The sequence below is a fragment of the Rosa chinensis genome, chromosome 3, assembly GCF_002994745.2.
Source record: "Rosa chinensis cultivar Old Blush chromosome 3, RchiOBHm-V2, whole genome shotgun sequence".
NCBI lineage: Eukaryota > Viridiplantae > Streptophyta > Magnoliopsida > Rosales > Rosaceae > Rosa > Rosa chinensis.
This window is the reverse complement of record NC_037090.1, coordinates 39,766,749-39,894,966: the sequence shown is the minus strand read 5'-3', so window position 1 is coordinate 39,894,966 and position 128,218 is coordinate 39,766,749. Positions and strand designations below refer to the sequence as shown.

Genomic DNA, 128,218 nt, shown 5'->3' with positions numbered 1-128,218 from the left:
TATATGCAGGCTGATTTGTTCATTGAGATGTAATATGAGGGATTTTCGAATTCCTCTAGCTTGACCCAGTGAGGTCGTTATATTAATGGAACCTGATTCCGTTCCCCTCAAAAAAAAAAAAAAAAAAAAAAAACATCTTGATAACTCAAAGCTCATAAAACTCAATATCTCAATAAATCCTCAAAAGCATAAATCAAATACTCGATAAATCAATAAATGCTTTCGGAAAGAAATCTCAATAATACAATCATGCTCAAATACTTGATAAATCATTCGTACTCGTATATCATCATATAAATCAATATTCGAAATCAATAATTCTCATAATAATTTCTTAATCAATCACTTCCCGAAAATCACTTCTCAACTCAATAACTCATAAATAAATAGCTCGAAAATCTACTAAAAGTCCTCGGGAAGGAATTTCAATACTAATATCGTAATTCATAAGGAAATCTCAATAAATCAAAGCTCATAAAATCATAAAACTCAATAATTCAAATCATAAATTAAATCTCAATCGGAAAATAATAATATACTGCATGCACAATTAATTTAAAATAAATGTCCACTCACAGTACTATTTAGGCAACCAAGCATACAGTTTTCTTCGTCGAGCAATAGCCCGGTACATCGCCCTGTACACAATTATATTTCGTAAACAACGGTTTACAAAATAAATACGATTCCAAAATCAATCCTCGTAAAACAACATCTCCATTTTTTTCGAGGATTCAACCCAAACTTCACCATTAACACCAATTCATTAATCTCAAGGTTCTATGGCAGAACCGACAGAAATCCGACTGCGGGATTCTCGTAAATCGATAATTAAAATATCAAACTTCGGAAACTCAAAATCAATACTAAACTTCTCTGATTTCCACCAAAAATCATATCTACATGTTATACAACTCACAATTAAATTATCTAGCCAAAAACAGGACTTCAAAACCGGCCATACGAGCCTCCAACAGTGGCGGCGGGTGGGCCCCACGTGCCGCTGGCCAACTCCGATTCCGGTCACCAAATTTCACCAACATCATCTCAACTTTCATAACTACAACAAAGTCCAATTTCAAGCCAAAAGTCCGGAATTTACCTTGAAAGCAAACTGGGGAAAATTGAAACCCTTGATCTTCAATCCTTCTATTCGTGCTTTACACTTCAAATTGGACCACGAGACTTTGAGGGATGGTTGTATGATCCAAGAGCTCAAAGACCCAACAAGAATCGTCGACGGAGGCGGCCGGAAACTCAAGTTCCGACCAAAAACCCGAGAAAACAGCAACGCCGCCCTCTTCTTCTCCTTGCTCCACCTTCCACAGTTCAAATTAAGCTACCAGACCACCACATAATTGAAGAGGAGGAAGAGAGCTTTCGAACGGTACCTGTGCCGTCAAAATCCGTCGCCGGACGGAGGAGATATGACTAGAAGAAGGTGATGAGGTCGGAGAGAGAGAGAAGGAGATCGAAGAGAGAGAGAGAGAGGGAGTCGGGGGTAAGTAACTTACCACAGTAACTCGGCATTTTTATAGAAAAATTACCATAAACAGAAACTTTAGTATTTTGGCCATAACTTTTGTATATGAACTCCGATTTAAGCGTACCACATGTCCACGGACTCGGTTTTGTTAGGTTATGGACCTAATCTTGCACTTTTGCTTAACCTTTGTGTTTATTTATATATATTTATTATGTTTTCCTTATCACGCTAGGAAATGATGGAGAAGCATGGAAATGCACTAAAAACTCAACTTTAGCACATTTTCCTACTCCGGCTAGGAGAAACCGAGCTAGGCAAGGAAGGAGGAGCGGCAGAGTGACCAAATAAACTCCGAATGAGTTGAAACTTTCCATATCTATTCTAGACATCCTAAGGATAATTTTTTATGAAGAGTGTAAGAGCTATTTTGGAGTGTAAGGCCTTCAAAAGATCGGTCTAATTTTCTGCACTACAAGTCAAAAACTGTAAAACCGGACCTGTACGGATTCCGGCAGCATTTCCGGCCAAACCACTGTGAAATAATCTCTGAAATTTTTCCATGATGATCAACACTCATGGAGGAACATTTGGTATGAAGAAGTCAAAGGCTAATTCCGAACTCTCGATGGAGATTCAATTGAAGAAAGAAAGGAGAAGAAAGTGCGCAAACGGACAAAAATGGGGTCAACGGTGGTCAACGCCGGATTTCAGACATTTCAGGCCGAGTTGGCTGGCCGATAACATGTGTGGAGGACAAGGAAGAGCTGACTAGGGTTAGAGACTTTAGGTGGGAAGACTTTAGGTCTAGGTTATTTTGAAATTCAAAATTTGAAAGATGACAAGTGGTCCTATTCTTACACCTTACACCTTTGTCTCCCATTTATTAACTTGTTCCCCTACACAGTGACCCTTCTACCCCTACTTTTTCTCCTCCACCAAAATATCTATGGGCTTTCTAGGTCATTTCTATGTGGAGTCAAAACCTAGATCCATAATTTGTGCTTACACATTTGTCAATCACATCTAGCCCTTCATTCCTTTTGATCTCCACCCTTGATTTGGATTGCCTTGGCCTTTAAATAGCCCTTCCTCTCTCCCCAAAACCGTGCATCCCCTTGGCTCCCCCATTTTGGAGCATCAAAATCTCTCTTTTCTCTAGTTTTAGGTTAGTTTTTCATAGCTTGTACATAGTTCTTTGAGTTTGTGTGGGAAATAGGTGTGTAGGCACTTGGGTTTCACCAAAACCGAAGTTACTACACACTCTAAATCAATCACAACACTTGCTTTCACACATCCAAGCCTTTGTTCTTCTTTGTTCTTGAGTTTTGTGGAAGTGTATGGTGTTTTGGGTTGTAAAACCGAAAATCCCATACCTTGAAGCAATTCTCTCATTATTTGACATCTTTGAGAGCTAGGTAGAAGGTTGGGTAGTTCTTCTCTTTTTCTTTCCTTCTCTCTTTAATTTGATGTTCATGGCTTGTATTTGTAATAACATGTGTTGTGAGTAGTTGGACTAGCCCTAGCCAAACTTATGTGCAAATAATGTAAATTTCCATGTGTTTTGATGTTTATGCATGTTTTGAATCTATGGGCTTCTAAACTTTAATGCTTACTAAATGTGTTTACTAGCTTAGTCACCTAGAAAGCATGTTTAGGAAACTAATGAATCGGAAACTTGAACTTGACCACTTCTTGAATCCGTGAGCATGTGTAGCCTTTAGGTGGCGGCTTAATGATTCTTACGGGAATTGTTAAGTTTCTTGAACTTCTTACTCTAAACTGAATGCATGTGTGGTGAGTTTAATTACTCTAAGGGGGTGTTAGGCTTGCGGTTCATAGCCCACTTGTGTTTTAATGAAATATAAATGGGACTAAGGTTGTGTAATTTAACTTAGCTTCACTAAAGTTTGTTGAATTGCATGATTAGTTGGTTTCTTGGTAGCTTCACCAAAGCACTCAGGGGAAGTTTGTCAAAGCATGTTATTAGATCAAATATGGGTTACATTTTGTGCATGAGTAAGGTTAGATGCGATGCCTAAGTCTCTATTCTTCTCATTGATTTAGTCTCATTTTTATTTGTTTATTTTATTTTTGTACAACTTAATTACCTTTATCCAAATTAAAATCAATTCAAAAGCCGATTCATCATTTTACCATTGTAAATATCATTATTGATAGTTTTGGCTTCCAAAGGGCCGAGACTATTAATTTGTAAAAAAATAGACTCGCATGTGTTTTCTAGGTTTTATTTTCGAGGTAATCTAGCTTAGGGTAGAGTTACTCAATCCCTTGGGTACGATACTCTTACTTTTCCCCTTTACTAAAACTTGACCTCCTAATCTTGGGAGTAGGTGACATCACACAAATTTGCACATATTTTCATACTCATGATGCAACCAACAGTTTAACGTCCCCTACAACTTTCATGAAGAATATTTTCTTAAAAACTAATCCAAACAAAAAGTCACCTTTTAGGGCCCCTAAAAGATAGAAACAGAGTCAAAAGTAAAAGTAAATGTCGTTTACCATCCGAAAGACTAGAAAACCGGTAAATTTAGGTTCAGAACGTAACATGTAAATTACCAAAAAAGATGGATAAAGGTGTAATCGGAGGGTTTGTCAGCAAAGTCAAATTGATCAAAACAAATTCAAGGTTATTCTAGATGGGTTGCTTTGTCAATACCTGGAAATTGACAACTCCAATGGTGGACTCCAGTGTTGCTGTAGCGATCAGAATTGTGGAAAGTTGCAACCATCAAATGAAAGGAACTGAAATGGGAACATGATATGTGTTGTCTTTGTTAAGTTCTTGTTGATATCATCCTCCTCTGTTTTTTTTTTTTTAAATTGAAAACTTTGTTTTTACCTTTGACTAAATGTGATACAAAACTATCAAAAGCAAATGAAAGTACATAATCTCACATAATGATTTGTATTATATGGACTTAGTGGACAAAATTATCGCGCAAAAGCACGGATCTACAATGGCAAGCTGTAAATCATGAAAATCAAAGGGCAAAACTGTATTTTCTCTAGAACAGTGCTAGCAGCTTTAGATATATGCACTAGAAATTGTGTCCGCGCTTCGCCGAGCTAACACAATGTTATTTAAGGACTAAATTTAAAAGCATAGAAAATATAGTTGACATGATCTTTATATTAACAAAAGATTAAGTTTGTTTTATGAGAAAAGATGAAGCAAATCATGTCCTAGTAACATCACCACCAGTACAGATGTTGTGGTACAATGTTCTAAAAACAGGTTATTGTCATAGTTTAAGGCTAACTTAGTTACAATTGCTGTTGCAATAGTTTGCAAAAAATAGGTTGATGATGTCCATTAGCTAGTGTACATCCTCAAAAAGTGTAAGCCCATTGATAGCTAGTCATGGAGGATGTCTAAAAAGTTGCTTCCTCTAGTCTTGTTTTTACAAAAAGTGGTTTGGCACTCTCTATTGATGATGTTGGTGGTTTAGTGTTAGTTTCCTATCATTGTGAAAGAAGGGAAGCATAGTCAAATGTCTAAAATAGTGAATATTATCAAACATAAGGAACAAAATTGCAATTATGTCTAGTTGGTTGCAAATGAGTGAAGTACTAAGACATTTGGCAACAAAGTCATGAAGGAGTTGCACAAAGTAACAAAAATGTACACAAACATTTGGTTAAAGTGCAGGAAGAACCCCTGATGTTTTTTCGTAATTCTACCTATGCACATTTAGATTACATCTTATCTATTTAGTTTAAAGTAGTTATGGTGGACATTCAGCAATAAGTTCTAATGGAGTGTCATGCATAGGCAAACCACAAACACACACTTTAACTTACTCCCACAAACTAAGAATTACATAGAAGCATTTATCAAAACAATGATCCTGAAGTTTGAAGAAACAAGTTGTGAATAGTCCTGACATATCAAACTGAATGAAACAGATAGCCCAAATGGGAGAAATCAACAGTTCTTTCTTTCTAGAGCAAACATCAAAACAGATGATGATGATCATCACCGATCAATCCATTGCAACTAAATTCTGATACTTTAAACCAGATTTTTTTTAATTTTCTTTACCATTTTGGTAGTGATAGAATTCTTTTCTTGTTGCCTGTACCAATCTACCTTCAAGCTTCAGCTGATTCAGTACTCCTACTACTAAGCCAGCTGGTTGGTTAATTATTTTCCAACTACTTTCCTACTGGTGTTATAGTAAGGATAGTTCTCACTTCAAAGTTCAAATTGAATAGTTTTCAAAAAATAACTGCACCATGATGTTATTAAATAATAGAACCCAAATGTCGAAGGGTATACCCAACTAAACCAAAAAATATGATGAGGAAAAAAAAAAGTTCAATCTGCGAAGTGTTTTTCTCTGAGTCGGTGTTGAACAATTCTCTTTTGCTTCTGTCGGGGACTCTTTTTTAGTCAGGAAGTGGATGAAGGACTCTTCTGGAACTGTTTCTTGCGTTACATAGGGTTCCTTGTTTATCGGGTTCTTACAGCTTGTTCCAAATAGTTGCTCGGCTTGTTTTTCCATCAGTTTCAGTGTGGCTTCAAGATTTGGGTCCTTGATTACAAGATAGACTCTATAACTACATATATACGTATGGTTAAAGAATTGAAAAGGATATAGCAGGAAGTTTAAAGCTAAAGTGTAAGGCTGGAAATTTATTTTGAGCTGTTGCTTCATTATTTAGTTCAGCAATGTGTAGTAATAGATCAGTGAATAAGTGCAGTAAAAATAGTTCCTTTTTAGAGGTAGTTTTTATGATATTATGCAAAATTTGAATAGCATTGAAGAATGATGAGATTACCATGGAAGAGGTACTCGCATGCCCTGTTCCAAACAAATTCTTAGATCGCTGTTTTCTTTGATTTTCAGCGGAATGTTTTCTTAGATCTGTATAATTTCAGCTTCCTTAGGAACAACCATATATAAAATAAATTGTAACAACACTGGAGCAAATGTGACCATAAACCCTAAATCTGAAATACTTTCCTCAATTATACTCTCTGATTACAATGTATTTTGCAAAACATGCAAAATATTGAGAGAGAGAGACGCAATTTGAAAATCAGTAGCTCATCTTGAAGCAAAATGAGAGGATACCTGAAAATAAAGTGGCTAATATGTTGCTTAGAGTCTTTGTTTGTACCTGCAAGATGAACATCATAAATAATTAATGAATGGATAACTATTAAAAAGTGTTAATATTCCTGATGGATCAATTGTTATCTTTTTTTTAGTCCCATACTGGGCAATGCGACGGATGCTCCTATTACCCTCGTAGTCTTTGAAGTCTCTTAAGCCCAGGGCCGGCCCTGTGAGTTTGGAGGCTCAAGGCTAAAAAAATTTTGAGGCCCCAAAACAAATGCTCAAAACATTACAAAAGGAAACAATATCCCAATTTCAAGCTTCTCTCCTCTCTTTTTCTATTCTTTTCTGAGCCCCGGACTTGAACTTTCTAGTAGGAGCCATGATAACAACTTCAAACCCAACCAACAATCCAACAAATTCAACAATTGAATCCCTAAAGAATATCATATAGAAAGCCTCAGGCATATAGCAAATTTTCAATAGAGAATGAATGAAACAAAGACAAAAGTTGAAACATGCACAAGTCTAAAAATCCTTAAAAACAAAGACGAAACAAATCTATTGTTCATTGTTCTACAGCATGTTAAATAGCTCATAAGTCCTAAATTTTCAACAAATCACGATTTCATAATTACATTCTCCAACCCAACAAGAGCATCAAAACCACAAAATAGAGAAGGAAAAAACCAAAATTTCTTCAAAACAGAAAAGAAAGAGCTTCAAAAATCTCACCTTTTTGCCTTTTTGGGAAATAAAATCAACTCTTCAATCCCTGAATTCAACTTTTTCTTCTGATCCTCTCATAGTCTCCTACTCTCCTTCTCCTTCTGGGTTTTCGACTTTTCGTCTTCAGCCACCATTGGGAAATAGAATTACCTTCTGGGATGTTCAATCACAATTGGATTTTTGTCTTGGATTGAGAAAGAGATCCTTCAAAAACTTGAATTGAGGGAGAGAGAGAGAGAGAGAGAGAGAGAGAGAGACAAGAATGAAAACAAAACTACCCATCAAACATGCATAGCTTACAGTAACAGTTAAATCTCAGCTTTGGGTAAATTGATCAAACACAAAGTTTAGTACTGAAAGAAACACATCCCACATCGCAAAATTGAAGCTTGTGCTTAAACAACCGAAACGTCCTACCCAACATTGCTCAAAGATTCAAACTTTAATCAAAATGTGTTTTTACAAAATCCAGAACCCATAATTGAATTAAAGAGAGGCTAACCTCCGAGAGCGAGATTGGAGATCATGAGGACTCGCCAAATGAACTTGAAGCGCTTGATGTGGTGCTCGGTTGGTGGCTCCATTGTCTCTGAGACGCAATCTCTTCGACTTCGATACTCTGATTGCACCTTGAGCGTCTCTATTGCGTCTAGGAAGACGCTTAATCCCTTAAATTGTTTTGTTATCTTTTTTTTTTTTTAATTGCAGGCCTACATAGAAGAATTTTTTTGAGGCCCCCTGAAACCTGAGGCCCTAGGCCTGGGCCTGCTTCGCCTAGGCTCAGGGCCGGCACTGCTTAAGCCACTAGGTAAAGCAAAGATATCAGTACCTACATGAGTATACTGGAGTAAAGATTGTGCAGAAATAGAAATACTGATGCAAGCTAAGATAACAAACATGTACCATGATATTTCTGTCTTATGTCTTTCTCCTTAAGTTTGTAATTCCAAATTATGGACAGATATGTTTACAAAACATTTTGTCAACTTTTAGCATTCAAACATTTTGTAAACTTAGAAGTAATTAAGTTCAGTTATTCCCACTACCTCATTTTTACATACCACAATTCATAAACCTCACTATCAAACAGATTTGGATCTCTTCACTATCGAATAAAAGATTTGTAGATTCGTTGATGTAAGATTAATGTGGACTTATCAATACTCAATAAGGAATGCAACTACTTAGCTACATCCCTTACAGAATAAGTAATTGGACATGTTGGTAATATTTTGATTCATTATGGATACATATATTTTATGGCCATTACATGTATCATAAATAATGATATTTGTACATGTATGTGTTCATTAGGCCTATATGGAATAGGACTAGGAATCCTTTATGGGAGGTACCCAGTTCTGTAATGCCTATATAAAGAGCTCTTGGTCCCTGCTCTAGCAATGAGAAGCACTTTATTAATACTCTGCCCCATTGAGAGATTGCCTAAAGAATTGCTCAGAAGAGAAGTACCATGATCAACCATGTACGTTGCAAGTTAGTACCAAGTACAATAAACATTCATCTTAACTGTAATGAATAAACGTGTTCTTATATTGAGTACAAATGATCATTTACCCAATTTCAGCTTAAAAATTGCCCACTTGCCCGACTAAGAGTTTAAAAACCCCATTTACCCAAAACACTCTAAGGGATTATTTCCCTATTACCCAATTAATTCTTTTTTTATTCTTTTTATTTATTTTTGGGACTTTTTTGCCCTCTCCTTCTTTCTCACTTAGAGAGAGAAGTCATTGGATACCTTGCTGGACTCCGGTGACTAGTGGCCGGCCACGGACTCCGGTGACCGGTGACCAGAATCCGGCGACCGGTGACCAGAATCCTGCGACCGGTCCCTAATAATACCCAGTAACCATATTATTGCCCCCCAGTAATCATATTATTGCTCCCCAATAATCATATTACTGCCTCCCAAAAATCATATTATTGCCTCCAATAATCCTATTATTGTCGTCCAGTGAATTGTATGAACTCCCAAAACCAAAATGAATACACTACAGGCACAATTGATCAATTTATAATCATATTATTGGCTCCCAATAATCATATTAGTGCCTCCCAATAATCATATTATTGCCCCAATATACAAAGTCCAATGTCTCTACTGCCTCCCAATAGACCACCAAAAATGCACCATTTTGTAGGATTCACAGATAATTTGACTTTAATACACAGAAAACAACAGGTAATTTATCAAAACACCACACTATAGTGATCCCCTGTACGTCCCTCGTATCAAAGTCTACTGGTGGCCAATAATGTGTCTATTGCCCCCCAGTAGACCATCAAACAAACCCCACAGTTACATTGCAATCTCAGGATACCGGAAAAAAAAAATGCTCTGGGCACCCATCAACGTGTGAGGCCGGCTGTTGTTTTCGCCGGTGCTTCCCTGCGGTGGGTTGGGATCTCTTTGTTTCGGGTTGGGCTTCCCCTGTGGACACCCATGCTTCTCCAGCCTGATTCCGGCACGATTCCGACCGGACTCTTCTCCAGTCTCTCACCTGCAGCCCTTCTCCGACCGGTCCCAGCCCCAACGCAGCCCATCTCCAGTCGCTCACCTGCAGCCCATCACCGCAGCGCATCGTCGACCGGTCCCATCTCCGCCTTTGTCTTCCCCAGGTCCTCTTCTCCAGTCTCTCACCTGCAGCCCATCTTCGACCGGCCTCAGATCGGTGATCCGTGATTGAGGATGGTCGGCACCAGACCAGTGATCGGCACCAGAACGGTGTTCGGTGATTGGCAGAGGTCGACGAAGATGTGGCTTGGGATGTGCTAGCCGGCGCCGAGATCGAGGTCGATGAAGAAGGTGTTGAAAGCGTGGTCGCCACTGCCGGCTGGAGAGAGAGAGAGAGAGAGAGAGAGAGAGAGAGAGAGAGAGAGGAGGTGGAGATCGGGGGGAGAGCGAGAGAGTTTGGGAAGGAGAGAGAGACTGAGAGGAGATGGATGGGTTTAAATTTAATTAATAGGGGCAAAACTGTCACTAGAGGTTAGATTGGGTAAATGGGGTTAAAAAACTGGTGCGGGAATAAGTGGCCAATGTTTAGTCTAAAATTGGGTAAGTGGTCACGGCCCCTATATATATCTATAATCTTAATTTACATTTGGTATCAGAGCCATTGTGCTGGATTAAGAATCGTTTTAAATTTTGATGTAAAAACAAAATAATAATTTTGAAAAACCCAGCACCAAAGGGGGAAGAATCTAGGAGACTATAAGGCTTGAAGATGACGCAAGAAGGCCCAAGAGCATTCTAGACCTTTGTGGATTTTGGCAAATGGACAAAAGCCCATGGAATTAGGGTTTTGTGACGCAAAGCATTATAGGAGGAGTGTTTGCCGTGACATACCAAGAGGAAAAGAAGGAGTTGGCGTGAAAATCAAGAAGGAAATCAAGGGAGAGATTCAAGGGAGAGTTTTAAGGAAGGAGATATTCTTGGAGGAGTTAATTGTGTTGATTGCCGTAAAAAGGGAGAGAGAACAACGTGGAAATCAAAGAAAATATCAAGAGAAGATGTTGGAGATTTTCAAGGGAGAAGTTTAAGGAAAGAAGAAGTGTGTGCAACAAGAAAGAAGTCCAAAACAAGTCTAGGTTCATCCCTAAATTCCCTAAAGGTATTTTGGCCGAAATTGGTGAAGAAAATCAGGAATAAATCTTATATATTTCGGCATTAATATATTAAAAGGGATTTAGACTTATTTTGGAGAGTTTTGATTGGTTGGATGACACACTAAAGCTTACATGGCACTACGGGATTGGTTGGACAACACAATAGGGCTTACTTGGCATATTGTGATTGGAGGAGCTATGTGGCATTTTCAGAAAATTCTTTGGGAAAATAATATAAGAATCATGAAGCCTTTGCCGTCCCCTATATATACTCCCTCATTCTTGACGTTTTAGAGTTCCACTCCCCATAATTCAGAAAATACTCTCTCCATAACGTCAAGTCCTCTCTCCACTCTCTAGTTCATCTTATGCGTTTCTCAAGCAAGGCAAGGAAGAAGGAAGAAGAAGCAGTGAGCATCCCTCCACCATCCACCTTGAAGCCGTGAAGCTTGAAGATTTGCTTTCAAAATTCAAGTTCAACGTTCAAGTTCTTCATCACCATCTCCATTCACGGTGTAATTCAACCTTGTCCCTTGTAATCACTTTTGATTTTTCCTTGTTTGGATTCGTAGGATTTGTTCTAGTTAACCTTAACGTTTGAACAAAGTTAAATTCCAGATTTTTATGATTGAATGATTTTCGATTCCTATGTTTGTGATTCCATAGTTGCTTTTGTGAGATTGTTCAATTAAATATGTTTGATTGATGTCTTTTATGTGTTCTTCTTAAATGGTTCGAAACTTTTAGGATTTGCATATAATTGGTGCTAGGTTTAAGTTTATGATTCACCTAATAGTTTTGTAAACTTGAATCAAAAGTAGTAAAGGTTTTGGACAAGAATCGAATTTAATTGAAAAAGATTGCAATTAGATGAACTTTTTCATACTAAGTTGTACACTTAAGTTGATAACCTTCCTATGTGTTCTTCATGCGTTAAACATGTTTTGATAATCTAGCTTTCTAGAATTTGATTGCATGTTTGATAGGATTGATCTAGGTGCTTTCACTTAGGTTAATTAGTGATGGAAAGTAAAATATGGGAAATTATTTGCTTTGAATGTTTCACATGATCAACTTCTTTCTCATGACTTGGAAGAACAATTGTAGGGTTGAATCGAATTTGATTATGGAATTGGTTTTGATCTTTGTTTCTTATGTTTCATTCTTGTATAAGTGTTTGTATAGTTTCATTGTTTTATTTCTTTTAATTTTCGGAAACCAAAATCTTAAAACCCCACTTTTTCGTTGCTTATGTATATATCTTTTGTATATTCTTGTAAATAATATAATTTGTTTTATTTTAATTCTTTATTTGTCTTACAATGACAGGTACCCTCAATCCCCGGAATAGAACGATCCCTATTTACTATATACTAACGATGACATTTGTAGGGTTAAATTATACGCTTGCTTTGAGCGTGTCAATGCCAAAGTGGATTTTGCCTCTCGTGTTCGCCTTCCCCCACCTGACCATTTCAGTAAGGTTGCCCAAAGGATTTGAAAGGATTTGAAAGGGATGTTTTATACTCACTTGTGTACTTAACTTGTGTCTTGTGTGAGAAATTATGTACAATATATTTGTTAATTATACTTGTATTTTGTAATTCATATTTATACTTGTTTATATATTTTGTATTTCTTTGTTAATTATAGTCACTAACTTTATTTAATGGAGGTACCGTCTGGCTGAAAGACGTTAAACTCAAGCGCTGCTTGGGAGGCAACCCAATTCAGAAGTAGCCATGAAGGAGTCTACAAACACAGATTTGCTTTCTCTTTCCCTTTTTCTTTTTATTTTTCAATTGTTCTCTTTTGTTTTCATTTTAGGACTTGTTTTCATAAATGCCTTCTATCTATGCTTATTTGTTTCATTGCATGCTTATAATTGATTACATTGAGGACAATGCAATATTTAAGTGTGGGGGAAGGGATTTATATTTTTGTCTTTTATTTTGAGTCCTATATATTGAAAAATAAAAAATAAAAATAAAATGTCAAAAAAAAAATTTGTTTTTATTTTGCTTTTTGAGTCATAAGATGTCATTTCAACTGTCTAGGATGAACTTATATCTCTGAAATTTTGGCTAAAAGAGGATCACAATATTGAGATGATTTTAAATGGTATTCTTTGGATATGAAAAACATGTGCATATGTAATAGATATGGATTTCGTGACCTTGGTACAGAATATGAGCATGTTAAGATGAGTTTTGATTCATAAAAACCCATGTGAGATATTTGAGCCCACGTCCCTTTTTCTTGGAGTGATAAATAAAAAAAAATTATTCTTATTTTCTTGGTGATGTTTTGATGATCTCATTATTCTTTCATTTGATTGATTGTTTGCCATAGATTAAGTTTAATGGACTAGAGAATGCTAGAATTCACTCTTATGCTTATTGAGACTTTTATCAATACATGTCCCTGATTCTGGAAAGGATAAAGGCACCCTAGGAATTACCACCATTGCCAAATAAGCCTGTGTCCCCTAATTGTGTACGCAAGATTTGCACCCCCTAGATAAATCCCTTTGAGCCTACATTAAGCCTTTTCTTTCATCACCCTTAAAAATCCTTAACCCTAAACCTTAGTATAGTTACAATCCTACCATTTGTTCTAAAAACTTAGTGGAGCTATCTTTTGAGACTTACTACATGGATTTGGCGTTAAGGATGGAGATTGAGAAGAGGTGAAATTTTGAGTGTGGGGGTAGACTTGTCCATTAAAAGAAAAAAAAAATTATGTGAAAGCCATGAAAAAGAAAATGAAAGAGAAAAAAAAATGAAAAAAAATGTGTACGGAAAAAGAAAAGAAAGGAAAAAATATATGTTTATGGATCTTAGTCCCCCTACATTGTGAATTTAGAGATTGTTTTGAATTAAAGGCCCGTTATAGAAAAATTTGGGGTTTGTCCAGTTCACGAGAGTTCAAGGGAAGTTTAGAATGAAGAATGGACCCAACATGAAGACATTAGGCCCTTTTTAGTTTGCCTCTATGGGGATGACGTTATGTATGCCTTGGTGGATCTCTAGAAGTCTCTCTACATCTACATGAGCTCTGCTAGGTTTTAAGGATACTTTGTTAAAATTCCTTACCTTTCATTTCTTAAAACCTTGAGCCTTGGCCCCATTACAATCCTTTATAAGACCTTTTTTATCCTTAAGATGGGACAACTTTTGATCTGTGGAGATGAGTTATAAGAGTTGAACCTATGGCTTGGGTCCATTTGTGCAAGTAGTTGATATCTTTCATGAGATCTTTTGAAAAAAATTATATTCACAAAGTGCTTTTCGTTTCTTACATATGTGAGCTATTTGATTGCCTCAAAATATTTTCTCTCACATATAATTGAGTGATTATAAGCTTTTAAGCATTGCCTTGATCTAAGAGAAGAAAGAGTGGATATACCTTATGAGGATATGAATCATACTTGTCTGAAAACATGTTGAACTCCACCCCATCACCATTGTCACAACCAAGTCCTACTTGTGTATATGTGGATTATGTGTTTGAATTAACTCTCGAATGTCTAAATATTGATTATTGGTTCAGTGTTAATCTTGATGTTGTGAAAGTAAGAGATTCTGAGACAAAAATGTTGAAGGGAAATAGAGTCATTGTTTGTGTAGCGTCTTTGTCTTTTCTTTCTTTAAGTTTTCGTTGAGTCTTAGTTGTGTCTTTGTTTTGATTTTGCTAAGGGACTAGCAAAAGCTAAGTGTGGGGGAATCTGATAGGAGCATTTTAATGCGACGTTTTAAATGTTATTTCCTCATATTTACTTAGTTATTTCCTTAAATAAATCCCTTTTCTTTAGAAAGTTTCTATTTTTAGTAATGTTAATAAAAATATCTTTTTTTAGGTCCCATGGAGCAAATGGAGCTTAAATGAGCTTAAAGGAGAAAGAGAAACATGAAAATGTTGGAAATGACTAAGGCAAGGCACAAGGGCTACAAAATTGAGCTGAAACGAAGAAATGAAGTTTTCCTGGTCCAGCTAGGAAATCCTGCTCAAAATAGGAAACTCTGTCAAAGCAAGACTCCTAAGTCAACTAGGAAGCATGGTCGGAAAAATGAAGACAAATGGCGAAAAGAGAGGAGTCCTGAAGGCACTAGGAGACCACATGGCTTGAAGATGACGCAAGAAAGCTCAAGACTGTTCTAGATTAATGGTGATTTTCGGCAAAAATGAAGAGCCCTAATTAATTTAGGGTTCTTTGGACGTAAAAAGAGATATTTTGGGAGGATCTTAGAGTTAATGTCATACATGGAAGGATCTAGAGGATAAATGACGCATGGAGAGTTTTAAGGGATGGCAAAGTGTGTGCAACAAGAAAAGGTCCAAAACAAGTCCAGATTTATTGTCCAGATTCATTCCTATTTTCACTCAAGATATTTGGCCGAAAATAGAGAGAAAAATCAGAATAAATCCTAGATATTTTGGCAAATATATATTTTGAAGATTTATGGACTCAATTCACTTAATTTTGGAGGCTTCTGATTGGTTGAGTGACATAGCAGAGCTGACGTGGCATTAATTCATTGGATGGAGCTGTGTGGAGCAACCAGATAATTCCTAGAAAAATAATAGAAGATTCATGAAGCCTTGGAGATTGCTTTGCTGTTCCCTATATATAGCTTCACCCTTAAGATGTTTCACACACCTCTCCCCCCTTAGAAATTCCAACGAAAAAAATTTCTCTCCACTCTAGTTTCAAGTCTATGCGTTTTCAAGCAAAGAGAAGAAGAGAAGAAACCGTGAAGCCTCCTAGCCGCCATCATCCACCTTGTGTCGTGAAGTTTTGAAGCCTTGCTTCCAAGATTCAAGAACCAACGTCTCAAGCCCTCCACCATCCTCTCCATTCACGGTATAATTCCATCTTATTCCTTGTAACCTTTTAGGTTTTCTTTGTTTGATTTCGTATGAACTTGATATCTAGTTAACATATACGTTAAGGGCAAAGTTTAAAGCTCGTTCTTATGTTTGAATAAATTTCGAATTCTATGGTTGTGATTCTAAGTTGCTTATGTGAGTTTGTTCAATTGATTTTGCTTGATTGATATCTTTTATGTGTTAATCTTATTTGGTTTGAAACATTTAGGATTCGCATGTAATTGGTGCTAGATTTAGGTTAACAATTCACCTAATAGTTTTGTAACCCTAAATCGGAAGTAATAAAGAGTTTGGACAAAAGTCGAAATCAATTGAAGAGGATTGCAAGTAGATGAACTTATTCATACTAGGTTGTGCACTCAAGTTGATATCCTTTCTCTATGCTTATTGCGTTGAACATGTCTTGATTAGTTAACTTTTTAGACTTTGATTGTGTGTTTAATAGGATTGATTTAGCTGCTTTCACTTAGATTAATTAATTAAGGAAAGTAAAATATGGGAAATCGTTTGCTTTGAACGTTTCACATGATCAACTTCTCTCTCATGACTCGGATGATCAACTATAGGAGTTCTAATTGAATTCGATCATATGGATTTGGTTTTAATCTTTGTACCTAACGTTCACCCTATCTTGTACATGTATTTTATATTTTTGTTTTATTTCTTTGTAATTTTCAATTACCTTATTCTAAAACTCCCTTTTCCGTTAACTTGTATATATTCTTGTTTTATTTTTGTAAATTATACTTTTAATAATTCTTTATTTATTTTATAATGACATGTGTACCCTTAATCCCCGGTTTGAACGATCCATATTTATCATATACTAACGATGACATTTTTCAGGGTTAAATTGCGCGCTTGCTTTTAGCGTATCAAGAGTAAGTGTTACAGAGAGTGAACAAAATGTAAACAAATAATGTGAGTAGTACAGTAAGTGTCTCTGATTATTTCTAGGAATCCACCCCCACTTTACGGTTTGAAAAAAAGAAAAAGGCACAACAAAAGTACAAACAGGCAACAACTTCTTTCAACAAAATGTGTCACTCTCAGACAATGATTCTATTTACAACAAATAAAAATGATCATGCTATAAACTCTAAGACTATGATCCGATTTACAACAGCACATCTAGTAGATAATCGGAAATAATATATCTCCTAGTTAAAGAGTTAGATAAATAAAGAAGAAAATCGAAATGTAGGCAACATCAAGAGGAGACGAAACAAGTAAGAATAGAGGATGGTTCAATTGAGAAAAAGATTTTAGATGCAATATTCAACCGGAAGAAAATAGAAACAGAGCAACTAATATTGTTAAAGAAGGTCATACCTTCTGCGAAACAAAAGCGGATTTCCAAGCCTTCTCAGAGTAATTCAACCTTAGAAAACTGCAAAACTATAAGATCTCAATCAAAATTACTGATTCTCATACCAAAATTTCATTTCCAAGTGAAACTATTTCAGGTACATAAATGAGGTTGTGTATAGATAATGACAGTAAAATTTTGGAAGAAACATATGTTAACACTAAAACTTAAAACCATATATAGTCCTACTTAAAACCATAGTCCTACATAACTGAAGAATACTCTAAGGCCTACCAAGAAAGATAAAAGGTCATCCTATATTCACAATCCGATTGAAGGTTCAAACTTTGCCTCTTATCTATCTCTCTACCTCCTCGTGCAAAGCAAACAAACACAACCTATTTCTCTCTCTCTCTCGATCGCTGTTGACAATTGATAAAGATGGTCGCAAAACTGTTGAAGAAAGAGGAAAACAACGCGAGATACGATATATCCAGATCTGTGGTAGAGCTGCAAAAAACATTTGAAGCGAGGGCAAAAGTGTCAATCCACTTGGAGCCAAATCATTGTTAAATGAACAGCCACCCAACTTTAGTATATAGTAAATGTATAATTTTCACTTTTAAATTGTAACTAGCAAATTGACCCGCGCAATGTTGCGGTATATTTTTTTTCATGATGTAATAGATGAATACTCGTAATCTAAAAAACATCAGCGCTACTTAGAATATAATTTGTTTTGTTGTTAATAATAGATTAACAATAAATGAGACACAACAAAAAATAAATTTTTTCCATAATTTGTAGAAATTTACAAATACAAAACAGAATTGTTCTCCAATAAAATAAATAAATAAATAAATAAAACCTGAAAGGATATGGCAAAATTGTTTTTTTTTTTAAAAGGCAGGATTGTAATTTCAATCAAAAGACGGGGGTAAAACTGTATTTTCAATGAACAGTGTTGCTCTAGGGGCTTTAGTATATGTATAACTAGAAATCGTACCCGCACTTTGCCGCGGGTTTTGGAGCTAATACAACATTATTTAAGGACTAAATTTAAAAGCATAAAAAGTATAGTTGACGTGATCATTATATTAACAAAAGATTTAAGTCTGTTTTACAACAAAAGATGAAGTAGATCAAGTCCCTCCATCAGCTTCCCTCCTTTCCAAATATCTCTTCAGCTTGACCTGAATGGAAAACAAACATTGCATAATTAGAGCATCTCCAACAATGATACTTATATTCATAACTAAAAGTAGCTATAAGTGAAATATAATTAGTTAGCTATTGAGTTCTGCTTCAACAGAATACCTAAATCTCAAATTAAATTTAGGTTTTAGTTAAATTCTCTGTCATCTCTAACTAAATATAGCTAGAGAATTTAGCAAAAATTATATTTAACTTTTGTTTAGGTATTCTGCTGGAATAGAATTTTAGTCTAAAATTAGCTAAATATTACATTTATTTTGAAATAAGTAGTCTGTTGGAGATGCCCTTAGGTAATAACACAAAAAATGAAAATAACAAAACTAAAAAGAAACCATGTACTAAAATTTGACTGTTGATTGTGGTAAACCTCAGGAATTATGGGAGAATCTAATACAGTGCTAAGACATAATCACTTTTCAACAATCAGTTTGTTCGTGATTGAAATTCATGTTGTACAGGATAGATGTTTCTTTTCTGTTGGGATTCCCCTAGCTCATTATTGCACTTTCCTTTGATTCTAGCTCAAAAACAATACAAAGATGTTTGAGAAATCGGGAGTTAAATTTGCAGAAACATTTAAGATGATTGTCATTGTACCACCTGGAAATTCTTCCTGATTGTGAATGTTTATACCACCCGTACCTGTCAATGAAGAAATAGTGTGTGAATCAAATTAGAAAGTAAATGCAGAATATGATGAGTGATATCTAAGCTGGCTCTCTCTTCTATGATCTAATTACCATCTAAACTGAAATATCTCTATAAAAAACGCTCGCGGTAATACAATGTTGATGAAAGCAACTCACCCATTTGCAATAGAGTGGTGCAAAATGGCTTTTGAAACAATGGGGCGGTGTTAAAAACTGAGCTTTTTTTTAAAACAACTTAGGCAGTAAAAACTAAAAACTGTGCCCAAAAGCTAGAGAGAGAGAGAGCTGCTGTGTGAACCAAATGGTACAGAGAAGCAGTTTGCCAAACTACCCATGATCAATCAAATGCATAAACTTTGAGAACTCGGATACCAAACAATCAAACATAATGACTCAAATGAACAAAATCATCAACCATAGTGATTCAATCATTCAAATACCTAACAAACTTCTCACCAAAAAAAATAATTAAAAAAAAAAAAATAAACTTTAACAAAAGAAGAACAAAACCCAGATAATAAAAGCTCTCAAACCTTGGGATTAAATTTCTCCTTTTGTCCTTTCTTTCCCAGAACCGCAAGAAAAAAACTCAATCTCTTTATCTCTCGATCGTGGCTGAGTTGATAGTCTGAAAATTGAATTAAAAAGTATTAATTAAATGAATAATTCACACAAAAATCTTTCTGTGATAGTTCATATAGAATGCTTCCTTTTCAAAAGGAAGAAAGTAAAAGTGCTGATACACAACCAATTCACTAACTGGAGCTATTCTATTTGAAGTCTGACGCTAGAGCTCAATCACAACAAACACAATTTTCAGCTAATCAATTAAACAAAAATATATACAATCAAATATCACACCTATTCTATTTGTTTTCAACCCAATCTTCTCGTCATAAACTCGAACCACTCCAACCCTTCTATCGGGCAAAAACATAGGCCTGCAATGGCAATCAGTATATCACGAAAAACAAAGGGCAAAACCGTCCTTTCAGTCAAACAGTGCTAGGGTATATGTATAAATAATTTCTTTTCTTCTGCTGTCGAAGAGAGGGAGAGGGAGAGGGAGAGGGAGCAGCAAAGCAAAGAGAGAAATTCAAATTCCGAAAATGGCGAGAAATCTGAGGGTGCAACAGTCTCTACTTGTTGTTCGTAAGCTGCTTCCTGGATCCAGACCCCTAGCCCTAATCCCAACCTCCCAATCATCTCCACTTGCTGTTCAAAAGAAATCATCTCCACTTGCTCTTCAAATTTACAGACCCTTGTCCACTATTTCAGGTCATGTCGCACATGATGAAGCATCGGTACCTGTTGATTCTCTAATTCGCTTTTTACCCTTAACCTCGAGCTACACTGCTCAATATGATTACATACTGAAGGCAATCCGAGGTAGTATTTTTTTCCCCTTTTTGTTTCGTCAAAATTACATTTAGATTTAACATATGTTTCTTAATTCGTTGGATAGATGACTGTTTGAATGTGGTCTGCTGCTTCTATGCGGGGAGCCCACCTAGTAAGTTATAATTCCTTCCTTTTATGATCGATTTCTCCAACCCCCTTTTCAACCCTCTTTGCCTTTTCTGCTCTTGTGCAGTGCACTTACCTCTAATCGTTCAAGCTTTCGTGGAGAGATTCCCACATGTAAAAATATATCATTTTCTCATTTTTACTCTGCGTCAGGTATGGCATTCTAACAACTTGTTGTTGTTATTATTATTATTATTTTTTAATTATTTTTTAAACCCTTTTAATAAACATGTCAACTTTCTGTCAGGCAATCTTATGATAAGGGTTGTCAACTATGAAATTCAACTGAAGATATCGTTCTTTGTTTTTTCTTTTTGCCTTGATGCACTGCATGTGAACTAGTTTGTCCTGGAGCCTTAAAGTGTTAACTGTTTGATTTGAAGAAATTTAGTGTGATGATAGGTCATGGAGAAACTAGTACATAAGTTTTTAAAAATTGAATCACATGACAGTCACATTTTCAGATGCATCACTACTAGTTTGTTCTGTTTTCTCTAGTCCCCGCATTTAACAACAAAACTAGTATGAATTTACTTGTATTGATTATATAGAGCAAGAATTTGAGAAACTAGGAGACATATCAGACTTGACTCAAGTTAGTAGAATCTAACAATCTAGTGATCTACTCTTAGTAGAAATAAACTTCTTTGGGGTAGCAGTGTCCTTGCTGTGATTTTCGTGCCACTGGATGGAAGGGAATAGGCAGATTTTTTTGAATTATATAGGTGTAGATTGGTCAGCTGTTTAGGCATCTGCTTCAGCAGTTTTTAAAGACTACAGCCTTTGTAGCATCCTGTTAGATTGGAAGGCTACTGTGGTTTAGGTTTCCTTGTTTCATAGGGCAAGTTGTGTGCTTCCTTCCCTGTCTTGTGGCTGTTGTTGTTTTTTGCAATTTTGTTTTTGTAATTTCTTCCGCTCTGTGGATTTTCTTGTCCACTTTCTTTGTTGTATCTGTTCTCTCTCTCTCTCTCTCTCTCTCTCTTGTTTGAATCAATTCTGTATCTCTTCAAAAGAAAGAAAAAAGAATAGCCCACACTTGCATTCACATTCGACAAACTACAGTTGTTGATACACGTGGAGGATTTTTCACCTTTATCCTATGTTTCACTTGTCTGAGCTGTGGTGTCAATTAAAACAACATACTGGTTTACTGAAAAGCTTACATTGGTGTTCCAATAAAACGAATGTATTTTCATTAGCCATGTTTATTGCTTACCTATGTAGTTTCTTTCATAGTCTAATTGTTTTATGAGATTTGTTATTTATTTTGCCTCTAAATCAGTAACATTATTCACTCTCCAGAATAATGACACTTATGAGGCTGCTATGAGAATGTTGAATGTTACCAGAACAGTAAGTACTCTGATCTTCTTTATATTGTGTTGAATTGTTGACATAATGTACATCCTTAGTTTGACTGTTCTAGTTGCTCAAGTTCAAGTGTTCAACATGTGTTTTTTAAAATACAATTGAAATATTTAGGTTGTATTTCTACTATATCTTAGTTGATAACGTAGAGCTGAGTGAGGTATATATATTCCACTTTCATTTGGAAATAGAAAATTTATTTACTTTGCCGCTGTGTGCTTTTGTTTGCAGCCGTTGTTCCATTTCTTTCGAAATGGTAAAAAGGTTGATCAGCTAGTTGGTGAATCCATCGTGCTCTTGGACAAGACTCTTAAAAACCTTTACAAGTAATTATTTTATTCTTTAATTTACATTTGCATGCTTTTTTGTATGAGCAATCCTACGGGCACCGAACCTTATTATACCAACTTTGGATAACAACTGATGTTGCACATAACCTGTCGCTTATTATTTGTGATGAACATAATACAAATGATATAGGGGACTGATTTCCACTCTCCTTTTTTTGACACACTTCACACACTCCATTTTCTAGCACGTATAAAATATTAGCATGTACAGAAGGGGTGCAAGTGTCGAAGTGGTGAAAAATGGAGGGTAAAAACCCCCCATGAACCAGCTGGGGTCTAAAAAGTTATGCATTTGTGAAGGTGGTCTATTTATTTATTGCTGAGCTTTCTCATCTGACAGCATTCGAGAACTTGACACACAAGCTAAGGAAGTTGCAGATCATAAAGGAGCTGTTGGATGGAGTGAGAGCAAAGTGTCCGCCTCGTTGGAGTGATCAAGGCTGCTCATTCTGTGCCTTGGACCGAGATCGGCAGTTAATTTTAAAAGTATTTCCCCTACGAAAGTTGTGCTAACCACCTCGGGTGGTTATCCAATTGGGGTCTCTTTCCCGTTGATCTACGTCTGGAATGATCTGGAGCTAATCTGGCCGTAAGAATTCTGTTAGTGTGAGTTTGGAGTTAAAGTTGGTGTAAGTTTGTGAACAAAAAAAGAGTGGGACCGAGTTGAGAGGTAGAAACAGATTGAGCCATTGCGGGGTAAGTAGTGGGTACTATGCATCCCTTCCATTGAGGCCTTCAACCAAAGCAGGATTTCAGTTGTCTCCATCCTCGCCTTCTCCTCCGCCGAAACTATCACCGACACCTCTCCGTTTTAATCAATTGAATTGTTATCCCTCCCTTTTAATCAAGTTTGGGTTCTGTTTACTGTTACTTTGGAGTGTTCATGGGTTTGCAATTGTTTGGTGATATATGGGGACCGAATATCACATACACAGTAATCCAGATTCTTAGCTCTTGAACTTAGTCTGGACACAAAATCATGAGAATCTACTACTAAAATAAGATCACGGACTTCAATTTCAAAACTCTGCAAGAAACAACTACAAAAACTGATAGATGAGAAGAAGCTTTGAAATCAATTTGATATCAGAGAAAGGAAAGTGTTCCACGGATAAATGAAGAGCCGAAAGAAATCGATGGAGATGAGAATTAGCAGTAAAACCGCCGCTGGGAACAGCGGCCTCGGCGGTGGGCGAAAATCCCCAAACACCCTAATCTTCAAACTTAACCGAAATTGAAAACTAACTACACCACGGTGTATATCTCAACGAATAGACGAAGTTGGATAACTCATGCATGGGTAAATGTCGCCGGAAAATGCTTGAAAACCGGCTGAAATCGAAGCTTTGAAGCTTCGATTCTCCTTGCTCGTTCGAAGATGGGACGAACCAAGAGAAGAGAGAGGTCGGCGATAAGGAGGTGAGTTGAACGGCACTGCTGCGACGTCGTGACGTCGCCTGACGCCGGAGTTATGGTCAGGTTACTGTCGTGGGTCGGCGAAATGAGTTGGTCCTTCTAGATCGTCTGATCAGACTGGGTTATTTTATACTTTTATAGGCCATATACAATTTCAAAGGGCGGAGCTCCTATTTAGTTCGTTTTTTCTTTCTAAATAATTTCCTTTTTTTTAGGATGCTATGCACTCTTGTGTTAGTCTGGTGCCTATTTACTATGGTTTGTATAGTTTATAGGCTTTCTTGAATAAGTGAGCGTGGGTACTGTCAAATGATCGGACATAATCTATATATCGCTGTGGTTTACCACAAACTCTTTATCTACCCATTGATGGTAGAGGGAGGATATGTAATGGTCATTTATGGCCTGAGTATTAATATATCGACATGATATTCTAAAAAAAAAAAAAAAAGGCGGAGAGACAGATGGTTGAGAAATTTTATTCACACATTGCTAGTTTCATACTTAATACACCACCTATTAACTTTTTTATTTTAACATTTTACTAGAAACATAACCCTAAACTTTCTAAAATATCCTCATTCACAATACACCATAAATATTCACTAAATACACATTCTTATTTTATATATACCATCTTAACTTATTAAAAAAAAAAAAGCCTCGATAAGAACAAGTAGACTATATGACTTATTAGATGGATTATGAACAGATGATTAATTAAAGTAATTGATAGGAATGCTCAATCTCATGCATATTGAATTAATTGAGAATCATTGCATGACATTAGAAGATATTACTGCTCTCTTCTACGATGAAGACCGCAACGAGATCTATACAAGCAATAGGCTCGTTCTAGTTCATGTATGGTCTAACTACACGAGGTCATCAGTCTGTACCTAGCAGCAATATAGTCCTCAGTTGCGTTCGTTCATTAGATTCATTGTTTTTTTTTAGGTGCTCAGAATGAGTATGAATGGATGAGAAGGGTTCTCCTCCTGTTAAAATTTAATTAGATTCATTGTTGTGTTGGTCTTGCGGATGGTTGAATTCATTGATACCCCATTGCAACAACTCCATTCCTGAAACTGTGCTATGTTTTTTATTTTTGATATAAATGTCTGTTTTGGTAATTTAACGTACTCATAAAATTTGATTTTGAGTGTATGAAGAAAGGAATGTGTATTTAGTATTTAAAGGCGTGTGAGTAAAATTTCTCCAGATGGTTCACAACTTCAAAATTCTTTTCTAATAAATAATTTTTATAATTTTGAAAATTCTAAAAATCGTAATAAATAGCTCGGTATCTGAAAAATTTTCCAAAAATTCTGACGGAATCATCGTGACAAGTACTTTATTATCATGTCTCAAAACTTGTCTTTATTAACAGTCTTACTATTGGAAGTAAGGTGTTAATATAAATATAAAAAAAAAGTATTAATAGGTTGACCAAGTGGATCAAAGTCGAAATATAGAAAAAATTGGATTCATTTTGGAGTAATGTCCTAAAATAATGTAATTCTCACATCTAACGGACGATGTCTCAAGTATATGATTCGATGACGCACTTGTCCTTTGAAGCTTGTAGTGAACTATAATAGGGTTATTATGCCTTAATGGGTTGACCTAGTGGATCGACGACATAACTATGACGAAATTGTTCGAATTTTGACCTCGAAGGCTAAAATAATGTATTTGTCACATCTAACGGACGGTGTCTCAAGTGTATGATCTAATGATGCCCCTGCCCTTTGAAGCTTGGAGTGGACTAAAATAGGGTTACTGTGCCTTGATCGGTTGATCGAGTGGATGGGCGTCATAACTATGACGAAATTATCTGAATTTTGAACTCGAAGCCTAAAATTATGTACTTGTCATATCCAAAGGTCGGTTTTCCAAGTGTATGATCCAATTACGCCCTTGCCTTTGAAGCTTGTATTAAAAAAAAAAGAAGGATTATTTAGCCTTAGTCGGATGACCGAGTGGATCAAAGTCATAGCTATGACCGAATTGTCTGAATTTTGAACCCTTATCCTAAAATAACGTACTTGGCACATCTAATGGACGTTGTCTCAAGTGTATGATCTAATGACGCCCTTGCCCTTTGAAACTTGTAGTGAACGAAAATAGGGTTATTGTGCCTTAATCGGTTGACCGAGTGGTTCGACCTCATAACTATGACGGAATTGTCCGAATTTTGAACTCGAAGCCTAAAATAATGTACTTGTCACATCCAAAGGTCATTTTCCCAAGCGTACAATCCGATGATTCCCTTGCCTTTGAAGTTTGTAGTGAACAAAAAAAATGAAGGATTATCAAGCCTTATTCGGTTGACCGAGTGGATCGAAGTCATGGTTATAACGGAATTGTCCGAATTTTGAACCTGCATCCTAAAATAATGTACTTGGCACATCTAATGGATGTTTTCTCAAGTGTATAACCCGATGACGCCCTTGCCCTTTGAAGATTGTAGTGAAATAAAATATGGTTATTATGCCTTAATTGGTTGACCGAGTGGATCAACGTCATAATTATGACGGAATTATCCGAATTTTAAACTGAAGCGTAAAATAATATAGTTGTTATATGTAAATGTTAGTGTCTCAAGTGTGCGATCTGATGACCAATTTACCCTTTGAAGCTTGTAGTGAAGAAAAAATAGGATTACTAAGCCTTAGTCGATTGACCGAGTGATCGAAGTCATAGCCAAGGCGGAATTGTCCAAATTTTGAACTCGAATCCTATAATAATGTACTTGACACATCTAACGGACGATGTCTCAAGTGTACGATCCGATGACGCACTTGCCCTTTGAAGCTTGTAGTGAAGTAAAATAGGGTTATAAAACCTTAGTTTCTAATCTACTAGAGATTAGAAACTGGACATGGAAACTGAAAATCAATAAATTGGACACTACTCATCTATTTATAGCATAGTAATAGGTATTATGTAAAAAAAATTAACCGGATATGCTGTCATTTCGATATCCAACAAAGTGGTTTTATACACTTATACTTCCCTAAGGGGAGCTGAATTACGAGAAGATAAACTTCCTGAAATTTTTACATTGGTTGATATAGCTCATGCCCACGACAGTGTGAGAGCTGACAGATCTAAAAAAGAAGTTGTAACTGAGCGGTTATGAGCATATTTGTTTTATGTGGTATTTAGGGTTTATAGTTAATCTCGTAGATCGAGACCCAAACGACGACAAAAATGGCTGAAATTTTGACCACAACCAATTCTTCTTGTCACGATAACATCCAATGGTCTATTTTGATAAAATCTATTTCCTCCATCTTGTGGCTTATGGAAGGTATATTTTTTTATACAAATAATAAACAAGTTAGACCATAATAGTAGACATAAAAGGATTTTTTGAGATCCAAAAAATCAAAACTGAAAATCGATAAATTTGAAACTACCAATCTATTTATAGCGTATTAGTAAGTACTATGTAAAAAAATAACTCGATCCGCCGTCATTTCAATATCAAATAAAGCGGTCCACCATTTATATGCTTATACTTCCCTAAGATGAGCTGAATTACAAGGAGAAAAACTTCTCAAAAATTTTACATTTATTGATATAGCTCATACCCACGAGACTGTGAGAGTTAATAGATAAAGAAAAGAAGTTATGAAGGAGCGGTTATGAGCATATTAGTTTTATGTGGTATTTAGGGTTTAGAGTTGACCTAGTGGATTGAGACCCAAACGACGACAAAAGTATTTGAAATTTTGACCACAACCATTTCTTCTTGTCATGATAACATCCAACGGTTGGTTTTGATTAAATCTATTTCCCCTACCTTGTTGCTTATGTAAGGTATATTTTTTTATACAACTAATAAACAAGTTAGACCACATTAGTAGGCATATAAGAATGTTTTGCGATCCAAAAAATTGAAATTGAAAGTAGATAAATTTTGATACTACCCACGTATTAATAGGTACTGTGTAAAAAAATTAACCCGATTCGCCGTCATTTTGACATCAAACAAAGCGGTCAACCATTTATACATTTATACTTCCCTAAGGGGAGCTGAATCATGAGGAGATAAACTTCCCAAATTTTTTACATTGGTTGATATAGCTCATACACATGAGAGTGTGAGAGCTGATAGATCAAAAAAATAAGTTGAGAATGAGCGGTTATGAGCATATTAGTTTTACGGTATTTAGAGTTTACGGGTGACCTAGTAGATCGAGACTCAAACGAGGATGAAAATAGTTGAAATTTTGATCACAATTAGTTCTTCTTGTCGTGATAACATCGAACGGTCGATTTTGATAAATCATCCACCTTGTGGGATATGGAATATATACGTTTTCATTGAACTAATAAACAAGTTAGACCACATTAGTAGTCATATAAGGATTCTGTGCGATCCAAAAAATAAAAATTGGAAATCAATAAATTTGACATTACTAATGTGTTTACCATGTAGTCTTAGATACTATGTAAAAATTAACCCGGTTTGTCGACGTTTCGACACAAGTCAAAACGGCCAACCCCTACATATGCATATACACCTTCAATTTGTGGATTTGATGATAGACTGCACGATGCGAGGAGGCCGTGAGAATTTTCAGAGAATTTTTCGGACACCCAAACTATTTATTACAATTTTCTGAATGTTTTGGAATTTTGAAAATATTTGAAGGAAAAAGGAAAATCCATGCGGTGCAATATAAGTCATCTGTTTGTCCACTGCTTGATTAGGGCCCTTAAAATTAAAATAAATGAAGATTATATATATGGTTCAGATCAGATCAATGCATTGGAACACTTTCAGACTCCCCGACCGTTGGATGAGAGTATTGTACTATTTTATGTATGACCTAAAAATTTGAGCGAATTTCATTATCGTTTCTATTTCGATCCATGAGGTTAACCAAAGCAACCTATTTCCCAATATTTATCATCCAATAAGTCAACCATAGTGAATTTAAAATCACTAGCACTAAAACAAAATTTTCCAATATTGGTGCACTTTTTATGATCATTCATTCATTCTCATAGAGTCCAGCTCTATTATGCATGTACAAAAACCCGCAAGCCAATATTTTCACGGTTAGTTGTTCTAAAAATTAAACTAATAAATTAGAACAAAAATAATAAACAGGTCGACTTCCATTTAGAAAAATTAATTCAACAATTTATTTTCCATTTATTTTTATGTTATGTTCCATTTAGAACAGTAACCAACAAGTTTTTCTAGGCAACCAACAAAATTTGAGGTAACAAAATAAAACAATGGAAAAAAAATAAATAAATAAATTAACAAAAAAGGAAAATGGAATGAAGGTGAGCAGCCCACGCCTACATTGTGCCTTGCTCACTGCACCAACGTTGTCAGTTCTAAATTAGCCTACAATTTTTGGGGAAAATTTTATCCAGCTAAGTTAAGATTATTCGGGATCTCAGAAATTAATAAGATATTTGAGAAAAATTTAGAAAAATATTCACACGGTGGAATCCTCAATTTAAGGATGCCATAATTAAGTATGCGAGATGACGAGTTCGTCGGAATTTTTGAGGAATTATCTGGACACCAGAGCTATTTATTATGAATTTCTGAAAATTTAGAATTATGGAAATTCATTTTAAATAAAAAGATTATTGCGGTGCAATCTGGACCTTTGAAATTAACCACACTTCATCAGAACGGTCCAAAACCATTTAGATGAGGACCTATTTAAAGGCCAGATCGTCTACACGATCCAGAACTCTCAGCGACCCGTTTGGGCGACCCGGTGACCAGAGAAAGACGACCCGTTGGGAACTTCTCTTTCCGGCGACGAAAAGGTGGCAAACCAGTGCCTTTGGGCTCCTATCTTCATCGTCGAGCTCCTGGTGGTCTTGGATCATCCATTCGTCGGATGAGGAAGAAGAACCGAAACTGGAAAGCGTCGGGTTCTCCGGCGGTTCTTCGGCTTTTTCGGCGGCTCTGGCTACGTGTTGATGAGCTGCATGAGGTAGGAAAAATACTCCTCTTGTCGTAGTCTACGTGACTACGTCGTTGTATAATCATGTTTTGAATTCGATCAAGTTTGGATCAATCTTGTTTTGGTTGGTTTCGGATGCCGACGAGGCTGTTGTCACCGGCGGTTGTTCTGGGTTCCTTCCCGATGATCATCGTCGTCCTAGAACACTAATCAGTGCTTGGTCAAGTTAATCCCACGACTTGGGCAGTGGGATAAAACCTGGGCAAGAGAGAAAGTGAAACCGTCCCCCGTGCAAGAGAGGTTGTGATCGGAGTCTGGGGAAATGGGGTTGATTTCGGGGATTCTGATGCGATAATGGCCGGCTGATGGTGTTCGACATTCCCGTTATCTAAAGTTCTAGACTTCCCCATTTCAAAAAGAAAAAAGTTCTTCATTTCAACAAAAAAAAAAAAAAAGTTCTAAACTTCCCTCGTGCTTGCCATGTGCCACAGCCTGCAGTAGCAGTAAAATGAGTTTTACTCAAGAGAGCTTTTTTTTTGGGTCGCGTTAGACAAACGTTGCGTGCACAGCACGCACTGTTATCTCCCAGTTGGATACCCACCTGGGGTGGACACCAGACGCTCTCATTGTGAAACTGAACTTGACTAGAAATATGTTGGATGTACTTTACATATGAACACTACAATACTGTGTTGTTGATGTGTATGTTTTAAAACTTGTGTTGGTTTAGAATTTGAATACCTATGTTTTGGCATTTGCCCCTTTGATAATAGTAGTGTTTTTCTGTTGTGTGGATAAGTAATCATGTAGTTTTTTGTTTATTTTTTATTTCTTCACTGTTCTAAAACAGTGGCTAGAACTCCCTAAAGATGGTAAAACTTTGCTAAACTGAAGGGATTCAAATTGGAAAAGGAAATATAAATCTGAAATACAGGAAAGTAGAGACTAAAATTGCAAACAGATTCAATTTAGTTTCAAAGATAGGGAGATCGCCTGTCCCCAGTTTTTCTGTCCCAAGCCTGTCTCTTTGCCTCAAATATTGACACGTGTCCCATTAACTTATCAGCCTCAACTCTGTTAACTTTTCTTTTTTAGATTTAACTTCTCGTTTTTTATTAGAGAAATGATCACTCTGCATTCTTGCATTCTCATCTTCATCAACACCTTCAGAATAAAAGAACAACTATCATTAACACATCAACAGATTTTGAGGGCATTCAGTCATGATACCCTAAATTCTCACGAGTCATTATCTTCTCCAGAACTCACCTCCAACAATTCTCAATTAAGAAACCCAAGAACCAAAGAATTGAAAATTCTACTTAGATCTAATACTGAAAGAAGAAAAACAAAAATGAAGAAGAGAAGGCCACAACCCAAGCCGTCTTCGTGGAGGTTTTGCCGTCTCTCTCGTCGAACCGAGTCGGGTCGGGGACTCGGGGCCAAATGGATCGAGGCCAAATCCCTTGCTTCTTAATCAGATCGCACATGGCGCTGCAACTGGTGAATTTGGAGTGATGGAGTCTAGGGCCGATCATGAACTTGCACCAGAAACCCAGGCGGATCGGTATTGTGAGATTTTAGAAAAGAAAAGAGAAAAAAAAGAGAGGGAGTTAACGGAGTTAGAGACGTCAAGTTAATAAGACAGGTGTCATTATTTTACACAAGAGACAGGTTTGAGACCGGGTTTCTGGGACATGCGATTTCATCCCGTAGCCAGAATGGCTTGGGATACGTGATATAGGATGGAGTATTGTCCTTCACAAGTAAGCTACTCTACACGTGTCCTCAGGGCCACATCTGGATAAGGACATATACATCATGGGCTAAATCTAATGGGCTGACTACAATACTTTGGCCTAGAGCGAATAAGGTAGGTAATAGCAAGTGCATCTTCCTATGTAGCATCGTCTTTTGGTAGCCTTGCCCACTGGATCAGCCAAGTTGTAATCCTCTGCCATTTTTTTTCTGGGAAACCCATATCCAAGACTTTGGATGGCTTCCAGATCATCTCAGCTTCAGGGTCAAATGGAGGTAGTGATGTGGATATTGGTGATCCATCCCTGATTCTCTTCTTGAGCAAGGATACTTGGAAAACTGGGTGAAGTTGGAGTCACAACAGCAATCCAAGCGAAAGATAATCCATCTTAGCAACCAAGAGACATGAAGCTACCGTTTGCGTCCAATATCTTTGTTGTGTCCCCAAAACTCTAATTGAGTTTCACGATAGGCATGAAGACATGAAGCTACCGTCTGCCTCCAATATCTCTGTTACCAAGCAACCAAGACTGAATCAAAAGTCCACATGAAGACCTCAGATCAAGATATTGTATTTTCTTATTATGTAAAGCCACTGTTGGCTTGTGAACTTTTATTATATCGTGCTAATATGTATTGCCTTTGGCCGCAGAGCCACATATTGATCATATGCCCATTTATACTATTGAGGCGCAGAATCAAACTTCAACTCATCGCACATCATCAACTGACCGCACATTGCATATCATCAATCCACACTATTAGGGCACATAATCAAACTTCAACTGAAACTCACAATCAAATCCGACTATTTCTCATCAAATAACATAAATTTACAACTGAACCATCGCAAAAACCCCAGCTTGGAACGGTTTCAAAGTCCTTTGGCGGCAAGGCGGCCAAGGAACAGTTTTTGCTTTACTCTAAAGAAGGAACAGTGTTTGATTTCAAAATTTTGAAATCGCATTGTTGAAACCTGCTATTGCAGGTGCAGATGCGCATCGGTCCAATTTAGCAGTGTAAAATGGACGGTCCTGATGCAATTACAAATTTTAAGGTACTGATACCTTAAGGCGCTCAAGGGGAATCCTTGTTTCTATAGATACAAATGTTGCCAAAACATATTGAAAGTGAGATTTGGAAATTGATTTTTTTGTTTGGAAATGGGTTCTTTGCTTGATTGTGGTAGTGTCTTTTGTATGATAAGAACAAATCTACAACATGGATCTTGATTCTTGACTGCTGAATATGATTTGTTAATTGACTGCTTGAATCCCCTAAACATAGAATTTACAAGTGATGTCCTGGTACTAGGGTTGCAGATCATCGGCCTGAGATATCAAAGGCCAAAAATGAAGATATTGTGTTCAAGCTTTTCAGAAGCTTAAAAGACTGTTCTGGATTGGAAAAACAGAGAGACAAATTTTCTGATTCATTATGTTATAGTGAAGAAATTGTGTCCAAGCTTTCATGCTTTTGGATATGGAACTACAAGGTACAAATACAATTTTCATCCCTTTTGTTACTTTTCATGCCTTTGAAATTTGTTATTTGAATTTTGATCAGGTCTAGCTATTTTTGAATTTTTTATTAGGTCATATTTTGATAACTTTGTAACATATTTTGATCAGTTGTACACTTTTTGAGGTTATGAAGAAAATATACAGGTCAAAAAGTCTGAACTCCATATTTAGCCCAGATAATTGGGCCTTGAAATGACCCAAAAAGGTTATTTTTGGGGCTTAAAAAAATAAAATCAAAATCAAAACCAAACCGGCCCGACCAAAAAATTCAGCCCAGTCCTCTTTTATTCAAAGGTCGGTTTGAATTTGGGCTCATTCAAATATTTTTGGGTCGGAAACGGTTTGGGCCTCGAACAAATCCAACCCGACATATGCCAGCCCTAGTTTGACGAAAAATTCATACATGTTTGATGGGGACAACCTCGAGTATAAATGTGTATGCAATTTATGAATGATGTGCCCAACTCCCAAGTATAGAAAGTCAAGTTTTAGTAAAGGGAAAGTGAGAGTATCGTACCCAAGAGATTAAGTAACTCTACCCTAGCTAGATCACCGTGATAAGAAACCTAGAAAAAGCATGTAAAGTCTACCATTTTACAAGTTCACAACCTTGGTAGTGAACGGCTTGATTGATTTTAATTTTTATAAAGTAAACTAAGTAGCACAAAAATAAACTAACATAATAAAAATAGAGACTTTGATCAATGAGATAAATAGGATCTTAGGGTTAGCACATAGCCTCCTTCATGCATTAAATGAAATTCATTTTCAAATAACAGCATGCTTTGATAAATTCCCCTCGGTTTTCGCTAGAGAAACCGAGATCCCAACTAATCATGCAACATAACCATGTCGCTAAAGCAAAGCTAGAATACACAACCTTAATCCCATTAACATTTGCTAAAACATAAAAAGGCTTTGATGCCGCAAAGCATAAGGCCTCTCAATTTTTCAACTCACGGTACCAGACAATAATTTTAAGGTAAGGAACCCAAGAAATCTAATTCTTCCCGTAGGAATAAGCTAGATCACCATCCTATTAGCTACACATGCTTCTCGATTACAAAAGATGGTCAATCTTAAGTTTCCAATTTTATTAATTCCTACAACATGCGTGTAGGTGACAAATCCAAAAACACATGTAAGAAAGCATTAAAGTAAAGTAGCTAAAGCATATTTATCAAAAACATGACATTATATTGTTTTATACATGAGTACCCAAATTTTTTCTGCTCACAACCCATAGTTACATACATCAAAGCTATAAACATAATAAATATCAAGCAAAAGAGAGGAAGAGTGGAGAAAGTGGTTGGTTACCAAACTGAAACCTTAAGACCTCTATCTAGCTCCCCCTGATGCAAAACTGGTGAGAGATGTTTCAAAGTATGGAAATTTCGGTTCTTTCAAACCCAAATGGCCATACAAATCCACAAAACTCTTAGAAACTTGAAGAACAAAGGCTTGAAATGATGAAACTTAGGTGTGATTGATTAAAGGTGTAAAGGATCTTCGGTTTTTGGTAAAAACCCAAGACACTTTACACTTTTCTTTACACAAAAGCTCTAAAACTATGAACTAAAAGATGAAAAAGCTAGAGAGAAAATGGAGTAAAAAAGTGGGAGAAATGAAAATGGAGATGGAAGGAAGGAAGATGATGGCAAGGAGGAAAATGGAGGTATTTATAGGCGAAGGTAATTCAAATCAAGTGTGGAGATCAAAAGAAATCAATGGTGAGATATAATGGACAAATGTGTAAGTATAAAATGTGGATCTAGTTTTTAATTCCACATAAAAATGACTTAAAAGCCCATAGATATTTTGGTGGAGGAGATAAAATAAGGGTAGGAAGATCATTGTGCAAGGGAACAAGGCAATAAATAGGAGACAATGGTGTAAGATGTAAGAGATGATCACTTGTCATCTTTCAAGTTTTGAATGTCAAAACAACCTACACCACATCATTTTGAATCCGTACAGGTTCGGTTTTGCAATTTTTGTGTCGTAGTGCAGAAACTTGCACTGATCTTTTGAAGGCCTTCCATTTTGAATTAGCTGTACTCTTTATAAGAAATGATCCTCATGATGTCTAGAATATCTCTGTAAAGTTTCAGCTCATTTAGAGTTCATTTGGTTGGGCTGCCATTCCTCCTCTCTTGTCTAGCTCGGTTTCTCCTAGCCGGAGTAGGAAAAGGTGGTAGGGTTGACTTTTTAGTGTATTTCTAAGATTTTGCATCATTTCTTAGCATGATAAGGAAAATAATATATATATATATACACACACAGTCTGGCTACGGTGCGGATGTCCGTACCAGTGCGGACGGTACGGATTTCCCGTTTTCCCCCACTTTCCGATCACATTTTCATATCTTAACCGTTCAGTTTTTAGGTCCTAATGTATAGATCACCTCTTCAAAATTTCAGCCAATTTGGTGATCGTTAAGGCATCCAAAACTGCAAATTACAACAATATACACGAACGGTTCCGGTTCGACAGATTCGGTTCGTTCATGTAAATTGCAGTTTTGGATGCCTTAACGTTCACCAAATTGGCTGAAATTTTGCAGAGATGATCTATACATTAGGACCTAAAAACGAAACGGTTAAGATTAAAATATGTGATCGGAAAGTGGGTGAAAACCGGAAATCCGTACCGAAATTTTTGTACGGACGTCTGCACCTGAGAAAAATCCTATATATATAAACACAAATGTTAAGTAAAAGTGCAAGATTAGGGGAATAATTACTTGATAATTATGGACCTAACAATCACTTATTTTTTTCTCTTCTTTTATACAATTTTTTTAGGGGAAATTGTCGACTCTTTATTTGAGACTTAAGCAAAATTACAATCAGAAGAAAGTGCATCAAGAATAAAATTTGGGGGAATGTTTTCCCAAACTAAAGAAGATCTAGACATAGAAGTAAAAGAAGCTAAAGAGTAAGCCACACAAATGGTTTGACGATAAGCATGTCTGAACATAGAACTTTAGATGAAATTCAACCCTTCTATGATGTCATCATACACATGACCCAATTATGAAATATGGGGAATGACAACCTGCTTAATAGCATTAGCAAGAGTTTAAGAATCAGTCTCAAACAAATTTGGAGAAGCCTTTATTTCTTACAAACTTCACAGCTGCTCTACCAGCAAGACCCTCAACCTGTTCCGCATGATAAAGATCCTCTAGAGCCTGATAAAAACCCCCAACACAAGTACCAGCAGCATCCTTACAACAATGCCAATATTTCCACTGGAACTAGAGCAAACTAGATCTTGAAAAAGCCCAATCTCTTCTTTTACTCATGTTCAACTTATTAAATAGTGACCAGTGTGGCCCGTCTCCCACTATTGTACTGATATAATCTGACTTAACCGCTCATTAGAAGTTCAGCTTTAACTCAAAAACCCTAGCGTCGGTTCAATTGGGTGTGAGCTCGTCACTTTTCTTATGTGAGATCTTTCCTCTACAATACGCTCCCTCACTTGTAACCTAGCTCTAGATTTGCAATTAATCAATTAACAAATCTAATTCCACATTGGAAATTGAGACACAAGTGCCACATTGGAGACTTGAACAATCAATTAATAAACAATTACCGGCCACATTGAAAATTGGGACATAAGCCCCACATTGGAGACATGGTCAATCAAGTAACAATCCAATTGGAATTTTTTCAATGTCGAATTTAAGGAACCCAAATCGGGTCAATGATGAGGTCATGGAGAGAGACCCTGTGAGCCCCAGAAAAATTTGTCGAGTTAAGTTGAGATCGTTGGAAATTAATTTACGATCTCAGTAATGATTAAAGTGCTTGGGAATATTTTTGGAAATTTTCACAAGGTGTAATCCTTAATTTAAGGATTGGATAATAAAGTACACGACACGATGAGTTCGTAGGAATTTTCGGGGAATGTTTCGGACATCCGAGCTATATGTTATGATTTTCGGAAATTTTGGACTACATAAATTATTAAAGGAAAATAGAAAATAACGTGGAGCGATCTGGGCCATCCAATTCTCCACCGCTTAATCTCAGCCCTCGGATTTACTTTGGATTTTGGCTATAAATAGCCTTAGATCAGATCAGCGATGGAGAAGTATCGAGAAGAACCCAGCATTCTCGACCCGTTTCTGCAGCTCAACGACCCGACGCTGCGATCCAGCCGGCGCTCCACCGTCAGGCCACCTCCGGCTGGCGTACGGCAACCGATCTCTTCCTCTGGTCGTCGCCGTCACGTTTCCGGTCACTGTTCGCTCAATCGTCGGCTGTGGAGGGAGAATCGACGGTGAGAACATTGAAACTTTTCCGGCGGGTTCAGGAAATTCCGACCACTGTTTGGGCTGCATGTGGTATGAAACCTCACCTCCTCGTCATTCTCTACACGTTTATGTAATTAGTTTTCAAATTGGATTGAGTTTTGATGGTTTGCATTATGGGTTCGTCTCGGGTCTGTCGCGGTTCCTCGATGCCAGCGACTTTCTCGGCTTTCCTTGGCTTGTTCCGGCCTCGAATGTAACTGTAGACAAGGTATTTAGCAGCTGGCTAGGTAGATCATGTCGACACCCTCAGTTCATCACCAACCCAGTTTCGACAGTGAGCTCGAGAAGCTGAGTTTGGGTTGGTTCAAGGGATTTCATATTTCGAAGGTATAATCTCGAGCTAGATTCTTGTGTTGGTGATCAGAAATTATGCTACTGAGCTTGGTTTGATATGATGAAGTTGAAGGCTCTGTTATCGAATTGGTTATGTTGTCTAGAATTTTGATTATTTGAGTTGATGTCTACTGTGGGCTATGTCAATTGTAATGGTGAATGAGTTTGGAAAGGGTTGCTTATGGTGAATGTGTTTTGAAAATGGTGAATGTAGTCGGTCGACGTTTTGCAAGGTTTCCCATCGCAGTTAGTATTGAAATGATTATGTTGATTTGAATTGGAAGAGATTATATTTTCAGTTAAGGAGAAAAGTTAGGGTTGGGTGCCCTTAGTAGTTTTGGGCACACCTTGTGTTAAATGGAAGTAAGTAAAGAAAGGAAAATAGCATATTGGGCCTTAGTAAATTTCGGGTACACCTAATATGTTTGAAATTAAGTCGTTGCTTGATTTACTTCAACATAGTTGTAATTGGTCGATATCGTAATTTCAAGTAAAATGTTCGGTAATTTGGGCTAATTATCGAACCTATTACGGTTGGGCAAACACTGGTCAAACTGGTCATCTCCTGGTCAAACCAGGAAAAGTTGTCGAGATTTAATATAATTGTTTAAAAGATATTAACTATCGAAATGTCGGAACTCAGGACTCCAGTGACCCGAGGAACGGAAGGTTCGCGACTCTCGGAGTACGTGAAAGAAAGCATTGGAATCCAGGTAGGGGATTCGGGACTCTCCTCGGTTAGTAGTTTTCTTATCTATTGTTATTAAAATGAATGCATGTTAAGTGGTACGGTTTGGTTAAGTTAAAATGCAATGCATACTAACCAATCCGTGAGAAAATGTGTGATGGCTTGAGAGCGAAGGGTGGCTTTGACTTCCTTGGGTTCGATCCCCAAAACCTCCGGAGGGTTAGCTACACCAGTCGGACAGTGCGCGATCGCAATGACGACCCGATCCGTGTGTGTAGCTAGGTAGCGGACCTCGCTACGCTTACCTGGTGATAAATTAATTTGAGGTAAGGTCGTGTAGTGGGTCTATGGGACCGGCCATCAGGTAATATTTGGATTTGGCGCCGTATTTATTTAACATCATGCATCAGTTTTCAAGTTGAAAAACATTAAAGTTTGTCGTTCTTTTAAAATATTTGGTTTAAGCATGTTTTCATACTGGGATCCCAAATATATATTTAGTGGTTTCAAACCTAGTCGTGGTAGAGTTCCTGTAAGAGCAGCGAGGACGAAAGCTCACCCCTACAACAGTGTGGATGCAGGTACAGTGCACTGGTGACGAGACAATAGCGGACGGAGCTGGGTGTGCGGAACAAGTTCGGTAAATTTTGTTGTTTAGACCTTGTTCTAAATTCTATTTCTCGAACTTCGTATTTCGAGACTTGTTGATAGTTAGCCTTGTGTCAATTTTGGTTGAGTTCTCATTTCCTTGAAGTTCGTACCTCGTGTGTGAGAATTCATTTCAAGTTCTAGACGAATGAAATAAATTTTAGCAACTCAAGAATTTTCACCTCAAAAATATTTGTAGCTTCAGATGTGGTTATACGAAAAGTTTTCAAACAAAATGCCTAGCGGTTCTCTAGAATGTAAATCGAGCGTTCAGTTTATGTTTTAGAGGCTCGCGGCACTGTGACGTGCTTAAGCTAGTGAGGTGCAGCTTGGGACATTACAGACCCGCTATGATGTTATGTTAAACAGTGACAGGTTTGTCTGTTGTCCACCATTTTACAGGTATTTTCCCAACTTAATCACCTTTTAGTGTTTGGTTTTAACTCCGGGTGAATTAGGTGTGAGCTACCCACCTTTTTGTCGTATTTTTTTTTTTTACAATGTAAGATCTTTACTCGATCTCTCAGACAACCCATCCTACCCCAATCCACAAACCGTTCTTTGTTCTTTAGCTAACTGCAATGACCTGCACAAAATTAGTGCTCAATTTAAAACCCTATCAATGTAGTAAGAATAAGTAGGGATCGTTCTCAACCGGGGATTAGGGCCTAATTAATTCCTGAAAAATAAAACGTTAGTAAAACAAATTAAAGAATATATATACAATATTTACGAAAAATACAAGTAAAGGGATTTAGGATTTATTTTCTAAGTTAACAACAAAGTAATTATATACATATGTGACACATCAAAACCAGAATCAAGATAGAATTTATATGAATGGAACAAAATTAAATAGGATTAACCACTATTAACACGTTGGCAAGGTTTTAAACATCAAATCATGAATCAAAATATGTCAAAGCATAGAATCAATCAAGAACAAAGATGAACGCATACAAAGTTCTTTTTACTTCCCTTAATTAAATTAACTAGATGAACGCACCATAGTTAACCCTATTAATCATGCAATCACTAGTGGTAGCTAATCACTAACAAAAACACTTTTAACGCATTAAGAATCATGGAAGTTTGATTAATTCAAGCCAAGAACACAAGTTAGAACGCTAATCAAGCATGCAAGACTCATTGTTAATTTACCTAAGTAATTTTAGGTTTTCAACCGAAATTATCAAAGCCTAGAACGCTAGCACCTTAATATGGATTCAATTACATGTTCATCAACCTAAGTATGCATCCAAAGATCAATTAACACATAAAAGATGGGATTGAAGCTCGAAATTAACAATCATGCAAGACATATAGAAATCGCAACTTATCAATTCAAAAACCTAAAACCTAAATCATGCTTCATAGTATTCGAAAATCACATATCTAAAGTCAACATTTCATCCACCATAGAAATCGCAAATCATAAAACCAAATAAGAAAACCAAATCGCAATTTATAAAAACCCGAAATAGTTTTACATAGTTCAAAACCGAAAACAGAAAATAGGGTTCCATGGTTACACTTTTTGATCTTCAAGGACGCAAGAAGCTTCAAAAGGTGATGGAATGGATGAGAGCTACGGCAAGGATGCTTGAATGGAGAGGTGGATGCTTCACGGCCTTGAACTTTGGAATTCTTGAAATTGCCGAAACTATGAAAGAGAAGGGAAGTGTTTGTGGCTTTTGATTCTGAATTTTGTGGTGTGTAAAAGAGCTTCACAAACCTCCTTTATATAGTGAACGGCAAGGGCTTGAGAATCTAGGTCGAAATCTACTTGTGACATCATTCAACCAATGAAAATATTCCGTGAGAAGTAGAGAACAAGTCACCTCCTTGGTTTGCCGAATTCACCATGCGTCTAGACCATATTTCCACTTCATTGTATGTAGAGTCATAATTCAATACTTATTCCTCTATTTTCTTTTCCAAAAATTCCATAGAAAATCCAAGAATATCCCATTTAGATAATTGCCGAAATCTTCTAATATTCCTCTTATTTTTCACGGCAAAAAGCAAGTAGAATGGGCCAATGACTCCTCCAAGACGTCAAGAATGATCTAGAGCATCATGTGCAAGTCACATGCTTCAAACTTCAGGCCAAACCCTCCCAAAATGGGCCAATTCGAAATCCATCTTATAATTGCCGAAATTCCTTCAATATTCTAGAACAATCTTGAGTCATTTTTAAGACACAGCATCTCCTAGCCTCACCAGGTCTCCTAGCAGCATCAGGACTCCTAGTCCAACTGGGACTCTGTCATTTCTTCATTTCCGAACATCATTTTTCCGAGCTCTTTCTTAGTTGCATTAGGATTCCTACTTCAACTGGGATTCCTTTTCCTGGTAGAACTGGGAAAACTTCATTTCTCCATTTCTTCTCATTTCTGGGCAAATAACTCCTTGCCTTCCATTTCCAGACTCAAAACTACCTAAAAACATAAAATAAGTTAGAAATGACATTGTTAAGGAAATTACTAAGCAAAACGTAGAGAGAAATGTACTAAAAATGTAGTAGAATTTAGTCTCAACAAATACCCCCACACTTAGCATTTGCTAGTCCCTTAGCAAAAATCACATAAAAACAAAACTAACTAACTAACACTCAAAACAAACAAAAATTACAAGACACAAAAACTAACATAACAACTAAGTATGAAAAACAAAAACCAACGAAAACACATAGACTTTATTAACGAAAATTAAAGACAAAAACAAAAACGGTATTGGTAAAATTTAATTTTATTTAATAAAGCAGTTTTGAAACAAAAATTACACATAATAAATTATTTTTCAGGATTGCGACAAGATTAATCACTACCTAAGTAATTTCACATATCAAAAAGTACAAACCATAGAACTACAAAAAATAAAAATAAAAAATAAAAAATCAGAAAGATAATTCTTGTATCACAATCAACCTCCGCCGCACAATTGTCTGGTACCAACATGACAACCAAAAAACCATAGGTCCATACTTCTACCATCATGCACCAAACTAGTTGTGTCTGGTGGTGAATACTCAGATACTTATATTTCTTGGTCACCTCCAAACATACCTTAGGGGACCCAACACACATCAACACAATATCACAAAGTCATACACTAGGCAAATCCTGGTCAATGCTCAAAGCGGCCACCACTGCCATCCTCACTTGCCACTTATGCAAAAACCACACTACAGCCCAGTTTGGCATAGCTTATAATATATGTCAAAAGCTGCTTAACTTATAAATTAAATAGTTAAGGCCATCTCCAACCCACAAGGCTAGAAATAGCCCAGAGGCTAAATTTTAGCCCTAACTTCTTTACCGTTCATCTATGTGACATCAACTGTCTCTAACATGTCAAGGCTAAATTATAGCCTTAAAATATATTTTAAAAGTTTGAATATGTTATTTATGTGTGTGTGTGTGTGTCTATATATATATATATATATATATATATATATATATATATATATATATATATATATATATATATATATATACAGATTCTATCCAGAGCGGAGCTCCGCTTTGAAATTAATCGTGTGAAGTTCGAGTTTTGGATCACTTTTCGGTCGCATATCCACATCTCGACCGTTTAGCTTTTAGGTACTAGTGTATAGATCATCTCTATAAATTTTCAACCAAATTGATGATCGATAAGGCATTGATAACTGCCTTAAAGCTAGTACGGTTCAGGTTGACAGATTCAGTCCGTCCATTGGTTTAAGCGAGTTAGATACTTTAACGATCATCAATTTGGCTGAAAATTTGCAGAGATGATCTATACACTAGTACCTAAAAACTGAACGGTCAAGATGTGGATATGCGACCGAAAAGTGACCAAAAACTCGAACTTCACACGTTAATTTCAAAGTGGAGCTCCGCTCTGGATAAAATCTGTATATATATATATATATATATATATATATATATATTCTTCTTTTTTATCAGATTCTTATTTACAGTAATTGAAATCATTTTTATGATAAAAACTATATGAGAAAGTAGAAGGAAGATGTAAAAAAATAAGGTTGAGGTGATATGTATTTATAGTATAACTAGATGATGTCAACTGATGTGCTCATATTATCCTATATTTCTATGCCTCGTAATCTTGATTTTTATGTTTAGTTCTCTTGATTTATGATTCATTTACATCTTTTAGTGTTTTTGTAGGTTTGTTCCATAGGAAGAAGAAAAGAAGCCAAAATGAGCTAAGTAGGATTGAAAGACAATGTGCAATCTGAGACTGGGAATCTGTCTGTGCAGAACATCCAACTTCGCTGAATTACTGGGAGTTACCTAGATCGAATCAGACAATGAGCCTTATATTCATGGAAAGCTAAGGATGTCTACTTTATGTAGAATTTTACGGATCTCGATTTCGATTCTTCTAGAGCAAGTTATGATTATTTGAGTGAAGATAGGTCGGACAGAAAATCTGCTCGGGAATTTACAAACATCCGTGGAGAACTCAAGTTCCGTGGCACAAGATCGTCAATCCTAATGTTTCAAGGAATTTAATTCAGTTGAGGATTAAATGATGAACTTATTCCTACTTCTACAACAGATATTTCAAGGTTTTCCCATTCCAAATGAAGAAAGGAATCTAAACCCAAGTTTTACAAGGAAACATGAAGCCAAAGATGAGCATAAATCTTCCCTATATAAGGGAGCACGAATTTACATGAGAGGGGGAGTCTTGGAGCACATTGAAGATGCCTAAGAAGTGGAGACGACTCATCCATCTTCCCTTTCTTTTCCCTTTCCATTCTTTTCATGTTTTTCCTATGTTTTATTTAGTTATCTTTTGTTAAACCTTTTCTAGGGTTAGGATGATGCCCTATCATGATTGTTTGTGTACTTTGATGTTTTATTGATGGATTTATAGTTTCTTTATGATGAATGCTTAATCACTATTTGAATTGATGCTTTATGTTTAAGTTCTTTGATTGATCACCTTAGGGCTTTGCATATAGTAATTGGAAGACAAATTTGAAGCAGAGATGCAATATAAATTGATTAGCTTCTTGTGATTAAGTGTGGTAAATTACATTATTACTTGAGAAAGACTAATGGTTTGCTTGATTCCCTTGTTTTCTAAAGCGTAATGAGTCTTGCATGTTAAATTTATACCTGAGAAGGATAAACTGCATAGTTAGGATATACGAGCTTTACCCGAGAGGGAGAGCACCATACTCTTAAGGAAAACTATGGTCTAGAGTACATGAGAAGGACTTAGATACGGGAATTATCATCTAACGAAACAAAAGAATCTGTTAATTGCATCGAAACATAAATAGGATTGTTAGTGATTGATTCCGAAACCCTAGGTTTTATTCATCTTTGCTCTTCAACTTATATTTTGTTTGTTTGTTTCTTTCTTTAATTTTCACATTATTTCTTTATTCAAAAATCCAAAAACCATATCTTCTTTAGCTTGATTGTTTATATGATTTTGTGTTTGGATTAATTGAGTTAGGATTTAAATTGATTATCAATCCTCAGTTGGAACGACCTAGTACTTGCACACTATACTAACGACGATTCGTGCGCTTGCGAGTTTTAATTAAAATTTCACAACAAGTTTTTGGCGCCGTTGCCGGGGATCAATGATTGATTTTGATTCTAACTTGATTACCAATCTGATTTTATATTTTGTTTATTTAGTTTCTACAATTTTTGGTTTTAAGTTTGCTAAATATTTATCTTTTTGTGTTTCAGGTTCTGTACCTTCTTTTTTATGTAGATTTTGGACTCCTTCCTGGAAGTTTTAATAGCCTTACTGCATATCACCGGAAAGCTACACGAGTCTAGTTTCCAACGCAACAAGCAGATCATCATTCTGAGCTGTGAGCTAAAAGATATTTGAGAAATACCGAACAACACTCAATCTGCGCGGAAATTTTTCCTGATGACTTCTGCAATCTTTTTTGACTTCAACATCGGCTTCATGCTATTCTTCACTAAAATCCTAGGGAGCTCTAAACTCTTCTCTTTACTTTCTTGTTTTTATTTTTCACTTATCTCTTTTCCATGCTTTTATGTGCATTGCATGCTTTAATTCTTTCAACATTGAGGACAATGTTCAATTTAAGTGTGGGGGAAGGGATTTCAATTTTTGTTTCTATTAGGTTGTTAGTTTTGTGGGTTATTAAACAAAAACAAAATACAAAATCATTAAAAAAAATTGTGTTTTCTTTGTTCTTTTTGGATCATTATTTTTGGTTTTTGTTTTCTTGAGTCTTAGAACGCCTTTCAACAACTATGATGAGTATTTATTTCAGAAATCATGGCTTAAGAGGATCATAAAATTGAAATGATGTTTGACTTTATTCTTTGGTTAACAAGGATGTATGATTGTCATATGTATGTGTAGTGGATATGGTTGCTTACATGGTACAGAAAAGAGCATGTTAGGATAAGTTTTTGATTCATACATAACCTATGTGAGATATTTGAGCCTATTTGCCTTTTCTTTGTTGAGTGTTAAATGAAAAAATATGTATGTCATCTTATTTTCTTGGCGATGATTTTGTTGATCTCATTATTCTTTCATCTTGATTGATTACTTTCCATAGATTAAGTTTAATGGACAATAGAATGCTAGAATTCACTCTTATACTTGTTGAGACTTTTATCAATACATGCTTGGACCTTGGAAAGGATAAAGGCACCTTAGGAAATTACCACCATTGCCAAATAGCCACGTGTCCCTATTTGTGTACACAAGATGTGCAACCTCTAACCCCTTTGAGCCTACATTAAGCCTTTTCTTTCATCACCCTCATAATCCTTAAACCCTAAACCTTAGTATAGTTTTATCCTTACCCATGTTCTAAAGACTTAGTGGAGCTAATTTTTGAGACATACAAGAAGTTTTTGGCGTCAAGAATGAAGATGGAGAAGAGAAGGAAGTTCAAGTGCGGGGGTAAGACTTGTCCATAGAAGAAGAAAAATATCTGTATGTATGTGCCGTGAAAAGTAAAAAAAAGAAAAGAAAAAAAAACAAAGAAATTGAAACAAATTATATGTGACGGCAAAATAATTATCTTGTTTATTTAGTTTCTACAATTTTTGGTTTTAAGTTTGCTAAATATTTATCTTTTTGTGTTTCAGGTTCTGTACCTTCTTTTTTATGTAGATTTTGGACTCCTTCCTGGAAGTTTTAATAGCCTTACTACATATCACCGGAAAGCTACACGAGTCTAGTTTCCAACGCACCAAGCAGATCATCATTCTGAGCTGTGAGCTAAAAGATATTTGAGAAATACCGACCTCGATCGCTGCCCAGAAGCCGTCTGGGATGCCTCCGGCCTCCGTCAGGCACGATTCGCGCCGCCGTCGCCACCTGAAAAGCTGCAGGAGCATCGACGTCCGCACTTTAGCGATAGTGCGGACGTCTGCTTCAGAACCCACTTATATATATATATATATATATATATATATAACTTTATTTTTAATAATATAACTCACAAATATATACCTTTACTACTTTACTTTAATGGCTACACTTTTACTTTAATGGTATTTTGACTTTTGCACTCACTGAATTATGATTTATGAACTTAATCATGTTTGTGTTCAAGTATATCTGAATATGTGTCTAGCCCAAACTCTAGGTTACTTGTCTTAGTTGTAATAGGGTTAATCTTAGAGATATTCTTGGAGCTAACTTTGTAGATATCCATTCAATGTACGATTATGTTTCTATGTACAACTCTGATTCTCTGCTTGTAATCCTCTATATAAAGAGTCCCCTATTATCAATGAAAGACGCAGTAAATTCTCTCCCAATTTCGATTTCCTAAAACACGTTATCAGCATGAAGCCCTAACCCTGAAACCATAAAATCATAGCCTTCAAACCCTTACAACCACCGCCGCACATATCGAAGCCCAGAACCAGCTGTGAAACCACCAGAACCGGCCTAAAAGTCCTTGAACCGGCCATTGGAAGTTCCTGAACAGGCCTTGTTAGCCTCACTAGCGCAATGTGCCGACAGCCTCCGCCCAAGCCTTGCAGCCCCGCGTGCGTCCTTGCTTTGCGTTAGCCTCGCTAGCGCAATCTGCCGATAGCCTCCCCGCAAGCTTCGCAGCCCCGCGCGTGCCCCTGCATCTGCGTTAACCTCGCTCACGCAACTTGCCGATGTGGTTAGCCTCGCCAACGATAGGTTAGCCTCGCTAGCCCCTGCCACAGCCCTGCAAGCACTCGCGCAGGCCCTGCCGACACCTGCCGATAGCCCCTGCAGCCCTCGTTAGCCTTGCCAGCTCAACCAGCAACCCTCGTTAGCCTCGCTAGCGCAAGCAGTAACCCTGCTAACCTCGCATCAGCCTGTTAGCCTCGCCAGCAGCCTTTGCAAAAGTTTTCCAGCGACCCACAGGCGGTTTCTGGCCAGCGACCACCACCTCCGGTCACCGACGATTTTTCCGGCCACCCACGACAACTGTGGGGGCTCGTGCTCACTCCAAGCTTGGAGCTTGTAGAGTCCTCCAAACTTAAAGTTTGTTGAGAAGTTATGATCGACCACAAACACATCATTATTTCGATCTAATCCAATATTTCTTGGAATCAAATTTCTTGGGAGCGACTATGCTCAGAAATTCCTAATTTCTTGGAAGCGATTACGCTCAGAAATTCATAATTTCTTGGGAGCGATTACGCCAAAAATTTCTATTGTTTTCGTGGTAGCTTTTTCTGCTCCGAAACTAACCTTTTTTTCTTGTTCTCTTTCAGGATGATGAGTAACCTGAACAAACTGGACTTCGCTCCATTGGGAACAACTGGCTCTGGATATCACAAGTGGGTTCGTGATGTCCGCCAGCATCTCAAGGCCGAAGGAATCCTAGATACGATTCTTGAACCTAGCCAGGACATGCTAACTGTTGAGCAAGCTCAAGCTTTGGAAGCAAATAGAGCAGCCTTGGAGGCAAATAAGGTGAAAGCCACTATCCTAATGACTCGTCATATGGATGATTCGCTCCAGTACGAGTATATGAATGAAGAAGACCCCAGAAGGCTGTGGGTTTCACTCGAAGAAAGATTTGGCAACGTCCGTGACTCCCTGCTTCCTGACCTAGAAGTGAGATGGCATAGCCTCCGCTTCTGTGATTTCAAGACAGTTTTTTATTACAACTTGGAAGCACTTCGCATTAAATCCTTAATGGAATTCTGTGGGAAAGATATCATAGATGCGATGTTGATTGAGAGGACTCTCTCTACTTTCCCCATCTCTGCTTTGATGGTTGCTAAGAACTATCGAATCGATGTTACTGTAGGACGGATCACAAGGTTTCATGAGCTAATTGGAGCCATGAATGTCGCTGAAAAGCATGACAATATCCTTGTGAAGAGCTATAATTCGAGACCTGTGGGAACAGAGCATATTTCGGAGTCCAATTATAGTCACGCCCCTAAGGGAGGGCGCCAAGAGCGAAACCCTAAATCTAGGGACAATTCTGGATGTTCTTGTCCATATTCTCGCTCTAATGAGGAAGGTAACCGCCAAACTAGGCAGACACGGAACCGACATCTTTTCAACTAGGCTCATCCAAAGTAAGTGTGATGTCTATGAAGGTTTTGAGATAAGTGGTACTTAAGCAAGATATCTCTACTCACTAGGTCATATTTATTTTGGAGTTACCAAACAAAGTCAAACGACTACCATTGTTTTGCATTAGCTAGTACTCGGATTAGATTCTCTTAATGGTTAAGAAACAATGATGTACTCCGTTGGCTTATGAATAAAATTTCGAGTTCTTTTCATTATGACTCCATTTTGATTCTGAGCATATTACTATGTGACTATGATGGCTGGGCCATCAAGATTAGTTCATGGACATGGAATAACCCAAATTCCTCTTGCCAAATGGCACCTTGATTACTGTCACAGAAACTCTCTACGCTCCTAGGGCAAATCGCACCCTATGAAAAGCCAACGGATTCCATGCAAAAACGCATGTAGAGAACGGAAAACAGTTCCTTTGCACTACCTCTAATGATTGCGAATAAAGGTGCATATTAGAGAAACATATGTGTCTCTCTAGTGGACTATGTCACCACTATTCGAGCTATTAAATTCAATAAGGTTATGAGAGAAGATCTTTTGGATTTAGACACATATTGGCTTTGTCACGACAGGGTAGGTCATCCTAGTCTTGATATGATGATCTATCTACTAAAGACTTCACACGGACATCCATTCTTTCGAGCGAAACGAAGCATGAATCAAAGGTTGATTCCTGGAATACGTGTGACCACCGCCGCTGCCTCTGGTGCCACCGCCGTCCACCGCTAGCCTAAAGCTAGCACAGTCCATATCCATGACGCCATGGATGGCGTCCATCATGGTGATGGCGCCCGAGGTGATGTTGCAATCACCAACTTTGCTTCCAATAGCGTTTTAGGTGCTCTGGCCCAACCATAATCCTCATTGGTTGCTTCTAAGGCCTCTTGCTCGTTCTACAAAGCCTGTTCCTGAGGGAAATTAGGACTGAGACCATCCTATGCAAAGGATACGAAAATACTCATTCTGTTCTTACATAGAATCCGAGGAGATTCTGTGGATTGATTCAACCAACTTGCGGACGTTTAAATATTTGATGATATTGGTTGACACGCAAACATGCTGGTCACATGTTGTGCCATTGTCCACCTGTAAATGCTGCTTATACTACACTCCTAGCACATATCATATGACAACGGCCTCACTCCCCAGATCATCCTATTCAGTCAATTGGACTTGACAATGTTAGAGAGTTTACATTGAAGACTTTTGATGGTTATTGCATTGGGACTGATGTTGGACATCCTATTCCCAGGTACACACCCAAATGGTCTCTCGGAGACAACTACGATGGTAGCTCGGACATTGGTAATGCGCACCAATCTCCCTATATCCGCTTAGGGTGATGCAATATCGCATGCAGCTATGCTAATTCATCTACGACCCACCCACTCAATCTATCTCTGCGTTACAACTAGTGACTGGGTACAAGTATCTCGTACTTATGCATATTTGAGTGCCCCATTTATGTGTCTCTTGCGCTGCCACAACGCACTATGATAGGTCCTTACAGACGAATGCGCAACTAAGTTGGATTTTGGACTCCAACAATCGTCTGCCACTTAATGCCCTTGTTAGGCGATCTCCTTACAGCTAGATTTGCGGATTGTCACTTTGGTGATGTAATACCCCGGAAATTCCTTATTCATTTCTTGGAATTAATAAAGTATTTGTTAGTGGGATTTCGTGGTTCGAGGGTGGAGTGAAAGTGTTTCAGACGAATAATTACCCAAAACGTTTACTTTCGAGGGGTCAAAGGGTTGACTTTTTATTCAACGAAAACTTCCTCCACAAAAGTCGTAGAGCGCGTCGATGTGAATTCGGGGATATATGGAACGCGAAAATCGGAGTTCGTATGAAGAAGTTATGGCCATCGGAAAAAGTTTCCATTTTGGTTAAATAGGAAAAATTCTTGAAAAAAAAAACAGAAAAACCTAAGTTTCTATTTTTGGAAACTTTTTCTCTCTCCTCTCCCGAGCCGCATTCGAGGACCAAACTTTGACAGGCGATCTCTCCCTTCTCCAGCCACCAATCAACGTGCCACTTGTCCTATTCTCTTCGCCTCACTCCCCTCTCCAAGTCTGTGGCAGCTTCGTCGCTCGGGTCGAGTCGTGGACTGCATAGCAAGGGCGGAAAGAGGAGGAGGCGCTGCAATCTGTGGTCAACTTGGAACTCTCAATTTTGGCCACCTCGGGCGGAGTTTCTTGGGGGCTTTTGGAGCTCAGAGGACGTAAAAGCTTTCCCCCAAAGTGGCTTGCAACGATTCAAAGTGTGGAGGTCGAATTTTGAAGATTAGGATTCTAGGGTTCATCGAGTTTCAGAGCTTTCGAGGTGAATTCTGGCCATATGGCTTCGATTCAGAGTTTGTGCTAGTTATGAATGTTGATGTACATGTTGAGAGGAAGAGTTTGGCATAGGTCTCGCCGCCCAATTGGGAGGTTGACGGCGGCGTTACCACCATCTGTGGTGGCATTTTTCGGTGGCTTCCGGCCACTCCAATGACAGTTTCTGTTCTTGATTTCGATCTACTCGTCGATACGAGCATTTCAATATACAACACTTAACTTTTGGAGATTGTATGAGCATGTTAGGGTTTTAGCGTTTTCGATTCGATCGGTTTTCGATCCGTGAGAATCCGTCCGTTCGATCGACTTGTAGCTTTGATATATTGATCGTAGGAGTGTTTCAGAGACTTTGGTGGTCTCGGACGAAGTTTTGCCTCGATTGACGTATTATTCAATTTATAGTTGACGTGTTTCGAATTTAAATGCTTGTGTACTTTGTGTTGTACATTGAGTGTGACCTTGATGTGATTAGGTGATTGAACAGAGTTTGATGATTCTATGCTTGTCTCGGTTATGTGTGAAGACGCAGCGGGATTTTGAGGTGAGTAATCTCACATTGTTTTGGTGATAAATTTGTTATGTGATAGTTTTAGTAGAATTAATCATTAGATGTAAAATCATTTTTCTTGTAAATAAATAATTGTTTTAAATTATATGAACTAGATCGTCAGTGGTTCATGGGTAAGTAAAAACAAGGAATTGTTACAAATGATTTTCAGTTTGAGTAGACTGTGAAATATAGTTGGAATTGTTTGGTGAAGTGAAAACATTGTTTTGTGTGATTTTACCACTATTGGGTTGAGAGGTGATTTTGAAGAAAATAAATGAATTTGAAAAGGGAAAATGACGATGTTGTTAGATTTATGTTTTGAAAGGAATATGTACGATTTGTAAAAATGTTGAGGTGTGAAAACAATATTTGAAAAATGGTTCGTTATGGTTTTGACTTTTGAGGTTGTTGGAGATAAGGAAACAGTAATTGAGGCGATCAGTTTTATTGTGTTATTGGAGATTTGGGATTGCATTTTGTGTTGTGTGATTAAATAAATAGTATGGTGTAGTAGTACCTGTGTGGCGAAACCAGTATGGCGATCTGTGTGACGATTATTATGAAAAGGATATGGATTATTGTTGAGTGATTGATGTTTGAAATTGTTGATGTGGTGTTTGGTGTTATCAGTAAATGAACGTGTATTGATTTTCTTGTTTATTCTTATTAATGAATTGCTTGTTTTTCTTTCGTAATCTCCTGAACTACACTATATGCAGGGATTACTGTTTTTTGAATTGATTGGTTTTAATGTAATCTCCTGAACTAAACGATATGCAGGGATTACTATGATTTACTTGATGTGCTTTTGATGTGATCTCCTGAACTAATTCACATGCAGGGATTATTTTTTACTTGATTTTGAATTATCAGTGCTTTACATTTTCGAGAAGTAGTTGTTGAGATTTCAATGTTTTTGAAAGGTCACTGAGGTGACAATTATTCCGTTGAGATAAATGGAGGATAATTTTAGATTATTGGAGTTTTTAATGTTTTAAAACGTTCCTTGTGTTTGATTGTTTAGTTGGACCTTTGTGAAATTAAATGCATCAGTTGAGAGACAGAGCATGTGGGTTTTAGTTTTGAAGTAACGTATGTCAGCATGATATTGTAGGACATGAACTGATGTTTTTATTGTGAAAATTGCATAACGATTTTGTTAGGTTGAGATGGTTTATGCATGTGCTTCTTTTTTGTTGTTTTGAGTTTACTCACACAAGCTTTCATAAGCTTACCGGGTTTGTTATTTCAACCCGGTGCACTATTCAATGATGTAGGGGTCTATCCTGCAGGCTAGGGTGAACGTGATGGAGCTATGGTCCCTTGTCGTTGCATTCATGAGTTTAGGAACTTAATTGTTGTACGCACTTGTTAGTCTTCCGTTGTGTAGTGAGTGGGGTGGAGCTGTTTACTTATTGAATTGCTATCCAGTTTAGTTTGTAAACTTGGTGTAATGTAATATAAGACTCTAAAGAATGAGTCTGTAATGACATTGTGGGTTCTGGACATCTTTACTTGCTGTTCTTTAAAGAAAATTTTTTTTCTAGTGTTTTGTATTGATGTCTGAACCATCACGCCCAGATTATTTGTGATTGTTATTTATTTATAAATTGTGCTTGAAAATCGGGGCATGACAGATGAGACAGTCTTCCCGTCGTTAGGGGAAGATAAGAACACAGATGTTCAACAGGAACGATAGGAATTGCCGTGGTCTGTGATACGCTAAAAGCAAGCGCATAATTTAACCCTGAAATGTCATTAGTAGTATAAGTAAATAGGGATCGTTCTATTCCGGGGATTGAGGGTACACCTGTCAATGTAGGATAATTTAAACAATTAAAATTAAAACAAAGTATAATATTCACAAAGATATTCACAAGTATAGACATATTTACGAAAAAGGGGGGTTTTTGATTTTTGTTTCGAAATTAAACTAAGTTAAGAAAACAAATAAAACACAAAAACATAAGTATACGAATGGAATGAAAGAACAAAGATCAAAACTGAAACTATGATTGAAATCGATTAAACCCTAATATTGTTCATCTAAGTCATGAGAAAGGAGTTGATCATGTGAAACGTTAGAAAGCAAACAATTTCCCATATTTTACTTTTCAATGCTAATTAATCTAAGTGAAAGCACAAAGACTAATCCTATCAAACATGCATTCAAGCCCTAGAAAGCTAGTCAATCATGACATGTTTAACGCATGAAACACATAGAAAGGCTATCAACTCAAGTGTGCAACTTAGTATGAAAAAGTCCACCTAATTGCAATCCTCTTTAATTAAATTCGGTTTTTGCACAAAACCTTTACTACTTTTCGATTCAAGTACACAAAACCAAAAAGTTGATTCATGTTCTTAAATTGTAGCACCATTCATACAAAAACCCTAAGTGTTTCGAACCACATAAGATTAACATACGAAAGATATCTATAAAACAAATTTAATTAAACAAACTCACATAAGCAACTCTTGAATTACAATAATAGAATCTGAAAATTTCAATCAATCATAAAAATTCCAGAAATAATAATTTGTTCAAACATATATGTCAACTAGTTCATAACCAACGAAATTCAAAGCAAAGGTTACAAAGGAGAATCGGATTACACCGTGGATGAAGATGATGTTGTGGTCTCTTGAATCTCGAAAGCAAGCTTCAAGGTTGGTGATGGATGATGGATGCTCACGGCTTTTCTTCTCCCTTGGCCTTGCTTGAACTCGTGGAGATGACTAGAGGATGGAGAGAGGAGAGAATAAACTCACGGCAACAAGAAGTATTTTTCTGATTTTCTAAAGTGTAAACGCAAAGGAGAGGAACCCTAGACGTTGAGAATGAGAGAGTATATATAGGGGATGGCTTCCTTGCTCTCCAAGCCGTGTACTTCTCTCAATATTCTCACGGCAATTGCTTGATAACTCCACATAATTTCCTCCAATGGTAGCTTGCCACATAAGCCCTATGAGGTGGTCCAACCAATCACAAAATTTCAATGTTAATTCCCTAAATAATCTTGCCGAAATATATAGAGATTTTTTCTGATTTTCTTCACCAATTTCGGCAACAATATATTTAGAGAAAATAGGGGATGAATCTAGACTCCTTTGAAAGCTTTTTGTGTTCAACACATATTCTCTTTCCTTAAAAGTCTCCCAAGAAAATCTCCATCGAAATCTTCTTCTTATTTTCTGATTTTTCTCACGGCAAACTCCTTGTTTCTCTCTTGATACTTCACGGCAAACTCTTCTAGGGTTTATTCCTTGCGTCACAAACCCTAATTCCATGGGCCTTGATCCATTTTGTCGAAAATCCAATTCAATCCATAGAGTTCTTGGGCCTTGTTGCTTCAACTTCAAGCCTTGTCACCTTCCAACGCCATGTCACTTCATTTTTCCATTTCCTTTTCATGGTTGCTTTGGAAACTTCATTAGTAAGCTCTCCTCCTTTTCGCAGGGTTTCCTAGTTGGAACAGGAAAGCTCATTTCTTCATTTCTGCTCAATTGTGTGGCCCTTTGTGTCTCATTTTTGCTCCCCTTAATGTTCGCAAGCTCCTCTTTCCATTCGTGAGTTCATTTCCACTTTTTAGCTCCGAGGTCCTGAAAATAGAAACTGTGAATGAAAAATAGAAACTTTCCTAAAATGAAAAATGGCAACTTTCCTAAACTGAAATGGGAAACTTTCTAAAAATGAAAAATAGAAACTACAAAAATGGAAACTTTCTACAAATAGGAACTTTCCCAATCGAAGAATGGAAACTTTCCTAAACAGAGTTTTATTAAGGAAATAACGCAAGAAATGTAGGGAAAAGCAAGTAAAACGTCGCATTCAAATGCTCCTATCAGTCTGTCCCCACTATATCTCATCTCGATCCCCGTTAAAGTGACGAGATCAAACATATCTTCTGCAAACATGCCTGTAAGGATGGACGTCCCTACGAGATGACGTAGCGCCACACTACACGGAGGTAGGCATGGTACTAACGCCATATAGAGTGGCACTCTGGCGTTACAAGCCATGGCCCCAACTAGATGCTCGGGAGGCCTGTGGATTCAAAGGATATTTTGGCATAAATAGATCCGTTGATCATCGACACTCAAAATCCGTCTCATGAGAATGTTCCGGATTATGGTTATCGTTGGGGGACGCCTCAACGTCAGAACCTATTCCTGAGAATATAGAGCTCTCTGAAAATTACATTAGTGTACATGAGACATGGGATAAAAACTCCATCATAATTGATGATGTATTCGCACATTTCATAGCACATGAGTTGGTTGAGTCCGATGATATTGAACCACGCTACGTTGATGAACGAATGCCAATGTAGAGAAATTTGGCCTAAATGGAAAGATGCGATTCAGGTTAAGTTGGATTCTCTAACGAAGAGGAATGTAACATAAAACCTATTAACTAATGGGTCTTCATTAGAAAGCGTGATGAGAAAAAGATATGGTAATCTCGCCTTATGGCGCAAGGCTTCTCACAAAACGCCATAGAATTGACTACAAGGAGACATATTCTCCCGTAATAGATGTCATTGCACTCCACTACCCTGTAAGTTTGGTAGCTTTCGAATAACTGAACATGCAGCTTACGAATGTGGTCACTACGTATCTCTATGTGGATCAAGATACGGAATATACATGAAGGTTCATGGTGGACTTCATTTACCCAAGTCAAGTGGCTCTAGACCACGGAGCGCGTTTGCAATGAGGTTGAAATGCTCACTAAAAGTGACTACTTGATTGAGAAGGGATATGCCTGAGCGATTTCATGACAAGTTTCGGATCCTATCGCGGTTCATGTTGGACATGATCTTTATTGGAAGCCCTTAAAGAGTTAAGGAAAACCGCTGAACACTAGAAATCCGAGTTTGAGATGAATGATCTTGGGAGAACACGATTATGTCTCGGTTTGGAACTTGAGCATCGTGTTGATGGATGCTTAGTCGTTTTGACAAGGTCAAGCCTTCAAGCACACCCATGATCGTCCATAGTCTTGATCCTAAAAGGGATCCTCTTCGTCCGAAGGATGATGACGAAGATGTGCTAGAGGCAGAAGTGCCCTACTTGAGTACAATCACTACAACAAATTTCCCCATTAGCACCCTTTTTTTAGCCACCAAAAAGTCATCAGTCCCAAAATGAATAGTTTAACACTGATATAAAACATTGGTGGGAGATTTTTCCCTCTCACTGATCATCAGTGTGTATTATGAACAGTATATAGAACATATTAATTGTTTAATCTCAATAACACTGTTAACAATGTCAACAGAAATGGAATAGTTTTGTTTTGTGATTTTGGGAGCAACCAATCAAAAGATCAGTGTGAATTTGTTTCATCACACTGATGATCAGTGCCCAGGGTTAATTGAGGTTGGGCCAATAGACTGTATCGGTGCGCAGGGTTAACTGGTGTCCATCAACTTGGGGGTTTCTCTGTTTTTGATATTCAGTGGTAACCGTTGGATCAGTGGAGGTCTTAACTAACGGTAGATACAAAAGGCCCCCTCTCTCCCCATCAGATCTCTTTCTTTAGTTCTTCTAGATCTGTCTCTCGTACTTTCAGTTTAACCCTATATCTCTCACTCTCTCAGGTTCATCTAGATCCAGCTCTCACACTTCTCACTAACACACACACACACACACTCTCTCTCTCTCTCTCTCTCTCTCTCTCTCTCTCTCTCTCCAACATAGAGAACCCACACACCGACAGTGCGGTCTTAACACTGTCGATCACTTTACCAAAATTTATAATTACTTTGCTCTCTCGAAACGAGATTGAAGGCTGAATCTTCTCAGAGACGTCGTGCATGTTTGGCCTCTGTAACCTCGCTCACCTTGGATTGCTTCATCTTCTCCTCTATATCTATATGTAGCCTTCAAGGAGGAGATCAAGGAATTCGAGATCCGATACGCTCTACCGGGGGTTTCGACATCGATCAATCATCAGATGTTGTTGGGGCTTCGATTCGGTGCATTCGACACCCTTCTCTGACTTCTTGTTGTTGGACTGCGCAAGACGCGTCGCCTTAAACGAGCTCTCATCTCAAGACTGTGAGAATTTCACCTTAATTTTTATTTTATTTTTAAATTCTTCTAGCTTCTTCGAATTTCTCCATAAATCTCATTTATCAATGCTCAAATATGTGTATGGATCCATGAACGATTTATGCATGTTTGATTAATTTATGCTTCTGCATATCTCATGCTATCTAATTTACTGTGCTGACCCCATGTCATGAATATCACTATAGCATCAGCACATACATTATCTAAAGTGGCGAAGATAAGGGCCAAACTTGAAAGTAACTTTGTTTTCCCAACTTGTCAATTATAAAATGTCTCTCTTTTGGATATTGGAGTTCAGTGGTTGTAATAATTTGTTTATGTTGCAACTACGTACTGGAGAAAACAATCAAAGAGAAGATAATACTTAAAGAAGTAGTCCCACCATGCTGCAACTAGTGGAGAAAACAATCAAAGAGAAGATAAGCAATTGCCTTCTTTTGAAGGTAGTAGTCCCGCCATTTTGTTCTTTTGCAGAGAATGGAGGCTCTCAACTTGCAGTATTTTGTTCTTTCCTAGAGAGACGAGGCTTTTTTAGCTGCACAGTATTTTGTTCTTTCATGGAGGTGCTAAAATTATTGATCTTTTTGTTGTTGTAGGTACGAATATTCAGACGCATGAAAGAGGTTGCGATTTAGCTGGTGAGTGTTGCTGTTGCAATTGAGCTCCTGATGTTGACTTTTGTTTTGATGCTTACTCCATTCTGTTTGATGCCAATTTGTAGCTGAAAATTGAGTTTAATCTGTGCTCTGAAAAGGCTTATGAGTTTATGATATGCTTGGTACACATGCTTCAGCTTTCGGTTTATTATTAATGCCATTAAACAATAGATATGGGGAACAAATAGTTCTTAGATCAATGGAATCTCTGGTTTTGTCAATTGATTGGTGATATAAGCTTGATTTGTCATGTACTCTTTCGGTTCTGGTTTGTAATGCATCACAATCGCCTTGAGGCTATGAATTTTAGGTTAATAAGAAGAATCAGTACCACTGGGCCAAATCATCTAATTTCCTTGTTTCTTTCCGTCTTGTTGTGCAGAGGCTTTGGTTCAAGACAAATTTTAAGCTTTGCAAAATTTGGTTTGATATGGGCGAAATATGGGAGAATGAGTTAGGTAATATCTGTTTATGTTATTACCTATGATGGTTGTGAATTTGTGATCTTGAAAGGCTGAGAGTAACCTGTGTTGCACTATTAGATTCTTAAGAAACTGGTACAAATGATCAAAAGAAAGGAAGTCAACATTTGGAAGTTTATGCAATTGAGATTCAAATGTACACTGAGACTAAAAATAACAAAAAGCTCAAAGTAAGAATCATATGTCTTATTAAACTGCCTTTCTGTTTCAATGTGCATAGGTCTGCAGCCTTGGTCAGGTTACATCGTATGATGCTTGAAGATTTGCCGAATGGTATTATGGATGAGGTATTTTTCTACACATTATTTTGTAAATGTCATGTTTGGATTTCTTACAGAATTGAATGCATAGGTTGCTACTTGCTAGATAATACTTCACAGTGCAAAATTTAATTCTTCTTTTCTAGAACTTCAGGTACTGTGAGCACGTTGCCATTTGCTTTGAAAGAGTTTGTCCATATCAAAGAAGGGTTGCAGTTGTGGAGAATAAATTTTGTTGTCTCTGGATGTAATGAATTATTTTTAGTTCGCGAATTTGTTGTATGATGCATTTTTTAATATAGTATACGGTACATGAAATGTAGAGGTGCCAAATACTAGTATTTGCTAGTATTTGGCACCTATTTTTTTATTCTAGTTTTATGATTTTGCCACTGATATCAGTGGAATTCCGAAGCCACTAATATTTGGATCAGTTGCTTTGGCACTGATTTGGATGCAATTTTGCTTTGGTTAAAGGCATCACACTGTTAAATTATCAGTGTGTTTAGTCCCATTAGCACCTGATTCTCATTAGTGGCTGCATAGTGGCTAATGCCAGCAGCCATTCTTATCAGTGTGCTTTGTCCCAATAGGGACTAATTCAAATCAGTGGGGTTTGGGGAAATTTGTTGTAGTGAATACACACATTATTGTACTTAGCTCAATGCACAAGACCGGACATCTCATTTACACTGTAACGCTCCAATTTGCACCTCTCCAAATTGGTTACGTTACAGTGTCGCGAACCTTTAGAAGCACAAGCTAAGCAAGCTTAACTCATGTCCTAAAGAGACGCAAGGCAATTTCACTAAAAAAAAAAAAAAATGAAATGGCAAGAGTTGGCGGAAAACGTAGAGTTTAAAGCGAGGTGAAATTGAAACTTTATTCTTGTTTGTTAAAAGAACATTATAACTAAACAGTGTCAAGAGAGACATTACTACTCAATTGACACAAAACTGAAAGGACAACATTGAAAATAAATTCTAGTTTGGTTCAAACCATCTGAATACGAAGTTAAGAAGCTCAGCAAAGATTCACAAATACAAGTTAACATTCACCTCAATCAAACAATGACAATTTAGTAGAGGTGAAAAAAAATGTGAAGGTAAATATACCGAAGAGTCAAGTAAAAAATGTAACACCCAGCTCAGTCCCGAAATCCTCCTCAATCCTCGTGCACAGTACCTGCAAGACCAACTATAGTAGGGGTGAGTTTTCGTCCTCGCTGCTCAAACATCAACCCTAGCTAGGTTTTAAAACCAAATAGTAATTGGCGCCAGTTGAGTAAAATATAATAAAATTAAATAAAGAACTCCCAATGTGAAACCATATGAAAACGAATGAGTACCCGGGTAAAATCAAACCTAATGACCGGTCTAATACTAGCCAACTACATCCTCACCGAATATTTAAATCTTCAACAACAGGTGAAGAGTAGCGAGAGTGTCCATTTACGCCATACCACCTAGATCTAGTGTCACACCTCAAAGGATGTCAGACACTATCCCGTCCATACAGCCCCTTCGGAGGTTTAGGGAATCGAAACCCAAGGAAGTCGCTATGCCCCGCTCACTCTCAAGTCATCTCATGAACTCAAGTGTTAAATCTTAAAAACCACTTCAAACCATAAAAACAATGTATAAAACAAAGAGCACTAACTAGGGTGAAGCTTCCCTACCTGGAATCAAATATGAAGTAGCTTGATAGCTTAGCAATGGAAAACATATCGACGAACTAAGCCACCACCTCTATCATTGTTCCTTTGGTGATCGAAGTCCACTGCATGTCCCCATTCCTAATAATAAGTGTCGCAAACTATCATTCCCATGATCCATTTTCTATAAATCCATAACTCGGTGTCCAAATTTTTTATCTGCTTCTAATATGTAACACTACCTACATCTAGAATTTAAAGGTTCTCATATGGAAAGCCAAATAGTCTTGAACCATTGGGAATCGATTCAACAGAATCAAGGACTATCAAGGTAGGACACAGGATAAAGACATATAAGAGTTGGAACAGCTCAAGTTGAGAAAATTAGTAAAAATTCATTTTTAGAGAAATGAACTTGAAACTTTCCAGATCCTAAGTTGACATGTTAAGGTACAACATACTAAAATTTCAAGAAAATTGGAGTTCAGGAAGTAGGGGAAAAGATGGATGAAAACGGACTGAACTGTTCAGTTTTTTTCTTAAAAATTCCAGCTGCATTCTATCAACTTAGAAAATCTGTCGAAAATTCATTTTGACTCTGATTGACATCAAACCAGTTGGTGATGGATTCTTGACTTGTCTAGGTTTATGAATTAAAATCTCAGCATAAACACAATCAAGAGCCATATGGATTTGATAAGTAAAAGTCCAGAAGGTCAGGTTCTGATATGAATGAAGTTTGGGTATGAATAAACCTTAACAAGGTTTTGATATCAGATTATGGGAAGGACTGAGTCATAACAGGTGCAAATGGTAGGTTTAAGTATCACAAAACTTAATGAATCTGAGATTCTATATGAAAATTGAACTAGAAAAGATGAAATTCAACAGATTGAGGCAAAACTTACCAATTGTAAAATCAATTGTGTGTGAACTCAAGATGGAGATGTAAACTTCATGAAATTAACTCAATGTCGATGGAGAAACATGACCCAATCTGTGTAGTAACTGAATTTGAAAGAGGATTGGACATGCAAACACGAATTAGAATCAAATATCAGTGGTATCTCAGAACAGGATTTTCACTGAACTGTAAGCGGTCTCACCTTGATTGAGAACGAATTAACCGTTGGATTATCATGATTTTCGAGCACAGTATAGAAGACGCAATTTCGAACAACTTTCATGAAAAAGTCGTGCTGATGTGAACAGCAGAAATGGCAGTTTTCAGCTGTCGAAGTTGGCTGACAGGCGTGACCAGAAGAGACTTTCACCTTGTAACTTTCTCTCAATTCAGAATTGTGAACCAGAAGATTTGGCTCTGTTCTGAGTCACTTTTGCTACAGAAATGGAGTTTCACCAGGGATGAAAAGGTTTGATCAGAGTAGAAAACAAAGGAGAAGGTTCTAAAGAAAGATGGGGTTTTCACGGGTGAAGGACGCGTGTCTGAACTGATGATCATGTTTCCTCCCTTTTGATTCAGTTTGACCAACCTAATGGTCCAGAGAAATGTCATGTGTTACTTAATGATTTCAATCTCTAAAAAAAAAAAAATAATTGTTAACACCAAAGACATCTACCAACTGATGGAGACTTCAAACTTTATTTTCTCCAGAAATCACTTGCTTTAGTACAATGCCATTCCCAAATTGATTTATGCAAATTTCCCAATTACGTCACTGAAAAATTTAGGGATCTCACAATTTACAGTGAACTTGTTAGCTAGATATAGCTTTGCGCCAACGCAACGCCATTAGACTGGTTATATGGGCTTGTTCTATCCCTACAGAGAGATGATGGATTCGGACCCATCACACACCAGGAAAGCTGCCAACACTGTCCTGCGTCCTCTATCCCCATCCCAAAACTATATTTGTGTTTTGGAAGGTGGTGATATGGGCTTGTTCTATCCCTACATAAAGATAATGGATTCGGACCCATCACACACCAGGAAAGCCGCCAACACTGTCCTGCGTCCTCTATCCCCATTCCAAAACGATATTTGTGTTTTGGAAGGTTTTGCTGATGCTATGCTGGGTACCTCTCTGGCCCACAGAAAGGTTATTACCAAATTGGTTATGCGTTTACCATGGGTAAAACCGCGATATCTTAGACGTCTACAAAACAAACCCTAGTCGCTATATCTTCGAACCATGCAGAGATTATTGCTCTTCACGAAGCGGTTCGTGAATGTATATGGATTGGATCCGTAATTACGCATGTTCGAAGTAATTGTGGTTTGAAATCTACCATAGATGAACCTACGAGCATTTATGAGGATAATATGCTACTTGCTTTAAACAAATGAAGCAAGGCTACATCAAAAGCGACGTCACCAAGCATAAACAGCAATAACATACTCTCCTCAAGATCAAAGTGAACAAGGTTCGATCTGAGGACATTGTGGTAGACTTATTCATTAAGTCATTGCCTAAATTCCACTTTCGAGAAACATGTTGGTAGCATCGTTTGCGGAAGTTCTGAACTCCCATGACTGTTGTCATCAGGGGGAGATGCAGACATCAGGGGGAGATGTCTACATGTATGGTCTCGAAATGTGAAGGGTGTGTTGTACTCTTTTTCTCCTTCGACCGAGGTTATTTTTGTCCCACTGGGTTTTTGTTACTCGGCAAGATTTTTGATGAGGCAACGAGATGAGCACCACGTTTGGGCGACACAAGGGGGAATGTTCAAGTATATCTGAATATGTGTCTGGCACTCTAGCCCAAACTCTAGGTTACTTGTATTAGTTGTAATTGAGTTAATCTTAGAGATATTCTCGGAGCTATCTTCGTAGATATCCATTCAATGTACAATTATGTTTCCATGTACAACTCTGATTCTCTGCTTGTAATCCTCTATATAAAGAGGCCCCTATTATCAATGAAAGATGCAGTAAATTCTCTCCCAATTTCTATTTCCTAAAACAGTTTGAATATTATTTGTTGTAAATTTTGATTTTTAAAAAGGCAATATGAGAAAAAATTATTTTATTTATTAAATTCTTATTGGGGATTTGGGACAGGTTTGGAGGCTTAGTCTCCAGTAAGGATGGGGACGGGGAATCTCCAATATATTTTTATTGGGGATTGGGGTGGAGAATGACTCTGGGGATGGGGATGGTATTGTGGTCCCCATCCCCAACCCGCTCCATTGCCATCCCTAGGTAAAATGCAGATTTCATAAGCTAAAAGCTAGAGCTAGCTGTTTACAGTTTAAGTTAAACTACCCCAAATTGAGCCAACGTGAATCCACCACCTAAACAAGGGCCGTGTGCCAAAATCAATTGAAGAGAGCAACCTCCCCTCCATTAAAGATCGCCCAAGGCCCAACCACGCACCACCATCGTCTACAAGCAGCAATTGACTCAATCTATTCTCCCTACCCCAGAATCGTTGTCGACAAATCTCAGACAAAGCCATACCTTCTCAACGAAGAAAAGCAAACATAGGCAAAGGCCTATAAGTTCTACGTAGTTTCGACGAAAAGGACCTTCTATTTCTGCTTTATGATGACCATAGGATCGAGAATCCTCTTACTAATTACATCCCATTTTTTGCTTGATGATAGCATTTGATCTGTAGCAAACAATTTTTTCCAAGTCTTGGTAGAGAATAAACTATATCTTGCTCAATATTCAAACTTTACCCCCGCAACTTGATTCAATCAATCAAAAATTTAAGGTAACTGTAACAAGAATTTTACTCGATCAACTGCCATTTTATATAGTAAGGCAGACTTGAGGTGACACTCGCTCGTTCCATTCCGGAATGAATTTTTATAGTCCAACTCCAAAAATGAGTTGACTATAGAACCCACTAAGGTAAAATATACTGATTTAGAAACGCAAGAAGGAACCCTTATATAAAACTCACCCGAAGGTCAATGTTTGTAGCACGTTTACAGTGAATTTGTAATGTATTGTTTATTTTTTTGTAAAATTATTGATGGAAGTTTCTTTCAAAATCAATTTATTAAAGCATAATACTTAATTGGCTGAATGAAGGCGCATAGCACTGTATCATTTTCTGATAAGACAATCACAAAGCTTTCAAAGGGCGAGACATTGACTGTGTATAATGTTTGATATGTTTGCACTTCTTGCGAGCAATAAGTCCCTACAGTAGTTGTGTAGAGCTAGTCGGGCTTTGTGCCTGTGTATGCACTCAAAATGCCTTGTTTGCTCTAGGTAGGTGGCGAGTTGTCAAATGGTCGCTACCGCCTAATGGCCGAATAAAGCTAAGTGTCGTCGGATCCGGCGGCAACATAGTGGGAAATCTGGTATTATAGTAATTATGCTACGTTATAATCGTGTTACATATCGAGTTATCTTTTCGCTATGTCACTAGCTGCTATGTCAAAGCAAATGGAGCAGCCAGTAGAACGCTATTTGCTAGTTGGTGCTTGTTAGAATACATGTATTTTGTAGAGATTCCTAATATTAATTCAGGAAATACTCTAGATGCTTATTGTAATAAGGGGTTTAGGCTCAATGTCCCCCTCTTGTATTCGGCAATTTCATTAATTAAGACTTGAGGGCAGCCGCACCAGCCCTTAATTCAAAAAAAAAAAAAAAATGTTTGATAAATCAAAAAGAGTCATCTTATTGTCCCTATTAACAAAGATAAGAGGAGATCTGCATGAGCTGATTATTGTAATTAAACACTAGTATGTGGCATATGCACATGGTTCGATCCCTACTAACGGCTGTTTAGTCTTTGTCTCATTATGCTCTTACAGAAATGCCTAACTGTAACACCGTGTGCGCGCTTGGTGAGAGGATCATGATTAAGAAACACCTAATTAACATTAATCTAATTAACTAGCTGTAATACCGTTATAATCTTTGATCTTCTTCGTATTCTTGTTAATTGGATCTGATATGATCGGGTCAGACAAGTCATGGAATGCCCGCATTGACATGGCTACTTACTGTAATGGTAAAAGATCAGTGGGAGTAACGCGCCCTTCATGGTCAATCCCTCCCTCTGTAAGTCAAACTTTGTAGACAACCCTAATTCATATGAAAACACATAAAAACAAAAATTGAGTGATGGAGTCTAGAAGAAAACGAGCGCGTGATCCTTGTGAGTAATTCTTTATTGTCATGGATCTGGATCGGGTCGATGGTTGCTGCGACGGCCTATTCGCATATGGTAGACTCTTCCCCGTGTGTAGTTCTGGTCACAGGTGCTTGGGCGGCGCGGTGGAGGTTTTCCCCCGAGTTAGAGGTGCTCTGCTCTGCATGACGAAACTGGGGGTGGGTATACGTCGGTTTCAGGCCCAAACCGACTTCGACCCGAAACAGTCAATTAGGCCCAAAGTCCAAATCAACAATAGACTTAAAAATGATTGAGCCGAATTTTAGGTTGGGCCGAATTTTCGGGTCAGCCCAATTCAGTTTCAGGTCATTTTAATAGTTTTTTTTTTTCTTCTTCTAGCGAATGTCCGTTTTTAATTGCCTTTACTATCTTCTTTTTAATTTATATTTTCTATACATATCAACCCAATTTCTTATGTAGCAAAATATTAAAAAATCTAACAAATAATAACCAATTTTTTTAGCTTTATTTTTTCTTTTATATCATTTTTTGTTGGTTTCAAGGTGAAATTCATGAACTGATTGTGAGAAGTTGAGAATAAGAATAAGTCGACTAATAGCCCAAATTTGCAGATTACAAGATTACAAACAACAGAATATTTGAAAATTTGAGAAAATTAACAAATCATATCAATTGCATAGTGCCAAAGATCTCAAAAATAATAATAACAACAACAACAACTAAAACTTTTATTTTAACACAAATTCTCAATTCCCAACAAAAAAAAAACAATAATAACAACAACAAATCATATCAAATCTTTAAACACAGATTCTCAATTCCCAGATTGCATCGCAAAATAAATTCCTGACTTCATCTCAATCCCTCTAGATTTGCTATGATTCCATATCTTGCAATACATAATTTAAAAATCATAAACCATAATTCGAATCATATATTATATAAACCCAAATAAAACAAACATGCAATTCCAGATCTCAATAGCCTAATTCAAATCCTAAATAGAAGTTGAAAGGACCTGCCCCGAATTTCACCCTAAAATCCGAAGTAGCCATGTAGGGCCAACCTTAGAAGAAATTTTACCAAAAATTTGGCAGAACTTCCCCTACCCAAAACTTGTAGAAAGACAATTACACTTCTAAACAATCCATCCTTATTCTCCTGGAGCCACCCTGCTTCCCGATTCACAACAAACTCCACCACAACACAAGTCTCAACTTAAAAACGTTTTGCCACTAGGTTATCAAATCAATCTAATATACAAGGTATACACGAAAATAAAATAGAAAGGTAAAGGATCGATAAACCTACAATGCGGAAGTAGTGACACCTATGCCTCAACTCCATGTACTCCCGACCTCAACTAATCTAGCCTGCAAACTGGGCATTTGAAATCGAAGGGCCCAGGGAAAAGCATTTAAAACGTCAGAATGAGTGGACGAAAAATAAGTAATTTTAAAAGAAATAAACAAAACTTAATGCTTCCCCAATTTATTCTCTTAAAAACCAAGCATGCAGTAAAGTCTTGAAAATACTCTTAATCCTCCTCTTTACTGAAATCTCAATCACGTATTGTAGAACATCTCGAAAACCGTCTCAAAATCTCTTTATAACCTCATATCATAAGTACCTCAAAATCATTAAAATACTCATATTTCAAAATAGACGATGACTAGAGGGAACTGCCGACTAGTCATCTCATGCCACCTGGAGGGTACTGCCGTCTAAGACGCATCGAAGGGTGTTGCTGACCGGAAGAGGAGGTGATGGTTAGAGGGTACTACCGACTAACTAGATAAATTAGTCGGTAGTACCCTCTAACTATCACCTCTGCTGATAACTCTTATTCCAGATAGATTATGTTGACATTACACTAGATATGGACTATATACTGTCAAGAGTGGTTATCAGTTGGCACAAAACTACAAATTTTGAAATGAGGGGAGTGAACGCAGTTCTAAACCACATGACCCAGTCTGGAAGTATGTTTGGTGTCTGAAAGCTCCAGCTGCTGCCAGGGTCTTTCTTTGGCGTGCGATCCATTACATCTTTCCATGTGCCTTCAGAAAACCTAAATCAATATTTATGCAATCAGAAAACCTAAATCAATATTTATTCTTTTTATTTTCTTTTCCATAATTCACATGAAGTAGATATTCTCCAAAACTCTCCCTTTTTGATGTATTGCCGAAATCTTCTAGATATATCCTTTTATTTTGCACGGCAACAAGCAATATTTATGGGACACAAACTCCTCTTGACGTCAATGATCATTCTAGAAACTCATGCGCAAGTCACATGGTTCAATCTTTGGGCCGGACTTCCCAACTTGGACAATTTTGAAGCCCATCTTTAAATGTGACGTCATTCTTAGTTTTCTTGAACATTCTTGAACAATCTTGAGTCATCTTGAAGCCACAACATCTTCTAGCCTTCTCAGGTATCCTAGTATCATCAGGACTCTTAATGCAAACAGGTTTTTTAGTCCAACTGGGACTCTGTCATTTCTCATTTCTGATCATCATTTCCACGAGCTCAGTCTTAGTTGACTCAGTATTCCTACTTCAACTGGAATTCCTTTTCCTAGTAAGATTGGAAAAACTTTATTTCTCTATTTCTTGTCATTTATGCGTTTGTAAGGGCCTTCCATTTATAGACTCAAAAATACCTAAAAACAAAAACTAAGTTAGAAATGATAACGTTAAGGAAATAACTAAGTAAAATGTAGAGAGTATAACATTAAAAACATAGTAAATATTGCTCTCATCAAATTCCTCCACACTTAGCTTTTGCTAGATCCTTACCAAAATCACACAAAGAATCACAAAAACCCAACAAAATTTAACTAAGTATGGAAAACCAAAAACCAACGAAAACACAAAGACACACAAAACAAAAACCAACAAAAAATTTTACTAAGTTCAAGACTCAAAAACGTTACAAACACAATGACTCTAATGCTCTTCAACATATTGTCTTAGAAATCTCATACTTACATGTCACCAAAAATAACACTCAACAAGACCTTATCACATATTTTTTTAGAGTTAAATAAAAGATATATACAACACATAAGCATGTAAGACCTGTGAGCAACAATGGTGAGTGGTTGGAGCTTAGCATGCATATACAAGAAATGATTCACCTCACAATGGATATACACTCTTTCTTCTCTCGAAAATTCAAGGTATGCTTAAAAGCTTCTTATTCACTCAAGTATATGTGAGAGATGATAAATATATTTTTCAACAAAAAGCTCACATATCACGAAAGAAAAGTACATATAACAATTTTTAATTTTCAAAAGATCTCGTGAAGGATATCAATTACATGCACAAATGAACTCAAGCCATAAGTTCAACAACTATAAACTCGTCTCCACAGATCAAAGGCTATCACATCTTAAGGATAAAAAAGGTCTTATAAAAGGGTTGTAATGGGGCCAAGGCTTAAGGTTAAAGAAATGAAGGGATAAGGAAATCACAAAGGTGTCCTAAAAATAAGGTAGAGCTCTTGAAACATCTTCTTGTAGTCACCAAGGCATTGTCAACGTCATAGTCCATAGAGGCTTCATAAAAGGCCTGATAACATCATGTTGGGCCTCTGCCACATTCTAGACTTCAAATCTACAATGTAAAAATATAAAAGTCCATAAAAACTCAAACAATTTCAACCCAAAGACGTATACATCATATATTTTCTTTTTCTTTTCAACATTTTTTTCTCTTTTTTTGTTTTCACGGTATACCATTACAAAATAATTCCTATCGACAAATATACCTCCACACTTAAACTTTCACCTCTTCTCAATCTTCAATCTTCACGCCTTCTTCCTTTGCAAAGTCTCAAAATTAGCTCCACTAAGTCTTTAGAATAAAGGGTAAGGATGTAACTCTACTAAGGTTAAGGGTTAAGGCAATTTAGGGTGATGAAAGAAAAGGCTAAAATGTAGGCTCAAAGGGATTAAACTAAGGGATTAGTGCACAACATGTGTACACAAATGGGGACACAGACTTATTTGGCAATGGTGATAAAATCCTAAGGTGCCTTTAATCCTTTCCAAAATCAGGGATATATATTGATAAAAGTTTTGACAAGTATAAAAGTGAATTATAGCATTCTATAGTCTATTAAAGAGCTATGACATGTAATCAATTGAAGAAGATATTTGCTCGAAACAATTTTTGACTCAACAAACAAAAACGAAAATAAGACAAAAATTAACACAAAAATTTTTCTTTTTCGACATTTTCTGATTTTTTTTTCCTTTTTCAATTTTTTTATATTTTCAACCACAAAACTAACAACCTGAAAACAAAGTGTAACGTTAATCCTTCCCCCCACACTTAAATCATACATTGTCCTCAATGTAAAACAATCCATAGCATGCAAAGCACAAAATAAGCATATAGGGATAGTTAATGCAAACCATAAACCAAAAACCAAAAATGAAAACCGAAATTAAAATTAATTGTCCAAAATTAAAAACCAACGAAAACATAAAGAGTAGAGAAGGTCAAGAAAGCAAATCTGCATTGATAACTCCTCCACAGGTCCTTTCTGATATGGGTTGCCTCCTATGTAGCACTTATTGTTTAACGTCTTTCAGCCTAGATGCAGCTCCTTTGCTTGTCAATTGTTGGCGTCTTCAAAGCCTCCCTTTGGATTTGGAATGGTGTTGCTTGGAAGCTAGCTTACCTTGTTCATGGAACTTGGTCATGAAGTCCACCACTTGTCCCATTTGCTTCTTGAGGTCCGCTATGTCATTTCCATGATTTTGTTGCCCTTGAATCAAGGCTTGCGTTCAAGAGTTTAGTGTCTTAATAATCTTATCATAGTTAGGGGACGTACCTTGGTTTTGAGGAGGGGCCTGAGGTCTCTGAAAGAATGCTCCCTGCTGTCCTCTGTTGTTGGTATTCTGATTGGAGTTTTGGACATTATCATTGTCCCTCCACCTAAAGTTGGGTTGATCCCTCCATCATGGGTTATAGGTGTTGGAGAAAGGGTCATTCCTTAGACGTGCTTGCCCTTGATTTTGGTTCTGAAACCCTAAGCAGTTGGCGCTTTCCCATCCACCATTCTCTATCAATTGGGGACATTGATCAGTCACGTGCCCTTGAGTAGAGCACACCCCACAAGCTTTAGCTACTCCTTAAACCTTTGGAGTTAAAACCTGAGACACAAGAGAAGTAAGTTTGTCCAAACAAGCATTAATATCAGAGTTTAGAAAGACTTCCTTCACTTAGAGATTTAAGGTGGTGTTGGCGAAAGAGTGGTGTGATTTGAGGTGATGGTGAGTTGGACAAAACAAGGGCTGATGGCGTAAGAGAGGGTGGTGATGGAGTTTGTTGAGTTAAAAGTGTAAAATGTCACCCAACGTAATTTCACTCGTATTCATTAACAGAATAGAGTTTTAATTATTTCGGGTTCGACCCATTCAAGACAGAATGTGTCTTTTAATTACAATCCCTTGTCACAAGGGAAACACCCTTTGATTCCATTTATAAAGAAACCAGTGTGTGATTGTTTGTCTTTGCAGCTGCACCCGAATTTTGGAATGGGTTGCCTACGTACCCGGGAAGGGATCAAGCCACTCGTAGTTCAAGAGTTCCAATAAGTGAATGACCCATTGGAAGGCTTGGATTTTTGGAATAGGAATAGTGTTTGGGATGCGGTTGAATCTAGATTATTTAATTCCAGATTGCCTACATACCGTTGCGGGATCAAACCACATGTAGTTCCAACATTTGGGATTTAAATGGGTAGATGACCCATTTATTTTTGGATTTGTGTTTGAGATATTTGTGAGGGTTTAGAGCCCTTGAATTTGCTTTTGGGTAATTTGGGAATGATTTGATTTTTCTGGTGTTTGGGTGAATTTGACTGGTTGAGTCAGAGATTTAGATTGGCTGAATTTGACTGGTGGAGTCAGGGATTCGATTTGAATTCGTGGTTGCATCTAGTGGGTCGCTAGATTGCCTACATACCCTGTGAAGGGATCAAACCATTGTAGTTCATAAATTTGTTTTGAGCTTTCTTGGTTTTGTACTGAAAGCAATTGCACTTTGGGTGTCGAAGCATTTTTTCACGAAACCAATGCTTGGGAATTCTAAAATGGAAACACGTAGCGTCATGCTTTGTCGAATTCTTCAAATGGGTCGAAATTTTGAGGTAGGCTTTGCTTGTGAGTTATGTTGCTTGGTCTATACCAATCAAGGCTTTTGGGCCCCAAATTTGATATGGGCACCCGTAATGTTGAGTAAACTCCGAGTTGCACATTTTAAATTTCGTCCGGAGAAGTTTTTGGGAGACTTGTCTGATGAAGAAAGCCAAATCTCATGTACGTGACTTGGGTGGCAGCAGATTAGAAGACTACACTTCTTAGATGTTATTTTTTTTCTCAGGCCCACGTCAAATTCACTACACGTTTTTTCAAACTCGGCTGAAGCGGTGCCATGTTCCCTTCAATGACATGTTTTGACTCCTTCAGTTAGTAGTGAGTAGCAGCAAGCTCTAGACTTCATGATCTTTACTCTAAAGATGACTTCTTTTTATTCTTAGAGTAAACATATCATCCAACCAAGTAAAGAGCAATTTGGAGTCTTGGTCTGGGAGTGTGCTTTCTCGTTCTTTTTATTTGTAGAACAATAACATAACGCCCACCACCTGTTCGATGAAAGGCAAAGACAATCTCTGTAGCATTTTTTTTTCTGCTACATTTTGGCAGAGGTAGTCTTGACAAGCTTTGTCTCATTGACTTTTGCTTATTCCTTTCTTGATTCCACGAACAAGGATTAATTGAACCCAGCCTTATATTCTTCTTTAATGGCTTGAGGCATCATATTTCAAGAGTCCAAAACCTCTTGACAACAAGCCAATATCGATTTGTCTTATGCATAAGTCTACACATTGTCTGCAGCACCACCACCACAAGGAGCTAAGAAACGCTTTTATCTTTAATTATCTTTTAGCAAATAGAAGCTTTTGTCATTTGTCAATTGCTTCTGGTTTCACCCTTTGCCGCAACACACTGATTGAACAAAACTCATGCCTTCATATTTTAGTTTTACCCATTTGTCTCATTCACCTTGATTAGACTTTCATGTTTAAGCTGGAAAGCCACCGCCAAACTTCTTTTCTTTAGCTTTTCTATGGCGGCAAGTTCAAGCCTTTGACTTTGTTGTCTTGTGCATGTATTAATTAGGGTTAAATACTGCTTACTCCCTATACTTATAGGGTTTCATCGTTTCAGTCCCTGACCTTCGAATGTCACTTAAAAAGTCCTTGAACTCCCAATTTCCTCCCAATTGGTTCATGCGGTCAAACATCTATCAAAAACTCCGTTATCTTTCCCTAAAAAGTCCATTATACCCTCATTTACTTAAAAATAAATAAAAATAAAAATATTTCTCTTCCTCTCTTTTTTTATTTTATTTTTTTCTTTTTCCCTCTTCTTCATCTTCCGGCTCTCTCGCCTCCTTCTGTTCATCTCCTCATCAAGATGGTTCCAATCCACAGACATTCAAGAGGTGAAATGCAAAAAAGAAATAAAAGAGAGAGAAAAAATAAATTAAAAAAAAAAAACAAAGTAAGTGAGGGCATAATAGACATTTTCAGCAACTTTAACAGAAAATTTTGACAGCAGGGACCAATTGGGAGGAAATTGAGAGTTTAGGAACTTTTTAGGTGAAATTCGAAGGTCAGGGACTGAAACGATGAAACCCTATAAGTATAGGGAGTAAACAATATTTAATCCTATTAATTATATCTCCATGTGTGGTCTACAATACCATGATCGTAAAGTAAGCAAACAAAAGCTTTAATCTTTCATCATATTATTTAGTAGGGAAAAATACACCAACAGTGTCCGGACACTCTGAGGACTGTCAAAATGATACCTGAACTTACAAAGTTATCAATGTGATACATGGACTCATTTTTTCGTATCAACGTCATACCTATGACCAAGTTCTGTCACAGAACAGTTAAATTTTGCACGTGCCACGCACGTGAGTCACTTAATGAAGACAAAAAGACCGATTTACCCTCAAAAGTTTTTTTTTCTTTCTTTATTTTTTTATTTCTTTCTTTCTTCTTCTTCTTTTTTGGTTTCTTCTTCGGAGTTCTTCCCCTGATTTGAATCTTCAAGATTAAGATTCAAATCATCTCAGTAGCGGGCCATTCCGGCTACGTCATGGCCTTGAAGAACACCGGCGCCGCCTTAAGCGATTACTACCACGGTGAATCACAGCAGCCAAATCTTGAACTCCGACCCCACCACCACCACTCTCGTTCTCTCCAATGCCTGAATACACAAAGACACAAACTGACAGCAGCTACATATAGATTACACCAGAAATTCACACTTAGATGTGCAAAATTATTAAATTAATCAATCCCAATTGAATTTGCAGGATGACACATTTTTGTATATAGGTGTTTATCACCTTATCTCTCAGCATCTGTCTTTCTTTAGGAGTCCAATAAGCTATCATGTCTAACACATTCTGCAGGGAAACCTCATCATACAGTAAACCCACCTGAAATTTTAAAGCAAAAACAATCAGTACCTATGTTGCTAGAGTTTGATAGTTAATCATGAGCAACTCGAGTTCAGTAGTTTTGATTCAAAATGATATGTCTATTTGTTTCATCTTTGTATCTGTATCAGCAAAAAAAAACGTTGAAAGCAAGTGAAATTCATAAGAGTCATTTATTACCCAAAATGCAGGCAAAGCACATAACCGCCTCCAAGGCCCTCCATCAGCAGCCTGACCTGAATTAATGGGAAGTCCAACATTGCAAATATAAACTAATAGTCAATAGATCATAACGTGATATACTGATGATGATGATTATTGATGGTACCTCTGGATATAGAGTTCCCAAATGATTCTCCCAATCATTCAGGTCTGTAATTCACCCGGAAGGCAGTGAAGCTTTCCTGCCATATTCACCCGGAAGGCAGCCACCACCACTCTCGTTCTCTCCTCCGACCCCCTTGTATACACCATTGATCAGAAACTCAGACCCCGCCATCCCTCCACTCTCAAATCACAGCTCCAATCCCACCCCGCCATCCTCTCCGTCGTTCCCGACATGCAACACCACCTCCACACCATCCGCACCTGCAACTTCATCGGTCTAGCCAACAACTTTGGCCTCTGGCCCAACTTCGACACCGGAAAATAAAGTTTTCAATTTCCCAAACACCAGCCCAATTCAATTTCAAAGAAACCCAATTTGATTTTCACAAAACATAATGGAAAAGATAGCCACGGATTTAAGGACAGTGTGGTCAACTTGAATGCAAGCTCTCGATCAGAGGCAATTGTAGGCCAGAGAATTGAAAGTGAAGTCGGAGGCCGACGATGCCGACGGAGGTCTGGAAAACGAGGATGCAGGGGGTTAGGCTGCCCATTGCTGAAGAGGACGAGGGTGAAGAAGAAGAGGACCATGAGGAAGAAAAAGGGTTTCGCCGGAGATCAAGAAAGGAAATGGGCTCGATGGGCGCGGCGGTGGTGTTGGTTGAACTGATCGACTGTGTGGTCTGGGGTTGGTTGCGGTGGTGTTGGCGAGGAGAGAAGGAAAGTGAGAGGAGAGAGAGAGAGAAGAAATAAGAAATTTCTTCTGGTTTTTTATTTTTTTAATAAAAATATGTAATAAGACAATTTTACCCTTGAAAAAGTGACTCACGTGCGTGACACGTGCAAACTTTAACGGTTCCGTGACGGAACTTGGTCGTAGGTATGACGTTGATACGAAAAAATGAGTCCAGGTATCACATTGATAACTTTGTAAGTTCAGGTATCATTTTGACAGTCCTCAGAGTGTCCGGACAATATTGGTGCATTTTTCCCTATTTAGTAAGACAAAGGCTTTTGTTCGTCGTCCATTAAGCGTCCTCAGTTTCTTTACTCTCTGTTTCATCTTTGCAGCGACACTTCTTGTTGTTCTTGACAACTTTAATTTTTTTTTTTTTTAATTCATTTGTTGCACTTTGTTTAGAATCATGCATATGAGGTTAGACCAAATTTGGAGCCAAGCATCTTTGACGCGTTGCTAAAAACTTGAGAGAGTAAGAATCATGCTACTGGAACTCAAGAGAGAAAGCAAGAACGCAGCTGGAATTTTAAGAGAACAAGGACTGCATCACTGGTATTTGGAGGGCCATTTGAGAGAAAGCAAGAACGCCGCTGGGATTTGACCCATTTGAGAGCTGCTACGATATGGGAAGGCCTGGCTAGGATTTGAAAGCGCAAGGCCTACACTGGAGGCGCCGCTCCGATATGTTCATCGGGACACTGCCTGGCATGGTCATTGGGACGCTGTCCGGCATGGTTCATCGGGACGCTGCCCGGCATGTTCATCGGAGACGCTGCTCCGGCATGTTGTCTTTGACATCATTGACACCCGGAGGTGCCGTTGTGGGGAGGGTCTGCAATAGAAAAGAAATGGTGCTGGAGAGCTATGGAATGAGGTCTGAACCTTTTGTCTTCCAAGTTCCTTTGCTGATTTCTCCTTCTGCTTTTCCACCGCTGCTGTGCTCCGTTGTGTCCTCCCCTGTTTTCTTTTCATGTAGCACTTATATAATGTACTGGTGATGAGTTTGACTTTTAATCAACTTGGAGGGTTTTGGAATTCCACTCAAATTGAAGTAGTTTGGGAACTTGTGTTCCAAGAACCCGTGAAGGCTACAACTCTTATCTTTGCAATTGCATTTTTATCTAGACTCTTGACAAAGCTAGGAGTCTTAACACATTTTTTGTAAAACCCAATATAGGCCAGCTTGATGACTCTAAGCTTTTTCTTTTGCTTAGAGTTCCAACAGTCCTGATCACCTGGTCAGCAACTGACCATGGAATTTTTGTTCACTCACCGTCCGATTTAAATCGGACGGTTCACAACTCTCTTCTCCTCTCTCATCACTTACCTGTGAACCGTCCGATTGAAATCGGACGGTGAGTGAGCAAAAATTCCATGGTCAGCAGCTGACCATTGGAACGGGATCAAGAGTTCCAATAGCTATCAATGTCGTCCATTCTTTCTTTTCTTTTTCTTTTAAATTAGAGGCTTTTAATTTTAAATAAAGCACTCACATTTTCCTGCGGTGGACGAGCCTCGTTGTAATTGGGCACGTGAATTTTTTCCGTTTCAACAGTTGGTGTAGGTGATGTGGATTCCTCTTATTCGTTCAAGATCATCTTCCCTTGAGTGTTGAGTGTGTACGGTTTAAACTTCAAATGAGAAGAAGGTCTTCTATGCTTGAGTTTTGGAGGATTCTTTAAATGTTCAAGTCATGCTTGGATCTCTTGTGCACTAGGGATCTTAGAAGGCTCGGACATTCATAAGTTCCTAAAGAAATCGAAAATTAAACTAAGTCAGTAAACTATACAATAAACGAAATACAAGTTAATATTTATACAAGTATAAGGTAAAGTTTGTCACACAAGAAACACAACTATATTTGTATAAGTATAAAAAGCATATGACGCCATGTATAAGTGTACAATGAAAATTGTACAAGTATAGGGTGTATGTATAAAACGTGTTTTTATATTTTTTTTTAGGGTGTAAAGTGTGAAATCAAGCAACTTATAAGAATTCAAATTCAACCACAAGTCTTCATCAAGGTTTAGAATTTTCCGCCAAAGGGTTCTAGTATTAACATCAGACGCCTTTCTCAATCTTTTGGTAACTCTTTTCACATATGGCCAGGTAGTAGAGGAATGATTTTGGTGGAGCTCAGCTCACTTGTTTAGCAGGGGATGAGACCCTTTGCACACTTCTCATATCCAATCAACCTAGACACCATGTGATACTAAGCTGCGCCTACTTGAAAGAAAAAGGAGGGGGAAGCCAACGTTAATAAGAGAATCCTTCACCTATTCCGTTATAATTTCAAACTCATAATTCAACTCAAACTCCCACAAATCACAATCAAACACAAATTACAAAAAATATTTATATTCAATTCACAATTTCCAACGCCATTTACAAGAAATAAACAAGAATTTAATCCCCGGCGACGACGCCAAAAATTGACCTATAAAAAAGTTAGTGCTCAATTTAAAACCCTATCAATGTAGTAAGAATAAGCAGGGATTGTTCTCAACCGGGGATTAGGAACTTATTAATTCCTGCAAAATAAAACGTTAGACATAACAAAACAAAGATTATATACACTATTTATGAAAATTACAATGATTGGTGGTTTTTGGATTTTAATTCTAAATTAACAACTAATTAATTATATACATGTGACGCATCAAAACACAGAATCAAGTAGATTTATATAAATGGAACGAAAATAGATTGAGTTAACTACTATTAACACGTTGGCAAGGTTTCAAAGTATCAATCACAAATCAAAACATGTTATAGCAAGGAATCGATCAAGAACAAAGATGAACGCATACAAAGTCCTTTTTACTTCCCTTGATTAAATTAACTAGATGAACGCACCATAGTTAACCCTATTAAGCATGCAATTGCTAATGGCAGATAATCACTAACAAGAACACAATCAACGCATTAAGCACAATGGAAGTTTGATCAATTCAAGCCAAGAACACAAGTTATAACGCTAATCAAGCATGCAAGACTTATTTTTAATTTACCTAAGGAATTATAGGTTCTCTACTTTAATTATTAAGACCTAGAACGCTAGCAATCTTAATATGGATTCGATTACATGCTCATCAATCTAAGTATGCATCCAAAGATCAATTAACACATAAATGATGGGATTGAAGCACAAAATTAACAAACATGCTTATAAACACTTTGAAATCGCAATTAACAACCTTGAAAACCTAAAACCTAAAACATGCTTCATAGTATTCGAAAACTACATATCTAAAATCAACACTTCATCCTAATATGAAATCGCAAATCATCAAACAATAACAAGAGTCGAGATCGAAATTGATTTAGGATTTGAAATCGAAATTGTTTTACAAAGCAAAACCGAAAACAAAATAAGGTGTTCATGGTTACACTCTTGAATTCTTCAAGGACGCAAGAAGTTTCAAAGGTGGTGGAATGGATGAGGATCATGGCAAGAATGCTTGACTGGAGATGGAGATGCTTCACGGTCTTGAACTTTGAAGATTGATGAAGTTGCTGAAACTATGAGAGGAGAAGGGGACGAGTGTGTGTGTTTTTATTCTGAATTATGTGGTGTGTTTTACGTCTTCACAAAGCCTCCCTATATATAGTGCACGGCTACCTTAGGTATCAATGTTGAAATCTACTTCAATGATGTCATTCAACCAATCAAAATATTTCTTGAGAAGTAGAGAACAATCTTGAATCTTCATGAATATCTTCTTTGCCAAAATTACTATGTATCTTCCCTCAAAATGGTCTTCATTCAACTCTATATATGCAATCAGAAAATCTAAATCAATATTTATTCTTTTTATTTTTTTTTCCATAATTCACACAAAGTAGATATTCTCCAAAACTCTCCCTTTTTGATGCATTGCTAAAATGCTCTAGATATATCCTTTTATTTTGCATGGCAACAAGCAATATTTATGGGACGCAAACTCCTCTTGACGTCAATGATCATTCTAGAAACTCATGTGCAAGTCACGTGGTTCAATCTTTGGGACAGACTTCTCAACTTGGACAATTTCGAAGCCCATCTTTAAATGTGAAGCCATTCTTGGTCTTCTAGAACATTCTTGAACAATCTTGAGTCATCTTGAAGCCACATCATCTCCTAGCCTTCCCAGGTATCCTAGTTTCATCAGGACTCCTAATGCAAATAGGTTTCCCGGTCCAATTGGGACTCTGTCATTTCTCATTTCTGATCATCATTTCCACGAGCTCACTCCTAGTTGACTTAGGATTCCTACTTCAGCTGGGATTCCTTTTCCTAGTAGGATTGGGAAAACTTCATTTCTCTATTTCTTGTTATTTCTGCGCTTGTAACTCCTTGCCTTCCATTTATAGATTCAAAAATGCCTAAAAACGAAAACTAAGTAAAATGTAGAGAGTATAACATTAGGTTTTTTTTCAAACACACGCACACGCACGCACCCTACTAAGAGAAGAAAAAAAGAAAAAAATTGAAAGCCACTATTGCTAACCCTCTAAACACACGCACCCTACTATTCACGCATTAAACATGAATAATAATGTTCACTTGGCAGTAATTAAGAAGGAACCCTCCTTTCAAGAAAGGGGAAAAAAAAAAACAAAAAAATGAGGACGAGGAGGAGGAACCTTCGGATATAAAATCTATTGGTCAAATGATGGTTGTTGGTAAGTTGTTGAAAATTACTTAGCAGGCCCAATGATTGAATCGGCCCATTTCGTAATTCCCTTAAAACTTAGCGAGAGAGAGAGAGAGACGCAAATGGCCTCGAGGGTTTTGGTTGGCATTCGTAAGCTGCTTGCTGGAACTTCAATCCCAACCTCCCAATCATCTTACAGACCTCTACACTTTAGCCGTCGATGGCCGAGATTCTAGAGCCCAGGATTTGAGGCGCCTCGCCTCATTGATTCCATTGCAACCCATTTACAGACATTCAGGGGATTTGACATTCGATAAAATTCGAGGTAATATTCTCAGTTCAGATTATGGGCTGTTATTGTTATTTTCTGGACTGCTCTAGTCCACGGAAATTTACTACCTTTCCCATCCCTAAAATTACTTACTTGTAGTTGTTTGATGAAATGATAAAACATGATCTGCTTTTGACTACATTGTTTTGATTCTTTGGATAGATACATCTTTGCAAGCAGTCTGCTGCTTCTATGGCACGAGTGACTCTAGTAAGTAATCATAACTTTACATGCATGATATTATAAACCTTGTTTATATCTGCTTCTCTTCTTCTGCAGCGATAGGTACGCACCTCCAATCATTCAAAGGCTGGTGGACCAATTCCCTTCTTTAAAAGCATTTCATTTTGTCATTGAAGACAATGATGAGGTATGGCATTGTAATCTCATCTTTTGTTACTTTGGATCATTGTTGGAACTTGGAACCCATTCGTTGTAAATTTTCAGTAACACATCTTAAGATTAAGTTGAAAACAACGAGTCTTAAGAATAGTCAATTACGTATTCTTTTTTTTTTTTTTTAATTGTTTTTATCTTCTACTTTTTCCTTGGAGCCAGAAAAGTGTACTGTCTGATTCACTGATTTGTAGTATTATAATGACAATTTAGGGATCGAGAGTAAATGTTCAGAACAGTTCATTAAATTTGTGTTAAACTTCCTTCTGTCTTTGATTTGAAACTAGTACTTAGGTATAAGTTGGAGTATCAGGGAACCCAATGTTTTGTTTAGATATGTTCCAGGGTAGGGATAACTTATGGGTAAAACTGTGTGTTATGAATGAGATAACTCAGTGAAGATAACTTATTGGTTTAGTTGATAAAACTGTGTTATGAATAAGATAACTCGGTGTAGTTGGTAAATGTACTCTTCATTAGTGCTTCAGTTGCTATCTCCCACATTGCCTGCTTGCAGAAGAGTTATGATATTCTTTCTTTTCAATATTTAACAATATTTTTGCTCTCTCTGTAGGATTTATCTGATGATTTCACAATGACAGTGTTGAACATTTCAAGTCTGGTAAAAGACTTTTTTTCTTTTTTCTTTTTTGGATGCAATGTCATAACCAAGTGCTCTTTTTGCTTAATCTTTGGTTTTATGATACAATAAAAATTTTACCTGTATAAAAGGCCATTACGTGCCTCCTTGTGGTCCTTCCCAGTACCTCCTTTTTTAAAAAAAAAAAAAAAAAAATTTTTACCTGTATATTGCACCAATTTTAATTCAGAAAAGCTAACCTACCTATACTTAACGGGTGAACTGAAAACTAGCTTGTTCAAGCTGAGTATATTTTAGCTTTTGCTTTCGTCTGGAAAATAGAAGATTTGTTTAATTTTTGCGTGCATGTTTTCTTTGCAGCCAATGTTTCATTTCTATCAAAATGGGGAAAAGGTAGAGGAGCTAGCTGGTGATTTTATCAGGCGCTTCAAGACAGTTCTTGAAACACTTTACAAGTAATGAAATTCTTGGTTACTTTACATTTGCGTCCTATTTTTAGTTGGTACCCTTGCAGGCATCGACTCTTATCCAAACTTTTGGATGCTAACTGATGTGGCACGTAAAAATGGCGGCTTGTTATAAATGAAATGTTGTCGCATCATTTAAGAGTCCAAAAGTTGTATAGTTAGGAACATAATTATATGTACTCATTTTTTTTCCAAAGGTTGTATGGTTAATTTCCTATGTACTTTTTTTTAATTTTTTTTTTTGTTCTTTAAATTCCTTCTTATATATGGACTAATTGTATAAGGGTCTAGGACCCCTATAGTTAATAAGAAGGGCTAAATACTGTTTAGTACCCTGTGGTATGGGTTCAACATCAATTCAGTCCCTCGACTTTCAATTTCATCTAAAACACCCCCACACTATCATTTTCTCATCCAATAGGTCCATCCGTTATGATCCGTCAATTTCAGCCATTTAGCTGCTGACGTGGTGATCCAACTCAACACAAGTGGGGCCCACATAGAGGCGAATTTCCCAAACTGACCCTGACTGAACAGGGATTAACTATCGTTTATGGTTGACTATAATAAAAAAAATAACAAACTTATTAATTTAATACTTTTATTATTATTATTTTTTTTTTAAATAAAATACCAAATTTTGCGGTTCTCTCCCTCCCTCTCACCCACCATCACCACTGCCACTACCACCGCCGCCACCCAGTCCCCAACCTAACCGGCTGACTCAATTGGAGTCAGCACTGAGAGCATCACCTTGAACTGGTACTTTGGAAACGACAAGTCGATGTTGCTACCCAACTGTATTTTCCGGTCCGGCGACCGGCGATTCTCCTCTTCAACAAGCGCAGAACTGGTCCAAAAATTTCAAACTTCAAACCCAACCCCATTTCCCTCAATCCTTTCCATGGCCTACTCGGCCATCGTCGTCGAGATCTTCCTCCATCGACCACTACCCGCCGCGACGCCTCCTACAGACGAAAGCAGAGGTACCTGAGTCTCCTCTACTCCAATTTCCTTAGCCTCTACAATCGCAACTACGTCCACCGCCATGATCGGTCTCGACGCCGTCGCCTTTCTCTTCAGCGTTGTCCGCCGCCTGATCTACGACATCGTCAACGTGCTGGAGAGCATTAGACTACTAACAGCAATTTGACCAAACCAACGAGCATGGGAAGTGAAGAAATTAAACAAAACCAAAGACAGAACAAAAGAGCCTTGATCCAGATACACAAAGAATACCAAATTGCAGAACATCATCAACTGGACCCGATCTTTCAATCTTTGATTATGGCGGTTCCTTCCCATTCTCCATCATGAACTGTATCAATCTCACCCAACCATACCCAATCACCCATCATTGACCCATTCTCGACTCAATTTCTCGGCCTTTGTTCATAGTCTGGGTATTGCCTCTCAATTCTTGATTCAATTTCTCATTTTATCTGTTCGTGTTGTTTGGTTTCAGTTCAATATCGCGAATCCTGGGCTGGGAGATTTGAATCTAATAGAAGCTCCGAATCACATAAAGTACGGCATCCCTCTCACGTCGGAAAGAAGCTCAAGAAACGAAGGAGGACAATGACGACCCAAGACAGATTCACCATCCCAGATCTGGGATTTTTTTTTTTTTTTTTTCTACACTAAGAACTCATGCTAAAGCTCAAAACAAAAGAGAGAAAAAAGAAATAGAATCAGAAATTAAGCAAGAAAAACAAAGTCAATATTATCATGATGTGAACAATTATTATTTCTTTTTGTTATTGTAATTCAATTTGTTTTAATTCAAGACATCTTTTAGGACAGGGTCAGTTTGGGAAATTCGCCTCCATGTGGGCCCCACCTGTGCTGAGTTGGATCGCCACGTCAGCAGCTAAACTGCTGAAATTGACGGAATCATAACGAATGGACCTATTGGACGAGAAATGATAGTGTGGGGGTGTTTTAGATGAAATTGAAAATTGAGGGACTGAATTGATGTTGGACCCATACCACAGGATACTAAACAGTATTTAGCCCTAATACTGATCCTTATCGTATATTTCGCATTTTGTAGCCCTCAAAAAGTTGGCACAAAAGCCCAGGAAAATGTGATGCGTGAAGGCATTGTTGGAGGAAGGAACAAGGAGGAACAAATGATTGGCCTGGTGGACCAATAGTTCGGCTTCAGCCTGGTTGCGAATTGTGGTGATCTGCAACTATGTTGTGTGAGATTAAATTGACCAGAAATAGGCTCTTAAGGTGAATGATTTGGTCCTCAAGCTTGTATTAAAAAGTGAAATGGACCCTGCATGACGTTGTAGGTATTATGTTTTAAACTCTTTGGTTTTGGATCTAAATATAGTTACCTTGTGTTTGTATTGCATGATGGTTGTATGCTTTGTTTTTGGATTTTTTCATCTGTTTAAAACTTTAAATATCCAGCTTCTTTCAATTGGTCCTCACCTAGTGAAAGGCTTCATCTTCTTCAAATAGATATAGGATTCTTCATCTTTACTGGGCAAAGAGAGAGGACTGCGTCCTTGCTCTTTCTCAAATAATATGTTCCATTGCTAGCAGCAAATGCTGTGGGATCCGGGTTATTCAGGTTGAGTGTGCTGTTCACTGGCTCACTTGGCTGGTCAGTTGAAATTTGGTGAGGTTAAAAAAAAGAAAAACTGCAAAATGGCCAACACATGTGGCATTATGTCTCATTCAAGACTTGGCCGGCTTTTACCTATTGGAGTCGTCCTCGTTCCATAATTACAGTCTCTATTTGGTGTTATCTCTGTGCTGTAATAGGAATATGTGAAATTAAGTTGGGGTGTAATAATAAATATGTGAACTGAAGTAGTTTATGTCTACGTAATTTCTGCTCCACTAATGAAACTGTCGTTTCCGCTTAAAAGAAAAAGGCAAAAACTGTTGCACGTCATATAACGAGATAAACTACTAAGCATACGCAGGACAAAAGAATCAACGTGAACAAAGAATTTCCACCAACATTCAGAACTCATTTGTCAATGCTTATATAATAGCCCTTCTATTGAAGGCCATTGATACATGAATCATTCAAAATACCCAGTAGTAAATAACCAAGACAATGAACCTGAATATACATCTGGGAGCTAAATTAATCACACGGGGGAGTGTTAATATATGATATGGTGCTTCATACTTGTATGAACATGCCTCCCGCGTCACCTCTCATCTGCAAGAAGCAACTAATTTCCAGTGCATCAGAATTCAGCACAGAGAGCCATGATACAGAAGAACCCGGTTCATTAATTTACAAACTGATGATTGCCCCCACTCTGTGTCTGTTTGGAAATCATTGCGGCATCCCTCACTTTCCTCCCTCGCTGCCCTCTAACTCCTTTGCTATCCTTATCTTTCACAGGTTGTAATTCTTGAGTAGTTTTTCTCCCAGTTCCAGATGAACTTATTGCAGGTTGAGTGCTACTACCATATGAGAAGATTCAACAATAGGGTTTAGTAACTATCTCATGTGATTCAAATATGTATTGGATAATACAAGACCACATTCACAAACACATAAAGGTTTGCATATGTAAAGTAAGTAGATAAGGAATTACTTGTATAGTTTCTCAAGAATCTTTTCCAAGTCTCTGCCATACTGATAAAATTCAAATCTCTCACAGGCTAGCTCATCTACCTTTTGCCCATTTTTAAAGAAATGGAATATCGGCTGCAAAAGATGCACACAAATTGATTTCAATAATTTGCAATGAAAGACGGGGTAAAATATATTAACTCAGGCATTGACAAACTCCTTGGGTCTTCTTTCACCTGGGCCAACTACAGCGGTTAGCTTTGCTAAACTATTAATTATGGTTTTTCAAGGAAACAACAGAATATATTAATCAGCATATGTTTAAAAAACACCCCAATTTTATATTGTATTCTGAAAACAAAGGTAAAACACATATGAGTATTTGGCAAGGGGAGCTAAGTATTGACATTACATCATTACAAAATAAAAGGATAAACTCATTTACCGCATTGACAATAGAGGAAATATTTAGACTTTTCAGTGTTGTTTCGTAGTCGTCTTCCTACATATAGAATAACATTGTTACGTCAGCTACTTTCAGGCATAACAAGAAAATTATGCTATAATTGTTTTATAAGATTTAAGATGATGAATTAATTATATGAACACGCGACTTAGACATAGCAAATGGAAATGAAATCTTAATCAGGTATACCAATAAGTTCATGTTTTACCCAGAACTGAACAAGAGCACATACAACAAGACAGGCATAGGAAAAACCATACACGTCTATCAAACAAATGAAGACTATGAACTGCAACTGCATATAAAAGCATGCGTCTCAGAGATTTATTTAAGCTCAATTATAAGCATCAAGCGGAATTTAAGACGATACAATATTTATTTGCATAGAGTTTAAGATGCAACTGCAAGGATCAATTCTCTGACTTTTCCTCCATGGTAAATTGATGTTTTTAGCATCTTCTTCGATTTCTATTTGTAAATTGTGTTCTCTCTTTTTTTTTTTTTTTTAATTTGAAAGACACAATTTTATAAACAAATAAGATACATACACAGGAGAAAAGCAGCAGATTTTTGTAAAAGTATAGCGATCCCAAACTAGGCCCAAGACTTTTAACTAAATTTCAGAACCAACAACACTTGAGTTCTTTTTTACTTTACACTTGACATGGGATCTAATCCACCATAAAATTAAACGGTTCCAAGAAAAAATGATCCAACTTAACGGAAGACTAGAATATAACACCACACCTTAGGATCAAGGAGGAACTCGTAGATTGCTACATGTGGGAATCGCTCACTCAAATCCTCGTGAAGAAACTCATATACAATGGTACTGGCTGCAGAAGAAGAGTACACAAAGAATAAATCGAGAAAGAAGAAATAAACAGCTTGAATGATGAAAGTAAATTAGAACTTACTGAACTCAGAATAGGTAGCGAAGTACAAAACTGCTGGCACAGATTCATCTAGTCCAATCAATTAAAAAAAAAAAACAACATTAGAAAATGCATGAAGGTAAACAAGGTCATGAAGAAGAAAATTAAGGGATTCACAACGAGTGGGGTAGGACTGTAGGAAAGGGATTGGCATTTCCATCCCCAACCCGTCAAGTAGGCAGGTCCATGATACTTAATTTTGTACAATATTTTCTTTCTAGTTTAAGAATTGTCACCATAAAAGCATCAATATAGTGGAAATTTCTCCCATCTTCTTTAACAATTGATATACACAGCTAACATACCAAAAACTACCAAAGCACCACTATGAGGAACAGACAGACCCGGTTGGTGGCTGGATAAAGCACGAATGTCCAATCTCAGGTTTGGTCATTAGAGTTGTCTCAGACTGGATTAACTGTAATCCCGCCCACCAAAAAGTTATTACTGGTGAAAACAAGTTATCTCATTCACAACTTTATGTGTTCCAACAAAATTTAATTAGTGTATGATTACAGTTTGATTACCGACCAACTCAAGCCCTCAACCCCAACTTACAACCTCTGGTGTTGACTGTTGGTCATCTTCATTCGCTGACAGCAGAGAGTTATCTCACCTACAGGTTAGTGTTCTTGTCCCTAGTGATTTTCGTAGTTCATTGATATTTCTTTATAAGATTACCTTCAAGTCAAAATTGATGTAAATGAAAACACAAACACAGCAACTAAGTGTGGAACTGACACTTAGAACTAGGTAAGGCTACTCCAAACACCGTTGGAGCCTAGATTTCTAAGAGAAATCAGAAAAAGCCTTAAAGTATTTTAAAATGGGAATACTTTGAATAACGCTTCAGAACTGAATTCATACAGGTCTGGGCTAAACCCCCTCTTAAAATACTACCAGACATTCCCTAGACTTTTCTAGACATTCCCTGCACATTCCCTCTTAAAGATTCCTAATTTCCAGATTACATTAAATGCTAAGACGGCTGTCAGACAACTACCCACTCTCTAAACGACATTTAATAAAGACATTAAAGCAAACAGACAACTACCAAGAACTACATTGTGTCAAAAATGCATTACACGACAGTCTTTTCCAAAACGATTTTTGTTTTTCTTTCTTTTTCGGGTTAAATTATAGATCCATAGGAGTAATACAAGTAACTGTCAATCTACCGAAACCAGTTATATCATCTAAAACGCAGCGTTGAGAACTAGTCATTTTTTGCTTGGCCAAACAGTCAGCAATCATGCAGCCAGTCCAACCAGTAAGGAAATGTTTGCAGCTAGCAGTTACAGGACCCAAAGGATGATGATAGTTAACTCCGTCATTGATAAAATTGATTAAAATGGCGGAAGATTCAATGGTAATCTGATCAACCCAGTCAGCAGCCATCTTGAGCCCAAGCGTCCAGGTTTCAGCATCTGACACTTGCCCAGTTCCCAGATTTGACATGAAGCGCTTCAGCCAAGCTCAACTACTACCATACAAAACACCACCAGCACCATTAGTACCAGTTGATTGAATTCTAGCTCCATCAATATTGATCTTAATCCATCCAGGAGATTTTACCCAAGTGAAGAATCAAGTCTAGTGTTTTATTTTTATTTTTTTGCGCAACTTCAGCCTTATGCCACTCAAAAACAGCTACCATGATTGTATTCAGAAGATTGTGAAGTAACATAAATCCAATACCAAAAATGGAATTAATACTCCACTTCCAGTCTTTATTCATAACTGAAAGGCATTCCTAAATGAAAACTTCCTAAAGGAGCGAGACCCCAGCCAGATAGATTTATCAAGACCACTGCGGTAAGACCAGCACATGTACACAGAACCAAAGGCTTACGCAAATCCTAACCCTCATGAAAGAAATCACTGGCTTATGCAAGCCAACGTTTTACGAAGAAGACAAATCGACCCATGGAAACTACGGCTAGGACAGCTATACAAGAATGGGGCAAAGTCATTCTACCTGCAACAAATAAGGTAATGCTCTTCCAAGAGTCAATTATCTCTATTGTTGATCTCGAGTCATTTTTATCTCCATCTTCTATCACCTCACTTGATATCATGAAAATTCACAGAAGAGTAGTAATTCTACCTACTTTCTCTCTTAATGTAAACAATTAATCTAGTAGAACTATTGTAAAGCAAAAACGAAATAGCATTATTTGACCAATCCAACATCATAATAGCATGCACATTCTATACTACCAAAATAAAAACTAGTCCCCGTTACATCAAAGACAAGCACAGCCTTGTATTGAAGTTATTCCCTCCAAAACCCTCTACGCTAGTCTAAGACACGCGATAAATACACCACCACAGACCATGTTAATAACACCACAGGGATCAAAATGAATACTAAAATTTGAAAGTTAAAACAGTAAATTCCTGTAAACTTTTGAACATACATGTATAATATATTTTTCATTTGTAAATGAGGGGGTGGGGGTTGACCTGGCGAGGAACAGATTGGTGGAGAAAAGCATGCCTAAAGCGAATATTACCTTGAATTCTGTTAACAGCCAAATTATATTCCTCCTTTGATAGAATGAGCTCACAGCTTGCAAAACCTGAAACTATATATATAAAATATAAACAATTTTTTTTTTTTGGAAAGGAAATATAAACAAATTTAGGAACACTGAAGTCAGTGGTAACAACAAAAACAAATTCATAGAAGAAAGTTGCAATAACTTGATCAATTTGGACCAAGGCATCCAAATTCTCTCCTTTTTCTTTTCAATCCTGCATTTTACTATTATGACTGCTACCATTCATTATCTAAATTCAGAGAAAGTTACAATAATTGGATCAATTTGGACCAAGGCATTCAATTTCTCTACCTTTTCTTTTCCATCCTGCATTTTACTATTATGATTGCTACCATTCATTATCTAAATTCAGAGATCTACTACAGCAAAACAGAGAATCCAGAGGTCACTTAGTCATCCAAATGTATTAACAAATGAATGGTTTTTGCTACAGTTATATTCTCATCACGATCGGTCTTTTGTTTGATATGGTTGGATGACTAGACGATTTCTTCATTGATTATTTTCTACAGAGGTGATCTCTAAATGACATTTAGAAAATAACAGGGAACAATGGAAAAGATGAATGCAAATTAGATGGCTTGTCCAAATTTATTTTGACTATATTATTGTCAAATAGAAAAAGGATACCTGAGAATGAGAAGAGGCACCAGTGTTGCAGAAATGAAAGTTAGGAAGTAGAAGCAATTGCCAGTGGTGAGGTAGGAATTTGAAATTGGGGTTAGAGTTTGGATGGAATTATATGATGATCAAATAAATAAACTCATTTTCTTGTGTTGCGGTTGCCAAATCTCAACCAGGCATCTTCACCACCAACAATTGCTTCTACTTCCAAACCCTTCTCCACTTCCTTTTATGCACTGGCTCCTCTTCCCACCCTCCAACAACTATATTACTATTTTCACCTTTTTTAGGACGTTCTACATCACTTCCTTCAGTAGTTCTCTTGTTCTTCCTGCTAGATGAACTCTTTGTAGGTTGAAAGCTAGAAGATGAGAAAAGTCAACAATATAATGTAATTCCCTATATCGTACAGAAACACCCAAAAAAAAAATTAAATTAAAAAAAAAAAAGCAAAAAAAGATATTGAGAAATACTTATAGAGTTGTTCAACAATCCTTTTCAAGCATTCGACATAAGCCTCAGCATCCGTTCTGAGCCTCTTAAGACCTACCTTATTTACCTTTTTTCCATTCTTAAAAAAATGGAAGCTTGGCTGCAAAAGATGAGCATATTAGCAAAGGTTAAAATATAATCACTTGGCTTGAAATAAATGCTTAGCACACTTTGCCCCAGGCCAAGTATAGCTTGATTTAGCTTTCTAAACTCTCTTTTCTTTTCTTTTTCTTTTTTTGCCCTGAAGAGAAACAATTTTTATCCATTACAAAGAGTGATACCACTTTTATCCAACAAAAAAGTGATTCAATCAAAGTGGACAAGTCCACAACAAGGAAAAAGGAAGAAGAACTATAGCTTTTCTAACGATTACTTATGATAAGACTAGACTTAAAGAGAGCTGACACCACTACCCATATGTTGTTCTGCACTCCGTACTATTTTCTTTTCTTCCGAATAAATTTGTAGCTTCAATCACCAACATTGGCCTCACTCATTAAATGTTCAGCTACAAGCCTAAAACTTGTAAAAGGGCCCACAATAGTTCCAAACTATAAACAACTAGTTAAGAACTTATCCAGATAACAAGGACTCGCAATACTCATTTTAAGTTTAAAAGAAACTGTTGATTAATAACCATCCAACGTTCATGTATTGGCCGAACATAAAAAGAAAAATATAGGTAATAAGAGCTAGAGAAGAAAATCACGATGTCTATATCATTGATAGAGAAGATAATCATCTATCTTTTTAGAAAAGACGAATTGGCGATTAGAGATTCACTGTTCTTCTATTACTTCAATAGTGAACATCTCTTCTCTTCTTCTTCTTAATTGTTAAGTTTTAAATTTGAATTTGATTCTTTTAACCTTTCAAATCCCAGCTAGAATTTTCTTAATTTAGTTTTTGTGTGCTCATCGTTGCTACAATGATTAGGAAGGAAGTGGTTGTGGGTTCCTGTGGGGTGAAGGACTTTTTTGAGAACTTGAGAGTATGGTGGGATTCTGTTTAAGCTGGAATTGAGTTCTGCAATTATGAGGATGAGTGATTAGTTTGTTCTCAGAAATAAGCAGACTTATGGAATAAATGCAAATACATTGATTGAAGGCTCCAGGTTGGTAGAGAAAGAGTGGAGGTCTCTCATATTCAATTCACTGACGATACAATTTCTTTCCTGTCAGATTGGAAGGAGGGTAGTTCAATTTATTAGAGCTGCTCAATCTTTTTGCTCTATTTGAGGTTCAAAAATTAGAAAGGAAAATGGATTAATGCGGCTGCAGACAAAGTTGTTAGACTAGCGGAGTCTTGGGTTACAACATAGGTAGATTAATAGTTCTGGGAAGTTCTGCTGCAAATCTTAAAGCAACTTCTTGTCCAATAAAGGAAATCTCCCTTATTTCAATCATGCTCCTCAAATTTGGAGATCGTCAGTTCCTCCCTAAGTGAGATATTTGATCTGGTTGGAAGGGTGAATACTTGTGATCCTTGTTCAAAGAAGATAACCTTCACTTGTTTTTTGCCCCATTGTGCATCTTATGTAAATTGGGGTGGAAAGTGCGGATTATGTGTTTCTACATTGCTCTTATTCCCTAAATTTGTCCAGGAGCTTTTTAGGGAGGTCATAGCTTGCAGGGTAGTTCCTAAGGACTGTTTTCAGCCTTTGCGTTTTATGGACAAGAATGCAACAGAAGAATTTTGACTCTTATGATGAGCTAGGGATGGAAAAGTGATAGTTGGGTTACTTGACCATGGATCAATAACAACATTTGATCACTAGAATTTGTTTCAAGCTAAACAGGATTAAAAGAATTAGAAAGATACGGAAAATAAATGAAAAAGTTTTGCTGTAAGATTGCTTACTAGATAGCACTGCACCCTCTCACTAAACATTTCTACATCATTAGACTCATCATAACTGAACTCCATAAAGAAATCCCTATAAAGACTCATCATAAGTTCATAACTGAACTCTATAATTGCTTACTGATATAGTTAAAAGAAAAGAAGTTGCTGCAATTGATAATTGGGCACGTGGATGAGGACAGAAGCAGTCTTGGCAATTTGAATGACAAAATTTGTATAGAAAAATAAAATATAAAAAAACAGGAAAGAGAAAAAAAAAATTCAGAACTACTTTTGGAAAGTGACAATAACAGGCCCCTCTGCTAAAAAGTACAACCAAATTTTTCAAGTGCACTCCGAAAACAAAAGATAGTAATCAGATCAGTAGAGCTAAGTATGAAATCTGCATCCAGAGAAAATAAAAGGTTCGTATCATTTACCGTATAGGAAATACCAAGAGATTTCAGGGTGCTTTTATAGTTGTCGGCCTGCACATGTAATATCATATATCAAAGAAAGTATAATGACAAAAAATTATTAGATGAACAAGCAATTAAGGAATACTTTAATGCAAATGCAGGTTACTTGACCATGGATCAATAACAACATTTGACGACTGGAATTTGCTGTAAGCTCAACAGAATTAAGGGAATTAGAAAGATACGTAAAAATAATATATATGAAGGATTTTTGCTGTAAGATTGCTTACAAGATAGCACTGCACATTTGAACTAAACCATTTTACGTCATTAAACTCATCATAACTGGACTATATAAAGAAATCTTTAACTCTCATGGAAGGCTAAACTCTATTCACCAAAATATTTCTTTTATCCTCACAAGATTAACCACAATTTTGCTTTGTTAGAATTCTTAACAAAGATTCCCATGTGTCATGATACAAGATGCAATTGTCATAATGCAACTGTGACTGCAGCAATTCCTCTATGATCGAATCAACTTTCACAACTTATTCTTCTCTTTTTCCAAACTTATGCATTGCTACTTTGTCTATCATGATATCCAAATATCAGGTTCCGTTATTCTTCAATCATCCATCTCCAAGCCCAAAGCAGTGTAAAGTTTGGTTTTAATATTTGCAAGGGACAGAGCAATATTAAATATTGATTTTATAAAGATGAAATTTATTATCATTACCCATCATAACCTTCAGTAACCTCAGATGGCGGGCACTAAACACTATACACCTGTGGTGTAAAGAACTTCACATATTTTATTGTGTTAATAACTTCTGCGCTACCCACTTTTCCGTTGAAAGAAGCTTTCAAGTTCCCTTATACCCTACCTATCACTAGGTTCAAGATGGTATAAATTCCGTATAAATAGTTCATAGACAAATTATTGGATGAAACTATTTCCCCATCATCTACCTTCATAATTATAATCAAACAGCCTAACATTCTTTCTGCAAAGAGGGAGGGGGAAAAAAAACAGTGCAACTACATTGCCACATAGGAAGTGAAAATTCCAAAACCATTATCCCCAAGATACCATTTCAAATATTGAATAAATAAAGCACTGTATTAATCTTAATACCTGTAACTCGAATCATGAAAAAAAATAAAAAAAAATTGAAAACACCTTACTCTTAAGAAGAGATTCAAGAGTTTGCTATAAAACTAAAATTGTTCCCAAGAGAAGAGTAGATTACAGCGACCCACCTTAGCATCAAGAACGAATTCAGATATTGCTACATTTGGGAATCGGTGATTCATTTTCCTAAGGTGTCTAGCTACATCAAAACACACTGCAAAAGAAAGTACACCAAAAATAAGTTAGAACAGACACAGCTTATTGCAAACGGCTTGACTGATGAAAGTAAATTCATCGCAACTTACAGGGCTCAGAGTATGTAGTGACGCAGAAAATTGCTGGCAACGATTGATCTATACCAATGAATTAAAAAAATTAAGAGCTGCAAGAAATTAAATAATGATAACAGAGTAAAATAGAGCATAATAATTACAAGTGAATTTAGGGATGCAGGGTCCTGCTATTTTTTTTTTTGAATTTTGTCCTTAAACCAGTTATCACCAGAGGATGCTAGTTCTCCGATCATATTGTAGCAATTGATATAACCCAAAGTGCAGATACCACATTGGTATAGGATTGTGAGCTGACCAAACCAAGAAATTGGACAGTCTCACATTTGGTCATTAAAGTGGGTTCTCATACTGGATTAAACATAACCCAGCCCACCTAGGGCATGTTTGTCTCATGGGACTACCATGCCTGACCTTAATTTCTATAAGAGTCCTGGACTTCTCTAGCCTGGCTTATGCTAAACTAATACCTGATCCATGTTTGGTGCTCCGTAGGACTAAGGACTACAACAGAAGAACAAACTGTTAATAAGAAAGAACAACACAGGAAAGAACACCAGGAGAATGATTGGTGGAGTAGAAAAAGAACAAAGAACCAACTGATCGATTAAGGATTAACCAAGCCTTGATGAACTATCCAAAAAACATAGAGACAAATCTCAACTTATCTGAAATTTTTGAAAACAAAACATATGGACACTAGTTTGGCATGGCAACCAATCCCCCAATCTCTCTCTGCTCTCCCAGACTTTATCGCGTAACATTACAACCAATTTGAACAATTTGCCAAACAACAGACCAAATCTCAAATACCAAAAGCAAAAATCAAAATCAAACTCAAATTCATAAATATGTCTTCTTTGTTGCTTCAATGGTTCTGTATTCCGACTCAGGCATTACTCAATAGACCTTGATGTGCTCAATTTGGGTCAGACCTTGATGCTGCGACTCAGGCATTACTCAATAGAGGTGCAAGGCTTAAAGAAGTACCGAAACAACAACAATATGCACCACTTCCAATTGAAAAAACAAATTTTAGTCAGGGAGAAGTCTTTCTCATCCAGCATCAATGACAAGGCCAAAACCAAGATTGGTTACGAAACCTTTACTAATTCAGACAAGGCCAAAACCTGCTACCATGCACAATAAGTTTAAGGCAACCAGTGTGGAGGAAGGGCCAATCTAAATGAACCAATGTGTCTGTGATGAAACCATGTTAGCTTCAAGCCAATCCTAGCATATTTATTGATAGCAGATGGAGGCAAATTAGGAGTTTCAAACTAGCCTCAAAGAGAGTGATACATTTCGACTTGTAAACCAAAATAAAAAGCAGTCGACCAATGAATAGCTTGAACACTACAAGTATTGGAGCCTAAATTAATCCACTGGGCTGAGGGAAAAGACTAGAGAAAGCAGGTATTGTAGCCAGCCAATAGCAGCCCATAACCTAATAAGAGTAATCGTACAACCTTTTTAATAGGTGATCAAAAGTTTTAATCATGTAAAGGTCTGTCTTCAACTAAAAGGAATCAGATCACTGCCATAAGACCCAGAATGTACACACACACACATATATATATATTTCTTAGAAGCAAAGGGACTGGTAAGAAGTTGCTGTAACAGCTACTGTATAGTAAATTTACTAGTTTGTGGCTGGACTTTATCATCTTACTAAATATCATCATGGAAATAAAAATATCTCATCAAACCAAAAATTTAATGTCAAGCCAAGCGCAGCCATCTAACTCTAATCTAATTCAGATATAAAAAAAACCTAAGAGAGAGACCATGTGTATTACCTTGAACTCTTTTAACTTCCAAATCATAATCTTCCTTTATCGCGAAGGCTTTAACGAGTAGGTTTGGGGATGGTGATGAGTGGAGAAGGCGGTGTTGCAGAAAATGATAATGATGCTTTCGGGCGGCAAAGAAATTGGACGTCGAAAGCTTACGATGGTGATGAATAAGAGCAACAAACAAACCCCTGGAATTCATCATCTCTTGTTTCGTCGGCCCCTAAAAAATGTTTTACGATTCAAAGTCTGTTTCCTATAAACTCGTAAATAACATTGGGCCTCTTGGGCTACTAGCACAAGGTTGATGATAGTTGGGCTTTTCCCGTAGGTTGTCTCTGTGTGCGTGTATCTGCATCTTGGTCGATTTGCTCTCTGGCTTGATGGGTTGCTTTCTTCTGATGGTGAGCTTTTCTGGGTTGGTTTTTTATGGGTCTATATTTGTTTCCCGGGAAAATGTTGAAAGTACTAGGATGGCCTAGAGGGGGGGTGAATAGGCAAACACGCTGGGATGTACGCACAAAACCTAAACTGATCTCAAGGATTGTAATAAGACTGCTATCCCAAGACAATGAAAAATAGAACAAGCAGGAATCAACGTGTTAAGCAAACACACATATATGAACCAAAAACCCAGAAGATGTTTGCGCAGTAAAAATCCTCAAGGTGAGGTAAACAACTGCGTGGCCTCAACTCTTGAAGGCCAAGTGCTCAAGCACACACTATAGGATAGTAGTCAAATTACAAAGTAGACTTACAACCTCTTGGATAACACTGGACGCGGTTACCTCTAGCTAAACTCATTCAAGCCGGTTGAACTACTTCACACCAATTTGCTCACTGCCTCTAGATGCACTTCACACGTATCAACTCGTCAATCTTCAATTCTTGAATATGCTTGACTCCTAACTGAACTCGTAGGACTTCCAAGACATACGAATGATATGGATGATGTATGAATGAATTCTTGACTCACTAATTCACTTAGACATGGAACAAATGAATTAATGATCAAGATACAGCTTTGCCTTATGAAACAAAAGAACTTTTCTATCGTGCAAAAGCTACACCCCATGAAACCTAATGCAAAACCTATATATGCAACGAGAGCCAACTCCCCCTAAAACCATTAGGGTATCATCAATTGTATTAAACAGTTTGACACCAATTAGGAAACAACCTTTCCAAAAAGATAGCATGATAAACAAGGAATATTTTATCATGAAAGATAAAAGATATATGCATAAATAACGCATCAAGGACTTAATGACTGACATAACCACTTGAAATAACCTTCCTTTGGAAAACAGAACACACAGACAACGTACCATGCATGGACTCAATATGGACTACTAACGGATTGATGCACAGCTGTCAATCCCAATACTTAGTTATGCAAAATGCAATGAATGAATCTTACCTGAAAACTTCCATACGAATCAGTAGGATCTTGTCATGTGTTTCATGCCTTGAACTTTAATTCCAATTATTAAGATCATTCTTCTCAAACACGCTCTTAAGCTAGAACTCTCTAGTTTTGTATAAAGGGAATGCCAACATACAAGTTTCAATAGTAACAATCTCCCCCTTTGGCATTCCTATACAAAACTATACTCTACTAATCCTAAAACCAACACAACCGTCTTCCAGCATATCTGACACTTCCATGTACCTGAAACACTGAACCAACATACCAAGTGAAAAGCAACTGAAAGTGCATTAATCAAAAGTTCAACGCAAACAACAGTCACAAGATCAACTTCTAACTAATAGTTCAGGAAAACAAAATCAGCTAGCACCAAGGAAACCAAAACAGAAAGTAAGCCCAAGCTAGCAAGGAAACACTATCTCTCCCCCTTTTTGTCTAGGAATGACAAGGGGCCTAATCAAGATACTCAATGCGAACACCAGCCGGGAGAGCAAAGTGATAGCCGCCCATGTCAACAGAAAACGGTGCGAAGGGACCTTCAATAAAATGTAGCACTGAGATGACATTGTATAATCAAGGCCCAATATGAAGACCAATGTCAAGTGGTGCATTTGATATATTGTACCCGGTAAGCTGCAAACACAACCAAGAACCCTAGAGGTAACATGAAGAATGGATCAAACCATAGGCGAACAGGGTGTAGAGGGCAACTCCCCCTCAAACTGAGCCAAAAGATAAGATGCAAAACACTAACCCGATGATGAAGCAAGCAATGAGAAATGACTAGATCCCTATGAGAGTAGTGAATCTCAATGAAGTGGGCAAAAGCGAAGAGTTTAACAATTTACTCACTTACGGCGTTAGACAAAAAGAAACGAGAACCAAGAGCAACCAACCAACCTAGAGAATGTAGACACGAACAAAAATATGTGATCACTCAACTTGAATGAATAGTGAACAAGAACCAATGTGGGGTGGAACTCTACCGAAGTAGCCAAACCGAGGCCTCAAAAACATGTCCACATGCAAGGATCCATATCATTTTTTTTTTTTTTTTGTTTAATGGAATCCGCATCCTTATAACACCCTTCTCCCGTTTTTTTTTTTTTTTTTTTTTTTGACATTTAAGCACAACCTTAGTGACCCATGTAGCGAGTTTTACATCAGTGGCTCTCAGACCAGGTGGTCTTAAGGCACTAAGTATATCAAGGATACCCCAAGGACTTATCAACTCGAATCACTAGGTATGATATCAAACAACCACCGGGGACCAAACCATTCCTGTTTCTTCCCAAACCTCATATCGTTCGTCACGACCGAGACCTGTTTACTTTGGGAATAGCCTGGCCAAACTCCTTCAAGAGTATATTTTATTTTGGAAGGATCAAGATAATACACAAAAGAAACGAACCCAGTAATTGAGAAACCTCAAGTTTAGACAAACTTTGGACAAAGTGCGATCCCCACAAGAGATTCAAGTGTGCATGTGATGAGATCAAGAGGCAAGAGTGACCACAGACCTTGGTCCAGGCTAGACGCCTAGGTTGGCAGGTGGAGCAAGGTTGGAACACTTGTCATTGGATTACCAGTAAGCAAGAAATCAGAAATCAAATGCCTCAACCACACGCCAAAATTTTTCACATAACCATCACAGGGATTGCAGACATGCATGCAATCCTTATACTAGAATGAAGAAACAATGTAACGAGACAAAACATGCACCTATACTAATTGAATGTAACACACAGTACATGCAAGCAAATGTAACTAGGCTCAGGAATGGAGGGAGAGGATCAGAGTTTAGCACACACCCCTATAGCTTTACGAAGTGATGCAAAACGAGTGTGATCTAGGGGTTTTGTAAGCAGATCAGCTAACTGATGTTCAGTGGGTACAAAGTCAAGTTCAAGTATGCCTTTTTCAACCAGATCACGAATGAAGTGATATCTAATATCAATGTGTTTAGTGCGAGAATGTTGAACTGGATTCTTTGATATATTGATGGCACTTGTATTGTCACAAAAAATAGCAAGCTTACCTTGGCAAAAACCATAATCCATAAGCATCTGCTTCATCCATAACATCTGTGTACAACAACTTCCAGCTGCAACGTATTCCGCTTCGGCAGTGGAAAGAGAAATACAATTCTGCTTCTTGCTATGCCATGACACCAGGTTGTTGCCCATAAAGAAACAGCCACCAGAGGTGCTACGTCGATCATCCAAGTTTCCTGCCCAATCTGAGTCCGAGTAACCTGCAACTTCCACATTAGTCTCAAAAGTATAAAAGATACCAAATTCTGACGTACCTGAGACATATCTGATGATGCGCTTAACTGCCTCAAGATGAGATACCTTGGGATTTGCCTGATGTCGAGCACATACACCAACACTGAAAGAAATGTCTGGTCTACTTGCAGAAAGGTATAGTAGACTCCCTATCATGCTTCGATATAGTGTTTGGTCAACATTCTTTCCAGAAGGATCTTCACTAATTTTTGTGCTAGTGCTCATGGGTGTGGGGACTGCAATTGCTGTTTCCATCCCAAACTTTTTCACCAAGTTTTTTGCATACTTGGATTGTGACAAGAGCATACCTTCTGTCAATTGTTGAACTTGGAGACCCAGAAAGTAATTTAATTCCCCACACATGCTCATTTCAAACTCACTTTCCATCACTTTATTGAACTCTTTCACAAGAGTATCAGAGGTAGCCCCAAATATTATGTCATCCACATATACTTGAGCTATCATTATGTGCTTATGAATTCTCTTAACAAAGAGTGTTTTATCCACTGTCCCACACTCATATCCTTTGCTCAGCAAATGAGCAGACAAACGCTCATACCAAGCCCTAGGGGCTTGTTTCAAACCATACAAAGCTTTCTTAAGTCGATACACATGATCGGGATTGTGAGGGTCTGTGAATCCCTGTGGCTGTTCTACATAAACTTCTTCATGCAAAACACCATTTAAAAAGGCACTCTTAACATCCATTTGATAGACTTTAAACCTAAGATGACAAGCAACAGCAAGCAAAAGTCGAATAGATTCGAGTCTTGCAACCGGGGCAAAAGTCTCATCAAAATCTAATCCCTCAACTTGTGTATACCCTTGAGCTACAAGTCTAGCTTTGTTCCTAGTGACAACCCCTTTTTCATTAGTCTTGTTTTTGAAAATCCATTTTGTGCCAATAACATTGCAATTTTTTGGTCTAGGAACAAGAAACCACACATCATTCCTACTGAATTGATTAAGCTCATCATGCATTGCATTAATCCAATCATCATCACACAAGGCTTCTTTGACATTTTTAGGTTCAATCATTGAAATAAAACCAAAGTGTGAGACTTCATTGATTTTCTCAAGATTATTTTCCACAAAGCAGACCAAGGCAGATTCTCTTACCTCATGGGCTGCTCGACTCCTAGTTTTCAATCCGTCGTTCAAGTCTCCAATGACGTCTGAAGCAGAGTGATCCTTTTGAACTTGCTTATGTCCTCGTCTATGTACTGGAGGAACACCAAATAGTGTCTCATTTATGTCATTATCACCTTCTCCCCCAAGTTGTACCTGATCCTTGCTAAGTGGAGGATAATCTTCATCTGCAAAGAAAGGCACTGAACGAACAATAGAGTCATCAATAGTTACATTGATCGTTTCAAGAACAGCTTTAGTTCTCTTATTGTACACCCTATAAGCTCGACTATTTGAAGAATATCCAAGAAAAATACCATTGTCACTACGAGCATCAAACTTTGCAAGATGTTCTCGATCTCGGAAAATGAAACAAGGACTACCAAAGGTTTTTAGATGACTCACATTTGGTTTCTTACCTTTCCACAATTCATAGGGAGTTTTCTCAGTACCTGGACGAAGAAAAACACGGTTTGTGGTGTAGCAAGCAGTGTTGACAGCCTCTGCCCAAAACATGTGTGCTACTCCAGAACCACACAGCAATACTCTTGCCATTTCAATCAAAACCCTGTTCTTCCTTTCAACTATACCATTTTGCTGTGGTGTGATGGGTGCAGAATATTCATGCATAATACCAAGCTCATCACAAAAGTTAGCAAAAGATGCATTTTTAAACTCAGTACCATGATTTGTTCTAAGCCTAACAATGCAGGTATTGGAAGAGAATTTCTCATTTAAGATTCTTTTGCATAGTCCTTTACAACTAGTAAAGGCATCAGATTTTTCTCTCAAGAAGTTTACCCATGTGAATCGTGTAAAATCATCAACCACAACAAGAATGTACTTCTTACCTCTTATACTCTCCATCTGAATAGGCCCAACTAAATCCATGTGCATCAAATCCAATGGTTGAGAGGTTGTGACTTCATTGATTGCATGGTGTGAGCTCCTTGTCTGCTTACCTAGCTTGCACCCTTCACAAACAATATCTGTTTGTCCACTCAATTTTGGTAAGCCACGGACACCTTCCTTGTTGGACAACTTCTCAAGATCTTGAAAGTTTACGTGTCCCAACCGCTGGTGCCAGAGTTCCAAAATATCATCTGAGGTTTTGATCTTCATGCATACCTGTGACATGTTAGTTTCATTTGCATGAATGCAAAAGCAATTATCTTTGGAGCACTTTCCTCCCATGATACTTTTACCACCATCATCAAGCACAACACAATTTTTCTTGTTGAAATAGACACCTTCATAATCATCACACATTTGACTTACACTGATCAAGTTAGAATGCAAACCTTCCACATACAGAACATTTTGCAAGTTAGGGATGCCTGGTGTGCAAACACTCCCTTTTCTCATTACCTTTGCTTTCCTCCCATCTCCAAAAGTGACAGAGCCACATGTGAACTCATTTGAGAATGAAGTGAACCAGCTTTTGTCACCTGTCATGTGTCTAGAGCAACCACTATCAATGTACCAAGTGTCAGCCCTTCTTGCTTCTAAAACAGTTAAGGCAACAAGACACGTAGCTTCTATGAAGTTCGAATCATTACAATTCACAGATGTATGCAAGCAAGTATTATTAGTGACAATTGAATCAGAACAAGGAAAATTCACAGAAGCAACATGACAAGAAAGTGATCCTTTTTCCACCCAGATTTGTCTCAATTTAGGAGTCAAGGACTTCGGGATTGAAACAAGCTTAGCGATCCTGTTAACCTCTTTCAAATGTTCTTTCAGTTTCACTTGCAAGGACAGATTTTGAACTGACCTCCTAGACACACTCAACCCCTGGACGGTTTTTCTGAGAAGATTACACCTAGGTCGAATGTGACCAGATACGCCACAGTAGTGGCAAACAGGGATGAACCTTCTAAACGTTGAAAAGTTTTCAGTGTTGGGAGTCATATTTCCCTTCACAAACCTGATGGGCTTTGGCTCTTTAGAGGTAGTGCCTGCAGAATATCCTAATCCCTTCTTGTCCCCTTCAGTTTTTCCAATGCCAATCATTTTTGAAACTTTTTCAGAACCTATGGAAAACTTGGAGAACCTTTCTTGTGATTCTTTCAAGGAAAGCTCTAGACTCAGTTTTTCAGAGGACAGAGAGTTAACAAGACTAATTTGAATATTCAAATTTTCTTGTAGATTCTTTATACGATCAACATAAGCAATTTTCTCAATCTCCCAGTTTTCAGTACAGGATTGCAGACGCCCAACAATCCCCTCCTTCTCTTGTTCTGCCAGACTCAGTTTATCGCTCAAAGACTTATTGAGCTTCATCATTTTGGTTGAGGCTCTGCACATCTCTTGATATTTGTCTGCCAAGGCATGATCACCTGTATCTTCTCCATCAAGATCCTCTCCTTCAGACTCGCTTGAGGGTGGATGATGCAGAGCAGCAGTCAAGGCAACATTTTCTTCTCCATACTCAGAATGAGAGTCAGACTCAGAGTCACTCCAAGTAGTGTTCATGGCCTTATTTGACCGAGCCTTGAATCTCTTATTTCCACAATCGGCCGCAAGATGACCGAAACCCTGACACTCAAAACACTTAGGTCTATCATTAGAAGATTTCTTATGAGTGAACCTAGCAATAGTGTCTTTTTCTGAAAAATAGTCACGACTCAGATTTTTCCTAGAATTAGACCCAGAGGAGTTCTTGGCATCTTGAAAAGACTTACCAGACCTGAGAAATTTTTTATACTGTCTAGACAAAAGAGCAAAATCTTCAGCAGTAAATTCAAAATCACTATCCTTTTCCTTTACTATTTCTTTTAGCTTTTCATCCTCTTTCCTAACAGCATTCAAAGCAATGGTTTTCACTTTCCTATCTGGCTTGATTTTCATTTCAAAAGTTTGAAGATTCCCAAGAAGTTCATCTAAGGTATAGGTATCTAGATCATGGACCTCTTCAATGGCAGTTTGTTTGTTTTGAAAGCTCAAAGGCAAGGACCTAAGGAATTTCTTAACGATCCTATTCTCAGCAATAGGATCACCTAGGCTATCACACTCATTTGTCACATTTATGAGCCTAGAATGAAAATCATCAATGGATTCATCATCTCCCATGGTCATGGTTTCAAACTCAGTGATTAGTTTCTGAAGTTTCTGAATCCTAACCCTTTTGTTTCCTTCATAAGTCATTTGAAGAAGGTCCCATGCCTTCTTTGCAGTCTTACAAGTTCCAATACGTTTCTTTTCTTTCTTAGAAAGAGCCGTATACAAGCTGTACCGTGCTTTAACATCATTGTTATAGTCACGCACTTCAGTTACTGACCACTCATCCCTCGGCTTAAGTTCTTTTACAGTCTCAGAACTCTCAGCAGCTTTAGACTTAGATTCCTTTGTGGGAAGTTCCCACCCAGTTTCAACGATATTCCAGATATATTCATCTTGTGAATGCAAGAAAGCCTGCATCATAACTTTCCAATGAGAATAATCCTCCCCATCAAAGAAAGGTGGACAATTTATAGACCCTGAACGCTCTCTATCACGATCCATCCTAGACAACCCACGGATCTCACTAGAAGAACTAGTGACTGCTCTGATACCAAATGAAAGTACTAGGATGGCCTAGAGGGGGGGTGAATAGGCAAACACGCTGGGATGTACGCACAAAACCTAAACTGATCTCAAGGGTTGTAATAAGACTGCTATCCCAAGACAATGAAAAATAGAACAAGCAGGAATCAACGTGTTAAGCAAACACACATATATGAACCAAAAACCCAGAAGATGTTTGCGCAGTAAAAATCCTCAAGGTGAGGTAAACAACTGCGTGGCCTCAACTCTTGAAGGCCAAGTGCTCAAGCACACACTATAGGATAGTAGTCAAATTACAAAGTAGACTTACAACCTCTCGGATAACACTGGACGCGGTTACCTCTAGCTAAACTCATTCAAGCCGGTTGAACTACTTCACACCAATTTGCTCACTGCCTCTAGATGCACTTCACACGTATCAACTCGTCAATCTTCAATTCTTGAATATGCTTGACTCCTAACTGAACTCGTAGGACTTCCAAGACATACGAATGATATGGATGATGTATGAATGAATTCTTGACTCACTAATTCACTTAGACATGGAACAAATGAATTAATGATCAAGATACAGCTTTGCCTTATGAAACAAAAGAACTTTTCTATCGTGCAAAAGCTACACCCCATGAAACCTAATGCAAAACCTATATATGCAACGAGAGCCAACTCCCCCTAAAACCATTAGGGTATCATCAATTGTATTAAACAGTTTGACACCAATTAGGAAACAACCTTTCCAAAAAGATAGCATGATAAACAAGGAATATTTTATCATGAAAGATAAAAGATATATGCATAAATAACGCATCAAGGACTTAATGACTGACATAACCACTTGAAATAACCTTCCTTTGGAAAACAGAACACACAGACAACGTACCATGCATGGACTCAATATAGACTACTAACAGATTGATGCACAGCTGTCAATCCCAATACTTAGTTATGCAAAATGCAATGAATGAATCTTACCTGAAAACTTCCATACGAATCAGTAGGATCTTGTCATGCGTTTCATGCCTTGAACTTTAATTCCAATTATTAAGATCATTCTTCTCAAACACGCTCTTAAGCTAGAACTCTCTAGTTTTGTATAAAGGGAATGCCAACATACAAGTTTCAATACTAACAAATGTAAAGGGTAATCTTGTGCCTGCGCAATGAGGAAATTAGAGAAAACTAAGAGTAAGTGCACCCGTTGAGCTTGATCGGTCAAGACTATTCACTGATTTTTTGCCTTATATTTCCACTATTGAGCTTGACCAGTCAGATACTGTTCACAAAATGTCACGACTAGTCAAGTTTTTAGTCAAGAACTCGACTAAAAACTTGATTAGTCGTGACATTTTTGGGTGAAATGGAAATCTGAATTTGGAGCAAGTTCCCCGAAAAAGCGACCGTCAAATACAATTCAATAAAATTGTCTCAAAAGATAGCAGTCGATCAGTTTGTATAATTAATCCAAGGAAAAGATAAACAAGTACTACAATGTCTCAATCAAAAAGTACTTGTGCGCAACTCCTATCATTCATGACCACATCAGTCCATTAGTAGCTTCTAACCTTCATATTATCATATATAGCTCTCTTAGCATCTCTGAACTATCACAAAATAAGAAATAAAAAGCAAAGGCAATCAAACAAGTAGTCATTCTTCATTAACTTAGTTTCCTACAACAACTTATTGAGAACCAACTAGCTAGAGAAATTTTGTCAATGTTAACAAATTATTTGGGAAGAAATATACACATAAGAGTTTAAATGCATACCGGAGCTCTAAAAGAAAACCACTTTGTCTGCTAGCCATGCTATTGTAGTACCAATAGCATCTTCAATAATTTCCAGCTCAGATGATGGCCTCCAAAGGGATGCAGTGGGGACTTTCGGTGTATCTACCCAAACTCTCATAGCATTAGGCCCCAAGGGAACAAAATGAACAACCTGATCTGGATCACTTGAGGACCAACGTCCTTCAGCAACTATTTGTCCTGATCCACTAACATCCATCAACTTGCACCTTTTCTTTGATTTGGAGTTGACACTCTACCAAGTTTATCAAGAAAAAATATATTGAGTTGAGGACAAGAACCACACACATATGTTCAGCAATGATAATTAACAATATACGGAAAAAAAAAATTATTACCGAATGAGAGGATGCAATTTCACCATCTTGACTTTCTGATATCTTTTCCAAAACAACTTTGTTAGCAGGCCATGCTATAGCAGAATTCACAGCATCTTCAATGCATGTCATATCAATTGTAAGCCTCCATAAAAACGCTTCATGATTCTTTGGAATATCTACCCAAACTATCATGGCATTAGGTCCAAGAGGAATACCATTTACCAACGCTTTTGGATCACTTGAATGCCAACGTTCTTTTGCAACTATTTCATCTTTTCCAGTCCAATCAAATAATTTGCACTTGTTCCTTGAGTTGTTGTACGAACTCTATCAACAATGAATATACAAGAGTCACAACATACTAGTTATATAATAAAGGATACAACAACTTAAGAAAAAAATAAGAGGATATGAATATTTTACCGAAGGCATAGATAAATTGTCTTGTTCGTCAGACTGCTGATCCATTTGAAAAATGACTCTGTCAGCAGGCCATGCTATTGTTTTACCTTGAGCATGTTGAAAACAAAACATATTAGATGTAGGCCTCCAAAGAAAAGCATCTGGTTTATTTGAGATATCAACCAAGACTTTCATTGCATTAGGTGCCAAGGGAATTTCATTGACAGACTCTTCTGGATCACTTGAAACCCAACGACCTTCAGCAACAATGTCCTCTGTTCCACTCCAATCTAGTAGCTTGCACTTATTCAATGAGTTGGTGTTGACGCTCTGCAATTTAGGAATGACAAACACTATAATCGATATAAGTTTTGGTTGAATATTTAATGCCACATTTAGTTCAAAGATGCAACGAAAATAACTTTACCATTGGAGATGTTTTCTCCCCTTCCTCACTTTGTTGAATCTAACAACAGAACAAGTTTGGTTACAATTAATAAAAAGTTTCAAGCAATAGCTGGAATTTTTCCTTTTCATTGATCATAACATAAACAAAACTTACCTTATTTTTCACTAATTTATTGACCAAGTTCTCCAAATGATTTATCCTGTCTTGCATGTTAATTTGTTGCTCTTGCATCTTAGCCACATACTTGTCCTTAGTCTGAAAGAATGCCAATTTGCTGATGGTCATTCCTCTTCCCATTCCTCTTAGTCGTCCAGGTTTATCGTGTCCTAAGACTTTAGACAGAGCATCTTCTCTCACATTAGTTGTTGAGGATGATGGCAAATCACTTTCAACTACATTCACCCTCTCCTAAATAATTGAACATATAAATAATATCAATTGTTAGAAACCCAAAACATTTAATAGGTTAATAAATTTACACAAAACTCTAGATACATAATGCATGCCCTTACTATAGTTTTAGAAACTTCAGTGTTTACTGGTTTACCATCCTTTCCGGTACGTGATCTGATCCAAACTTTAACTCTAGATACAGAAGAAGGGTCGGCACTATTCCTTTTCTATAAGAAAGAAAATAAATTTATTTCAGGTTATGAGAGATTAGTCATTGGAGCTCTAAAATATGTCAACTGCAACATAAAAATGCATATCAGTATGAAATATATGTATCACCATATCTTCTGCCAATCGAGCCATTCCTTTTCGACTACATGTGTGTGGGATTTGCTTGCGCCTAATTGCCTTATACTTATCACTGACAGCCTGAAATCATTTTATTTTAGCATGATTATAACTGTACAATCTTTCACAAGGAAATAGCTGCTATAGGACTTTTTCACCGAGTACCTTAAATGCTGGACTAGTTTTTGCACGGATGAACCTTTTCCACTCTGCTCTACTTTGAATGTTCTTAAGTTGGAGTCGAAGTCTTTCTCCTTTGTTTTTGGCCTCCTGTATTTGGCTCACTAACCTTGACTTTGAGGCCCTCCATATACATCCCATCGATTTAAATATGACAGCCTTCTACCATTCCTCCTCCAAGTCAAATCTTGCCTGAAGATTATATACAATTAGCTAGAAGACATTTTAATAAAAGAAATAAAGAAAGCTAGAGGTAATTTGTATGAAATAGCCAAACTTGTCATTTATAATAGAGATCACCGACCTAATATTTTAGAAAGCATTAGCAAAGTAATGCAGCAATATAACAAAATTATAAAATGCTAGTATGAATAACTTGTATGTCAGAGTGAGGCTAGAGTAATGGAACATAATACCTGAATTGATTTCCACAAAACTACTTTTATGTCATCACCAAGCTTCCTCCAATCGTGGAGTGTTACAGGTACGTGTTCTCGTACAAGTGGGCCTAAATAAGAAGACAAACTAACTGAGCCCTCACCACATGGTTCACCTTTATCAGTAAATTCAACATGAATTTGACTTCCAGGCTCCACAGCAATATCTTTCATTTTCGTTGGACCCCTAGTTTTCTTAAGTCCTCTCAGGTCTACAGCTGAATCTTGTGACTGTGGTGCATCTTCTTGTACCACTTCTTTTGTGGAAGGTGAGTGGTGTTGGATGTTAGGTTCTGGACTCTCATCACATGATTTTAATGTATCTTGACATAGTTCTGGACTAACTTGTATATTCTTATCCCCTACATGAGAAACCTTTGATGCTTGTGTGGCTTCTCGAGCATGTTTCCTCTTGTGAGAACTTCTCATCTTTGCATCACCAGCCATTGTTATTCACCTGTTCAAAAAAAGAAAAAATAGCTGTAAGTATATATTCATTAACTTAAAATTAGGCATATAATATATTGAAGAGACAAGCATAGTAAGTTCTATAATAAAAGCACAGCAAATTCATGACACATGTTACTAACTTTGTCACTACTAAATTCAGCCAAAATGCAAGCTAAATCAATCACTCTTGAACCAAAAAATAACCCAGATCATGACTAACTTCGTCACTACTATGCCTTTACACAAATATGCCTTCACAATCCTCCCTGACATATCTTATTTCATCACTAGACTCGTCAATATCCATGTCAATTTCTGGTGGCATTGAGGCTACATCTGCATTTTCATCGTCGACCTCTAGCTCATGGTAACCTCTTGGTGGTGCCTTCAATACAACATACCAATTAGAGGAATCATCTTCTCTTGAATAAAAGACTTGTTTTGCTTGAGATGCTAGGATGTATGGATCTCTCGCAAATGATACTTGACTTTGGTGAAGGTTCACAAGGGTAAATCCATCTTCAACCTTAACACCATTACCTTTATTTGCCCATTGACACCTAAAGACCGGAACATAGAATACGTGATAGTCTAATAATATTATATCTGTCAACATTCCATAGTAAGTTGATAGGAGCATTTTTATGCGACGTTTTAATAATTATTTCCTCATATTTTTCTTAGTTATTTCCTTTATTTAATCATTTTTAATTTAGTTTTTATTTTATAGGTACATTGAAATAAATGGAGAAGAAATGAGTTGAAATGAAGAAATGGAGTTTTCCTGGTCCTACTAGGAATCCTAGTCAACGCAGGAATCCTGATGAGGCTTGGAAACCTGAAGGCATTAGGAGACCACATGATGACGTGGGAGATATTATGGGGAATTAAAGCTGATTTTGCCATGAGAAATTATGGAGTTAATGTCAAAAATCAAGAGATGATCAAGGATAATGATGCCATGGAGAGATTTAAGGGAGAAAAAGTCCAAAACAAGTCCAGATTCATTCCTATTTTCACTCAAGAGTATTTTGGCCGAAAATTAAGAGAAAAATCAGATTAAATCTTGGGAAAATCAGCAATAATATATTTGGAAAGATTATGGATTTATTTTGGAGCTTTTTGATTGGTTGAGTGACATGGCAGAGCTGACATGGCATTCTGTGATTGGTCGAAGCTGTGTGGCATGATTGGATAGTTATTTGAGGAGATAAATCAGAAAATAATCATGCAATTAATTCAAAAATAATCTCCCTAAATCAAGGTGTTAAATTGGAGGTTTCTTATTGGTTGGATGACATAGCAGAGCTGACGTGGCGTTCTCTGATTGGCTAATGCTGTGTGGATCAATCTTGAAGACTTGGAGACTAAGTTACCATCCTCCTATAAATAGGAGCATTCTCTACACAATTTAACACACCATCACACAACAACACCATCACACAACAACACCACCACAACAAACACCTCTTCATTCAGAAAATTCTCTCCATCCTTTAAAGCAAGCCACGGATTTCAAGCAAGGCCGAAGCAAGAGAAGAAGGAGCCGTGACCTATTCCTCCACCATCCACCATTGAAGACTTGCTTTCAAGCTTCAAGGATCACAACGAAAATCATCCATCCTCATCTTCCATCCACGGTGTAATTCGACCTCTACTTTGTAACCTTTGCTTTGAATTTCGTTGGTTTTGTTTTAGTTGACATTCATGATTGAACAAAATTATTATTTCTGGAATTTTTATGATTAAATGAGAATTTCGACTCTTATATTGTAATTCGAGAGTTGCTTATGTGAGTTTGTTTAATTAAATTTGCTTTATAGATATCTTTTGTATTTTAATCTTATGTGGTTCGAAACACTTAGGGTTTTGATATGAATGGTGCTAGGTTTAAGAACATGAAATCAACTTTTTGTTTTGTGTAACTTGAATCGAAGTAGTAAAGGTTTTGGACAAAAACCGAATTTAATTAAAGAGGATTGCAATTAGGTGGACTTTTTCATACTAAGTTGCACACTTGAGTTGATAGCCTTTCTTTGTTCTTAATGTGTTAAACATGTCATGATTGACTAGCTTTCTAGGGCTTGATTACATGTTTGATAGGATTAATCTTTGTGCTTTCACTTAGGTTAATTAGCACTGAAAAGTAAAAAAATGGGAAATTATTTGCTTTCGAATATTTCACATGATCAACTCCTTTCTCATGACTTAGATGAACAATATTAGGATTTAATCGAATTTGATCATAGTTTCGGTTTTGATCTTTGTTCTCTCATTCCACCCGTGTATATATGTTTTTACATTTTCTTTATTTTATTTATTTTAGTTTTTAATTTAATAATCCTAAAACCCCTTTTGTGTTCATTTGTATATGTTTTTATTCTTTGTTTTATTTTTGTAAATAATACTTTTTACTTTTATTAATTTGTTTTTGCAATTACAGGTGTACCCTCAATCTCCGGAATAGAACGATCCCTATTTACTATATACTAACGATAACATTTCAGGGTTAAATTATGCGCTTGCTTTTAGCGTATCATAAGTAACCAAATCAGGCACTTGTGCAGTATCTTTTGCGCTTGCCCTACACATTCTAGTTGCATCATAAGTCACCCCACTGTTTTGCGTTTCTCTGTCAATATTTTTTGTGTGAAACCGCTGCCCGTTGACAATATACCCAGTAAAAGACAACACACTACTCCGTGGACCATATGCAATCCATTTCAATGTCTCCGAGTGATTATTTGAATCAATAGAAACCTGTTTACAGTGTAAAAAGATATGAATTATTTTAATTAAGTAGAGCTACTAAGAAAATGAAAATTAATAAAAATAAGGCAGGGAACAGTTCACCTAACCTTCTTTTTATCCATTCTGCAAATTTTTCAGTATGTCTATTCCAAAGTAAGGTTGCATCATTTCTAAGGCGTTCGTTTGACTCTTGTAACTCCTCCAAGTGTATGCTAGTAGTAGAAAACTAAATCAGTACTTCCAATTGATATCTAAACATACTGAAACGCTGGAATAATATAAAATGTAATTTTACTTACTCTAAATATGGATCCACCACAACTGTATTCATTAACACAGCAAGATGTGCAATTTTCTTCTCTCTATCACTTAATGTGATCGATGTGGCTCCAGAAATTGGACGACCTTCGAGAATCACTTCATTGCCAAAATCATCATTGCGAACTTGTTTTTCCTCCACTTGATCCAAAAATTGGGCAGCTCTAAATAACTCATATATCTCATCATTGACCACTTCCTCATTTTTATGACCATTAATTATCTGATCCCCATGCTCATACCAATCTTTTCTTTGTTTGTACTTGGCCTCCATTCCCCTTGTAACCAAATGTTCAACAACAATACTGCCATGCTGATGATCTACATTGCGACAATCTATGCAAGGACATAAGATCATTTCAGGGTTTCCCAGATTCCTTGTGACCGTTTTCACAAAATTCCATGCCCCTTTCTTGTACTCGGGATCAGCTCTATGATCAAACATAACAGAAAAAGAAAAGAAGAAAATAATGTTGTTCTATAATCGAAGTTTTCAGACTCTATATCAGCCAAGTACAATAGTTTTTACCTGTGAAGACGCACCCAACCTTTATCCAGCATCATATATTCATGTAATTTGTAGGCAAGCAAAATCTAAAATTCAAACAACAGCAACTACTTACGAGTTATGGAAGTGCATAAAATTCGAAAGCAATTTCTTTATTAAACAAACTATTCATTGTGGAATTAATTACATATACCATATACTATCTGAGGTACATGCATAAATTAAAATCTATAAATATATATTTATCATGCATATATAGAATATGGGAAACAAGTGAGACATGCAATAGGATGTTCTCACTATATTTTTTCAATTAATGTACCATAGTTTCTTGATACGTAAAAGGAAGAGAGAGGAAGGAGGGGGGGGGGGGGGGGTGTGGAACTTACTACTTGTGTTGAGAAAACAATTTCAAACCAGCTATGCCACACGATCCTATTGTCCTTGAATATCCTAGCAGCAATGTTGAGATTTAATTAAGTAACAAATAATAAATCTAAAGTGTTAAGAAATTATGAGGTTCACATATCAGATTGAGAAAGAAGTAGCATTATAGAAAGAAAGAAAGAAAGAAAGAAAACGAAAAAAAGGGTCTAACTGTGAAAACATTCAAGGGGTGTGTGAACAAATGAACAGGAATATGATAGAAGAGAACCCTGGCACAAATGCCTTGGTTATACCACACTAAACTTCATTAAAAATTATCTTTATTGATCTTACAACCTTTTCTAATAGAAGAGGATGAGGCGTTAACTCCTAAGTCACTAAACAAGCTAATTGAAATAGCACACAATAACCACCAAACATGAGTCAAAGGCCAAGGTTCTGTGTGCAAGTCACTTTGTGCAGAAAAGCTAATCACCCTAACTGGAGTCAACAACTTTATACAATTAGAATCATGTTAATTTATTACATATATACATCTGACTTTTTAGGAGAGCAATGATCAATGAAAACACACACTTGAGACAGTAGAAAGATACTCAAATAACTATGAACACACACATATTTGCACAAAAGCACAACCATTGAAGTTGCAACTTCTATACTGATTGAAGCACAGTCATCTCTAAGTTGATACGGAACGGTTATCTGATGGCAAAACCCAAACTCCTAAGTGTAACAATATTCAATGAGCATGTAAGGAGTTGGTCCACATGCGATCCCACACTTTTCATAGAGATAGATCCATGTTTAGTAGCTTTCTATAATAAACATTCTTTTTCACTTTGCATTATCTGGAGTTTTCAGAGTTGAGAAGTACCTTTGTTGCTTACAAGCTCAGCCCACAACCCACCAGCTCCAGCATGGTTAATCTCCTGCAGCGAAAAGCATTTGAATACATCCAGAATCATACACCATTGAACAAGCAACCACAATGTTACTCCTATAAACGATTTTTTTTTTTTGCCAGCTGAATTTAAAATTCCAATACAAAAAAGCAGGAAGAGAATTTGCAGAATATGTTCACAGCAAAACTAATTTAGCAATTAGATCCCAAAAGGATTCCAAGTGCTACTTACAAACAAAAGTGCTTTTATTTTACGAGAGTCGACCAAAACAAGAAAACTTACTCTCCACTACCCGTCACCCAAACTCTTCTAAAACAGAAACTAAAAGAACATAAAGCAAGACAACCTTAGATGCTAAACAACCCGAATGGAAACCCTTCACTTTTGAAAACTTCCTCCCTTTGCCATCCCACAATTTAGTTTCAAGAGCAGAAAAATCAAACTCTCATTCCCATTCATTCATCCTTCTTCTCCTTCTAACACTCAATCGAAACTCACACAATTCTATAGCTTCACTCTCCTCCAATCTAGAAATACCCAATCGCAGCCTTTGAGAAAAACCCCAAACTCACAAATTCTCTCTTCTCAATCCCTTTGCGTCTCGCCCTTTGTACTTCTCATTCTTCTTTCTTTTTCAACTAGTCACACTCCCCTCCCCTCTCTTTTCTTTCTTCTTCCTCTTTTCATCTCCCTGTTCTCCCTTTTCTGTTCCCGTCCTCTTCCTCTTCTTTCTGGTTTACAGTCTCAAGTTTAGAGATTAGAAGTTTTACTAAAGGTTTACTGAGCACCTAGTTGCCCAGATATATAAACTATGATACAATTAATGCCATCAATTCTTCAATTGATTAACCAACCAAATAATCTATCCATTACCACTGTCATCCATCAAAACTATAAAAACAAACAAAAAGGCAACTTACATACTACAGCATTACACAAATAGTTCAATTAGATTTTTAATGCCTAAAAACAAATAAAGGAAGAAGAAATAGTAAAAACAGACTTGTGATAAACATGATTGAATTGATAAAATCTTATGACAAAATTTAAATTTTGTGTCAATTGATTAATCCAAATGTTTTAAAGAAGAAACTTAATGCATAATTTTAATTAAAAAATAGACTTGTGATACAATACTACACCTTTAGACAACAATGTAGTGTAGAATTTTAGCCTGTGTCAAATAAATTAATCAAAATCAAAGGATAGCTAAACATTAAAAACCACACAACTAATTCAAGGAAAACAGTTTACAGTCTCAGGTTTAGAGGTTAGAAGTTTTACTAAAGGTACTGAGCACCTAGTTGCCCAGATATATAAACTATGATACAACGCCATCAATTCTTCAATTGATTAACCAACCAAATAATCTATCCATTACCACTGTCATCCATCAAAACTATAAAAACAAACAAAAAGGCAACTTACATACTACACCATTACACAAATTAAAGATATGTTGCAGAAGAAATCTATCGGAATTGAAAGTTAATGGAACAAACACATATCAATTCAACATTGAATTTCACAAACCATCAAATTTTTATAGGCCAATTGGCAAATTGGCCTCTTCTTTCTGGTTTCTATTTCTCTTTCTTTTCTCTCAGCAACCAAAACCAACTCCAATAAATCAGCGAGGACATGCCTACACACAGGATAAGCAAAAGTCAAAAATAAGCAAGAGAGAGCTGTTGGAACAAAAATCTATCATGACCAAACGAACGAAGCGAAACGAACCTCCAAGAAAATTCCAAAGAGAGTTGGAGATACTGGTCGTTCGAATGATTGAGAAGCATCAACAAGCAGCTCTACTGTCTAGTTTGAGAAAGAGCAGAGAGTCCCCTCAAATCGCCTCGCTCAATCAAAACTGCAAAAACAACAAATAACTTTCACAAACACGAAATCAAAGCACCCAATCTTTAAGAGACAGAAAAACCCATCGAAGAAATCAAGGGAAACAAAAACCCAAATAGATTAAAACTCAGTCCAAATACCCAATCTCACTTGTGAAAGAAAACCACCAGAACATGAAGCTTAGAAGAGCAAAACATAAGGAATAGAATAAACTCACCTCACAAGAATTGAAGAGAATGGCAATGACGGCAGCGGCAATGATGAAGGGGAGTAAGAGGATGAGAGGAGGAGGAGAGAGAATGACGATGAGGGTAGCGGTGGAGTGAAAACGCTCTAAGAAACTCCCGTTGTTTTTTTTATTCATTCTATAAGCTAAATGCTCTAAATCAATAAGCCGAACCGCGAAACCAAAATTTTTAATCCCGCCTTCGCTTTTCTACTGGCGGTAACCTTTCCAGTAATACCATAGCATTTCAATATTGGGTTTTTTTTTTTGGGTCTTAAAAGTGACAAATAATAGCACTTAAGGGAAAAACGCTATTAATTTGTGCTATCAATAAACAAAATTCTTGTAGTGTTGATTTCATCACTCAAGAGTTCTATGGACTCTCTTTAAAACAAGAAAATCAGAAATAGGAAAGTTCAAAAGAACAAAGTCCCTAAAACAAAATAGGAAATATTTCCTAAAATGAAAGAGGAAAGTTTCTAAAATGACTTATCCTTCATTTACACTCATTTATGCTCTTTTTCACCTCTTTTCTCCATTTCTGACCTTTTGTACCTAAAAACAGAAACTATGTTATAGTTAGTGATTTTAAGAGAATAACTTAGCCAAATGAGGGAAAATACATATTAAAAACGTCACACTTTGTGCTCCTATCACAAGAAAAGACCACTTCCCATTGCCCTTCATTGATAAAATGCTTGAGAGGTTAGTTGGTCATTTTTTTGTTGTTTTCTTGACACTAGGCCAATAACGTCAATATACAACACTTTTTACACAACGAAAAAAAAAAGTTGTTGTGTGATGATAAAAAGTCAATCATGCAACACATTTAAGAACCTTCCGTTGTATAAGGCCATAAAAATTTTGAAGTTTTTATCTAGAAGGTGATTGCACAACACTGACAAGAATATTTCGTTGTGTGAATGATAAAAAAAAGAGCGGCAGATTTCCCCCCCTAACTCGACACAAATTTGGGTCCAAATATGTACTACATTACACAACAGAATAATTATATTTGTTGTATGAGAGTAGCTTGCAGAATGTCATACAACAGTTTTTTACTTTGTGTTGTATGATCAAGGAATATATATTGGGAAGGTATGGATGCACCCCCAAATGCCACTTATTCCCCCCAAAATGAACAAATTTTAATTGACATGTAGGTTACATATATCTGTACTCCTACAACGGAATTACTTATTTATGTTGTCTGAATGACAAATGCCTATCTCTCACCCCAAAACTAATACTTTGATTACATATAGGCGGGAACTTTCCCTCCTTACTCCATTCACTCAAATTTAATCCCTACATGTTCAGACAACACAACTCCATTTATATGTTGTCTGATTCATGAATACAAATAAAAAGAGCCAAATGCCTCCTTTTCATAACTTAATTAGCACTAGCGACTTTGTCTCCCGCTTAGACAAAATAGCTATTTCCAATACTTGGGCAGTCTTTTCTTCGCATCTCCTCAAAACCATCGATTTCTCCTGAAAACACCATCGATGGCATGGAGTTAGGCTGGCTTGGAGTCCTTTTCAACAATTTTGTTCAACCTATCATCGCGGTACTCTTACTTTGATGAGAGAGAAAACAAATCTGAGATTTCTCTCTCCCCATTTCCATGGCTGCAAGCTCCAGACCGGGTATTTCGTCTGCCCCACAACACTCGTCATGGCCACCGATCTTCCACTATCGACTCCGTCTCCGCCGCCTTATAGAAGTCACCACCACCTCCTGTAATTTTTGAAATTTCTCCCTTCTCAAATTCTTCATCTCCATCTCCTTTCAATCTCCAATTTAGGATTTCTGATTTGATCCACCATTTCCCCCAATTCTCATAAACAAACTCTCATCAAACCTAGGGTTTTATTTCAATTAACCTAGTGTCGCTCTGAAGAAGTCTCCGGTGAGGCACCCCCTTTTCTCTGAAGTGGAGCAAGTATAGAGCAAACCAAGCGTGTCCGATCCAGAAAAAGTGAAATCGAGGGCTTCTTCAATTCTCTACCAGCTTCTTCTTCAATCTCTCTCTCTCTCTGAGTCGCAGTCAATGAAGCTGTTACGGTTAGCGTTCGTTATTGTTTGGATTGGTCGCCATCCTCATCTACATCACCGGAGTCTCCGATCTCTGTAAGCATCTCTCTCTCTCTCTCTCTCTCTCTCTCTCTCTCTCTCTCTCTGTGTCACTATATAAATATATATGCATGATGTGTATAATTTTTGATTTGTGTGATGCAGATGAGATCAATCGGCTCACCGATGATGATTTGGAAGCGCTGCAAAATCTGCAAAGCCGTTTCCAGAAATGTGTGGTGAGTCTCATCTTCTTCATTCTTTTTAGTCTAAATTGTGTGTGTGTGTGCTTTGGTAAAATTTAGTAATGTATATGCGGAATTTGAAGTGATTGAAAATCAGTGTTGTTACTCTTGTGCCTGGTCTACCTATACAGGCTGCGAATGGATTAGGTTTACAAGCTGAGAGCCTGAGACTAGTAAAGATTACTGCGGAGTCACCATGACATTTCCTAGTGACACCATTCCTAAATGGGTGAGCATTTCTGAATTACACTTTATCCAAAAATCAGTGTAGCTGCTTATTGATTTAGTTTACAGACAAGAGCCAATGTTAAGCGCATTTTTGTATTGACTTACAATCTCATCAAGCAATACTCTGGAAAAATTTGTGTTTGCTTGTTTATTGTGTGCTATTTGTGGTTGATGATTTACGTAAGTTGATGACTCATATATTGTCTGAATTTTTGTGTACAAATAGAAAGATCTCAAAACCAATGAGCTTGAAGGTTTATCGTATGAGTTTAATCTGTGTGAAGCTTTGGCTACTTGGGAACAGGTGAGTACTGTGTTATGTCTGCTAGCTGATGCATGTATCATTCTTAGATATGTGCATAAGACTTGAGAACTTAGATATGTGCACAAGACTTGAGAACTGATATCTGTCGTAACTGTGTCGTCAAATCAAACATCCAGCCATGCATGTCAAATGTATTTTATTCTGTCTGCTCTGATCTCTCTTTCAGCTATCAAATTTGATTTCGTTTTATGCTTTACAATTGATTTGTTATTCAGTGAGTTGATTGCTCAGGTGCGGAATAGTACCACCATTCTCACTTGGGAGTTCATTGATTCTTTACCAAATGGATGGGAGGATTATGCATGGCGTAGGATTAATAAAGGAGTACTACTGTGAGTAACACACATGAAAACCTTTTTCAGAATAAAGCAGTCTTGGATAAAGCAGTAGTGCAGCAATGCAAGGAGTATCATCAGGCATCAGATACGATGTCAAATACAAAGGTCAATACCCAAAACCCTTGCTTGTGGCAGAATTTGAGAAATTGAAGCTTGGTGTGTTCTCTCTTGCTTTCTTCCAATCTTTGTACCAATTGAATTTGTGAGCTATACAATTTTGGTTTTAATTGCTTTATTCTAGTCTTTGTATGGTCATCTTGTCTTGGCTGAAATGTTCTTGCTTATAAATTGGTAGGATAAGCATGTGAATCAGTTTTGAGTTTTGAGTTTGAACTGTTGATTTTGTTTTGCTTTTGAGATTGGGTGGTCTGGAGTTGACTAGAGAGGAAGAGAGTTTGGAGTTAGTTGGTCCAAAAGTTCAGAACTGGGTCTTGTTATATTTTAGCAGCATTTATTATTATTAGGTTGATAGTGTGGGCTTTGTAGCTATGGTTTGGTTCTATATGCCCCTCTGGTTGGGTGTTTTGAGTTTAGATTGGAAAATGAGTGAATATGCCAAGACAGTAGCAACTGCACTAATGGAATGGTGCAAATTGTGTAAAATAATATTGAATATTTCCGTGCAAATTGGGTAGCTTCTAGTGCTTCCTTCGCAAAAACAAAAACAAATGGTTTCTTTGTTACTAGTTTTTAAAACCAGAGATTAATTGTTTCTTTTACATGGGAAACATGAACTTAACTAGACCTCCTACCCTCATTTTCATTGTTGCAGCTTGGTGCTTCATACAAAGTCCCAGTTTTCTATTGCTCTCTCTCTTCACAAGTTTCTTTCAGGGAATAGGGTATGAATCTTTTTGTCTCTTTACTGAAATATATAAACCTATGAAAGTTAGCTTCTTTCTCTTTGCAAAGCTACATACTTTCTTTGCTCCCTCTTAAACTTTATCGATTCTGCTCTTTTCTTTTCTTATTGTTGATTCGAAAGTTATGCTTAGATTATTTTTTTTTCTTCTTCTTGTTTATATTTTCCATATACCTTGATTCACATTCTTAATATAAATACTGATTGTGGGTCTTTGAAACAGTTAGGTTGAAGTAAGGTTTTAATTCTTGCAAGTAAGTCGAATAATTGGCCAATTTTTTTTTTCCCTTCTTCAATCTTTTCTTTCTCATCGTTACTCATTGAATGGGCTTAACCAAGTTTTTCCCTTCTTCAATCTTTTCCTTCTCCTCGGTCTCTTTATGCATGTTCTTATCATTTTTTCTGGAATTCTCACCCTTTCTCCTCTGATCTGCTTGTTAAAATGGCTGCTGTCATTGTATCTTTCCTTCTAATTTCAGCTTTTCAATATGATAATTTGATAAATACAACTATCATTTTTTGAAATCAAATGAAGACATGCATGTTGCATTTGATGAAAGTGAAGAACAAGCACAAGCTGCATTAAGTGATATCATCTCTTGGGTGTCTATCTGCTCAATTTTTTATTTTTTTTTTAAATTTAGTAGTCCGTACAATTATCATCTTATTATGGCTTTCTTTGTAACCTTTTTATAAAGGATCCTTCTTGAGTGCAAAAAGGTGCCTTCCTCCTGGAGACATGTTTACCTTAAGAAAATTTTGGAGCAGAAAACTTTTCCCAAGAAAGTTGTATATTTATTTGTTTGTTTGATCAAATTGTATTATTTGTTTGTATGCTTACACATATATTATAGCTCTGCTTCTCTTAGTGTACAAGGCTTGGTAATGTTACCTTGCAATGTTTTCTTCTATTTTAGCTTTAATTAGTTTGAATCATTCCTTCATAACCTTGAATTTTGCTTATTCTGTTTGCAGGTTTGGGAATATCTAGTGAAATGTTGCCTAAAGAGTCACTAAGTGATCAAGCATGGAATACCAAGCAATGAAGCAGAATATATTTTCTTTCATCATGTAAATTCAGCTAGCTAGGAAACTTTATAGCAATGACATGTTACTTGAATTCAATATTTGGTGGATATATTGGAATTTTATTGATGTATCACATTGCTTTTGGCGTAAATATTAATTATTGTTCATTGGATAATGATTTCAAGCACTAATATAGTAAACTTCACACAATTAGTCACTGTTCATTAGGTAAAATGGAGCATTATTATCAATGCACAAAATCCAGAAAAGACGATTATCACACAACAGAATTTCTAATGTTCACACAATGAATCCTTATATAACATGCAATAGTTCTAACAAACATACGTTGTCTGATTTACAATCACACAACTGTAATAACTAGAATACGTTATCTAAAACTAACACACAACAATAAAATTTCCAAAAGTGAAGTATGAAGATAACTCATACAACAGAGAAAATAAAATGCTGTTGTCTGATTCACCTTTCATACAACGGCTAGGAAACAACTTTCGTTGTGTGAATGATGCCAATGACATGTGCAGCATGACTGCGCGGCAACTGTGGCTGCCATCTGCCGAGAAAAGGCACAACAGTTTTAACCAAATAAGTGTTGACTGTTTGTGATTCACACAACGGGTTTCCACCGTTGTGCCATTTTTCATCACACAACGCTCCGATACACAACGGAGATCGTCCAAATCACACAACAAATTTGGTCTGTTGTCTGTTCGCTTTTTTGGCCTAGTGTGATGAATATTCTAGATATAACCAAATTTGGATAGCTCAAGAGGATCAAGAGAAGACTACCTTCACTTGCCCTTTTGGCACCTTTGCATATCGTAGAATGCCATTTGAACTTTGCAACGCCCCAGGTACGTTCCAAAGATGCATGCTTTCCATATTTTCTGATTATATCGAAAAGATTATTGAAGTTTTTATGGATGATTTTTTTGTTTTTAGAAAAGATTTCAATAATTGCCTTAATAATCTTGAATTGATTTTGGAAAGATGAATTGAAACTAACCTTGTCTTGAATTGGGAAAAATGTCATTTCATGGTAACTCAGGGGATAGTTTTAGGGCATATTGTCTCTGCTAGGGGTATTGAAGTTGATAAAGCTAAAGTAGATTCTGTTAAATACTTACCCCCTCCCACTTCTGTGAGAGAAGTTCGTTCTTTTCTTGGACATGTAGGATTTTACAGGCGCTTTATCAAGGACTTCTCTCAAATCTTAAGACCCTTATGCAAGCTATTGCAAAAGGATGTGGCGTTTGTCTTTGATGAGGAATGCAAGCAAGCTTTCGAAAAGCTCAAGGAGTTGTTGACTATAGCCCCTATTATGCAACCACCAGATTGGACTCTTCCATTTGAGCTTATGTGTGATGCCTCTGACTATACAGTTGGAGCTGTCCTTGGTCAACGCAAGGACAAGAGACCTCATGCCATATACTATGCTTCCAAGATTTTAAATGATGCTCAATTAAATTATTCCACTACAGAAAAAGAACTTTTAGCTGTTGTTTTTGCTTTAGAGAAATTTAGATCTTATTTACTTGGAACTAAAGTGACTATTTTCTCTAATCATGCAGCTTTAAAGTACTTACTTTTGAAGAAGGAAGCAAAACCAAGGCTCATACGTTGGATTCTTCTTCTACAAGAGTTTGATGTGGAAATCAAGGACAAGAAGGGAAGTGAGAATGTGGTAGCTGACCACTTGAGCCGAATCATACATGATCAAGACGCCCTACCTTTGGTTGAGACGTTTCCAGATGAACAACTCTTCGGAATTCAAGTAAGTAGCCCTTGGTATGCGGATATTGTTAATTTCTTAGTTACAAATAAAATCCCTAACCATTTGTCAAGTCATTTGCACGCTAAACTTAGAAAAACTGCTAGGCAATATATGTGGGATGATCCTTGTGGAAAATTTGTAATGATGGCATAGTTAGACGTTGTGTTGATGAATATGAATTTAATGATATTTTGTCTTTTTGTCATGCTAAAAATTGTGGGGGTCATTTTGGATCTAAGAAAACTGCATTAAAGGTGTTAGAATCCGGTTTCTTTTGGCCTTCGTTGTTTAAAGATGCACATTCTTTATGTATGACTTGTGATAGATGTCAAAGAACTGGAAACTTAGGACCTAGAAATCAAATGCCCTTGACTAATATCTTAATTGTCGAAATCTTTGATGTGTGGGGAATTGATTTTATGGGACCATTTCCTTCATCTTATGGTTTTCTATATATCTTTCTTGCTGTTGATTATGTGTCAAAATGGGTGGAAGCAAAAAGCCACCAGGACTAATGATTCTCAAGTTGTTTCAGAGTTTATAAAGACTAACATCTTTGCAAGGTTTGGAATGTCAAGAGCAATTATTAGTGATGGAAGGACCCATCAACTACTCACTACCCATTGATCATTCATACATGTGCATTGGTTCTCTCGAGATTAGTAGAGAAGGTGTTGATGCATGAAGAGTGATAGTTGCAGATCATTCAAGTGAACAAGGTAGTCAAGGTTCAAGACAAACACCTCATTAGTCAGTCTAGTGATTGTAGCCGAGAACAGTGCTAATTGTGTTTGTAAATAAACGTATCCTTCATCATGAGTGAATTGATTTGATTTTGGGTTCTTAAGAGTAAGAGCCCCACAATGTTTTTAATCTCAAATTTGAGATTTTCACTGTGTAAACAAAAGTTGTGTGTTCTATGTTATTTTTTATTTCTGTCCAGTAAGAATTGCAGCGCACCTATCAATCCCTAATACCCAAAAAACACTTTTCGTCCTAGTATTTTCAGCAAAGAACACCAGTTTCTAAAATTAAACCTTAGGACCAAAATATACTCAACACTAAACTAACTGCATGATAAGAACCAGACATCTAAAACTGCAGATCGTTCAAAGTTATTACTCGAACAAGTAACTCATAACAACATCTCAAATTCTCAAACTCGTCAACTAAAAAGAGTGGGTGAAGTAAAATCATGATCTAACCAATCTGGAAATTCGAAAAGGCAAAATTTACAAAACTAGGCATAGATATACAAAGCTAAAGTGAATGATACATTCAGGCAAAAAAAAAAAAAAAAAAAAGGTTCAATCTGCGAAGTGTTTTTCTCTAAGTCAGTGTTGAACAATTATCTTGTACTTCTGTCGGGGACTCTTTTTTAGTCAGGAAGTGGATGGAGGACTCTTCTGGAACTGTTTCTTGCATTACATAGGGTTCCTTGTTTATTGGGTTCTTACAGCTTGTTCCAAATAGTTGCTTGGCTTGTTTTTCCATCAATTTCAGTGTGGCTTCATTGTTTGGGTCCTCGATTACAACATAGAGTCTATAACTGCACATATACGTATGGTTAAAGAATTTAAAAGGATATAGCAGGAAGTTTAAAGCTAAAGTGTAAGGCTGGAAGTTTATTTTGAGCTGTTGCTTCATTATTTAGTTCAGCAATGTGTAGTAATAGATCAGTGAATAAGTGCAGTAAAAATAGTTCCTTTTTAGAGGTAGTTTATATGATATTATGCAAAATTTAAATAGCATTGAAGAATGATGAGATTACCATGGAAGAGGTAATCACATGCCCTGTTCCAGACAAATTCTTAGATCGCTATTTTCTTTGACTTTCAAAGGAAAGTTTTCTTAGATCTGTATAATTTCAGCTTCCTTAGGAACAACCATATTAAAATAAATTGTAACAACACTGGAGCAACTGTGACCATAAACCCTAAATCTAAAATATTTTCCTCAATTATACTCTCTGATTACTATGTATTTTGCAAAACATGCAAAATATTGAGAGAGAGAGAGAGAGAGACGCAATTTGAAAAACAGTAGCTCATCTTGAAGCAAAATGAGAGGATACCTGAAAATAAAGTGGCTAATCTGTTGCTTAGAGTCTTTGTTTGTACCTGCAAGATGAACATCATAAATAATTAATGAATGGATAACTATTACAAAGTGTTAATATTCTTGATGGATCAATTGTTATCTTTTTTTTAGTCCCGTACTGGGCGATGCGACGGATGCTCGTATTACACTCGTAGTCTTTGAAGTTTTTTAAGCCTCTAGGTAAAGCAAAGATATGAGTACCTACATGAGTATACTGGAGTAAAGATTATGCAGAAATAGAAGTACTGATTCAAGCTAAGATAACAAACATGTACCATGATATTTATGGCTTATGTCTTTCTCCTTAAGTTTGTAATTCCAAATTATGGACAGATATGTTTACAAAACATTTTGTAAATTTTAGCATTCAAACATTTTGTAAACTTAGTAGTAATTAAGTTCAGTTATTCCCACTACCTCATTTTTACAGACCACAATTCTATAATTAATCATAAACCTCACTATCAAACAGATTTGGATCTCTTCATTATCGAATAAAAGATTTGTAGATTCGTTGATTCTAACATGCTCATAGGTTTGGAGAATAGAATCAAAAGTAACTTACTTTCTACTTTTCTAGTAATGAAGCTATGATGCCTCGGAAATTCGTAATTATTTTCCGAGGAATTTCTGGAATCTAATTTATGGTTGTTGGACGGTTTCGTGGCTCGTGGATGGAGTGGAAGTGTTTCGGACGAATTTCTATTTGAAATGTATGACTTTAGGGGGGGGGGGGGGCTCAAGGTTGACTTTTTATTCGTTGGGATTGTCCGAAAACTTCTTTCACGAAAGTTGTAGAGCGCGTCGATACAAGTTCGTGGATATGTGGAACGCGAGAATCGGAGTTCGTATGAGAAAGTTATGGCCATTGGAAGAAATTTCCATTTTGATATAAATAGAAGTTTCCCGAAGGAGAAACTTACTATTTTCATAAGTTTCCTTTTCTGGAAAACTATTTCCTTTCTCGGAAAACTATTTCCTTTCTCTCTCTTCTCTCTCGTTCGCACCTTCAGTATCAAAATTATCCGGCTGACCCGACCCGAACCCGGACGATCCGACCCGACTTTTCCGGCCAACTGCGGCGGTCTCTGGCGACGAAACTTTCCAGATCAGTTCGTCTCCTCCGTCTGGTCGTCCCTGTGGTGTCCTCTAGCACCGATTCTCGGTGGTGGCGGCGGTAGAAGGCGGTGCAGGTTGGCGTTTTCGGACCCGGTCGGAAATCCTTGTTCCGACGTCGGCGAGGCTTCAAGTCTTCTTGGTTGAGCTCAGAGCAGCCTCGTTGATTGATCATTGGTGGTTGTTTGGATCGATTCACGTGAAACTTCGATCAACTCGGATTGGATTACTGTTCACGGCTTGTGAGGTAGTTTTCGATCCCTTAAGCTTGTTTTCTGACTTCGAGCCAGTTATGAGAGTTCACAAGCATGCTTAGATGAAGAACTTTGATGTTGGGAGTTTTGTGAAATATTGAGTTTTGGCCGGCGGCGGTGCGCCACCGTCTGTGGCGGCGTTCCGGAGGTGTTCCGGCCACTTAAAGAACTGTTTTTGGTATTATATATATGTTCTACTCGTTGATACGAGCGTTTCGATATATAATATGCAAATTTTGGAGTTCGTATGGAATTGTTATGATTTTTGCAGTTTCATACCGATTGATTTTTCTGTCCGTGAGGATTTGAGCGTCCGATCGACTTGTGGTTTGGTAACATCGATCGTGGACATATTCCGGAGACTTTGGGAGGTCTCGGATGTGGTTTTACCTCGATTGGCGCCACCTTGGGGATTTTAGTTCAAAATAGGGGTTTCGAACTTTAATCAAATGTGAATCGTTACTGATTTGAGATCATTGGTGATTAGGTGCTTCTAAAGGTGAATTGGACGAGTTGTTGGTGATAGTGTTAGTTCGGTTCTGTATAGAAGACGCAGTGGGAATCTGAGGTGAGTAATCTCACGAAGTTCATTCACGAACGGGCTTACCTTTATCGTTTTGAGAGTTATTTAGTTAACTGCAAACTATAGTTGGTATTAGTAGGCATTCCTGATCGGATGACTACGTATATATATATTTACGTGAAATATATGTGTTTTGGTGGTTTGTGGATTTTGAAACAATATGCATGAAATGATGCTTTTTATTGTTTTGGGTTGTGGCTTTTGGAAAACAAATTATTGTGGAAATGTTGATTTCGATTTGTTTTGAAAAGAGTTGAGATTTGTGTATTTGAGGAACATTTTAGTTCGCGGGTGATTTATTTAAATATGGTTTTTACCGGGAGTAATTGATAGGGGTCAATTACGGGGAATCTTTCATTTTAGATTCGTGTAACATTTTGGGTCCACTGTGACTCCTTTAATGTTTTGGTATTTATACAGCGGGTCCAAAGACTTACGAGTTGAGGATCGTGGGTGGGAAAATCGGGACTTCACGCCTTTGGCCGGGTTAGTGAATACGATCAGTTTGAGCTCTAGTCTGTCCGCCGTGCTTGTTTATTCATTTAAACGTGTGAGTTTATCTCGTGATTTGAGTGAGTTTATCTCGTGCTTTGTTTCTTGATTGCAACGCGTTTGTTTATTCATTTAAATGTGTGAGTTTATCTCGTGATTTGAGTGAGTTTATCTCGTGATTTGTTTCTTGATTGAAACGCGTTTGTTTATTCATTTAAACGTGTGAGTTTATCTCGTGATTTGAGTGAGTTTATCTCGTGCTTTGTTTATTGATTTAAACGTGATTTGAGTGAGTTTATCTCGTGCTTTGTTTATTGATTTAAACGTGATTCGTGTGAGTTATTCTCGTGATTGGTGTGAGTTGTGTGTGGTTTGAGTTACTCATACGGGCTTGCAAAAGCTTACCGAGTTTGTTGTGTGGCAACCCGGTGCACCATTCAAATGGTATAGGGGTTAATCCTGCAGGTCAGGATAATCGGGGCTGAAGTTGGGGTTGCATACTTGCAGCTAAACGGTAGGGAGCAAATTTTGTGACTTTACCGTTATTTGGACTTCCGTTGTAGTGAGCTTTGATGAGCATTTACGTTTTATCTTGTTGTTGACTATTTAATTCGTAAGCTTGTGTAATATATAGCTCTATGGAGCGAGTGTATATTAACTTTGAGGGTTCAGGGCATCAATATGTGTGTAAGTTAAAGGGAAAAAGATTTCAGGTATTTTATATTGATGACTGAATGTTCACACATGTATAATTATGGGATTATATATATCGATTTTCATGTGTGTAAAATCAGGGGCGTGACAGAAGCTCAGTTGTTCCACTGGCTTATCCCTATAGACCAAAACTCATCAACTTCAATATCAGAAACTTGGAATTTTTGTCATTCTAAAATATATACTCACCATTCTGATCAACCATTCTCATTATTAACAATATAGAATTTTCGTCACTATGCTCACCTTTTAAGAAGAAAAAGTTGACTCT

The 128,218-nt window shown here is 37.2% G+C and overlaps 3 protein-coding genes and 5 long non-coding RNA genes across 17 annotated transcripts; 5 read left to right on the top strand and 3 right to left on the bottom strand.

Moving 5' to 3' along the window:
- The first annotated feature begins 20,021 nt into the window (after positions 1–20,021).
- Positions 20,022–23,114, top strand: LOC112191636. Of its 2 annotated transcripts, XM_024331019.2 has the most exons (6): positions 20,028–20,388; positions 20,465–20,512; positions 20,594–20,679; positions 21,829–21,879; positions 22,126–22,220; positions 22,585–23,114. In XM_024331019.2, the coding sequence occupies exons 1-6, from the start codon at positions 20,109–20,111 to the stop codon at positions 22,676–22,678; spliced, it is 654 nt and encodes a 217-aa protein (XP_024186787.1). In that variant the 5' UTR covers positions 20,028–20,108; the 3' UTR covers positions 22,679–23,114. The 2 variants fall into 2 exon arrangements, with proteins under 2 accessions (XP_024186788.1, XP_024186787.1); XM_024331020.2 differs by lacking the exon at positions 20,465–20,512 and having other exon boundaries at positions 20,022–20,388.
- Positions 23,115–57,024: 33,910 nt separating this feature from the next.
- LOC112191299 lies at positions 57,025–59,137 on the top strand. Of its 2 annotated transcripts, XR_002932907.2 has the most exons (5): positions 57,025–57,872; positions 58,026–58,067; positions 58,468–58,543; positions 58,788–58,854; positions 58,982–59,137. It is a non-coding gene; the product is annotated as an uncharacterized LOC112191299 (long non-coding RNA). The 2 variants fall into 2 exon arrangements; XR_005807779.1 differs by lacking the exon at positions 57,025–57,872 and having other exon boundaries at positions 57,946–58,067.
- A 547-nt stretch (positions 59,138–59,684) lies between these two features.
- On the bottom strand, positions 59,685–61,944 carry LOC112193750. The gene is made up of 3 exons (XR_002934006.2): positions 61,588–61,944; positions 61,390–61,489; positions 59,685–60,622 (listed from the first exon to the last, which is right to left on the bottom strand). It is a non-coding gene; the product is annotated as an uncharacterized LOC112193750 (long non-coding RNA).
- Positions 61,945–79,920: 17,976 nt separating this feature from the next.
- Positions 79,921–81,883, top strand: LOC112195158. Its single transcript, XR_002934392.2, has 5 exons — positions 79,921–80,115; positions 80,284–80,331; positions 80,401–80,491; positions 81,092–81,139; positions 81,479–81,883. It is a non-coding gene; the product is annotated as an uncharacterized LOC112195158 (long non-coding RNA).
- A 2,654-nt stretch (positions 81,884–84,537) lies between these two features.
- LOC112193140 lies at positions 84,538–96,254 on the bottom strand. Of its 3 annotated transcripts, none has more exons than XM_024333181.2 (12): positions 95,702–96,254; positions 93,918–93,965; positions 93,741–93,826; positions 92,499–92,546; positions 90,198–90,316; positions 90,006–90,085; positions 89,053–89,118; positions 86,519–86,566; positions 86,349–86,437; positions 85,581–85,637; positions 85,158–85,270; positions 84,538–85,023 (listed from the first exon to the last, which is right to left on the bottom strand). In XM_024333181.2, exons 1-12 carry the CDS (start codon positions 95,898–95,900, stop codon positions 84,846–84,848), a joined length of 1,131 nt encoding a protein of 376 aa, XP_024188949.1. In that variant the 5' UTR covers positions 95,901–96,254; the 3' UTR covers positions 84,538–84,845. The 3 variants fall into 3 exon arrangements, with proteins under 3 accessions (XP_024188949.1, XP_024188947.1, XP_024188948.1); XM_024333179.2 differs by having other exon boundaries at positions 89,053–89,124; positions 95,702–96,253; XM_024333180.2 differs by having other exon boundaries at positions 84,538–85,020; positions 89,053–89,124; positions 95,702–96,253.
- A 9,426-nt stretch (positions 96,255–105,680) lies between these two features.
- LOC112193744 lies at positions 105,681–115,525 on the bottom strand. Of its 6 annotated transcripts, none has more exons than XR_005808648.1 (5): positions 107,934–108,585; positions 107,181–107,435; positions 107,046–107,084; positions 106,235–106,948; positions 105,681–106,131 (listed from the first exon to the last, which is right to left on the bottom strand). XR_005808648.1 is itself a non-coding variant. In XM_040516868.1 (4 exons), exons 1-4 carry the CDS (start codon positions 108,087–108,089, stop codon positions 106,568–106,570), a joined length of 831 nt encoding a protein of 276 aa, XP_040372802.1. In that variant the 5' UTR covers positions 108,090–108,585; the 3' UTR covers positions 106,174–106,567. The 6 variants fall into 6 exon arrangements, 1 of the variants encoding a protein (XP_040372802.1); XR_005808650.1 differs by lacking the exons at positions 105,681–106,131; positions 106,235–106,948; positions 107,046–107,084; positions 107,181–107,435; positions 107,934–108,585 and adding exons at positions 108,819–108,842; positions 112,434–112,498; positions 112,802–112,865; positions 113,677–113,731; positions 115,442–115,523; XR_005808651.1 differs by lacking the exons at positions 105,681–106,131; positions 106,235–106,948; positions 107,046–107,084; positions 107,181–107,435; positions 107,934–108,585 and adding exons at positions 112,321–112,335; positions 112,434–112,498; positions 112,802–112,865; positions 113,677–113,731; positions 115,442–115,523.
- Positions 115,526–117,869: 2,344 nt separating this feature from the next.
- LOC112192247 lies at positions 117,870–118,271 on the top strand. Its single transcript, XR_002933459.1, has 3 exons — positions 117,870–117,920; positions 118,029–118,102; positions 118,240–118,271. It is a non-coding gene; the product is annotated as an uncharacterized LOC112192247 (long non-coding RNA).
- Positions 118,272–118,278: 7 nt separating this feature from the next.
- On the top strand, positions 118,279–118,943 carry LOC121052149. The gene is made up of 3 exons (XR_005808183.1): positions 118,279–118,337; positions 118,563–118,640; positions 118,877–118,943. It is a non-coding gene; the product is annotated as an uncharacterized LOC121052149 (long non-coding RNA).
- Positions 118,944–128,218: the final 9,275 nt, after the last annotated feature.

Excerpts from the sequence above, each read along its gene's own strand:
- LOC112193140 (XM_024333179.2), bottom strand. The coding sequence starts at position 95,900 with ATGATGAATTCCAGGGGTTTGTTTGTTGCTCTTATTCATCACCATCGT. Across the intron at positions 93,966-95,701 it reads GGAAGTTAAAAGAGTTCAAG|ATCAATCGTTGCCAGCAATT; the intron begins GTAATACACATG and ends TCATTGGTATAG. Across the intron at positions 90,317-92,498 it reads CTCTTGGTATTTCCTATACG|CCAAGCTTCCATTTTTTTAA; the intron begins GTAAATGATACG and ends CATCTTTTGCAG.
- LOC112191636 (XM_024331019.2), top strand. The coding sequence starts at position 20,109 with ATGGCGAGAAATCTGAGGGTGCAACAGTCTCTACTTGTTGTTCGTAAG. Across the intron at positions 20,389-20,464 it reads CATACTGAAGGCAATCCGAG|ATGACTGTTTGAATGTGGTC; the intron begins GTAGTATTTTTT and ends TTCGTTGGATAG. Across the intron at positions 20,680-21,828 it reads TCATTTTTACTCTGCGTCAG|AATAATGACACTTATGAGGC; the intron begins GTATGGCATTCT and ends TTCACTCTCCAG.
- LOC112193744 (XM_040516868.1), bottom strand. The coding sequence starts at position 108,089 with ATGGGATGTATATGGAGGGCCTCAAAGTCAAGGTTAGTGAGCCAAATA. Across the intron at positions 107,436-107,933 it reads AAACTAGTCCAGCATTTAAG|GAGAGGGTGAATGTAGTTGA; the intron begins GTACTCGGTGAA and ends TCAATTATTTAG. Across the intron at positions 107,085-107,180 it reads ATAAATTAGTGAAAAATAAG|ATTCAACAAAGTGAGGAAGG; the intron begins GTAAGTTTTGTT and ends TTCTGTTGTTAG.